This window comes from Panicum virgatum, chromosome 3K (genome assembly GCF_016808335.1).
Source record: "Panicum virgatum strain AP13 chromosome 3K, P.virgatum_v5, whole genome shotgun sequence".
Lineage (NCBI taxonomy): Eukaryota > Viridiplantae > Streptophyta > Magnoliopsida > Poales > Poaceae > Panicum > Panicum virgatum.
In genome coordinates, this window is record NC_053138.1 from 50,382,873 (window position 1) to 50,527,051 (window position 144,179).

At 47.6% G+C, this 144,179-nt stretch overlaps 2 protein-coding genes, 1 long non-coding RNA gene and 2 pseudogenes across 4 annotated transcripts; 2 read left to right on the plus strand and 3 right to left on the minus strand.

The window, feature by feature from the left end:
• The first annotated feature begins 4,039 nt into the window (after positions 1-4,039).
• Positions 4,040-4,674, plus strand: LOC120699480 (annotated as a pseudogene).
• Positions 4,675-19,196: 14,522 nt separating this feature from the next.
• LOC120701012 lies at positions 19,197-43,614 on the minus strand. Its single transcript, XM_039985187.1, has 4 exons — positions 43,272-43,614; positions 33,763-34,093; positions 20,175-20,291; positions 19,197-19,311 (listed from the first exon to the last, which is right to left on the minus strand). Exons 1-4 carry the CDS (start codon positions 43,612-43,614, stop codon positions 19,257-19,259), a joined length of 846 nt encoding a protein of 281 aa, XP_039841121.1. The 3' UTR covers positions 19,197-19,256.
• A 15,775-nt stretch (positions 43,615-59,389) lies between these two features.
• Positions 59,390-67,788, minus strand: LOC120699481. 2 transcript variants are annotated; one of them, XR_005685447.1, is made up of 4 exons: positions 67,124-67,788; positions 66,963-67,019; positions 62,810-65,680; positions 59,390-60,835 (listed from the first exon to the last, which is right to left on the minus strand). It is a non-coding gene; the product is annotated as an uncharacterized LOC120699481 (long non-coding RNA). The 2 variants fall into 2 exon arrangements; XR_005685446.1 differs by lacking the exons at positions 66,963-67,019; positions 67,124-67,788 and having other exon boundaries at positions 60,773-60,835; positions 62,810-64,476; positions 65,178-66,956.
• A 36,110-nt stretch (positions 67,789-103,898) lies between these two features.
• LOC120699482 lies at positions 103,899-106,017 on the plus strand (annotated as a pseudogene).
• Positions 106,018-107,248: 1,231 nt separating this feature from the next.
• LOC120699483 (protein yippee-like At4g27745) lies at positions 107,249-108,805 on the minus strand. The gene is made up of 3 exons (XM_039983482.1): positions 108,649-108,805; positions 108,298-108,447; positions 107,249-107,696 (listed from the first exon to the last, which is right to left on the minus strand). The coding sequence occupies exons 2-3, from the start codon at positions 108,388-108,390 to the stop codon at positions 107,469-107,471; spliced, it is 321 nt and encodes a 106-aa protein (XP_039839416.1). The 5' UTR covers positions 108,391-108,447; positions 108,649-108,805; the 3' UTR covers positions 107,249-107,468.
• Between the last annotated feature and the right edge of the window lie 35,374 nt (positions 108,806-144,179).

The following is a 144,179-nucleotide window of genomic DNA, read 5'->3' on the forward strand; positions in this document are numbered from 1 at the left end:
TGTTGGGAACCCGTCACTGTCGAAGCCTGCGACTTTGATGATGTCACTAGGCCACTTGGTCTGTGTTCTTGGCTTCCTACATTGAGACGTGCTACATGCACCTGTTTGTGCAGGGAGGATCCAGTTTGCAACATGGCTGATTATTGCACTGATCCTGCAAAAATAGGCAGCAAATTAGACCAAACTGATCCAATTAAATAGGCAGCAATTCAGACACATCATCATTTGCAGAAAGATCCAATAAAACCAAAATGATCCAAAAATACATACAAAAATGACCTCAGACATAAAAGATTAGCAGCACTTGGTTCTCAACTATCAAGAATATAACATATAAAGGCACCAAAAGTGGGAGAGATATGTTTGGGATTAATAACAATCCATTGATGGCATATGCTTCATGCCTTTCGAGGCTGACCTGTTTATGGCAATTACTCAATCTCTCAATTTTATTTGGCAAGGGTGGCAATGAGTGATTCTTTCTCAAGAATCCATGAAGACTTCAGCCTCAGAGGGCAGAAACATATGTCACACATCAGCGAGTGCACATGGCATATGTTTCATGCCCTATGAGGCCGACCTGTTCATGGCAAGTATTAATCTCTCACTTTCAATCTTATTTGGCAAAGGTGGCAATGAGTGATTCACTCTCAATAATCCATGAAGAGGTCAGCCTCGAAGGGCAAAAACATATGCCACACACCAGCGAGTGTTCATGGCAAGTATCAATTTCACTCTCCCATATCATCATTTGCCTCTAATTGCAAAAATAGGGAGCAAATCAAATCACTCGTCTAGCAAATTTCAACATGAACAACAACCAAATATATGGATACACTTAGTTCTAGGTGACGGTCTATGTTCATACCCGTCATCTATCCTGTCTCAAAGGTGACGGGCCATGTTTCTGGCGAGGCCTCGCGAGGCCCAAACTGGTCATAGATGACGTGCGGAGATAAAGCCCGTCACCTCTACTTGTGAGGTGATGGGCAATGACGGCAGGTCACATTTGTGCACGTCACTATAGGCCGTTTCTTACATAGTACACTGAAAGAGCTATACTAATGGCCAACGAGTTTGGATTGGCAAACTAAACCCTACTTCAAATTCCATAAGCATGCAAGTGTTATTTTTTATTATTTTTTAAAATGCATAACCATGTGCTTCGAAAAATAATGGCATTAGAGTAAATTAAGGGGAAACAGTTTAGCCCACATAGCCATAATGGGCCATGTAAGTGGAAAAACTATGAAACAAGCCAAGGCAGCGGCACAGGGGTCAGTACGTGTAAAGTCATGAGTTGGCCCAGTTACCAATTACCATTGCAAATGTGTTTTTCTTATACTAGTGCAAATGTGCTGTTGTGGTGTTCTTCGAATACATATAATATAATTAGTGATTTAAGGGACCAAACTGATGCGGTTGCTTAGTCTTAAGATGATACATGGCACTGTGTGCATCTTCCCATTTCAGGTTCAATATATGATAGTCAAAAGCTTCATCTTTCTTTCCAGGGCACCGGTGATTTGAGATTCTCAGTTGGCTAGGTAGTAGTTGAATTGTCAAGTGACTGTGAGCATGCATCTCCCCATTGGCAAGTGACCTGAGATCAAGGGCGTGTAGCTCCCTTCACTAGTTCGTCCTTTTAAACTTGAACATCTAGAACTGATAGATTCACTGATGGCATCCAATACTGGAAAAACACACCGCCGAATTGTCTTCAGTCTTCGTATGGCTCCATCCACCAGTACACATCGGCTGCCATCCTTTCAAGGACTGATCGTCGTAGCTGTAGCTTTCAATAGGACGGCACAACTATGTAGGCCTGCTAACCGCCGGACGCCAACTGGCAAATTAACCGAAGACTCGCCACATTATTTGACGATCCTCTTGGTATGAAGCATACTAACTGTAATAAATCCGCTGATGCCTCCCTGTCCTATATCAAGACTCAGTGATGCATGCATATTGTCATGTACGCACCGCTACTTGCTCTATTGCATTCTAGCGTGTTTCTTCAAAGTTCCTTGGGACAGTGTGTGTTCTTTTAAGTATGGGCAATGGCTAGTAGGTGTAAATGAAATGGTCCAAATGGAGCCCTTTTATTTCCATTTGGAAAAAAATGAAATGTAAAAAGGGTGGACACGACTGAAGCAAGCCATGATATGATTAATGTCGAAGCAAAATGCATGTTCCGGAAATATTGACACACCAACCACATCTCATGTGGTTACTTGGCTGTATGAAGTTTCACAATCAAAGGCTGCAGCGACCAGCCTGACAACTTTTTGTATGTTAATCCAGCGGTTTTGTAGAGAATCTTCTTTACATGGCACTCAAATCTGTTTGAACCATTACATTTGCTGGTACCAATTAATGCAACAAAATGAGATCCAATGTGTTATTATAGAATTTCTATCTTAATATTTCAACACTTTTTTATATATCACTGCAAGATTTGATAGCATTGCTGAGAGGTTTCTAATTTGAGTGGCCAATAATGGGGGCTGCAGTCACTATATATATTTTTCCATGCCAATTGCGCATAGTATTTCCGTAAAAACCATTTGCCTACGAAGAATCACTAAAACCAACATAATCTGAAAAGTGCATAAACAATAATGTAGGCTCCGGTCAACCACCGGCAAACACCTCTCAATAATTGTGTCAGTTCTTGTAGTGCATACCATTTAACATTTGTTATATACTATATATACTTCAACATTTCTAAATAAAATGTTTAATTTGCTTTTCGAAACTGCTGAATTAGTATCTTCAAATGTTGATTGGTTTGACAAAAATGTTGAACTGGCATTACAAGAATAGAAAAAAGGAAAATTTGAGGAAAAAAAAACAAACACCATGCTCAGCCTCATCCAGCCCTCTGATGACAGCCTTACTGAGTCTGCGATTCTCCTTATCGGCAGCATGCTCTCTGCGTCGTTTTCCATTGCGTGCGGTGCCTCTCTGTTGTGTGTGCGCTCATGCTGTTTGCGACTAGGGCTGCACGCGCTGCTAAGAAAATGTGCCATAACAGCCGTGGAACATAGAGCTTATCCAAGTTCGACCACACAAGGTTTACAGGAACCCCTACATGGTACAGCCCCAGCCTTTGGATGGTGATCCGCAGTAGGCTCATCTTGTTGACATCTCCTGAAGTCTCCCAAGCCTATTGACTATGTCTATATATAGTATATTTACACATGCAATAGCAGCAAATAGAGAAAACTGACAATTTGTTGGTGTTTGTTGCTACTTCGTAACGATGTGCGCTCTATTTCAACTTCTTGGTGGTCATCTCATGCTATCTATGTGTATATATACCAGGTAAATTGCACGCTACGCCGCGCCCACTTGAAAATATAGAGCAAAATGGTTGATGCATTGTGGTTATGTGCGCGTATAGAGCAGAGAATGGACTGATTCACTACTAGAAAACAGGCCAAAGATTCAGGCTAAAAGTACCACTTATTGTTTGAACCGGTACTAATGTGAGGTATCAGCACCGGCTGCAATAATAACCGGTACTCTTGGCCTGCGCTGAGCGCTGGCAAGACACGCCACGACACAAACCGGTGCCAATGCACTAACAAAGGCACCGGTTAAAGCCATGACCCGGTACCAAATGGACGATGCATCAATGGCACCGGGTAGTGGTACGACCCGGTGCCAGAGCTGTTTCTCCACAGGGTGATAAAACGAACCGGTACCAAATGTTTGAGAATGAGCACCGGTGGAAACAACCACCCGGTACCGATGTCCTCGCGCGTCTGGATATTTCCGAGTGCAGGCCGTCCTCATCTCTCTCGCGCGTCTCTCTACCCCTCTCATTTCTCCTTTCTCCTCTCATTTCTCCTTCTCCCGCATGGCGCGGCTTGCAGGAGCTTCAGCAGCGGTGGCTGGATCCGGCCAGAGCGGCGGGGGCCGGATCCGCGCCATTGGTGCTGCGCGCGGGGATCTGTGGCCGGCATCCTCCCCGGCCTCCTCTGCCTTTCCTCGCCTCGCCGGGGCGCACGGAGGTGTAGGACGAGCTCTGCCTTTCCCTTTCGCCGCCGGCTCGCCGTCCTCAGCGCCCGCCGAGCCCCGATGGCCCGCACGAAGCAGACGGCGCGCAAGTCGACGGGCGGCAAGGCCCCGCGGAAGCAGCTGGCGACCAAGGCGGCGCGCAAGTCGGCCCCGGCGACGAGCGGCATGAAGAAGCCCCACCGCTTCCGCCCCGGCACCGTCGCGCTCCGCGAGATCCGCAAGTACCAGAAGAGCACGGAGCTGCTCATCCGCAAGCTCCCCTTCTAGCGCCTCGTCCGCGAGATCGCGCAGGACTTCAAGACCGACCTCCGCTTCCAGTCCTCCGCCGTCGCCGCGCTGCAGGAGGCCGCCGAGGCCTACCTCGTCGGGCTCTTCGAGGACACCAACCTCTGCGCCATCCACGCCAAGCGCGTCACCATCATGCCCAAGGACATCCAGCTCGCGCGCCGCATCAGGGGCGAGAGGGCCTGAGCGGGCCCCACCGCCTTCCTCGCCGTTGTCGATCCCTCCTCGTGCTGTCTGCTTGTAGGATCTGTGCTTCTCTTGGGTTCCTTCTGGTGGCATGTTATTAGTACTAGTATCGTTGTGGTTGTGTTCGTAGTGCCAGGAACCTGCTAGTTTATTTTGCCCTGATGCAGCTTGCTGTAATGGTGATCTGTTCCTGCTCGGCGCGTGCTGGCCGTGCTCGCCGCGTTCCTGCTCGGCGCGCTCTGGCTGGCGAGCGCCCTCCACGTCTCCGCGGCAAGCGAGCAACTTCCGGCCGGCGAGGGTCTCCGTGGCGGCGAGCAGCTCCACCCAGCCGTTGGTGATTTTTTTTCTTTTTTTTTCCTTACTTTTTTGAAATAGAGATGGGTGTTGATTGTATCTATCCTGTGATCGATTCTTTGAATGATAAATCTATATATGGATTTTGTATATGTCGATCCAATATTTTGTGGTTGATTCTTGAATGATTGGTGGAAGGTGGGAAGAGAACGGAAGAGGATACGAGGGAACAGGAGAGGATGCGATGGAAGGGGTGACCGCCTTTGGTACCGGTTGTTATTTTCAACCGGTGCCAAAGAATACTTTAGGCACCGGTTGATTTACCCGGTGACGAAGAGAGAGGCCATTGGTCGCGGTTTCAGGGTACCGGTTCAAAAACCGGTACCTATGCCTCTTTTCAACCGGTGCCTACGGTTGTTTTTCTAGTAGTGATTGTTGCGTATGGGCTGAATTCATGCCCCGCGTCGGGCTTCCTCTCTCCTGGACACGTGTCGCACTCACAACGTCTAGGCGCTCCCAGCCTTCCCTTTCCATGGTGTATAAGAGTAAGAGTAAGTATGTGCCCTCCACTCAACATATAAAGCGAGATGGACGTGAGATTAGACGGTAGTCTTTACTTATAAATAGCCATGTGCAGCTTGGTTGATAGATAGTCTTAATATTCCTTATGTTTAATGATTTATATATATAGAATGAAAGAGCAACAATATTTAACAGTAAAGTGGTACAATTTCGAGTTCATCCTGTGACCAGTGACCTCCATCCGGTAACATTATTGAATAAACAATGTTTGGTCTTTTACTTTTTCACCCGAAATGACGTCAAAAGAGTTGTCGTAATTACAAGAAAAGAACTGGGCACAAGCACAAACAAAACTGGGCGTTCTTTGCTCCTCTACAAAGTTTTGATCTGACGGCCGTCATCTCAGGTGCTACTTGTGTACTTCTATCATTCTTATTATTCCGGTCAAAAGGAACAGCGGCGGACCTTGGATAAATCGGGGGGCAAAAGGAACAACCAATGGATTATGTAAGAATCAGCTAGCTATTTTCAAACCAATCCGAGTAACTAATCATGCATCTCAATAGAAATCGCAGAGTAGAGTGTGGCCTATGTTGGCCATAACGAAGCTCCACCCATGAATGTGTTAGCGAAAACAAAACGAAGGTGACGAGGGAAAATAATAAAATTTGCGCACACAAGGGAACACATGCACACATTTGCGAGAACACATATTTCATTAATTTCGATCCTTTACAAAATTCATGAATACATGACTCGCGACAGCTCGTCTTCTTCTGTCTTCTGCGTCGATGTTAGGGAGAGGTCTAACTCAAAGAGATTGTGCAATTCACTGATTCATTTGGCCGATTGGGCGCGTCCAGTTAATTACATCTGTAGAGCGAGTCTACAGAAAACCTCCGATTAAGCTGTGCTTTATGGTCGTCATCAATTCATCTGCTCGTCATCATCCATATGCAATATATGGAGCGTAGAAGTATGGGTGGCTTTGTTTTGCCGAAATCCGGTCACGACAGTATATCGCCATGTCGGTAATAAACGAAAAACATTGAAGAAGGGGTGACTTTCGCCTCGTCGGTGCCCAGTCATATGGCCCGGCTTCATTCAACATGGATATTTGTGTGTTGCCTTCGCCTTGTCGGTACCCAGCAAAATAGTATCCAAATCCTGTCATTTGGGACACGCCGATAGAATCGTGGCCTTGCCTCGTCGACACTTAGCCAAAAATTTGTCGCCTCGTCGGTACTAGACATGATGTAGAAATCGACCGCAATTGCGGTGTTAAGATCATACTTAGATGATGCTCGCAAGATGAATTGGATGGACAGCCTTCCGGCGTAACTTCATTTATTTCACCTTAACTTTTCTCATGGCAGTTTCAACCTTTAGCCAAAATCAAGAGACTAACGGAGCCTCTGCTCCTCCTGAACGGACGAACAAAGCATGCATGTGCAGCTCGGTGAAGACCTCTCTTTCTGGGTAATCATCCCATCAGGGACTTCTTTCTTCTTTTTTATTTGCTTCTTGGCACGCACATATGGACCTCAAGTTTTATATTCTGTATTGCTTCTCATCACATCATTGGCACATATGACGATCAGCATCATTGTTAAAATTACAAAGCATATAATTTATCCAGCGCAATTATACGCACAAGGTAGGTGCAGAGTGCCCATATTGCCCGACGATAGTATCAACAAAGTCCTGTTGTCTCCTATTCCAACTGACTTTTTACACATGGAACAGCAGCAAGTAGACACGCTGACAGTCCATACCTCTTGGTCGCGACATCATTGTGATGTGTACTCTCGGTTCCATATTTTTCAGGGCTATGATATGTCATGTGCGCCTTTGGATGCTACACTTCTTTCTTGTTGCAGACTCGTGCTAATTCCTGTATATGTATACTACTGGTGTCCTTGATTACATAAAGATCTATGCACGAGAGGCTAGAGGGTAGTGCTGGGGGGGGGGGGGGGGGGGGTTGTGCAGATTGTTTTTCAGACAATTGAAAAATTGTTCCCTATTTGCCTCTCTTCTAATAAGCTCTAAAAAATGTAATAGAAATTGGAGGTTTGTTTATCAGATCGTTCTCGAGCCTCGAGGTTTTTCACAAACACAGACCGATGTGGTGTGGCTGTAAGTCATAAAAGATGGGCCATAAAAAAAAAGTAAGTCATAAAAGATGGTGGAAGGAAATGAGTTACACAGTAGTGGTGATCGAATGGAATATTGGGTGATTTCTTGGATTGTCACAGCAACTCCAACAACCTCTTCATATCTTCCTGCATCGGTAAATATAGGAAAAAATTGAAAAAACGACATCCAACAGAGCTGCCATCTTCCTCGCTATTTCATCTCGCTCTGTATCCCGTCCTCCTCGTGCTGCATCTTTGCCGAGCTCGCGCAGCTCGCCATCAGCCTTCTCCCGCGCGCGCCCGCTTTCCGCACCTTGCCCTCCTCCCTTGTCCGCGGAGAGTGCAGGCGGCCACCATGGCAGGCCCATGGCCGAGCTCCGCCCCCTTCCAAAATTTCACCCTAATGAAGCCCCACCATCCTTCAATTGCTTGCACCAGCAGCTAGCCCATGAGCTCCCCAACCTCCCCAGCCCATCGGCCATGCCAGCCAAGCACCGAAGGAGCACCCCGCCAACGAACCCTAGACCACCATGGCCGACACCTTGACCTCCACGTGAGCATCTACCTCCCGACCTCCTCTACATGAGCTAACCACAAAAATGTGTTCGCCTCATCATCCTCCTTGTGGTGCTCCCTCTGGTTTCGTGCATCCTTGCCCAGGTCGTTGGGAACGCGGCCGCGCTGCCGGAGGCCGACCTGCCGTCGCCGCACGCTCGTCGCATGGCGCCCTTGCGCGGGCCTGCGCCTCACCGTCCGGCGTGCCGGCCCTACCCTGCCACGCTGGCCGATGTCCCATCCGCCACCGGTCAAGCCAACCGCCGGCCGGCCTCCCTCCCTTGTGCCGGAGCGGCACTGCCGTCCGCCATGGTCGCCGCCCTGGGAGCATGCGAGGGGTAGCAGGAGCGCGACGCACAGCCTGGGCGCCCTCGCCGCGCCGGCCGCGGCGCAGGCGAGGAGGACGGCGACGGGTAGCAAAGGAGGCCGCGGTGCGGCAGCTCGACACCGGGAGCTCGAGGATAGGAGCTAGGGAAGGAAGAAGATAAGAAAATGTGAATGACATGTGGGGCCCATCGACACTATAACATATGGAGGGTCTAGTTTTAGAGAATCTGTTGGTTTACCTCTCACTTTAGAAAGCTTTTTATTCTTTAGCTAGCCTTTTAATCTTTAAATTTAGCTAAGTTTATTACTAGTCTCTTGGAGATGCCCTCACCACTGAAAAAGCTATATATAGCAATGGCCAACGAGTTTGGATTGGCAAACTAAACCCCACTTCAAATTCCATAAGCAAGTGTTATTTTTATTTTTCAGATAATGCATAACCATGTGCTTGGGACAATCCAATAAAGGAAAACAATGCATAACCATGTTGCATTGTAAAAATAGTCTGGTAATCTGACTGAGATTCTGAGTTTGCTTGGTAGTAGTTGAATTGGTGAGTGACTACTGTGAGCATGCATCTCTCCAATGGGAAGTGATCTGAAATCCAGGGCGTGCAGCTCCCTTCGCTTGTTTGTCCCTTTAAACCTTACACTAAGCATCAATCTTTTTTAGATTAAGGGAAAACTCCGGTCTTGAACATTCCCAGGTGAATTCTACGGCCATAAAGAAGCACATCTAGCCACAAAATCAGAAGGTTACACGAGTACTTAGACTCCAAACCTCCAACCGAGGAACACAAAGGATAAGAAAGGAAGAAAGAAGAAAGAAATTAAAGGCAAAGCTCTAAACTTCTTCTACGTCCTTCCTTCAACCTTGATTTGGTTCTCATGTAGAAACAAGAATCTCTCATCAATTGTCTTCTTAGAAACTCTTGATGTAAGGATCGCCGACGCTCTTGCGCCTTCCGGTCACCCTGTGATCTAGAAACCGCACTAAGTCGATCTCTACCATGCAAACAGATCAGACATCGTCATTGCTTGAAGCCGAACTAGTGAGTCGGTTCTTTGATTTTCACCTCGATCTATCCCCGCATGTTGAGGTCCTCATGGTAACACCTTTAGAAAGGAAAATGATGCCCACGACACCATAATCACTGGCACAAGCTAAGCTTTCGTCTCAGAATCTGCACACCAAGAAGCAATACACGATGACCAAAGTAGCTCCACCAGACTACCCCATAGAGTGCACAGTAGGACCATGGCACAACCTTCCCAAACTTGCAGCCATTGGCCTCACATCTGAGCGTGCCGACCAGTCACGCCCTAAAGCTGAGGGCGAAGTTGCCGCCACCGTGAACTGCCACGCAGCTCTGGCTGGCCACCGGCTTGACCAAGCCGAGCAAGTGCTGCAGGCCCATGCCACCACGGTCCATCGACCTGCCATCCGCCCAGCCCCACCTCTACCTTGAGCCTCCACCTCCACCACCAAATACAATGTTGGCCACCACCATGCAAGCCCCACAGCCAGCTGCCGCGCAAATATGCCCCTGAGGTTGCCGGATCTACACACCAGAGAAGTGGATATAATGCCAACGACCGCCACCGTGGTGCTTTCATCCTAGCGTCGCCACTGCCTCGCCGCCGCCTTCCTTGTGCCCGCATAGGTTTCCGACCGGATACTCAGGCGGCAGCGAGGTGGGGCAGGATAGAGGAGTGGGCTAGCGACAATGGAGGTCGGGCTCCGCTCATGCCACCCTAGAGGGGCGACGCGGGGGACGAGGTCGGGCTCCACCCGTCCCAGTGTGTGATAGAACTTAGAAGTAAATCAATCACACCGCCGACCACCATATCGATCATCATTGATGATATATACGGGGTGCACGCGGAGATGTTTCCGCACGGCTCCATCCACTAGTACACATCGGGCTAGCGTCCTTTCAAGGACTCTCATTGTCTCATTGTAGCTGTAGCTTTCAACAGGATGGCCAAACTATGCAGGCCTGCAGCCTGCTCAACGCCGCCCGACGCAAACCGGCAAATTAAAATCATGATGGAAGAAGGAAGACTCGTCACATTATTTGACAATCCTCTTGATATGATGCATGTGGCACTTGAAATACAGATACACGGACAGAACAGAAATTGCAGTACTCTCTTCAACATGACAGATCTGAAGTTTTACTGGCAGGTCAGATTAATAGATACAAGACGCAGGATCCCCCAATCGCCCAACGTTGATCTCCTGTAGATCCTTGCTCGCTAGTCCTAATGTCTCCCATGCCAACTGACGACTATGCACAGTATATTTACACACGAAAGCTAAATAAGCAACCAGAGACGCTGTGAATTCATAGCACTTGGTTGCTAAGAAACATCACTATGATGTGTGCTCGATTTCATCTTCTTTTATGGGTATGATGTGCAGTGCGCAACTGGATGCTACACTTCTGTTGCGGACTCGTTCTAATTTGTGTATATAATAAATAAAAGAAGTGTACTAGACATAATAAAGACAGATGCGCATTGCGCCAGAGGTTAGATGGTAGTATTTATATTAAGGATGTGTGCAGACTATTTTTTAATTAGACAAATGGAAAAATGGTTCTAACTTCGGACCACTCAAGGGAGAGGCATCAAATCACAATTATTGGAATCAACTCTAATTAAAATCTAGCATCCAAAGGACCACACACACACACACACACACACACACACAAGACACTTTCCTTGAATTATTTTTTGGATAATAAAGTGTCAAGTTGTTCGTCATGTTTGTTTGGGAGTCCCGTTCCCTTTTTGCCCTTCTTTATAGTTGGGGTTCGTTTATCAGCTAGCTACTTCTAATAGGTAATAGAAATTGGATCAAGGGTCAAGTTTTGTAATCGTTTTCGAGCGTTGAGCTTTTCAACAAACCCAAACCAATGTGGTGTGGGTATATAAGTATTGATGCTCAAATTTAGAAATACAGAACAACCGGGGAGTAGCAGTAATGCAGTACAGAGTCCAGAGGCTCTACCTCAAGCTCCACGGCTTTCGGAAGCTCATGTCCTCGTCGACGACATGAAGCATTGAAGTTTCAGTCACCATCATATCAACGGGGAACGAAATTGAAGGTACATGGCGACCAAAGCGGAAATAAGAATTGATGAATTATTAGCAAGAGCCAATGAACAAAAGTGCACAAGGTCGGTAACCCCAGCTCTAACTCGGTAGTTGGTAGCTGCCTTATCCAGCCCAATTATACGCACAAGCTAGGTGCAGAGTGCCCATATTGCCTGACGATAGTATCAACAAAGTCCTGTTGTCTCCTAGTCCAACTGACTTTTTACACATGGAACAGCAGCAAGTAGACACACTGACAGTCCATACCTCTTGGTCGCGACATCATTGTGATGTGTACTCTCGGTTCCATCTTTTTCAGGGCTATGATATGTCATGTGCGCCTTTGGATGCTACACTTTTTTCTTATTGCAGACTCATGCTAATTCGTGTATATGTATACTACAGGTGTCCTTCATTACATAAAGATCTATGCACGAGAGGCTAGAGGGTAGTGCTTCTTTATAGTGTGTGTGTGTGGGGGGGGGGGGGGGGGGGCAGATTGTTTTTCAGACAATTGAAAAATTGTTCCCTATTTGCCTCTCTTCTAAGCTCTAAAAAAATGTAATACAAATTGGAGGTTCGTTTATCAGCAAGCTACTTCTAATTCTAAGAGGTAATAATAGAATTTGATCGAGGGTTGAGTTTTGTAATCATTCTCGAGCCTCGAGGTTTTTCACAAACCCAGACCGATGTGGTGCGGCTGTAAATCATAGAAGATGGTGGAAGGAAATGAGTTACACAGTTAGTGGTGATCGAATGGAACATAGGGTGGTTGCTTGGGTTGTCACCACTGAAAAAGCTATATATAGCAATGGCCAACGAGTTTGGATTAGCAAACTAAACCCCACTTCAAATTCCATAAGCAAGTGTTATTTTTATTTTTCAAAAAATGATAACCATGTGCTTGGAACAATCCAAAAAAGGAAAACAATGCATAACCATGTTGCATTGTAAAAATAGTCCGGTAATCTGACAAAGATTCTGAGTTGGCTAGGTAGTAGTTGAATTGGCGAGTGACTACTGTGAGCGTGCATCTCTCCATTGGGAAGTGATCTGAGATCCAGGGCGTGCAGCTCCCTTCGCTCGTTCATCCCTTTAAACCTTACAGTAAGCTTCAATCTTCTTTAGATTAAGGCAAAACTCCGGTCCTGAACATTCCTAGGTGAATTCTACGACCATAAAGAAACACATCAAGCCACAAAATCAAAAATTTACATGAGTACTTAGACTTCAAACCTCCAACCGAGGAACACAAAGGATAAGAAAGGAAGAAATAAGAAAAAAAATTAAAAGACTAAGCTCTGAACTTCTTCTATGCCCTTCCTTCAACCTTGCTTTGGTTCTCATGTAGAAACAAGAATCTCACATCAATTGTCTTCTTAGAAACTCCTGATGTAAGGATCGCCGACGCTCTTGTGACTTCAGATCACCCTGTGATCTAGAAACTACACTAAGTCGATCTTTACCACACAAACAGATCAGACATCGTCATTGCTTGAAGCTGACCATAGTGTCGCAATCAACGATTCCAAGACAACACCTCAGCAACATTAAAATGTTACCGCTACCCGAACCAGTGAGTCGGTTCTTTGGTTTTCACCTGGATCTATCCCCGCATGTTGAGGTCCTCATCGTAACGCCTTTAGAAAGAAAAATGGTGCCCACGACACCATAATCACCAGCACAAGCTAGGCTTTCGTTTGAGAATCTGCACACCAAGAAGCAATACGCGGCGACCGGGGACCCCGGTAGCTCCACTGGACTACCCATAGAGCGCCCAGTAGGACCACTCTTCCAAAACTCGCAGCAGTCAGCCTCACATCTGAGCGTGCTGACCAGTCACACCATAAAGCTGAGGGAGAAGTCGCCGCCTCCGTGAACTGCCACACTGCCATACAGCTCCGGCTAGCCACCGGCTTGACCAAGCCGAGCAAGTGCTACAGGCCCGCGCCGCCACGGTCCGTTGTCTGCCGCTGCCCAGTCCCACCTCTACCTTGAGCCTCCGCCTCCACCACCAAATACAACGTTGGCCGCCACCAGGCAAGCCCCACGGCCAGCTACTGCGTAGATCTGCCCCCAAGGTTGTCGGATCTGCACACCAGAGAAGTGGATCTAATGCCACCGACCGCCACCGCCGCGATGTCTTTACCGTGCCTAGCGGCCCCACCAAGCTACTTCTGCTGGTCACAGATGGAGAAGATGCCTCGCCGCCGCATTCCTTGTGCCCGCATGGATTTTCGACGGGGCACTCAGGCAGCGGCAAGGTGGGGCAAGATAGGGGAGTGGGCTTGCGGCAATGGAGGTCAGGCTCCGCTTGTGCCGCCCGAGAGGGGCGATGCGGGGGATGGGGTCAGGCTCCACCCGTCCCAGTGTGTGATACAAGTAAATCAATCACACCGCCGACCACCATATCGATCATCATTGATGATACATACGGGCACACGCGGAGTTGTTTCCGCACGGCTCCATCCACTAGTACACATTGGGCTGGCGTCCTTTCAAGGACTCTCATCATCTCATTGTAGCTGTAGCTTTCGACAGGACGGCCAAACTATGCAGGCCTGCAGCCTACTCAAGGCCGCCCGACGCGAACCGGCAAATTAAAATCATGATGGAAGAATGATGAGTCGCCACATTATTTGACAATCCTCTTGATATGATGCATGTGGCACTTGATGACGACCGTGGTGATTAGAGCTAAGACTGCTGAACAAGTCTGGTTTAGATAGACGATACAGCAGTAAAGGGTACATGTGCGATGTGATCAATTCCCTGTGTGATCAGAATAGTATTCAGAGTGCTGTTTATTTTGCAGCAGTAATTATGATATGTTTAGTTAGCCACTCAGATATATATGATCATCTGCCCAAAACCAGCAAATAAAGCATTAATTTATGTCAGTAATTACCCTTGCTACAATGATCGTTTAAACCCATCTCCATCTCAAGAATACAACAGACCATTGGATACATTTCCGAATATCTCTAAAGAGGTTCTACCACACAGAACACTTTCAACGGCTTCCTCCACTGGAAGCCAAACTCAATTCATGTGGGATGTCTACATCGACTGCAACAAGACTAAATGCCAGCCTGTAATTTGGGAATTTGCTTTCGGCACATCTACGGCCAGTGAGCAACAACACGCATGTACACCGACTATGTTATTCTCTCGCTCCTATCTACGCCTCCATCTCCGATAGGATCCCTATCAGCGATGCACCAGACAGGTCAAGGCACCGCACTCCATGGTGCATAATCACATAACAAAGAACGCTGGCCTTGGTACAAGTGGATCACGACATGCTTCAAGGTCAACCTTTGGTTCAAAAATAAAATTGAGTCACACGAGCCACATTCATGCAATGGTCGTTGCATCTTGTGGCAACAGAGATCCCACTGCCTCCTATGCCTAACACAGTTGAATAGATCCATGAACAATGTTCATCTATCACCTCTCTGCTAATGGTCGTTGCGCTCTCCTTCACACCTGCAGTTTTATAGGCCGTGAAGGTTATCACAACCATTGTAATAATTCAGCACTTGATTCAATGCAGTATCTGTCGTGCCCACATTTCTTCGATGCATCTGTGTCCATTCAGTGGTGGGAGCGTTAAACATTAAGTTCAATCTGTAGGTCACAAGTGGGAGGCCCATGATTCTTACTCTAGAATAATATATATCCAAAACCAGCTGAGGCACTAAAAGATGTGGTCAAATTTGGCAATCCACTTATCCAGTAGGGAAACAAAGTGGGTTGTGAGTTCTAAGCATATCTAATAAGAATAAATTTTCAGCACCAAATATTTTTGAAATCGCCGTGTATTGAGTATATACTTCTAGAAAGGTATCAAAAACTGCTGCAACCATACACTACTACAGAACAGAGCTTTGTTCCAGGCCATTTGTCCCGGCTGCCTTTGGGCCCGGGACAAAAGGTGGCTTTTGTCCCGGGTCCAACGGCTAGCCGTGCCAGCGGGGGACAAGGACCTTTTGTCCCAGTTGGAGCCACCAACCGGGACCAAAGGCTCCCCTTTTATCCCGGTTGGTGGCTCTAACCGGGACAAAAGGAATTGATCCCGATTGGAGCCACCAACCGGGACCGTTTGGTGAGCTTTTGTCCTGGTTGAAACAACCGCCCGAGACAAAACGTGGCCGACCTCTGATATTTTGAAGTCGCTGGGCGCTAGCTCCTCTGATATTTTGAAGTCGCTGGGTGCTAGTTCCTGTCCCTTTCATTTCTCTGCCTCCTCCTCTCTCCACCTTATCTTCTTCCTCCCGCCGGCCCACTCCCTCCCTCACCTTCGCTTCCTCCTCCTCCCTCCCTTAGCTCCCTCCCCGGCGCGGGCCAGGGGCCGGCGAGCACCGGCCGGGCGCGGGCGCGGGCCAGGCGCTGGCGGGGACCGCGTGCTGCTGCCGCGTACCGGCCAACCGTCAAGCCACAGCCCGCACAGGTGCGCGGACACCGGCGGCGGGACAGCAAGCCCGGCCAGTAGCGTCGCTGCGCGCGGCCCGAGCAGGCGCGTGCAGGACGCGGTCAAGAGGCGGTCAGGCGCGTGGTTTTTTTGATTTTTTTTTCGTTTGTGATTGTGATGTTGAATCTATATGTGATGTGAATCAAATCAATCTCATATATTGTGAATTAATCTCATTATTGTGGATTAGATCTTGTGCTTTCTTACTTGTGTGCACTAGATCTTGATATGTGATGTGTAATGTGTTGTGTATTAGATCTGGATTTTGATATTGCAATTTTGGTCCAATTTTTGGATTTGGGGAAGCTGGCTCCTCGGGAGCTGGTGAGCTCATTTTTTTTATTTTGAAAAATTACATTTGTCCCGGTTGAATAGAGGCCGGGACAAAAGATATGGGCACATTTGTCCTGGATCAGCAGTCCCGGTTGAAAAACCGGGACTAAAAGTAGTTTGCAACCGGAACAAATGTGCCTTTCTGTAGTAGTGATAGCAAATTATTACATTGCACGGTGACTGACCTAATCGCGTGCTTGATTGCATTCCTCATAGCCATGAATGGCGATCATCTGATCCCCTCAGTTTTTCGCATGATCCCCTCCTTCATCAACTCTAATTCAAAAGATATATTGCTAAAAATGATATCACAATTGCACAATTGTGCATTAATTGACTCCATGATGTCATTGACCGTGGGGTGACGTCCCTCAAGATGGTTTGCGGCTCGTGAAGTTTTGGCTGATCAGGCATATATATGGTGATAAATGGTTACATTGCATTGGCTCGGCCGCCAGAAGTGGGAGGAAGCACCGAGGGACTTCGTGCTATTGGCCTGTACTGACTATTTGACTCTTTCCCAAGTCTGATCTTAGTATCTGGTTATACCTTGCAATGGCCTTGTTGATGGCATTGTGGTGACAGATGAGTCTCACTTGAGTTTTTACATGTGCTTAGTCCGGAGAAGAGGGAAAATGTAACCTTCATTAGGATCTATATATCGAATGATCTGTATCTCTAGATTGTATTTCTAGCTTGGCCGCTGCTAAAGGAATCAATGTCGCATATATCCACGTAGCTACAGACCAGAGAAAGATAGACCGTCCGAATGTATTAGTACTGGGCTCCAAGACAGTAGAGCAATCTCGAGGCAGAGCGCTCTAGGGTGATTATTTATCCCGTGACAAAACCACACTGCCCTCCTGCTACGTGTGGATCATAATAACATGCTTCAGGTTCAACCATCAACCGGTATAGATCAAAGGTAAAATGGATCGAAGGCACAGGCGGTACTGCCTGCAGGAAGGTAACTGACTAACAGAAGAGTTCCTGCTGCCTCCTACGCTTAACACTGTTAAACTACTATCGCCGTGAGCAATGATCATCTCTCTCCTCTCAGCATATGGGGGTTCGATCCGTCACCTCGTCTTTTATAGGCTGATGAGAAGGATATTAATTACAACCGAGCACCTAATTCCATGCATGCAGTTATCTGTCATGTAAACATTTCTTCAATATATGCACCTAGAGTTACGTGGCAAGGCACTGTGTCCATTCAATGAGAAACCGTAGACATTAAGTTCAGTTTGTAGCTCAGACTCACAAGCCGGTGGCCCAAGCTTCTTAGAATATAATATTAGAAAATAGCTGAGGCACTGAAAGATATGGTAAAATTTGGCAATCCAGTTGGGATCGGAAATTTAAGTGATTGAGTGCTCTAGCCTAAGAGGGGGAGGGGGTGAATTAGGCACTAATAAAAACTTAGACTTATGGCTCCAACTAATTTGTACAAAACTTAAACTAAAACATGCTATCTAGATGTGCGACTAGGTAGTTCTAGTGTGAAACCCCTATCCCAAACGAGTTTAGCAACCTATAGCCTTTCCTTTCAAGAAACTATTCTATAAAAGTAAAGGTACACAAATTGCTAGTATGAAATGCGGAAGCTTAATGAGCGGGATAGGAGATAGCAAGCTCTTGACGCGGGTGTTTATCCCGTGGTTCGGTTAGCCACAAAGGCACACCTACATCCACGTTGTTGTAGCACTCACTAAGAGTATTGCTACTCGGCCACCAAGTCTCTTCCGTGAACACAATCATGGTCACCTTGGCCCCGGGTTCCACTAAGGAGCTTCTCCACAAAGGATGGGGTCTCCACATCCCCCGCACAAAAATGTCGTCGCCGCTCCACACCAAGTCGGAGGGTCGATGACGTTGCCGGCGAGCTTCACGCTCCAAGGTGCCGGCGCACCAAGCTTTTGTTTTGGTTCGCTAATGAACCACAGCACAAAGGCTCGAAGCCTTGCAATCTCACTCACTAAGAGCTAATCCTTTACACAACACTATCAAAGTGTGCTAAGGGCTAAGGATATGATCTTAATGCTTTTGTATGGCTTGGAGATGTTCTTGGGTGTGTGTGGGATGTCCAGCAACTCCAGCAAACTTCAAATGGCCGGGCTGAGGCGTATATATAGGCCACCAAGTCTTGTAGCCGTTGCTCCAACGGTCAGCAGAAAATCTGCGTATCACCGGAAGAACCGATGCCTCTGGCGGGGTAGCGTCGGTTCATCTGGTCACTCATAACTCGAAGTAGCCGTTGAACTTCTGACTGCTGCTACAGTGACCACCGGTTGAACCAATGCTTTGTTCCGATGCATCACCGGTTCATCCGGTGCTTAAGGATCTTCTCCTGACAGCTGACGTCATTACACCGATGGTATGCACCGATGCTTCACCGATTCAACCGGTGCTGAAGAAACTTCTCCTGGGCTCTTGACATCGTCTCTGGAACATAGGACGCCCAATGCACCGATGCCTCTTTTTGACCCGTCGGTTCATCCGGTGACCATAAGCTGACTTGGCTTCGATTCCCTTCTACCATGGCGTCGGTTCTTCCGACAACCATCGGATGCACCGGTGCTTCATGCGTCGGTTCTTCCGGTGCTACCGACTGAAGAGCTATACCTATCTTCTCTTTCTCTTTCTCTTTGTCATCACTTGAACCTAAAAGCCTGAGAATGGTTATCTTAACAATCATATTAGTCCAAGTATTGTGTTGTCATTTGATCACCAAAATCACTCGAAATTGCATAAATGGTGTCATGTTCGTTTCAGGAAACAAAGTGGGGTGTCAGTTTTGTATCTAAGAAATTTGGCAATCGCGACAGTTCGTCTTCTTCTGTCTTCCGCGTGTGTCGATGCTTAAGAAGAGGCATAACTTACGTAGAGATTGCGTAGTTCGCTGATTCCCAGGGCCGATTAGACGCGTCCAGTTATTACATTATAGAATGAATCTACAGAACATCTCCAATTAAGTTGCGCTTTTATGCTCATCGTCAGATCATCTGCTCGTTGTCATATACAAGTTATGGAACATAGAATAAGTGTGGGTGGCTTTGTTTCACCGAACCTGGTCATAGCAGTATGTCACCATGTCAGTGATAAACGGAAACAACGTTGATGAAGGGGTGACTTCCACCTCTCGTCGGAGCCCAAACATATGGCCCAGCTATATACATGAAGATTCGATATAGTGGTGAGAGAAAACCAACAGATATATACATGCTGGTGGCATCATATTCTTTAGAAAATGGAATACTCAATTCCGGAGTGATCCTAATCATTGTGTGAACCGCACATAGTTTTTCTTAGATATAGATATCTCAGATTTCATACACCAATTTTCAATATTTTGGTTAACAGAAAATTGATCTATGCCTTACAGAAAAGTGTCAATTGTGAATTGATTATTATTCACAATGTGAAGAATGCAAATACTCATTTGCTAAAAAGAAACACCCCAAATACCGAAGTTTTACCAAGTGGACTAGCTTCAGCCACAGAATTGAATCCAGGATTACTAATAGGTCAACTATGCAAAATATAAACTGCTGTTAAGTCTTAGTGGAAATACTGCCAGGCATTTAGGACAATTGGTTCCTTGCGCCAGCCTCCAGGAAAGCCATCCGGGTTGGAGCCCCGGCCCGGTGCTAGCATTGGAAGGCCCCTGCGCTGGCCATCCTCATGAAAATAAAAAAGGACAATTGGAATCTTCCATGTACTATTGAGAGCATCTGATAGACTTTTAAGCATTTTCAAGCAGTAAAATTTGCAATGTTTTACACGAGGGAACTGGAATCTAATAGACTCTCAGACACTGTATGAGATGAGGTACCAAAGTATCATAAGCAGCAAAATGCAATTGTCTATTGGGAAGAATCATGGCAGAGCCCCCAAAACAGTGATGAACATATATAGGAATTAGCTAGTAACCTTGCTTTTGCCTGGACCATGTTTGCAGTCATTCCATGTCCCACACTCTTAGGCAGCTGCATAGGAAGTACATCACTCATATCTTCAACAGAAAGGAAATCCATTTCCCAGCTCAACCTGGACAAATACATTAAAAATAATACAGATTATTGTTCATTTCCTATAATTTGGATCAAACGGCAGCAATACCTACAAAATATTCAGAGTACAAATTTAGTTAATCGGAAGCCTGTATTCATCCTGGACATAGAATCATTTAATCCCATTGTTGGAAAACAATTATACCTAACCAGGAGATGGACTTTTGCCCCCAAAAACCAAAATGACTCTCTTGTCTCTACCAATTTCCCAATTAAGCGTATCACATTTTCTATGTTTTATTTTTGCATCTCATTTTGCAATGTGATTTTAGACTGATGAAGGCATGATAATGCAGCTAGCAATTATAATTCCAACAGACAAACCTACTGTATTCTGTAAAGAGCAATGCAATCTTAGCAATAGTACCACTGCACGAGACATCCGAATTAAACAAAGAAACAGAGATTACTAGGTGCCACCTCACCTGCAAGATGTCCTGAGCAAATCATTCAACATGTAAAAATCAGAAACCATAATTCTGTAATATCAGGGATTACATGCCTAACATTCAATACGTACAATTTGAGAAGAGGGGATAGCGAAAGCATTTTAGAAAACTTTAAAAAAATCTGATATGGCAAAGCATGAAACCTACTCTTAACAACTAGCAACCAATAAAAAATTAATACCAAGAAACAATGGATCTATAGGTCATTGCTGAACTCATTACCCAGAACCATTGTATAAAATAGGGGGCCATGATAATTAATGGAGAGCTCTTCTCAGCCGCTATAGCGCCGCTATAGCCCGCTATATTGGTACACCTGTGTTATAGCTGCATTGGTCGAAAAACGATATTGCACCGCTGTAATGCGCTATTTTGAACATTGCCTAGAACTATGCATAAAAGGAAGTTTGAGCAGTGCTAATGAGGACATCCCAACCGTGCATTATACTTCAAATGTCAAGAATTCACCATCCAACATCAAAGATACAAATCAAGGGCCACTTACAAGACGTCGTGCAAAGAAACTACAAGAGCAGGTGAATTCATTCCTAACCAATTGTGTTTTTATGACTTCTAAGGATGTAATACTACCTAGATATTCTACATTGGTTGCGCTTAGGTGTACACATGAATAAAGAGCACCAGATCGGACCCAAAAGAGCACCAGATCAGATCGGACCACCAAAAGAAACAGCTATAACTTTTGATTCCTGGAAGATATGAGGGCCCATGAGTACTTGTTGGAAATCTTATTAAGTCTACTTTCCAACCCAGGAAACTTCACATCGTTTAGACTCTCCAATAAAAAGTTATCGTCAAAAGACTCAAGACTGGTCAGAAGGTCAAGAGTCTGCTCGAGGATTTATCTTTGCTCAACTTCCAGTGCAAGACTGTACCATTCTACAATGTTTCATTACACATGCGGCACATTCCTGGAAAGCTTGTCAAGTTTAGTTTCACACCCAACAAACGGCTCATCGTTTTGACTTCCGAGCAAGTAGTAATGATCAGATTACTGAAGACTACTCAGAAGCTGAATGGATGCACATAGGAATTGAAGACCATCTCGTGAATGCTTCACCAGTTGGCCTTCCACCTTCCAACATGGAGACTTCAGTTCATACCAATCTAGGATGGTTGTTCCTACTATAAATATCTCCTATGTGTACCCAAGAGAGAACCTTTGATCATTTTGATAAACTGAAATTATTTTGCAGCCGAGCTGCTGAGTGCATTGCACACCCTTGTTCTTCCTTGTTCTTCTTGGACTTGTGAAGAGATCCCTCTGGGTTCCGCTACTTCGTGCTCTATGGTTTTCAGTACGGCTGTACCGTTTTGTGTGAATTAGTCCCAATTTGTGGTTCTGCGATCGTTTGGAGATCGAGTCGAAGTCCTCGAGGTTTTGGTGCCTCTCTCCCCGTCACTTGGTCGCATCCAACCTTGGCAGATATAAAGCTATTTACCTGCTGTTCGCAGCAAAGTTATCCTTGTTCTTGAACCTACTGTTGTGAAGATCGGGCCATCCTTATGTCGGCACCTATCATGTGGTCATCAGAGCTATCGTTGTCACGATAGGTTTTGTTATCACCCGCTTATCTATCCTTTGTTTACCATCTGTTACTATTTTCATCCATCTCATATATTTATTTTGACATATCCTATAGTCCACTGAAAAGCCATATAAAATAAAATCCCATAGCCTTTTGTTGGTACTTATTATCTTGTGTTGTTTGCACTCATCTTGTTGATTGCTAGTCACCATTGTTGTCCTTCCGCTGTACTTTTGTTAAATTTTTTTTCCACCCACCCCCCTCATATTCTATCTTGTGTCTGCTAAAAAAAATAAAGAAAAAAAAGGAGAGATTAGAAAGGAAGAGTTGAAAAAAAGTTGAAAGGGGTTCTATAGTGGATTGTGCAATTGCAAGTTTTAATTTCAGGAGCTCAAGTTTGTGGTTCTTGTGACAGCAATATTTCACATCTTTTGAGTGGTTTACAAACCTGATTTTTCAGTACCATAGCCTCCCTTGAATAGCCACCTATAGCTCCACAAAAATCTGAAACTAGACCTTTCGTCTTGTATCCTTTCGATCGCTTAATCACGGTTGCGGTACTGCCACTTTAGCAGATTCACAGTCCTTGAGAACGGCTAAGAACTTGGGTAAGCAAGTGGTGAGATTGTGTGATTCCACAAAAAAAATTCCTCTATTCCACTTTTCTTGCTGCCAATCTAACATGGCAGGATCTGATTCGAGTGTTCATGGTGGGAACCATGGAGATGAAGAACCCCCAGTTACGCGGGCTGAGTTACGCCAACTAGGGAACTCACTCTTGGCGGCGATGGAGAGGATGTTCAATGAACGTCTTCCCGCAGCGAGTGGTCGAGGTCCACAAGAAGAAGAATTTGGTGATGAAAATTCTGGATTTGGTAATGGATTTCATGATCGTTTTGGCAATGGTCGTGGTGGACAGCGTGCTGATTTTGATTAGCATAGTGGTGGACGGCGTGCTGATTTTTATAATCAGCATGGAGGAGGACGTAGACGTGATCGTCATGTGCATTTTGATGATGAAGATGAAGCTTGTGATGAATATGATGATGGCTTTAATGATAATGAAAATCCTTTTGCACACCATGGGTGATTTGGACAGCCACATGAACATCGTCGTGGTGCTGGTCATGATGGGGGAAATCATCATGGTCGTCGCAATAGAGATGATCTAGATGGCAATGTTCGCATCAAGTTAAGTGTTCCGAAATTTTCAGGAAGAGAAGATGCTGATTCATATCTTGAGTGGGAGGAGCAATATGATCAGATTTTTAGAGTGCATAATCTCTCTGACCAAATGCGTGTAAATCTTGCTTCTGTTGAGTTTTCAGATTATGCTCTCACATGGTGGAATCAAATACAAGAAAATCAGCTTGTGTTGCGACATGATCATATCAACACATGGGATGAAATGAAAAGGGTAATGAGAAGACAATTTGTTCCATCAAGCTATCAGCATGACCTTCGTAATAGGTTACAAACATTGAGATAAGAATCAAAATCTGTTGATGATTATTTCAAGGAGATGGAGTTACTCTTGGTGAGATCTGGAATTAGAGAAGATGAAGAATAAAAAATGGCAAGATTTTTTAATGGTCTCAATGAAGAAATCTCTGGTTTTGTTGAAATGTTTCCAAATCATAATATGCAAGGTCTTGTTGATCAAGTTATGCGCACCGAGAGAAAAATTCAGCAAGAGGGACGTGGAAGGCCTTATGGGAACCGATCTCTTTTAGCTCCATGGTGTAGGAAGCAGGACGGTACCTCTGTTGTTGGGAGGAAATCACAAGGAGTTGCTGCTAGGCCTTCTCCATCTTTTGGTGCTGCAAAGACAACGGATTCTACTGCTTCTTCACCTGCAATTCAGCAAGAACAACGACGTTCTGTTGCAAGTACAGCAGCCCCCTCAGTTGCTACAGCTGCTGCTTCTTCTTCCCATAGTCGAAGCATTGTTTGTCACAAGTGTCAAGGTCGTGGGCATGTTGCTGCTCAGTGTCCTCGTCGAAGAACCATGATTATAAATGAGCAAGGTGAATGGGAATCTGAAAGTGAATCGGAGGAAGATGCTCCAAGATATGATGAAGAACTTAAGCATGATGAAGGTGCGGAAATTCAACCCGATGAAGGAGACAATAATTGTTTTGTTTCTCGCCGAGTGCTTAGTGTTGCTGTAGTGAAAGAGGAGAATAATCAGTGGCACAATCTTTTTCACACCCGAGGCATGCTCAAGGATAAGTTGTGTAGCATCATTGTTGATAATGGCAGCTGCAATAATATTACAAGTCAAGAATTGGTTAAGAGAATGGAATTGAAACAGCGGCGTCATCCTTCTCCATATAAGATCCAATGGTTAAATGAGTGTGGTACGCTGCGTGTGAGCAACATTGTGATCGTTCCCTTCTCTATTGGAAGATACAATGATCGTGTTGAGTGTGACATGGTGCCCATGCAAGCATGCCAATTGCTTTTGGGAAGACATGGTATATCTCAGTATAGAAGATGGAATTAGCGATATTTTTTTGTTTATAAACTCCCCTGGCGGGTGGCTAATCTCAGGAATGGCCATTTTTGATACGATGCAAACGGTGACACCTGATATATATACAATATGCCTCGGAATAGCCGCGTCCATGGCCTCCTTCATTCTGCTTGGAGGAGAACCCACCAAACGTATAGCATTCCCTCACGCTAGGATTATGCTTCACCAACCTGCTAGTGCTTATTATCGGGCAAGGACACCAGAATTTTTACTAGAAGTGGAAGAGTTACACAAAGTTTGCGAAATGATCACGGTTGTGTGATCGTGATGTTCAGATTTGTGATCATGCTAGCAAGGTTGTTTTCATGTACAAGGGAGACCGAATCACTTTGCTTCCTTTGTCCCCCGAGGAAATTTTGAAGGATGATATGAAAAGAAAACAGCGAGAGAGTGAGAACCATTTGCGAATGACCCACATAAATAGTGAGGGAGTGTTTCCAAAGCCAAATAAAACTCCACAGCTGCAAATAACTGAGCCAAAGAGAAAAGAGGGTTTAGTGATGATGGCTAGGAAAGAGGATTTAAAAGAATTGAGTGAACCCAATGCCATGTTCTATGTACTCCTGTACAAGGACACTTTTTTTGTCACTAACGATTTACCCTCTACTTTGCCTAGTGCTGTTTTTGATGTGTTATAGGAATATGAAGATGTGTTTACCAAGGAAGTACCACCAGGGCTGCCACCAAAGAGAGGGATTGAACATCAAATCGACCTTGTTCCTGGTGCTCCACTTCCTAATCGTGCACCATACCGCACCAACCCGGTGGAAACAAAAGAAATTCAGCGCCAAGTGCAAGAGCTCATCAACAAAGGTTATGTGAAGGAAAGTCTCTCCCCTTGTGCTGTTCCTGTTCTTTTAGTTCCAAAGAAAGATGGCTCATGGAGAATGTGTGTTGATTGCCGAGCTATAAATAACATCACAATAAGATATAGACACCCCATACCTAGGCTTGATGACATGTTTGATTGGTGCTATCATCTTTACAAAAATTGACTTGAAAAGTGACTATTATCAAATCAGAATGAGAGAGGGAGATGAATGGAAAACAGCTTTCAAAACAAAATTTGGGCTGTGTGAATGGTTGGTAATACCTCTTGGATTGACCAATGCACCTAGCACATTCATGAGATTGATGAACCATGTGCTTAGATATTTTATTGGCAAGTTTGTTGTTGTTTACTTTGATGATATCTTAATTTACAGCAAGTCACTTGATGAACATGTTGCACATATACAATGTGTGCTTGCTATTTTGCGGAAAGAATGCTTGTATGCTAACCTTGAAAATTGCACCTTTTGCACCAACAAGGTAGTCTTTCTTGGCTTTGTTGTTTCAGCTCATGGTGTGGAGGTGGATGAGGAAAAGATCAAGGCTGTTCGTGAGTGGAAGACTCCACAAAATGTGAGCCAAGTGCGAAGCTTCCTTGGACTTGCCGGCTTCTACTGTCAGTTTGTGAAAGATTTCAGTTTCATTGCTGCCCCAATAAATCAGTTGACAAAGAAAGATATACTATTCTACTGGGGTGAGGTACAAGAGAACGCATTTGAAGAGTTGAAGAAAAGGTTGACATCAGCTTCACTCCTTGCACTTCCAGATTTCGGTAAGACCTTTGAAATTGAATGTGATGCAAGTGGTGTAGGGATAGGAGGTGTGCTCATGCAAGAAAGAAGACCTATTGCATACTTTAGTGAAAAGCTAAGTGGTCCAACTCTGAATTATTCAGTTTATGACAAAGAACTTTATGCTCTTATGAGGAGTTTGGAAACTTGGCAACACTACCTTTTATCTAAAAAATTTATGATACATTCAAACCATGAATCTTTGAAACATTTAAAGGGTCAACTAAAACTGAACAAAATACATGCTAAATGGAGTGAATTCATTGAATATTTTCCTTATATTGTCAAGTACAAAAAAGGGAAGGAAAATATTGTTGCAGATGTTTTATCTAGACACCATGCTTTGTTGTCCCAACTTGATGCTAAAATTCTTGGTTTGGAGAACATCAAAGATTTGTATGCTACTGATTCATTCTTTGCTGAACCATTTGCTAAATGTTGTGATGGCAAGGGTTGGGAAAAGTTCCATTTGTATGATGGATTTTTGTTTAGAGCTAACAAACTCTGCATTCCAGATTGCTCTGTGTGCCCAATGCTTTTGCAGGAAGCTCATGCCGGAGGCCTTATGGGTCACTTTGGTGCCAAGAAAACGGAACAAGTGCTGGCTGATCATTTCTTTTGGCCAAAGTTGCGGCGAGATGTGGAGAGATATGTTCTTCACTGTGTAACGTGCCACAAAGCTAAGTCACGCTTGAACCCTCATGGTTTATACACCCCTTTACCCATCCCTAGTGTCCCTTGGGAAGACATTTCTATGGACTGTGTTCTTGGATTACCTCGAACCAAGAAGGGGAGGGATTCAATCTTTGTTGTGGTTGATCGTTTTAGCAAAATAGCACACTTTATTCCTTGTCATAAGAGCAATGATGCTTCACATATTGCTGAATTATTTTTCAAGAAAATTGTGTGTCTACATGGAGTGCCACAAGCCATTGTGTCGGATCATGACACCAAGTTCTTGAGTTACTTTTGGAAGACCTTGTGGGGTAAACTTGGGACAAAGCTGCTATTCTCAACAACATTTCATCCTCAAACTGATGGGCAAACTGAAATTGTGAACCGCACACTGTCAATATTGTTGCGAGCTGTCCTAAAGAAGAATTTAAAATTGTGGGAAGAAAGCTTGCATCATGTGGAATTTGCATACAACAGGGCGGTACACTCAACCACAAAATTTTGTCCATTCAAAATTGGTTATGGTTCTAAATCTATAGCTCCTATCGATCTTTTGCCTTTGCCTATGCAGGGGCGTGTGAATTTTAATGCAAGCAAGAGGGCTGAATTTGTCAAGAACATTCATGATCGAGCTAGAGAAAATATTGAAAAGATGACCAAGATGTATGAGAAGGGCGCCAACAAAGGTCGCAAAGAGATGCTATTTGAACCAGATGACTTGGTTTGGGTGCACTTATGGAAGGATCGCTTTCCTGAATAACGCAAGAGCAAGTTGCAGCCCAGAGCTGACGGTCCATTCAAAGTGCTTCGCAAAATTAATGACAATGCATATGAAATTGATCTTCGAAATACTTATGGTGTGAGCACAAGTTTCAATGTCGTCGATCTTTCTCCATTCTATGGATTGGATGAGTCGAGGACGACTCCTTTTCAAGAGGGGGAGGATGATGAGGACATCTCAACCGTGCATGATACTTCAAATGTCAAGAATTCACCATCCAACATCAAAGATACAAATTAAGGGCCACTTACAAGACGTCGTGCTAAGAAACTACAAGAGCAGGTGAATTCATTCCTAACCGATTGTGCTTTTATGGCTTATAAGGATGTTATACTACCTAAATGTTCTACATTGGTTGTGCTTAGGTGTACACATGAAGAAAGAGCACCAGATCGGAACGAAAAGAGCACCAGATCAGATCGGACCACCAGTTCGGACCACCAAAAGAAACAGCTATAACTTTTGATTCTCGAAAGATATGAGGGCCCATGAGTACTCGTTGGAAATCTTATTAAATCTAATTTCGAACCTAGGAAACCTCACATCATTTAGACCCTCCAATAACAAAGTTATCATCAAAAGACTCAAGACTAGTCAGAAGGTCAAGAGTCTGCTCGAGGATTTATCTTTGCTCAAGTTCCAGTGCAAGACTGTACCGTTCTACAATGTTTCATGACGCATACGGCACATTCCTGGAAATCTTGTCATGTCTAGTTTCACACCCAACAAATGGCTCATCGTTTCGACTTCCGAGCAAGGAGTAATGATCAGATTACTAAAGATTGCTCAGAAGCTGCAAGGATGCACGTAGGAATTACAGACCATCTCATGAATGCTTCTCCAGTTGGCCTTCCACCTTCCAACGTGGAGACTTCAGTTCATACCTATCTAGGAGGGTTGTTCCTAGTATAAATATCTCCTATGTGTACCCAGGAGAGAACCTTTGATCATTTTGATAAACTGAAATTGTTTTGCAGCCGAGCTGCTGAGTGCCTTGCACGCCCTTGTTCTTCCTTGTTCTTCTTGGACTTGTGAAAAGATCGCTCTGGGTGCCGTTACTTCGTTCTCTACGGTTTTTAGTATGGCTGTACCATTTTGTGTGGATTAGTCTCGGTTTAATTTGTGGTTCTGCGATCATTTGGAGATCGAGTTGAAGTTCTCAAGGTTTCGGTGCTTCTCTCCCCGTCACTTGGTCGCATCCAATCTTGACAGGTATAAAACTATTTACTCGCTCTTCGCAGGAAAGTTAGCCTTGTTCTTGAACCTACTGTCGTGAAGATCGGGCCATCCTTGTGTCGGTTCATGTCGACACCTATCATGTGCCATCGCTGTTTTCATTTAACATATTGGCTAACGACGCCCAATTATAACCAGTGCAAATCATATCCTCCAGATGGAAGGGTCTCTGATGTGGCAGAACCACCTGAATTATCCCGGCTCAAGTGCGCTGGCCATCACCCTAAAGGCAACACCGGCTCAAACGCATTTCAAACGGAACAATTCTTGGTCTGTCGGGTAACATCCCGATATAACCACCGGTTCTCGGATCAAACAAGCATACCCCGCACTATGGCGAGTCCAGAGATATTACAACTATAATTTTACAACACAGGTATAACAGTTATTACAATAAGTTTAAAACATTATTACAGATCCAAACTTAGTAAAACATTATACAAGACATAAGTTTCATGTTCAGAGTTTAAGCAGCGGAAAGAAAACTCGACGGCTACAACACGTCGCAAAAGTATACTAAGCTAGCCCAAGCAAGGTATCACTCATCGGGGTCATTGCCGGTCGAAGACGGATCCCACTCTACGGACCAGCTATGAGGCAAAGAGCAGGGCCAAGTCAGACTAGCGATCTGGTCCTCAAAACCCATACCTGAAAAAGGTTTCAACAGCAAGGATGAGTATTCTAATACTCAGCAAGACTTAACCGTCAATGGATATACTTAATCCACCTAGCTAGACTATGCAGGGTTTTGTAGGCTCTGGTTTTTCTTTTGCTGAAAAGCAATAAAGAGTAGGTCCTTAATTTCTCATTTTAGCTTTCAATATTCTAGTTGATTATCCATTCTATGTAAGCAACTAACTCTACTCAACCATGGTAGAACTTTAGTCAAACATCAAGATTGATCCAATGATGTTACTCTTATTACTCTGTGTGGCAAAGGGATCAAGCAGTCCCAAACCGTGAGAAGCGGACGATTCGAATCGAATTTGTTGACCTGACCAGGCAGACCTAACACACACGTTTGGAACACTGTCGGGTCGTTCCCAAACAACCGTTGACCTTTCATTCCAGCTTGTGGATAGGGTCACTCTCCCCGACTACAGGGCACCAACTTCCTCCCTGCACCCGTGGTGTTGCGCAACATAAACATAAATAAAACCTATCTCTAAGAGAGAGTGAAAGGTATATCCACTCCCCAGTCCGATCGGCTACTAGGCTTACCACGTACCATATTTACGGCATGTGGCTAGTACGTTCAAAAACTTAACCACCGCTACCACACACCGCGACCTTAGCAGAATTTATCAACATAGACGGGGTCTCACCCAAGGTCATGATATCGAACACGACCCCGTCTGTCGTCCTTATATTGAGAGTAGAAAGTAAACAAGCAATTCCTATAGAGCTCGCGAGTGACGGAAAATCACTCGACTTTTACCGGTCCTATAAGCTTAGCAATTATTCGAACTCAGGTCTAGGGTTCAGTACATAGGTTCCTAGGATCATGCATCTAGGGTTTCAATTCAAATCCTAAGAACTATAAATGCACAAGTAAGTAATAACGATAAATTGCATAATTTGAAATACTGGGTTTTGTCCGGGGCTTGCCTTCGCGGTAGTCGCTAGCTAAAACAGCCTTGGGCTCTTCTGAACTTTGGTCCGGGTCTTCAGTCAGTATGGCGGCGTTCACTTGGGCTTCTTGATCAACTTCTTCGGAATTCGGGATCAGCTCGTACGTCCCGTCCGATAAAACAGTCGTATCTATATGTGATGCAAGAAACGATATTTCAAACACATACATTTCATGATAAAGTTGTAGTCCAACAACTAGCAACAAAACTTACCATATGGGCAATCGTTTATAGAGTAGTTCTAATCTTAACTTTACTTCATAAAAAGAATTGGGTGGCAGTTTTTAAAAGCGAAAAGAAAATCATGAAAGACTTTGACTATTTTAAAACATAAGCTAAGAATAGATTCTGCAGCAACAAAATTTATGCAAGGTAGTACATCTAATCAGCAGCTTGCAGTAAAAAGCTTAGCTAAAAACAGTAAGGCATGATTACATGAAAAATACTCAAAATAGGTTATGTTTAAACAAAGATGAATTTCTACATAACAAATTAACGCACCTATGAAGCTCAATATTTCTTAGAACATGCTTCATATGCTTATGAGCATCATATAAATTTTTCAGAATTTATCTAGGCATAAAACAGAAGTAATAATTTTTACAAAATTAAACCACATATGGTAAAACTAATTAGTACAGAAAATTCTATAATGTTTCTAGATCCTAAATTCTACAGACATGAATACACAACCAAATTAGAGTTACACAAAAATTCTCAGAATTTTCTAAGCAAGGAAACTATTTATCACAATTAAAGCCTAGTTAACAAGCATTAAATCAAAGATATAGTTAGACAGCACTAAAATTTCCCAAACTTGGGTAACAGCAAGGTTGTAGTGACATTTAAGTATGGAAAATATTTCACACTCAGAACTTAAATATTTCTACCAGCACAAATAAATTAGCAAAACTAGTAGATTTAGGAATCTTGAAACTTTGACCTAGTTAATAATGTCAAAAAGGTTTCAAATTTTTACCAAGTACTAGTAACACAGCAAGACACAAGATAACCAAAGATCACATGAAATTACTGAGTAGAACTCCTAGGACAATTGAAGCCTAATTATTCAATTCTTTTTCTTGGATTAAAATACACACAAAAATGAAGATGTGTATGTAACAAAAGTTGTAGGCCTTGTAACAAGGATTCCAAAACATTTGGATTTGTATTTTTCTGATTTTTCTACGAATTTCTAGTCATTTTCAAAATTCAGCCTAAAAACAAAAGGAAAAGAACTGAAGACTTGCATCCAGGCCCCTAGAATTCTAAAAGTTTGCAGGGAAGCACCTGGCCGGAGTCAGAGCAGGAGAAGGAGTTGACCGGCCAAATCCCGGCGAGGCTCGTCGCCGGCGGTGAGGGGAAAGAGACTGGGGAGCAAGAGGAAGTCAAGGCGCACCTAATTGTGTGGTTGGACGGGTCTGGGATGGTCGGAGCGAGGTGGTCCACTGCGAGCAGGGCGACGGCGGCGGAGAAGAATGGCGGAGCTCGACGGTGACCATGCTGCAGCGGTGGATTGGGGGTGCGGAGGAGTCTGGGAGCTGCGCGAGACTCGTGCAGTACTAAAGGCGGGGTCAGCGCGGGCGGAGCGGTTGCGGAGGTGCGGGGCGACGGTGAGCTTCGAGCTCGCCGGCGTTCGGGCGGGCGGCGGCAATGTTCTGGGGGTTCTGGGCAGGGAGCGGGCGAGAGACTGAAGGGATTGGGTTCCGGGGCACTGCAGCGAGCTGGCCACAGCGACGGCGAGGTGGCAGCCGCGGAGCTCGGTCGAGTGACGTGGCGAGGGGAGGAGAGGTCCAGCGCGAGGGGGAGTGGGTCCAAGAGGTCGCTGGGGTGCCGCGTGGGGCGGTGGGGAAGCAGGAGCTGGCCTGCGGCCCTCCTCGGCAGCGGGCGGCGCTGAACTGCGCCGGCGGCAGAGAAGAAGATAGGGAGGGAGGAGGAAGAAGAAGGGTGGATCTATTTGCAAATTCAGAAAATTCCAAGGACCCTACTGTAAAACTAAAATAACTTCTAAACTAGGACTCAAATGAAAAAGTGCTTAACATGAAAGTTGTTCAACTTTTCAAGATCTACAACTTTTATGTTGTGCAAAATTTGACTTGACCAAAGGTTAAAGAGTTATTTTGAAAACATAGGAAGTATTTTGAATTTAATGGACTTTTGTCTTTTCGATTGCAAATTCAGTTTAATTTCAAACTAAAAAGAAAAATTTTCTACCATGTAATGATTACACTGAATTTTACACATAAACCCTCCACAAAAGCAATATTAGCTCTCCCTATTCAAATTAAACTATAGAAAGGACCCAGCAATAAATCATATTTACACAACTACCCTTTTATTTTTACAATAAGATCCTTTTTCAAGCAAATTAAGCACATGATGCATAAAATAAATACAATTATACTGTGCAGACACTTAGGGTGTCACATCTGACCTGCAAACACACTTGGTTTAATTCAGATAAAAAGTTCAGGTGTTAAAACAACAATTATCTTGGGCACCCGCATGCGACATGCGTGGACTCATCTGCTTGGATGATTAGACCCACATGGTTAATCCTGAACTCGTCTGCTTATAGCCGCATGATTTCAGTTGAGATAATTCTCAAATTCTTAATTACACCGCTACACAAAAGAAGAACGATGGCGGCCAACACCACTCAATCGATCAAGGCACACGGTCACTACTCAAATATTAGGGAAATTAGGAGCAGATGGAACTACCAAATTAGTGAGGAAGTCGAAGAAGGGAAATCAGGATAGGGAAAAAATAACATCTAAGGCCGTGTCCCTGCGCTCGCCGTGCTTGGTCCAGATCTTCTTTGCAGACACATCAGCGATTTGAACAACAGCTAGGCGAAAGAGATCCCTCAAATAGGTGAAGGATTTTAAATAAAGGGGAACAAAGAAATTGGGAATTTGGGATTGACCAGGAAATTGAGGTGCGCTGGGCAAGATGTGGAACTAACCTTGCGGATGATTCTCTCACCGGGGCGGTAGGAGCAAAGAAGCGGCGCCCTAGCGGCAGGGCTTGCGCGGAGAGGCGTGTGGCAGGAGGCGGGGAGGAACAGTCGTTGGCCGGGCAAGTGCCGCAGGAGATGGGCGGTCGGGGAAGGTGCCGGTGAGGAGGACCCGAGGGCACCGGATAAGTGGATACTCGGCGGGAGGCTATCACCAGGCTGGCAGGAGGTGGAGAAGCGGCGCCATCTGCAGCTCTGCATTGTGACTCGCGAGGATCGTTGGAAGCGATGACGGGAGGGGAAAGTGAGAATCGCACATGGATGGTGGATGAGCCACGATCTATTAGTTGTTCGGAGCCAAAAAAAAAAAAGATCAGCAGAGAAAAACCGGAGGAATAAAACGAACCGAACATGGCGCGTGGGGGTCAGGTACTGAATTGTTATATATCCGGTACCCAGGTACCAAATAGAATTACTATATATATTTCCATATATAACTACTATAGAACTACCATTTTCAAGGGCAAGTGAGGGGTGAGCCACTCCTAAAAATACCATTTGTAGGATAGAGTTCTGTGCACCAAATATTTGTTGGCTGATCATAAGCAGTCATTTCTTCAAACGCAAATCAATGAGCCACGTGAAGGCAGAAGAGCATGGAGTAGAAACGGAAATCATTAGCTTTTGATCATAAATACTCGTATTCTTACAAGGTAAATGAGTGAAATGTGAATTCTAATTTTTTTAACCATAAATCACACGTTATTATCTCATTCAAATGTTGAATGTGTGATGAGGGCAAGAATGAACTGAGCATGTGAAATTTGCAATATTTGTGTTTTGGTGACTTTTTTTCAGAAATAATGAAGAAATTTTGTAGCCACTTGGTATTTATGGCCACGGACGTATTGATGGCCACTTGGTAGGAACAACGAAGTCCATCGGGGTGAGACGGAGATGCGTGCGCGGGAAGGAAAAAAATAACAGGCGCTGCCTGCTCGATCCACAGGCCCGCAGCGTGGAAATTGGCGACAGACAAGAAAAACCGGGGCTGCAGACTCCGGCGAGGGGCCGCCTGGTCGCAGACTCGGTCGACGGTGGTAAGAGATGTGCGCAACCCGGAGAGCCAGGGATGGAGGAAAACCAGCGTCAGGAAAAAAATTGGCGTTAGGGAGACAGGAGCAGGGATGGGTTGGCTCGGGTACTCGATAGCGGAGTCCCAAGCTTGTTGTAGCAACAGAGTTCCCACTGCCTCCCAAGCCTAACACAGTTGAATAGAGCAATGAACCATGTTCATCTATCACCTCTCAGCTAATGGGTGTTTGGCTCCTTCACACCTGCAGTTTTATAGGCCGAGAAGGTTATCACAACCACATAGTAATAATTCAGCAATTGGTTCAATGCAGTATCTGTCGTGCCCACATTTCCTCAATGAATCTGTGTCCATTCAGTGGGAGCCTTAAACATTAAGTTCAATCCGTAGGTCAGACTCACAAGTGGGTGGCCCACGATTCTTAGAATAATACATCCAAAAACAGCTGAGGCACTAAAAGATGTGGTCAAATTTGACAATCCCCTAATCCAGTAGGGAACACAAAGTGGGTGTTGACACAAAATCGCGCCAACACACTCGAATGCGCTAGAACGCGCGAACGATCGTCAAAACAATCAACACCCACGAAACCCTGGGCAGACCGGTCTGACCGGTACCGCCGACCAGTCTGACCGGTGCAGGCAGGGGCTCGCTGGAAACTTAGAACAGCGAGCTCGGGAGGGACCCCGTCGGAGCTCGTGAACGTAGGGTTGTCCTGAGGTCGGCAGGCCACTCCCGTCTTCAAACGCCGTCGAGACGAAGGAAGAAAGCAATCTAGGGTTGGAAAAAACTAGGGTTTGAGAGACAAAAAGTAATGCGATATTTTGATTGATTCGATTGGGAATTACCTCAATCGGCCTTAGCCTTTATATTTACAGGCCGGGGAAGACGTACCCCTTCACGAGTAGGATTACATGAGGACTCTTTACAAAAAACCTAATTCTACTCGGACTGTACAGATCCGACCGGTCTGACCGGCCGGCTCGACCGGTCAGATCGGTCGGCCTCAGCAGATGCCAAATTTGGCTGTCAACATATGCCCCCCCTGCTTTTTGGTGAGTTTCATAAGCAAAAAAGTAAGAACTATCCTGATGTATATATTTTACACAGAGCATACAAGTCTAAAAACAAAACTAAGGGCGATATACAATACCGGCCGTCTTTGTCTTCATGCACTTTGCCATATGCTAGGATAAAATTTCTTCAAGTATCTCCCGTTGATAGCTCTAGGTAGACGCTCACCTTGCAACGTCTCCATCATATATGAATTACGGGAGATAACCTTGATAATCTTGTGGGGACCCTCCCAACTCGGCGACCATTTGCCAAACTTGTTGCTTTTCATCCCAAGAGGCAAAATTGTCTTCCAGACTAAATCTCCAACCTGAAAAGACTTAAGTTTTACCTTCTTATTGTAGGCTCTAGCCACCCGAAGCTTGTCCTTCTCAATTTCCTTCAAAGCCTTCAAACGCTTATCGGTTATCTCATCAATATTATCCATCATCATATCATGATAATCAACAGCGGAGAGGTCATTTTGTTTTGCTAATCTATATGCGTCCAGATTTACCTCAACAGGTAAAACGGCCTCTTGACCATACACAAGCTCAAAAGGAGTAACCTTAGTAGCACCATGTCTAGATATACGATGAGCCCATAATGCTTCGGATAACACTTCATGCCACCTCCTAGGATTTTCTTCTATCTTCTTCTTGATAAGTTTGATCAAAATCTTATTACTAGACTCGGCCTGCCCATTGGCCTGAGCATAGTATGGAGATGAATTGACCAATTTAATCTTGTAAGATTCGGCAAAGTCATGCACCTCTTTTGATATAAATGAAGTACCTTGATCCGTTGTTAAAGTTTGTGGAATGCCGAATCTATGAATAATATGCTCAGTAATAAACTCAATTGCCTCTTTTTGCGTCATATTCTTCAAAGGAACCGCTTCGGTCCATTTAGTGAAATAATCCGTAGCAACCAACACGAAGCGATGCTCTTTTGAAGATGGAGGATTAATTTGTCCAATGAAATCCAACCCTCAACCTCGGAACGGCCATGGTTTAATAATAGGATGCATCAACACAGCAGGTACCAATTGCAAATCACCAAACCGCTGACATTCTCCACATCCTTTATAGTACTTGAAACAATCGGATAGCATAGTGGGCCAATAAAAACCGGCTCTTCTAAGTAACCACTTCATCTTAGGAGCCGATTGATGAGTACCACAAATACCTTCATGAACCTCACCCATAGCAATCCGGGCCTGATCTGAGTCTAAACATTTGAGGAGCAAATCTTCGGCAGTCCGACGATAAAGTTCATCGTCAATTAAAACATACTTGAAAGCCAAACGCCGAATATTCCTTTCTGCGCCACGACCAGGATTTTTCAAATACCACATAAGAGGAACTCTCCAATCCTGGGCTTCGACCGAGACAATTAAATCATCTTTTTTGGCCGAATTAGAACCAGCAACAGCATCATCACCGGTCAGACCGGTCTCTGGACCGGTCAGACCGGTCTGGGCGGTTAGACCGGTATCGCCGACCGGTCGGACCGGTGTGTCCAGAACCAGAAACTCGGCTTTCGTTTGCATCGGCTTGCGAATGTTGAAATATTTCTTCGTAACATTATAACCAGATGCTTGCTGAGCCAGAGCATTTGCCTTTTCATTTTCCTCCCTCGGTATATGTTTAATAATAAATTCATCGAAGGAAGAAATAATATCAAGGCATTTATGAAGATATGCATTTAGAGAACCATTATAACACTGGCATACCTTAGATACTTGCTGCACCACCAGAAGAGAATCTCCAAAGGCTTCAACATGCTTCACGCCCATGGATTGCAAGAATTCCAAGCCAAATAGAAGAGTCTCATATTCAACTTGGTTATTTGTGCATTCTTCTTCCAATCGGTTTCAAAATTCAAAAACAGCACCATTCGAAGAAATAAGAACAGCACCAATCCCTTGACCATCATCACAAACCGATCCATCAAAGTACAACTTCCATGGTGTGCAAGTAATATAGCCGACTTCTAAATCATGCTTGTCATTAATCCGATGCTCAACAATAAAATCCGCTACAATTTGGCCTCTCATAGATTTTAAAGGTTCACAAGCCAAATCATACTCAACCAAAGCATAAGCCCACTTACCGATTCTACCACTCAAAATCGGTTTCTGTAACATATGTTTGATCACATCGGTTTGACATACTACTATGCAAGTACTAGATAATAGATAATGTCTCAATTTGGTACAAGCATAATAAAGAGACAAACATAGCTTCTCAATAAATGTATACCTTGTCTCCGCATCAATAAGTCGTCGGCTTAAATATGTAACAATATATTCCTTCCCTTCGGTCTCTTGAGTCAAAACAGCCCCAATAACCTTGTCTTCAGCAGCCACATAAAGTCTAAAAGGTACTCCTCTCCTAGGTGCTTTGAGTACAGGTGGTGAAGACAAATAAATCTTGATCTTTTCAAATGCTTCTTGCTATTTTGCCCCCCAAGTAAATTCGGTTTCATCTTTTAACCGAAGAATAGGAGTAAAAGCATCAATCTTCCCGGACAAGTTAGATATAAATCTTTTCAAGAAATTTTCCTTGCCCAAGAACTTCTGTAAATCTTTCTTGCACGTAGGGGCTTCAACCTTCTTCATGGTTTCAACTCTCTTAGGATCAATCTCTATTCCCTTCTCATGAATAATGAAACCAAGAAACTTTCCAGCCGATACACCAAAAGCACATTTGAGTGGATTCATCTTTAAACCATACCGGCGCATCCTTTCAAGAGCAACTCTTAAATCGGCTAAATGATGACCTAAACCGGCCGATTTAATAACAATATCATCAATATATACTTCCAAAATGACACCAATCAAATCATGGAAGATTAAATTCATAGCTCTTTGATAAGTAGCACCCGCATTTTTCAAACCAAAAGTCATAACTACCCACTCAAATAAACCGAGAAATCCCGGACATCTAAAGGCCGTTTTAGATACATCTTCTTCGGCCATGAATATTTGATTGTAACCGGCATTACCATCAAGAAAACTAATGACACGATGTCCGGAAGCTTCGTTGATCAACATATCGGCTATAGGCATAGGATATTCATCCTTGGGAGTAGCTTTATTAAGATCTCTAAAATCAATGCATATTCTAATTTTCCCCGAATCCTTTTTCTCAACGGGCACAATATTAGAGATCCAATCAGCATAACGACAAGACCGAATAAATCCAGCATCAAGTAAACGATTAATTTCAGTTTTAATTCAGTCATAAATAATGGGATTGAAATGCCTAACCGGTTGTTTATAAGGTCTAAAACCGGCTTTAATTGGTAAACGATGTTCAACAAGATCACGACTCAAACCAGGCATTTCATGATACTCCCAAGCAAAACAATCAACATATTCCTTCAATAAATTAACCAAATCGGCTTTATATTCAGCCGATAAATTTTTGTTTACAAAAGTCGGCCTAGGAATAGTTCCATCACCAATATCTACCTTTTCTAAAGGATCGGCCGATGTAAATCCTTGGCCCAACTTATCTAGATCACCAGAATCTTCAATGGCTTCACACATATCGTTCGTACGCGCCCGATATTGATCTAGCCTCTGCTGTAGCCATTCTGCGTTGGACCGGTCTGACCGGTAGGGGTGTCCGGTCTGACCGGTCGGCCCTGTGCGCCGAACAGGACAGGACCGGTCTGACCGGTCGGCACTGGCGGTCTGACCGGTCTCTTCTGGAGCTTCTGTTGTACTCATCTGATTTACATTAAATGATTTAGCCGATTATCCATCGGCTTTAGTACAGCAGAAACAAAACCATCCTTAGTGCAACTGATCAAATCATAATCGGACAGGTCCACGCCCGACAAACACTTGACATTGTCGTGTGCACTAATGGAATCCGAATCGGCTAAAGCAACAAAGGATGAAGTGTCCCCATGGACAATCTCAACCTCATCGCCGATCCACTGAACAAGAAACTGATGCAAGGTAGAAGGAACACACTGATTTGCATGAATCCAATCCCTCCCAAGAATCAAATTGTAATTACCTTGCACCTCCGCGACGAAGAAAGCTGTAGCAAGCGTCTTACTTCCAATGGTGAGCTCCATGGAAGCAACTCCTTTGGCGCTAAGGGGCTCGCTCCCTCCAACACCACTAACGGTCATGTTCGTCTTGATCAAATCTTCGTCTTGGCCACCAAGCTTATTGTACAGCGAGTAGGGCATAAGATTCACAATGGCCCCACCATCTACTAGCATGCGAGTCACCGGCTTCCCGTTGATGTGTCCCCTCATGTAAAGAGCCTTGAGGTGATTGTCCTTCTCGCTTGGCTTCTGGAACACAGCCTCACGGGGCCCGAACTGAAGATGAGCCAAATCCTCCTCCGGAACCACAAAGTAATCCGAAGATAAGTGCACCACATTGATCTCCATATTGGTGCGCTCTGGAGACACGTCGTAGTCTACCAATTCCTCATCTTCAGCTGTCGGAGGAACTGCTGGGGCTTCATCAACAGAAGAAATCGAAACGGGCGGCACCGATTCGGCTGTTGCCTCTGCACTGGGCTCTACCGGTCTGACCGGTTGGTCAGAGCGGTCTGACCGGTCCTCCTGACCGGTCTGACCGGTAGGCTGTGACGGTCCGACCGGTCTGTCTGGCTGGTCAGCTGTCTTAGCTTTCCATACCTTGCTTTGAGGGAACATAGGCCTGTATTTGTTGAATTCCTCATCCCTCATCTTCTCCTTCTCTTGTTCCTTCTTTTCTTTATTGCGGAGGCGCTGCAATTTCCTTTTTTGAGTATGAGTTAATCCCGAAGGGCACCATCTAGGCTGATGGTACTTATCCGCTGCACCCTTGCTGCTACCGGCCTCATGATCATTGGACATGACCGGCTTTTGTGAAGGAACATCAACCGATGTATCTACATCCATCGGTCTCTTGCCCGTATCTCTTATGGGCACTTCGATTTCACCGATTTGAATAACATCGGCATTGGGCTTTTCTGAATCAACCACGGTCTTCTGCTCCCCCCTTTTTTCTTTGACGCGATACTCAAACCTTGGAACAGGAGCTTGACCCGGCTTCTGATGAGACCGGTCTGACCGGTCAGTGTGTACCGGTCTGACCGGTGCAACCTGCTGCCCTGGACCGGATTGGCGTAGTCCCAATTGTTCATGCACTGGCATCCTGGAGCTTTCCCCTTGATAATGTGGAGGATAAGGCATCGGGAAACACTGCATCCATATCCCCCCATGCTCCCATGCCGGATTTGTTGCATTTGAAGCCGGTGGCATCCACGGCATGGTAGCATACATCTTCTGAGGAGGATATAACGCGACAACATCACCTCTGCGCCTGTTGAATTCCCTCCTTGGGGACGCTGGACGATCTTGACGCGGTGGTGAACGCGGTCTCTTTTTTAACGGTCGATCGTTTTGAACGGCCTTTGTATACTTGTTCAACAACTGGTTGAAGGTGGACTTTTGATTAGCAGTTCTTCCCTGCACCTTCACCTCGTCGGTCTTCCAAGTACCCACTTCCGGACGTTTCGGCTTGAAGGTCCAAGGACGGTCACCAGGGCGGTCTGACCGGTTGGAAGAACCGGTCTGACCGGTCGGACCGGTCTGACCGGTCGCAGACACCGGTCTGACCGGTCGTGCCAGATCAGCAGACCGATTTTCTGGTGGAGAACTTCCTTGCCCCCGAGTATGGGATTTATGACAATGATCTTAAAAGTATCCTTGCCATCATCAGTTTTCTCTTTGACAACTTCACGAGCAAGGATTTTATCACTCGTATCCATCGGTCTTGGATCACCGATGACAACATGCTTCCCCTTAGCTTCTTCGGCTTGTTCCGACCGAATGAGCACCTTTGGATTGTTCAATTCCAGTGTATGAACAGGGAAAGGAGCTTTGTCAATTTGCATCTCAGAAAGTATGAATCGTCCTTCATTAATGGCCGATTGTACCTGTCGACGAAAAACATTACAATCATTAGTAGCATGAGATGTAGAGTTATGCCACTTACAATATGCATGTCGTCTAAGTTCATCGGGAGATGGAATAGCATGTTTCAATCGGATGTTACCATTCTTAAGCAATTCATCAAAAATCCGATCACACTTAGAAACATCAAAAGTAAATTTCGGCTCCTCTTGCCGATTCTTTTGAATCGGCTTGAGAGACGGAACCGAACCGGGTTTGGCCTTTGATGGCCAAACAAATTCAGCGGCATATACTTCCTTACTATCATCGTCCGAACCATCCGAATCAGGATCAAGAACATGTGTGTTGGACCGATGAGGTTTGAAAGTATCTTTAAGATTTTTATACTTAAATTTGGTGCCAATAGCTCGCATTTGCAAATGATTAACCGTAATGTAATCAAAACTTTGAAGTTTTTCCTTCAAGTAAGAACGCAAGCCATTAAATGCTAAATCCGCCAAATCCTTTTCTGAAAGAGATGAATTAAAATACCGATTTTTCAAAGCTTTAAATCTTTGAAAGTAATCCAAAATTGTTTCATCTCGAGTTTGTTTAATCGATGTCAAGTCTAACAATCGAACTTCGGCTTCCCCACTATAGAAGTGATCATGAAATTTGCGCTCTAATTGATTCCAATTTAAAATAGATCCCGGTGCAAGTGAGGAAAACCAAGAGAAAGCGGTTCCAGTCAAAGACAAAGAAAACAAACGAACCCGCAAGGCATCATTAAGACCCGCTTCTCCCAATTGCAAGACATATTGGCTAACATGCTCCCAAGTCGTACGAGAATCTTCACCACTGAATTTGACAAACTCGGGAATACGCCAACCAACAGGATATGAAATAAAATCAAACTCAGGAGGATATGGCTTTTGATATAAACGCGACCCACCCATATCAATCCCAAGTTTAGATTTAAGTACTCCGGCTAAATCTTCTTTAAATCTACTAAAATCGGCCTGATAAGCACCACTGGCCGAAGTATTCAGAGAAGACGAAACACGTTGCATGGTAGGACCGGAGTAAGCCATGTTAGTGTTAGAAATCGGTCCTCGATGAGGTCCAGATCCCTGCTGTGACGTAGCATGAGGCCCTGTATACATCACCATCTCATTAGTTCGGCTAGGGACGACCGAACTAGGGTTAGACGTGTACGGTACAGAGGGCACTGGTTGCTGTCCTGTCATACCGGTCTGACCGGTCGAGTAACCGGTCTGACCGCCTGCACCGGTCTGACCGGTCGAGGTGACCGGTGGGGCCGGTGGTGCATGAATAGTGGATGGCAACAGAGATTGCCCTGGAAACGAGTTCGGCGGCATCCCATAGAATTGATCTTGGGTAAAAGATATGCCAGCCGAATCTGATTCCGTGAATTGAGCGCCACCCTCGACAGTTTTACCTTTTTTGAGCGCTGCAATTTCATCATTAAGCCCAGCAAGAGTCTCTCCCGAAGCTACTTGCGCAGCAGATATTTTCGAATCTACCATGAGAGAGAATTGCTTAACTAATTCAGAGGGATCATTAGGAAGTACCTCGACCTTGTCTTGGTTTAACTTGAACGATGGCATCACAAACTCCCCGACCCTCTTGACTAGGCCTCCTCGCTCCTTCTTGAATCCCTGAAGAAACTGCTCCTTCAGGTGCTCTTCAGCGATGAGGTAGGCCTTGCGCTCCTCTTCAGTGAGCTCCTCCATGGTTGCCTTGATGATGTTGTCGTTGTGGATCTCACCATGAGTACCCATCTTCTTAGAGAATCTAGACTAGATCGGTTTTTTGAAACCAGATTAATCTGTTCCCCAGCGGAGTCGCCAAAAAGTATGTTGACACAAAATCGCGCCAACACACTCGAATGCGCTAGAACGCGCGAACGATCGTCAAAACGATCAACACCCACGAAACCCTGGGCAGACCGGTCCGACCGGTACCGCCGACCGGTCTGACCGGTGCAGGCAGGGGCTTGCTGGAAACCTAGAACAGCGAGCTCAGGAGGGACCTCGTCGGAGCTCGTGAACATAGGGTTGTCCTGAGGTCGGCAGGCCACTTAGAACGTCTTCAAACGCCGTCGAGACGAAAGAAGAAAGCAATCTAGGGTTGGAAAAGACTAGGGTTTGAGAGACAAAAAGTAATGCGATATTTTGATTGATTCGATTGGGAATTACCTCAATCGGCCTTAGCCTTTATATTTATAGGCCGGGGAAGACGTACCCCTTCACGAGTAGGATTACATGAGGACTCTTTACAAAAAACCTAATTCTACTCGGACTGTACAGACCCGACCGGTCTGACCGGGCGGCTCGACCGGTCAGACCGGTCGGCCTCAGCAGATGCCAAATTTGGCTGTCAACAGTGGGTTGGGAGCTCTAAGCATATCTAAGAATATTTTTCAGCACCAAATATTCTTGAAATCGCCCTGTTTTGAGTATATGCTTCCGGAAAGGTATCAGAAACTGCTACAACCATAGCAAACTATTATATTGCACGATGACTGACCTAATCGTGTGCCTGATTGCATTCTTCAGAGCCATGAATAGCAATCATCTGATCCCCTCAGCTTTTCGCATGATCCCCCCTCCTTCATCAACTCTAATTCAAAATATATATCCCTAAAAATGATATCACAATTGCAAAATTGTTCATTAATTGACACCATGACGTCGTCGACCATGGGGTGATGTGCCTCAAGATGGTTCACGACGACTCGTGAAGTTTTGGCTCATCATCATAGTTGGCCGAGGCATATATTATGGTGATATGGTAACATTGCATTGGCTCGACCAGAAGTGGGAGGCAGCACCGAAGGACTTCGTTCTGTTGGGGATGAGGACATGACAAGTATGCATATGGTCAAACATAGTGAATGGCATGAAGATGAAGGAGACCTACAAGGTTTTCAAAATCGAGTAGAAGGCCCAAAGCTTATTCGGTTCGAATCCCCAAGGTGGAGGCCCAAAACAACTCAAGTTCGAGTCCACCTCGGAGTCCAGGAGCAGCCCGCACTAAAAATGACGCCCAGGTCACATACGGAGTCCGTTTCAGACGTTCTTTACATGGATGGAAAGATAATTTCAAGGAGCTTCCAATGGCACCAGTTTCAGGCCCAAATTCATTAGGAGTCAATAGAAATAGTCGAAATAATGTAACGTCCAGAATCTGCCAAGGCGCTGTGCCGCCGTCTTTTGGGCTGTTATCCCATGTACCGTGTCAGGCCAAGTGGCCCAAGTGGTGGACGCCCCCTTGGCCACCACCAGCAACCCTTGGACATCCCTTAGGGTATAAACTCAGTAGCCGCCGCCTAGAATGATTGGGTTTTGTTTAGTCTTGTGTTTTCCTTCGAGGAACAGACATTGCATTGTTGTATCTGTGGCGACAAGTTCTTATACATTGATCCAGGGCTTCCGTTCTTGATCTCCTCCACTGTGTCGATTAGTCCTTTGGAATCGAGTTCTTGAACCCCTCTTTGATTCGCTTCATCCATATTTGCAATATCAGATTGCGTGTTTACATCTTCTTGCTTGTGTCCTTCGATTCGCTTGCAGGAAAAGCCTTCTCGGCGAGGTCAATCAAGTTGTGCTTGGTTGATAACCAACTGAACAGTGGTGTAGTAGTTGCAGGGTTTGAATCTTGCTAATTTGAAGCCGAAACGTCAACGTCGAGATCTCCACCAATCGAACGTACCCTTACCTCTCGGAAGATCGGGTCTAGTCTTCATCAAGTGGTATCAAGATTCCAGGTTGCCCGTGAGGTATTATCGTGTTTTTTCACTTTAGATTCATTCGTGTTCATCACCTATAGTCCACAAAACAGCCCACAAAAATATTTGTTCATCGAGTTTCCGCTGTCCTATAACCCCTTTTGTGCCCCACAATTATTCAGTTCAGTTTGCTTTGCTCAATTTTAGTCCCTCGTTGTGTCGTTGTGTTTGTCGTGTCTAGATTTTGTTCGTGGTCTAGTGTCAACTCTTGCTTTCACGGCATAAGTTATAAAGTGAGAGAGAGAAAAGAATTTTTTTTCCACCAACAGATTTGGTTGCTACATTTATTGGAGAGAAGGACAGTCTGAATTGCTTGTATTTGGTTTTCATTGTTTACTCATAGACAAAAGAGAAAAGAAAAAGGCAAAGGTGCAAAAAAAAGAAGAAAAAGCCACACCAAAAGAAAAAAGAGAGAACAAAGAAAAGAAAGAAAGAAAGAAATTAAGAAGTGCTTGCATCCTTTGTATTCCTGTGCACTGCTATATTGTTGCTTGCTTGAACTAGGTCCGAGACGAGTTTAGGCCGGCGACATAGACTAGCTTGGGACTATTTTTCAGTCTTACAATTCTGAATTGAAATTTTGATATTCCTTTCTACCATATTGTGCCTTCCTAAAACTCCACATATTACTTTTGTCAGCACAGGTTCACCTTGCAACTGTTACACCCAAGCTTGACAACTGATTATGCCGCCTATTGGCTTTGGTAAGAAACATTTGCAAGACGGTGGTAAGCCGCTTGAGATATTGCATTCCACTTTCACCACCACCTAGTAGTTGCTAGTTGATAGGGATAATACTTTTGTGTTGTCTTTTGCTGTCTTCTAACAATGACAGTTTGTTCATATCCACCGACCTATGATGGTATAGGTGCGGATGAGTACATGGAGTGGGAGATTGTCATAGATAACATATTTGCTAATCGCTTTATGTGTCCAAGGAGGAAGGTAAAAAATGCAGCCAGTGTTTTGTGACTTTCTGCTTTAACTTGGTGGGAGAGCTTAAGTCCATTAGATAAACCTCAAACATGGGATGACATGAAAATTCTTATGAGAGAAACTTTTGTTAGTCCATCTCATATAGTTAACTCTTATGATGGGGTGTTTCAGTTAGAGGATCATTCTATTGTTGTATCTCCTGCTGTCCCTGACCTTTTGCAGGATTCTGAACAAACGCAAGAGGACAAGGATGATGCAAAACAAAATGAGGAGCTCACAACCTCACGTGCAAATTCTGAACCATCATCTCACAATGCACCAATCACTCCTGCTGAAAATATGAACATAGGTAATGCCCATGCTGCTACACTCATGGAAGGTGAGACTTCTCTTGATGTATGTGATGCTACTTATGTTATACCCATGCAACATTTAATCCAAGAACATGCAATATGTTTATTGGAATCGAATATTTGTACTGAAAATAGACATTTTCTTCACATTGCTAGTGATGTTGATGAGCTGAAATTATTATCTTCTTTAAGTACTTTGGGTTACATTGAAATTGATATTTTGTGTAATCTTAGTTATTTGGAGGAGAAACTTTTTGGATATGCTGATTTGCCATAGTTTTCTCGAAATACATATCATGTTGTTGGCAAATATAATATCAACGGACAATATATGATACAACGCGTTTACATTAGTAGCAATATGGATTCTTCTTTTGTTGTACAAGTTTGTAATCAACTAAATGGATCTAATACTATTGATATTCATATGCCATCTATTTCTATACTAGATTTTGTTAGTACTATTTTTTCAGAATAGATTTGAATTTCTTGTCCAAGATCATATGCATTCCGATCAAGGAACTTGCAGGATCAACTTCGAATACAATTGGGGCCGAGGACGGCTTTTCTTACAAGAAGTGGAGGATGATGAGGACATAACAAGTATGCATATAGCCAAACATGGTGAATGGCATGAAGATGAAGGAGACCTATAAGGTTTTCCAAATCGAGTAGAAGGCCCAAACTTTCTTCGGTTCGAATCCCCAAGGTGGAGGCCCAAAACAACTCAAGTTCGAGTCCACCTCGGAGTCCAGGAGCAGCCCGCACTAAAAATGACGCCCAGGTCACATACGGAGTCCATTTCAGACGTTCTTTATATGGATGGAAAGATAATTTCAAGGAGTTTCCAATGGCATCAGTTTCAGGCCCAAATTCATTAGGAGTCAATAGAAATCGACGAAACAATGTGACATCCAGAATCTGCCAAGGCGCTGCGCCGCCGTCTTTTGGGCTGTTGTCCCATGTACCGTGTCGGGCCAAGTGGCCCAAGTGGTGGATGCCCACTTGGCTACCACCAGCAACCCTAGGACGTCCCTTAGGGTATAAACTCAGTAGCCGCCGCCTAGAATGATTGGGTTTTGTTTAGTCTTGTGTTTTCCTTCGAGGAACAGACATTGCATCGTTGTATCTGTGGCGACAAGTCCTTATACATTGATCCAGGGCCCCCGTTCTTGATCTCCTCCACTGTGTCGATTAATCCTTTGGAATTGAGTTCTTGAACCCCTCTTTGATTCGTTTCATCCATATTTGCAATATCAGATTGCGTGTTTACATCTTCTTGGTTGTGTCCTTCGATTCACTTGCAGGAAAAGCCTTCTCGGCGAGGTCAATCAAGTTGTGCTTGGTTGATAACCAACGGAGCAGTGGTGTAGGGGTTGCAGGGTTCGAATCTTGCTGATTTGAAGCCGGATCGTCAATGTCGAGATTTCCACCAATCGAACGTACCCTTACCTCTCGGAAGATCGGGCCTAGTCTTCATCAGTTGTCCTGTACAGACTATTGGACTCTCTCCCCAGTCTGTTCTTAATAACTGGTTATACCTTGCAATGGCACTGTTGAAGGTATTGTGGTGACAGATGAGTCTCACTTGAGTTTTTACATGTGCTTATAGTCTTGAGAAGAGGGAAAGAGTAACCTTCATTCGGATCCATCGAACGATCTGTATCAGTTCTAGATTATATTTCTAGCTTGGCCGCCGCTGAAGGAATCAATTTTATTACTACATCGCCTATATGCACGTAGCTACAGACCGGAGAAAGATCCTCCAATGTATCAGTACTGTACTCCATGCTAGCAGAGCAATCTCGAGGCAGAGCGCTCTAGGGTGATTTATCCCGTGACAACAAACCACACTCCCCTCCTGGTACGTGTGGATCACAATGACATGCTTCAGGTTCAACTGTCAACCGGTACAGATCAAAGGTAAAATGGATCGGAGGGACAGGCGGTGCAACCAGGATGGTAACAATAGAGTTCCCGCTGCCTCCTACGCCTAACACAGTTCAATAGAGCCATGAACAATGATCATCTCTCTCCTCTCAGCCTATGGGGGTTTGGATCTGTCACCTCCTCTTTTATAGGTTGGTGAGAAGGATATTAATTACAACCGAGCACCTAATTCCACGGATGCGGTTATCTGTCATGTACACATTTCTTCAATATATATGCACCTAGAGTTACGTGGCGATGCACTGTGTCCATTCAGTGAGAAGCGTAAACATTAAGTTTAGTTTGTAGTTCAGCTTCTAATATCAGAAAATAGCTGAGGCACTGAAAGATTCGGTAAAATTTGGCAATCCAGTAGGGAAACAAAGTGGGGGTGTCAGTTTTGTATCTAAGAATTTTTTTTCAGCGGCAAGTATTTACGAAGTAGCTGAGTTTTGTGTATATGCCTCTATGAAGTTTCCAAGAACTGCTGCGACCCTAGCAAACTGAAGGACCAAATAGGCGACCAGAGGGGGGTGAATGGGAGCCTCAAATTTGATTTGAAAAACCGAAGAGAAAAGTCCCGATTCACCCAACGCACCTCAGACGAAGAGTATCAGTACCGCATAGCTCAGAACGACTATCGGCACTAGTAATACTCTTGACGCACAATCGGAAGCTCGATCGAGAAAAGTTCGAACAAAATCTCACAAGTTCAATCACGCAAACGAAGATCAGAGCAAAGCGTTCGGAAAGCCAAAATATCTCAGAAACTCGAACAAAAGGGTTAGAGCATAGATAAAACAAAAACTAGAAATACTGGAATAAAATCTAGCTAACACAAGAATAACTAAACTAATTTTTGTTTTGCTTTTTCAGGTTTTAATTAAGCAGAAAATTAATTAAACCTAGAGTAGGAAAATAAATCTAGAGAAGGAGCTAAGCGACTAAAACTAGAAGGCAGCCCTAAAACATGATTTGCTACTCAAAAGGGACCTAAGAAAAATCTAGCAAAATCAACAGAAAAAGAAAAGACTGGTGAAGCAATTCATCGAACACCTTACGGGCAGAGTTGTGCTGATGAAGAACGAACACGATCAGAGTTGGGATTTCCCACACACGCACTCGATTCGTCTCCCTGCACAAGAATCACACAAACACGAAACCACAAAGCTGCTGAATTTTACCGTTTCCTCCACTAGGAGCCCTGCACCGGCAAGTGCGAACGCCTCTGGCCACAGCAGTCTGCGTGCCCTCTCGCTTGGCAAGTGCGTGCGCCGCTGCTGCTTGGGGAGCCGCTTGCCCTGCCAACCTTGCCTGCCTTGGGTGCCACAAGCCGCTGTACCAGCTCAAGCTCAGGTGCTGGATGCTGTCAACCGCCTGCCTGCATGCCCCTGCCGCGCGTACAGCACGCGCTGCCTGGGAAGCAACGCAGCAGCTGCTGGCCTGCAGGCAGCCCCTGAGCACGCGCGTGGCAGGGATCGGCTTGACCTGGCGCCGCTTACCAGCACGCGTGGAGCCGCGGCCAACCGGCCGGATGCCACTTCCCCAACCTGCACAAGGTCAAAACCAACACGGGAAACCAAAATCCCAGAAGGAAAAACAACTCGATTTCACTCAAATCAAAAACCCTCCGAGGGCACAGGAGAGAAGGGCCTCCATTCCCTTCGAATCACAGTACAAGTCTTCAAGAATTCATGGAAAATTTCTAAACCTAGGAGAGGAGAGGGAGGGAGAAAAAGAAGAACCAGAAAAAGCAAAAGGGAGAGGGCGACGGGAATGGTGAGTCCAGGAAAAAAAAAAGAGAGGAAGAGAGTGGGGAGGGAGGGAGATATTCATCCCTCACTAACTCTAGACTAAAAGACTAAACTACCCCTATACTCTATTAGACACTAGAAAGCCCGTAGGGGCAAAACCGAAAAAGATACAAGGACTCATCCGACGGTCGAAGTTCTTTCTTCGAGTCGAAGTCTTCTCCGCGATGCCGCCATGTGGATGAAGATACGGTTCGCGGTTTTTGGGGGATCCGCGAAACCCGGGTAGGTGGCCGGTTTTGAGAAAATCGCCAAAACTCCACGCGCGGGAAGATTCCCGCCTCCACGCCGTGGCCCTAGACGCCGTTCCCGCCTCGGCCTTCTGACGGCCCTAGACGCCGCCCGACGCCCATCACCTCCTCGCCCGCAGCGAGGCCCTAGACGCCGTCGACGCCCGTCGCCTCCGTCGGTCCCGAGATCGACGCCCGTGCCTCCACGACTTGGCGTCTTCAACCGCCGTCCGCCTCCTTGGTTTTGTGGCGCAAACCAAGAAACCAGCCTTCCGTCGCCGCTTGCGCCCTCAATCCAGGAGTGGACGCCACAGCTGCCGCCCGGCACGAGCTCCGGTCCCGGCTGCCCTTCACCGCCGTCCACCGCACGGTCCATCGGCCACAGCACCTCCACGGCAGCTCTCCGTCGACACTTGACGCCCGTGTACCGGCAATCCAAAGACCAAGCGCATGATCACACCGCACGGTTGACAATTCACTCATCACAGGCATGATAGAGTACTCTCATTCCTCAATCTCCCCCTTGATGAGTGCATTGTCAACACACCACCTGTAACCAGAGAAGTGATAAAAAGAAATAAGAAAGCAAAGAACACAAGCAAGTGACACAAAGCTCAGAAAGGCAAGACCAGTCACTTACTCAAGCACAGATCGATCCCCTAAGACAAGGGCAACGGCTCGACGCAATCGATCAAATGCCAAAACATGACTCCTCAAAGACAGAGGTAACGCTCGACGCAGTCATGCAGGAAGTGGAAGGAAAGCGAGGAAAACCAGGAGCCAAAAACAAAGCAGAAACTCCCCAAGCAAAGCTTTTTCCTCTCACAAGTGCAACTCTCCCAAAATGATGCACTCTCAAAGCCCTGTGCACAACAAGTTTTTCAAAAATCAAACAAGTCTCCCCCTTGTTCGATCACTTCTCCAAAAAATTCTCCCCCTTGTTGGCACATGCACACATCAAGCCTAAATACACCTAAAGCTCCCCCTGAAGCTGAGACTCCCCCTGAACAGATGCCATGCCATGAATGCAATGCAGGAGGTGTAAGTGAAAGCATTCAGGGATACAATGATATGAGCAACATCTAGTCACAAGCACGTGTGCATCCATAAACAAGACCTACATCTAGCTCAACAGGGTATATCAAATCAGTCTAGAGCTAGGCAAGTTCAATTTAGGAGAAATAAAAGCATCACCCATGATCTAGCACTAACAAGTAGGGAATGAAAAGCAGTGCTACTCATACTCATACAGGTGAGCCAAATCAGCCAGAACAAGTTGCCAACATTCATTTTTCAATCAATTTTTATATCAAGCAATTCTAAGTGCTAGGGGTTGAAAGCTTGTCATGCTTTACTTAGCAACGAGGCCAAGCCTATGCCAAAAGACAATCAGAAGCTTAAAGCACTCGTTTCAGTCATGCACAGCCTTGCCCGGGTTCTCACAAGTGCACAGTGAGCTGTCCCGAAAGCTCGATCAGCGCGACAAGCAATCCCACCTGGATCTTTTCCATCCATTTCCAGAACAGTTCAAGCAATTTTATCAGATTTAGATCATTTCAAATATGAATTGCTGAACGAAAGGCCACACTAGCATGAATAAGATAGCAAAGCATATCAACACGCCCTAACATGCTAGTAGCCAAGACAGGGTGATCATGTTTTCAGATTTTCAAATCAAAATAGCTTAACTCAGATGATGTCATATACACAGTGGAGCAAGCTATACATGATCAAGTTTATCAATTCACACTAGCAGGCACTAGAAGATCATAGCAATGTATACAAGAATGCTAGTGCAAGTGAGACAATGCAAAATGCAAACATGTACAATGCATATGCACAATGCAACTACCAAACCAAGAAAACAAAGAGAAGCAAATAAAATCTACAAAGCTAACCAAAGAAAAATCAGCAATCAAAAGGGGTAACAAACCCCAAGCTCTCCTCGCAAGCGAGCAAAGGTGTCCTGCTCTAGCGGTTTGGTGAGGATATCTGCGGTTTGCCTCTCTGAAGGGACATGGATCAGGTCTATGTGCCCTCTCTCATGGTTGTCTCGCAGGAAATGGAATCGGATGTCTATGTGCTTGGTTCTGGAGTGTAGGACAGGGTTCTTTGCAATGCTAATGGCTGACATGTTGTCTACAAAGATAGGAACCCTACCGAAACTCAAGCCATAATCCTGCAAGGTTTGTTTCATCCAAAGTATCTGAGAGCAGCAGCTAGCAGCGGCAACATACTCAGCTTCTGTGGAAGAAAGCGCTACACTAGCCTGCTTGCGAGAGGACCAAGACACCAAAGATGTACCGAGAAATTGACAAGTACCGGATATCGACTTGCGATCCAACCGACACCCACCGAAATCGGCATCAGAAAAACCCACCAAAACCAGAGAAGAATCCGCAGAATACCAAAGACCAAATTCAGGAGTGAATTTCAGATACCTGAAGATGCGTTTCACCACCTGCCTGTGGGAGGTGCGCGGCGAAGCCTGATACCGTGCGCAGAGGCAGACGCCGAACTGGATGTCCGGTCGCGTCGCTGTCAGGTACAGGAGAGAGCCGATCATGCTCCTGTACTCCTTCTGGTCCACCGCCTCGCCGTCCAAGTCCTCATCAAGCGCTGTAGATGTGCTGATCGGAGTCGGCTGAGGAGACAAGTCACTCATGTCGAACTTCCGCAGCAAGTCTCTAGTGTACTTGGCTTGATGGACAAAAGTGCCCTGAGGAGTTTGCTTGATCTGCAGTCCGAGGAAGAACTGCAACTCACCCATCATGCTCATCTCGAACTCCCTGGACATCTGCTCAGAAAACTTGAAGACAAGAGCGTGAGAAGTGCCACCAAAGATAATATCATCCACGTATATCTGAACTAAAAGAAAATCAGTGCCAGATCGCATGAGGAACAAAGTTTTATCAACACATCCCATTCTAAAGCCCTGAGCCAGCAAAAAGGTTTTCAATCTATTATACCCAGCTCTAGGTGCCTGTTTCAAACCGTAAAGAGCTTTCTGAAGTTTATAAACACGGTTTGGAAACTTGGAATTTTCGAAACTAGGGGGTTGCTTCACGTAAACCTCTTCTTGGATAAAACCATTCAAGAAGGCAGATTTAACATCCATTTGGAAAACCTTAAAACCCTTGGAAGCAGCAAATGCAAGAAAGATTCGAATAGCTTCCAAACGAGCAACAGGGGCAAAAGTTTCCTCAAAATCAATACCCTCTTTTTGACAAAACCCTTGGGCAACAAGACGAGCCTTGTTTCGAACAACCAAACCATCCTCACCTTGCTTGTTTTTGAAAACCCACTTTGTTCCGATGGGATTACAAGCAGGTGGAGGCTCGACTAAAACCCAAACTTGGTTTCTTTCAAAATTTTCAAGTTCCTCATGCATGGCATTGACCCAATTAGAATCAGAAAGAGCGTGTCCAATATCTTTGGGCTCAAAAGAGACAACAAACGCTGAATGAGCAAAGCCAGCGATACTTGTTACCTTGGACCTGGTGACTCGCTCGTTGAGATCACCTAGCATCTGTTGAGGTGAATGGCGACGCTGAATGTGTCGCGGTGCTTTCCGTGTCGAAGTCGCCTCCTCCTCAACCAAAGCTGGTGCCTCCTCAAGTGCAACTGGTGAAGCCTGAGTCACCTCCCCGAACAGCCCCCGTGAAGTAGACGTAGTCGGATCAGGGCCGTCATCATCATCTGAGCTCGTGGCGGAAGCAACTAGGTCCACAGCACGCGTGGTAGCCTCAGGGTCGCCCTCCGCAGCTTCTTCCTCCTCATCTTCAAAGATGGAGGTGCCGAGCTCATCATCTCCTGCAACTTCAAAGACAGAAGAATTGCACGGTGCAGTCTCGTCGAAAGTGACCTCACAAGTCTCTCTGACGATGTTAGTATCAATAATCAGCACACGGTACGCTCTAGAGTGAGAAGCATAACCGAGAAAAATGCCGTCAGACGAGCGAGACTCAAACTTATCAAGATTTCCATCTTTCAGCACAACCCACCGGCAACCGAAAACTCTGAGATGGTCAACACGGGGCTGGCGTCCAAACCGCAACTCATAAGAAGTCCTATGCATGAAAGCACGCAAGAATATGTGGTTGGACACGTAACAAGCGGTGTTTACCGCCTCAGCCCAGTATTTGCGAGGAGTCCTATGCTCATCGAGCATCGTCCTCGCCATCTCAACCAGCGTCCGATTCTTCCGCTCTACAACTCCATTCTGCTGTGGAGTGTAGAGAGAAGAATACTGGTGTTCGAGCCCTTGATCACTGCAAAAGGCGTCAAAACGAGCGTTTTTGAATTCTGTGCCATTGTCACTGCGGATCGCTCTCATCGCCTGGGGCTAACTCGTTTTTCAACCTCAAGATCAAGTCTCGAACAAACTCGAAAGCCTCATCCTTGGTTCTCATGAAAAAGACCCAAGAATAGCGAGAAAAGTCATCAACAATCACAAGAACGTACCACTTCCCACCAACAGACATCACCCGAGAAGAACCGACAGTGTCCATGTGTAGCAACTCTCCAGGGTGAGAGGTCATCACCTGATTAACAGGTGGATGAGAAGCGGCAATCATCTTCCCGTGGCGACACGGATGGCAAACAAGGTCCTTTTCAAACTTCAATTTGGGCAATCCTCGGATCAGGCCAAGTGAGCTCAGTCTCGACAACAAGTCAAAGCTCAAATGTCCAAGTCTCCTATGCCACTTCCACAGATCAGAAGAAGGACCAGCCATCAAGCAATGAGAAGGGCCAAAAGGAGTTCCAGAGAAGTCAACTAAGAAAACTCGATCACGAGGTGTAATCCGGCAAACCAAATCTCCCCTGGAATCCAAAACACGCGAACAGCCCTCCTTAAAGCGAACCTCAAACCCCCTCATCAAGAAGTTGCGACACAGAGAGCAAATTAAAGCCAAGATTCGAAACCAAAGCAACTTCTCTCAGGGTAAAGCGATCAGAAACTCGAACAACGCCAAGTCCACGTACCTTTACTCTTCCATTATCCCCGAACATAATGTATTCCTTTGAGCGCATCGGGGTGAGGCTGGAGAACCATTTGTCATTTCCGGACATGTGGCACGAACAACCGGAGTCCATGATCCACCTATTCTCCAAGCCTCCGACCTGCACATCAGTAGTGAGACAAAGGGTGAGCAAATGTCTCAACACTGGGGTTAGCAAAGTGAGAAGCAAACCAGTGTCGAGCCATTTGCTCTACAGAAGGGTTAGCAAAATCAGACAAAGCATATCCCCCGTCCCGTCTACCGCGTGACTGACGAACACCACCACGAGGAAAGCGTGGAGCATCGAAACCTCCTCCAAAGCCTCGGTCCCGTGGTCCATAGCCATACTGAAAACGAACAGAAGCACGACCGGCAAAGCGACCACCCGCTGGAGCACGGTAACCACCACCGTCTCCCTGACCTCCACCTACACGGCGCGCCCTAGCATCTCGCCTATCACCACGCCGAGGAGGACCATGCACCCGAGCAGAGTACATGTCCGCGTTCTGTCTCTCCTGCTCACGCCTCACAGCATGCTTCCTTCTGAAGCAAAACTCCTCCAGGTGATCTTCCCTGTCACAGTACTCGCAGTGGTACCTCACCTCATGCTTGGGAGGTGGAGGCCTAGCCTGCGGACGGGGAGGAGCAGCCCCCTTCTTCTGGGCAACCTGGCTTGCGGCAGCAGGGAGCGTATCAAGGGGATTCTTCAGCTCATTGGGCTTTGGAACCCAAACCTGCTTCTGCGGAGGTGCTTTCGGTGGTTCTTTAAGCACACCATCCGCGGGGTCAACAAGCGAAGGCTGCGTGCTCATACTAGCAGTGTTTCCAGCAGCCTTGCCGATCTTACCATACAACTTGTCAAAGTCTGACTTCGTGTATGTGTAACCGACCCCAAAACCATCACCACGCTTGAACTGCTTAATCATCATGCCCAACTGCGGCTCACTAGCAGAAACCCAACTAAGAATCGCCCTAAGATATGCATTCTCATTCTCCAAGTTGGCTTTCTCTACCGCAAGATTATCCAAATCAGAGATCAAACCAGAGCAAACAGAGCAGTCAATAGGTGGGCTAGACTCCACGACCTTAGTCTTCCCCCAAAGACTTAATCAAGGCATTCTTCTCATCTAGCTCCGACCTAAGCGTGGGACAAACCTTGCAAGCACCAAGCAGAACTGGCCTAGACTTCATCTCCTCTAGCTCGCACACAACAGTAGCAAACTTGGACTGCAACGAAGCTAGATCGGACTTAAAGATAGGACACTCATCACATTCAAGCACATCGCTAATGATAGGAGCGTCCTTAACTAGTTCTAGTTCATGCTTGGCCTTAGCGAGCTCATGAGACACATCAGCAAGCGAAGTCTTAGCAACATCTAAGTTTGCGACGTTCTCATCATGCTTGGCACGGAGAGCAACAAGATCATTCATGTGAGATATGCAGCCAGCGCACTCATCCTCACTAGATTTCTCCCTAGCACAAGCCAGCTCAGCCCTAAGCTTTCTACGCTCTCTAGCAGCTTCCTTAAGCAGCCTCTTCTGGTTGTCGAGAGCGGCGTACAACTCCCTAACCTCTGTATCAAGCAGGTCGATCGTGGAGTTTACCTCTGAATCGCTCTCGGATCCAGGAGAAAGAGCCGGAGTGCGTCGGTGTAGCATGTCCACCTGAAGACGCATGAGCACCATCGGCTTCGCCCGCCATGGTGCAGAAGCTCTTGCGCCGACCGGCCGCCAAGCAAGGCCGATGAAGCCGGTGGCTTCCTTGTCCCGCTTCTTCTTCTTCTTGTCATCGTCGTCGGAGGTCGGTGAAGAAGAGCGGTCGGTGTCGGAGCTCTTGTCGAGGTCGCTGAGCTGCGCCAGGAAGGCCTTCTCCCGCTTCTTGGCCTTGTACTGGAAGCGCTTCTTTAGCGACTCCTTGACGAAGCGTCCTCCCCGGTCACAACTGCGGTGCTTGTGGCGCCGACGCTCCTTGTTGGAGCCTCCCTCGTCGCGGTCGCGGTGGCGGTAGTAGTCAAAGGAGTTGTTCTGACCACCGCCGGACTTCTTGGGGCAATCGGCGATGAAGTGGTTCAGATCGCCGCAGTTGTAGCACCCGGGGTTCTTCTTCCTCTGCCTGTTGTGGTAGACGCGCTGGAACCTGCTGATGAGGAGGCACAAGTCGTCGTCGCCCAACATCTCCAGCTGCTCATCTGAAATAGAAGGCAAAGAGGCAAGAGAAAAGCCAAGAGCAGAGTTAGCGTTAGAGCCCGATCCACCACCTGGGCCAGTCACAAGAGCTACGCTTTTGGAAGGAGGGGCACCATTGAGCTTGGCTCGTGTCTGGTTATCCACCTCCGTGGCCTTGAGCTTGCTGAAAAGCTCGTTCATCGTCAGAGTCTCATAGCCAGCAGACTCAATGATGGTGTTCACCTTGAGATCCCACACAGAGCGATCAAGTGCGTAAAGCAACTTAAGGGCCTTCTCATGCTCTGTGTACTCAAGGGCATCAGCAGATCTGTTCGCATTGACCTTGTTCACAATCGACTGAAAACGACTGAACATCAGGTCAATGCTCTCACCCGGCTCCTGTGTGAAGTTCTCATACTCACGCCGGTGAGTCTCGAACAGTCTGGCCTTCACCTGAGGTGTACCCTCGTGGTAGTTCTCAAGACACGTCCAAATTTTGTGGGCTTCTTGAAAACCCTGGACGCGTGAGAACTCCGCATGAGAAACGCCAGCGAACAAGGCATTGACGGCCTTGGCGTTAGCCTCGTGCTGGGTCACCTGAAGAGGCGTGGCCCGAACAGCAAGCACCTCGTAAAGCTGGTTCGTGGTAATCTCCCAGACATCGGCTCCCATGCTCTGCAGGAAGGCTCTCATGCGAACCTTCCAGTAGGCATAGTCCTCGCCGGAAAATACCGGGATCTTACCAAGACTCGCCATGGTCGCCGAGTGGTTTTCGAACCGGTTAAGGTACTGAAAACCTCAACTAAGCTCTGATACCAATTGAAGGACCAAATAGGCGACCAGAGGGGGGTGAATGGGAGCCTCAAATTCGATTTGAAAAACCGAAGAGAAAAGTCCCGATTCACCCAACGCACCTCGGACGAAGAGTATCAGGTACCGCATAGCTCAGAACGACTATCGGCACTAGTAATACTCTTGACGCACAATCGGAAGCTCGATCGAGAAAAGTTCGAACAAAATCTCACAAGTTCAATCACGCAAACGAAGATCAGAGCAAAGCGTTCGGAAAGCCAAAATATCTCAGAAACTCGAACAAAAGGGTTAGAGCATAGATAAAACAAAAACTAGAAATACTGGAATAAAATCTAGCTAACACAAGAATAACTAAACTAATTTTTGTTTTGCTTTTTCAGGTTTTAATTAAGCAGAAAATTAATTAAACCTAGAGTAGGAAAATAAATCTAGAGAAGGAGCTAAGCGACTAAAACTAGAAGGCAGCCCTAAAACATGATTTGCTACTCAAAAGGGACCTAAGAAAAATCTAGCAAAATCAACAGAAAAAGAAAAGACTGGTGAAGCAATTCATCGAACACCTTACGGGCAGAGTTGTGCTGATGAAGAACGAACACGATCAGAGTTGGGATTTCCCACACACGCACTCGATTCGTCTCCCTGCACAAGAATCACACAAACACGAAACCACAAAGCTGCTGAATTTTACCGTTTCCTCCACTAGGAGCCCTGCACCGGCAAGCGCGAACGCCTCTGGCCACAGCAGTCTGCGTGCCCTCTCGCTTGGCAAGTGCGTGCGCCGCTGCTGCTTGGGGAGCCGCTTGCCCTGCCAACCTTGCCTGCCTTGGGTGCCGCAAGCCGCTGTACCAGCTCAAGCTCAGGTGCTGGATGCTGTCAACCGCCTGCCTGCATGCCCCTGCCGCGCGTACAGCACGCGCTGCCTAGGAAGCAACGCAGCAGCTGCTGGCCTGCAGGCAGCCCCTGAGCGCGCGCGCGGCAGGGATCGGCTTGACCTGGCGCCGCTTACTAGCACGCGTGGAGCCGCGGCCAACCGGCCGGATGCCACTTCCCCAACCTGCACAAGGTCAAAACCAACACGGGAAACCAAAATCCCAGAAGGAAAAACAACTCGATTTCACTCAAATCAAAAACCCTCCGAGGGCACAGGAGAGAAGGGCCTCCATTCCCTTCGAATCACAGTACAAGTCTTCAAGAATTCATGGAAAATTTCTAAACCTAGGAGAGGAGAGGGAGGGAGAAAAAGAAGAACCAGAAAAAGCAAAAGGGAGAGGGCGACGGGAATGGTGAGTCCAGGAAAAAAAAGAGAGGAAGAGAGTGGGGAGGGAGGGAGATATTCATCCCTCACTAACTCTAGACTAAAAGACTAAACTACCCCTATACTCTATTAGACACTAGAAAGCCCGTAGGGGCAAAACCGAAAAAGATACAAGGACTCATCCGACGGTCGAAGTTCTTTCTTCGAGTCGAAGTCTTCTCCGCGATGCCGCCATGTGGATGAAGATACGGTTCGCGGTTTTTGGGGGATCCGCGAAACCCGGGTAGGTGGCCGTTTTTGAGAAAACCGCCAAAACTCCACACGCGGGAAGATTCCTGCCTCCACACCGTGGCCCTAGACGCCGTTCCCGCCTCGGCCTTCTGATGGCCCTAGACGCCGCCCGACGCCCGTCACCTCCTCGCCCGCAGCGAGGCCCTAGACGCCGTCGACGCCCGTCGCCTCCATCAGTCCCGAGATCGACGCCCGTGCCTCCACGACTTGGCGTCTTCAACCGCCGTCCGCCTCCTTGGTTTTTTGGCGCAAACCAAGAAACCCGCCTTCCGTCGCCGCTTGCGCCCTCGATCCAGGAGTGGACGCCACAGCTGCCGCCCGGCACGAGCTCCGGTCCCGACTGCCCTTCACCGCCGTCCACCGCACGGTCCATCGGCCACAGCACCTCCACGGCAGCTCTCCGTCGACACTTGACGCCCGTGTACCTGCAATCCAAAGACCAAGCGCACGATCACACCGCACGGTTGACGATTCACTCATCACAGGCAGGATAGAGTACTCTCATTCCTCACAAACCAATGCACCATGACCTAGTTCAAAATGAGCAAAAACTTAAAATCTTTAATTTCTGTTGGTACCCTTGCATCGATCATTTGAACCCATCTCGATCTCAAGAATACAACAGCCCATTGGATACAGTTGTGAACATCTCTAAAGATGTTCTACCATGAAACACTCACAAGTACTCTCGACGGCTTCCTCCATTTGGATATTTGATTGTCTGTAACTGACTACCAAATTCAACACACTCGACTGCTGCAAGAAGTTTAAATTTCTGGCTGTAATGTGGGAATTTGTTTCCTGCACATCTATACTCTACAGCCAGTGAGCAATGCGTACGTATAGACTGACTTTGTTGTTGTTTCACTCCTCCACGCCACAACAGGTTCCTAACAGCGATGCGCCACAACTGTTAAGGGCGCGTCAGCATGTCCATGGTGAGTTCTCACCTACCAATGCAACAAACAACGCAGGCCTCCTGATATGTGTGGATCATAACATGCTTCAAGGGTCAGCCATGAACCGGTGCAGATCAAAAACAAAACGGAGTCACAGGAGCCACATCGACGCGTGTTGTAGCAACAAAGTTCCCACTACCTCCTAGGCCTAACGCAGATGAGTACAGCAATATAATGAACAATGTTCATCTAGCTACCTCCTCTCAACTAGTGGCATAATGGTTTTTTTTCGCTCCTTCACCTGCACTTTTATAGGCCGAGAAGTTTATCACAACCACAGTAACTCAGCACTTGATTCCATGCAGTTATATCTGAAATGTTTCTTCAATGCACACCTAGAACTATGTGGCAATGCATGTGTATCCATTCAGTGGGAGGCTTAAACATTAAGTTCAATATGCAGGTAAGACTCACAAATGGGTGGCCCACGCTTCTTATAGAATATACAAAAACAGCTGAGGCAGTTAAAGATGTACATAATGTGGTCAAATTTGGCGACCCAGTAGGGAAGCAAAGTACGTTTGTGAGCATATCTAAGAATTTTTTTTCAGCGCCAAATATTTTTGAAATAACTATATGTTTTGAGCTGTGTTTTCAAAACTGCTGTGACCATAGCAAACCAATAAGATCAGTCTATGTGTACAGTTTCATGGAACGGTTACCATGACTTGAACTAGGTAATTGTGACAGGTGAGTTTCATGAGGATCATACTCCTCTCTCATCCCATGAAACTCTCTCATCTCTTTTTGCCATGTTAGCAAAATTAATGATGTGGTATAGAATTTAATGTCATAAAACTCTCCATGAAACCTACATTGAGACTGGCCTAATGCATGATGAGCTAATTGTGTGCCTCATTAGGTAGCATTCCTCATAGCCATGAATGGCGACAGTCTGATCCTCTTTTCTTATCATCCTCTCCTTCAACTCTAGTTCAAAAATATATGCCAAAAATTGATATGACAAGTGCACTACAATTGCGCACTAACAGACTCTACAATAATGGGGAGGCTACAAATCATCCACGGATTTTATTTTCTATTATGGGCGATGTGCTCTAGTAAACAATGTAATGTACCAAGAAGCAACGCAAAAGGGGGTAGACAACAAAAATGAGGAGGCCACAAATCCTCCACGGATTTTATTTTCTATTAGATGGATTTGGGGACCAAATCCTCTGCTTTTCTCTCTAATTCTAGCCCCCGGAATAAGAATATGTCCATTCCCGTGGTGGGAAGAGCCATTTAATAGCAGCTTTTCATAATGGTTCTTGGAGACTAAAAATACAAACAACAACATAACCCCACTTTTAGCATACAACATGTACATAATTTGTTTTGCATAATCGAGCGAATAGACTACCAAATTGGTGAAATTAGGAGCTGCACACCATAGCAGGTAATAAAGAGGAAAATATATACATCCATAATGCTACGTACCTATTCTTTCTTGGACGATTCTCACCGTGGGTGGTTTTCGAGTAGCAAGCCAAACCCCTGCTTGTTCATGTCCTGCGTAGCCATCGGAGATTATGACGAAGAATAATAGTCATCATACCATGCACCCATACACTCGTGAGTAACCTGTCAGTATTAGACTATGAAAAACTACATAGATGGATGAATTCTCTGATCCTCGACGCCTTCATCTCCTATAGGATCCATCTCGCCGACAATGCACACCAGACAGGTCGTTAGAATCAATGCAAGCAGCATTTCAGGGAGATATCACCCGTGACAATCGGAGACATAGTTGCTACCTTGCGGTGAGAGGAAACAATTCATAGAATTCCTGCTGCCTCCTAGGCCCAACACAGTTCAATAGGTCAGCCATGGACAATATTTATGTATCTCCTCTCAATTAATGGGGTTTCACTCCTTCACCTATTCTTTTATTTATAGGCCGAGGAGGAGATATCACAACTACATAATAATTCAGCACTCCATACTATGTGCAATTATATATCTTGATGTACATATTTATTTGTCCATGGTTCACCATAAAGTACGCTGCAATTCTCCATAACTCAATGACTAACACTCAGAACGCAGGGGTCTAGAGTGGTTCGAGCAATCACCCTACGTCCATTATCAGTGCCTGGCCTGTTATTCTTTCCTTGTGTTTGAGTGCTGTGTGCTTACAACAGGGTGCTTGCAAGCAGGTGAATGTGTGTGTGCGTGTGTGCTCTGAACCATTCAAAAGTTGCGAAAGCCCAGCTCCCCATTTATATGTCTTGGGGGCTGCGTTACAGCAAGAGAAAGGGGTCCCTCATCAACCCTTGGTGGACATCCCGCGGGTGAGGTCAGGAGCGTTACACGCGTTCTAGCTAAAGGTCTTCATAGGGCTGGTCATGCTCCATCGCGTCGTGATGCTGGGTGCCGATCATCAGATCAACCACAGTACCAAACATTTCTCTAGTCCGGTCTGCCAAACCCTGTCATAGGGCATGGCATGTGCGTGGTCGTCCTTACAGGCGGCCTTGACTTGCAGTGGCCTAGGGGTCTTGGTGCCCTTGTCAACGATCTGGCCGTAGGTTGGGTGGTTGGATCGCTTGTTCCCGTATCGAGCCCATGCACAATGGGCACAGGTAGTGCGGTGCACCTCCCCGTCCTAAGCCTAGTGGCAGGATGTATTGTCAGGCACCCCGTCCTGTTGATCTTGACTAGAACTTTCGGCGCGCGATGCTCGCCCTACTGTTTGAACAATCAAATCCAGCAATAAAATCAAAATAATATTTAAGACAACATAAATTCTTCACCCTTTACTATCAGAAGGTAATTAAAAGGCTCCTATTGTCATCATCATTTAACAAACAGACTTACCCTAAACACTTTGAGTGCCCTATCATGACAACAATATTAGAAATTGTGACACTGGAACATGATATGTTCTATATTTGATTAAACACTGTATATTTAATTCAATATTGTTCAGGTTGGGTATATACATTTGATAATTAGCATATCAACTCTTGTGAGCCGAGTAAATCCAGCATACATAGATAGGATGAGATCAACTCAACTTGTGCGGCCACACACAATCCTTCAGGAGTTTGATGGCTTCAGAACATGCATGATTGCCAATGAGTATGATGCATCAATATTTGCTACAAAGGATATAGTAACATAAGAGTAATTCAAATGCCATTTAGTTATACATATCCAGAAGGTTAGTTTGCTTCAATCGTAATAAGAAAATACTTATGATAAACCAACAAGCATGCTGAAAATAGTACAGTATACTCAAATCAAATCATGTCAGAATATATTAACATTGAGTGATCAATACATATAAAATTGCTATCCCGATTCCATATACAGGCAACAAGATAGGTTAGGTTCTTTATAACTGAAACTTCTATAACTGAAACTAAAGGAGGCACGAGCATGGCCCTTATTATGCATCACTGGCCACAAGTATTCTTTTACTGTACTCAGCCTCAAGTGGATACAAATTAATGCCAACAGGAGACCAAAACAATTACTAACAATCTCAAATTGTAACGAATTAGTAATTGCAATTAGGCAAACAATTAGAACAAACAACAGAAAGGATTACTTGTCATATCCCATGAGTTAGCTCCAAATAATTACTGTTTGCTGTGGCAAGAAGTTAATCTCACCGCAGGTGAATTTGAAATCACACAAAACTAAATTTGATGTTGCCTATTTCACTGAAACAGATGCAGGCAAGGCCTTCATTAACATCAAAAACATGAGCAGTGTGAATCACAAATGCAGGATAGCGATTAGCATTGATAAAAATAATATTCATCTAAGCAGTGTATATATGAGGGTAGAAGCTTACATGTATTTTATTTTATCAGAGTAATGCTCTCTGATCAGAAAAGGTTCAGACTGCTGCACTTTGTTTTTTTTGGTATACAAGAAAGAAAGAACAATCCCATACAATGCTCAGATGGCCAGTCGAAGACTAATCTTTTTTTGGAATTTAGAAAACATGGAGTATCTTCAAATTTAATTGAGTAACCAATGGAACCCTTGTTTCTGGCTTCTAGCATTTAAGTCTTGCAACCTGCGGCACAGTTTTAACAGAAAATTGAAAGCTTCACATAAACATGGAGAAAGTAAAGGAAAGGCTCATCAGAGAAAGGAGGGGCATGTTCAATTTTATTACTTTAATCAGATTCTTCAAGAGAAAGAAGAAGCATATCAATTAATCTGTTCCATTACTTCGCACTGGAAAAAGAACAAACACTTAGCTGAAAATCAAAGTTTACCATCCAGATGGGAAAATCACACCAGAATTTAAGATGATTTAATTAACAAAGTGCATGCTTTACTGCAGTCCTGCAAAACAATTGCACAAGGGTATCAGCTGTTTTAGTTATTTAGAATAAAATAAACCCAAAGGTACGGTCTACTTATGATATTTTAGTTATTAGGATAAATTTGATTGCATGATCAGATATGTATCATCAAACTATCAAGGATGTAATATCTAATTAGCATTGCAAATTCAGTAGAAAACCAATCGACAAGTCCTAAAAAAAGTTTTCTCAAAACTTTCCAGATCTATTAAAAATGAACTATGTTCTACATTCACACAAAAATTGATCAAGTTGAATAAATAAAATGAAATTTACTGTCACTTTTAATCTATTAACCCAGGTAGATCGACATGGATATCCAGCAGCCGAGCGATTCAGTTCAATTTTGGTCAAGTGTGTATGTATGTGTGCTCGAGGCATATAAAACCGTATTAAACAATTGCCACTGATCATGCAAGTAGCAGAACTTTCTAGAAACAGAAAAGCTAGGTGGGTATAAAACTTTGTAAGAGTATGCATCACATAAAATTTATGAAGCTGAGTCGCAGAACAGTATGGACATAGAATATGTTATACATTAAAGATGGTGAGCTGCTCTGATCTTGAGATGTAAATCTCTCTTCCACTTTCAGATGCAATGGCATTATCTATATTATATTCTGGTACAAAACTTCAGTTCAAGTGCACTTGCCTTTGGATACCACCAGCTAGACAATTTTAGCTAGTTTTCATAATGATAGGTGTTATCTATACATTCTGGCTCTTTTTTTCCTTGAAAAGGTTGGCTGTTGGCTTGGTTTGGTTGTTTAGAGGAGCTGACATTTAGCAACCAGCTAGTTAGCACGGCAAATTTTGAAGGCACCAAAGGCTTTAGGTGAAGGACACGTGAAGACAAAGCTAGCGACCGTGTAAATGTTAGAAGCTAGCACTATAAATTACATTTTTTTACCTTCTCACAAACTTTAGCACTGCTGTTTTACTATTACATTTTCGTGTTTTGTGGCATGTCAATTATTATCTATGGCATTAGATGGGACACCTGTGGTGCCGACTATTGGAATTTCCATTGAGGAACAAAAAACAGAGCGCTTGAGGTGTGCCTGCATTAGTGATGCAAGTACTTCGGGATTTGATTTCTAGCAGGTACAAATCCCTGATGCAGATAAAACATAAATCTAGAAGCAAGGGATTTGATTTCTATCAAACTCGAACAATGAGACACAACTACAACCTACAAATTACATAACTAGATGGATGAATGGAGAAGGGGCACATGGGCGTGCTTGAGGGGTGATTCTTACCAAGCAGACGAACACGGTGTAGACCTCCTCACAACAGTCGTTACCACCTCACCAGATCTGCAGGAGGAGGAGGGTCCAACGGAGGAAGGAATCAAGGGGAAAAAAGAATGTGATATAGAAGCAAGCCGAATCCAGGAGCTCGAACTCAGTCCCCCACTCACCTGCTTGCTGGAGCTTGCGGCGCGCGCACCACGGGCTTCTGGAGGCTAAGCCAGATCGATGGTGGTTGAGGTCAGACTTGTTCAGCGGGAGGCCGCCTGATGATGGAGGCGGACTTGGCGAGCTGCGCCATGCCCGGCGGGACTGCCGTGGAGGAGGGGATGGCGCTGCCGATGCTGTGCGGTCTGGCCAAGGAGATGCACCGGCGGAGCGGGCGCGTGGGGGTGGATGGAGGAGCAGAGTGAGGACGGGGGGAGCGGGGATGAGGAGGTGGAGGGGGAGGCTGGATCTGGATCCCGCGGAGCGGGCGGCAGCTGCGGAGCGTAGGTGGAAACCGAGGAGGTCGAGTTGAACCATGGCCGGTCGACGCGGATGCAGAGGCATCGAAGCTGGGGAGGAAGCGTAGGGGGGCCGCCATGGATCTCGCTCGCGTGATGGGGACAACGAAGCTCGTGCTCACGCGGTCGCGGAGGCGGCGGAGCTCAGCCGCGCGGAGCCGGAGGAGGTCGAGCTGCCGCCGGAGTGGGTAGCAGGGAAGAAGAACACGAAGAGAGAAGCAGGAGGGAGAAGAAACGGGGGAAAGAGGAGGAAGAGGAGAGGAAAGGGGCACGGCTGTTATCTCGGCGGGAAAGGGGCCGGGCATCGAGCTTTAGGAGCACGCCGACGCGACGGGGCGGTCTCGGGCACCGGCTCTGACGGGACGTCGTGAGCGCAGCGGAGGACAGGGCGGACAGCGCCGCCTGCGCACTGTTTCGGCGGGGGCCGCTGTTTCGGCGTGTCGAGGCGAGGGAATCCAAGCCGGATCCAAGCGCGCGCAGCTAGAAAGGCCCTGCCTCCGCGGCAGCTACACATCCCGCCGCCGCTCCCTTCCACCGCCACAGACAGCCGGGCTCCACAGTCTGATGTCCCCACCGATCAGAGGCTGGATGAGGCCACGCCGGTCGCCGGGCGTGCGCTGCTCGCTCCCGCCGCGTCGCCTCCCGCGCTGCGCTCCACCCCGGGCCTATCCACCCACGCGCTGCACTCCCGCTCCACGCTAGCTGCAGCGAGCTGCCGCCGCCGCCAGCCAGGCTCCACCGGATGCAGGTCCACCGTGCAGCGAGCGCGGGCGCTTACGCGTCCGCTGCCACCGCACGGAGCGCGCGCTCCCTCCCGCGCCGGGGCAGTACGATGAACAGTGAGATAAACAGCAGATGAACAGTGGACGCGCTCGGCGACGGAAGCGGCGACAAGCTCGGCGCAGACTCCCCTCCAGCTCAGTCAGGCAGCTGACGTGTTCGGCGATTCGCCGATTGCTGTACCTGCCCTTAACAATTTTGATGTGGCGCGGGCAAGCGATGTGGGCTTTGGTCAGAGCAGGTCATGATGCCCCAGCTGACGGATGCTGGACCCTCACTTCGTAGTCAGCACCTCTATCCTAGGCCCTGTTTAGATCGCGCTACGGTTCCTAGCGCACATTTTCCGAGAAAAAAATTTTACATGCATAGAGTGCTAAATGAAGTATATTTGTAAAATCTTTTTAGGGATGGATATAACTTTTCGCGACGAATCTAATGACAGTAATTAATTGATTATTGGCTACAGTGATGTTATAGTAACTATCCTCTAATCACGTGGTCAAAGACCTCATTAGATTCTTCAGGATTCTAGCGCAGAGTTCTGAAGTTGGTTTTGTAAACTAACTTTATTTAACATCATAATTAGCGGTCAAAGTTTGCTAGCAAACACTAGCACACCCAACCAAACAGAACCCTAGATGTCAGATAGAGTGTAGGCTGTGTGGCTGATGTGTGTGCCACATCGCCCGATGACGCATTCAATGCCTTTTCCCAAGGCGGCCCTCTTCTGCCCTCTCGGGCTGGGAGGTCGCGCTTGGGCTCAGCGGATGTGGGGCGTGCTCCTCCGTGCCTCCCGCTAGGCGGTCAGGAGCCACGTGTAAGTCAGGATTTTTTTTTATGAGTCAGAGTTGGATAGACCTGGGCATCCTCCGGGCCGGGTCGGGTTCGGGTCGGGCCAGAAAAAGCCCGGTGTTTTTTCTAGCGGCCCGTGCCCGACCCGACCTGGTGGCCGGGCCGTAAAATTGAGCCCGCACCCAACCCGACAGCCAGTCGGGTCGGGTCGGGTTCGGGTCGGGTCGGGCCGGGCCTATGTAAAATGTCGGGTTCCTTCGGGTTTTTCGGGTTTCGGGTCAAAATTTTTAGCCCGTGCCTGGCCCGTCAGTCATACCGGGTCAAAAATTTTGACCCGAGCCCGCCCATCAAACTCTTCGGGTCGGGTCGGACTATTTTCGGGCTATTTTCGGGCGGGTTGGGTCGGATCCGTCGGGTCGGGCAGCCCATGCCCAGGTCTAGGGTTGGAGGACCTGATCGTGGCCTTCCCAGTGGCCCCAGCTGCCGCCGTCACTGCTGCTGGGCCTCTTCCTGCTGGGCCGCTCAGCCTGCATGACTCGGCCTAGGAGGAGCTTTCCTTGCGGTTTTTTTATTTTTATATTTTTTATTTTCGTTTTTTACAAAAATATATTTTTGTGTTCGAAATTTACATGAATATACCCCGGCCGCCCCGCTGCTGGGCGGCCGGGACCTGGCCGCCCGGCAGCCGGGCGGCAGGGGCTTATCTGCAAAAAAACTCGACAAAAAGTTGTGCCGAGGTCCCTGGAGAACCGGCCGCTCGGCAGCGGGGCGGCCAGCCCTCCAGGCCGCCCGACATCGGGACGGCGGGCCCTGGCCGCCCGCCTGCGGGGCGACCGGCCCCCCCAACCCTATATAAGCTGTTGGCTGCCCCTCACCGGCGACTTTAGGCAACTAAATTTTTTTACATTTTATAAATAGATTATGTTGTAATTATTTTTTTGAAACAGTAGATTAGTAATCAGTTCAATTATTGTTAGGAGTGATTAGTGGTACATTTAGGTGCAGTTACTTATAGTGATTAGCGTTGATATAGTACATTTAGTGTTAAATTTAGTATTAGAAAATACTAGAAAATTGTTAGAGAAGTATTAGAAAATAAAAAAAATGCAAGTTAATATTAGAAAATTGTAGAAAATGTTAGAAAATTGTAGAAAATGTTAGAAAATTGTAGAGAATGGTAGAAAATTGTAGAAAATTATAGAAACTATTTTGTTGAAACAGTAGATTAGCAATCAGTTTAATTATTATTAGGACTGATTAGTGGTACATTTAGGTGTAGTTACTTGTAGTGATTAGCGTTGATATAGTACATTAGCAATCTAATTAATTAATCTTAAAAATTGCAAGATAATATTAGAAAATTTATAAAATGTTAGAAAATATTAGAAATTATTATAAATCGTTAGAAAATCTTAGAAATTATTTAGGAAATATAAGGAACTATTAGAAATATTTAGATGTGTGTGATTGTATTGTATTGTTTTGATCTTACGTGGTAGGTATGGCCGGGGTTACTCCTGCGTTGCTGGACCCAACAATAGACTCGGGTCACCGGTCCTTCCTTGCGAAGGTTCAGCACCAAGAACTAAACGTGCTGCGTACACATCCACCTGCAGAGTTAGTTGCTGTAGACCCACGATGGGTGCCCAGGTGATATGTCATCTATTTTCTGTTTTAATCCGTTGTACATTTTGTTATATAATGTATTAACATTTGTGCACTGTATGACACAGGCTGAGCGACGCAGGTCTTCTCACTGTGGCTCGTCTTGCTGAGAGTGCTTTGGTGAAGCTAGACAGGTCTCTACTTTCAGCTCTCGTTGACAGATGGAGACCTGAGACACACACGTTCCACCTCCCTTGTGGGGAGATGGCACCGACCCTGCAGGACGTTGCGATGCTGCTTGGTCTTTCTATCACTGGAGACGCTGTCGGGCCCCGTGTGGTACCTTCTACGTGGCTGGAGGATCTTGAGGAACGTTTTGCAGGTGTTGCCACCACGATTGATCATGAAGATTTCAATGAGCACCCACAGTCGAAAGGCCCTTCCAAGTCATGGCTCCTACAGTTTCAGGTACAATTTCGTACAAAACGATGTGTTGATGTATTTTATGGCTTTGAAATAACTCATGTGTTTCCTATTCTCAATATTCGTACTTCATTGCAGCCGGATCTATTGGCAGCCGTTGCTGATGAGTACAGCGTGACTAGATCACTCGAGGCATACCTGCTGTGGTTGTTTGGGTACATCATGTTCAATAACTCACATGGCCACTGTGTGGATAAGGTGCTTCTGCTCTACGCACAGGAGATCGCCAATGCAGATGAGGATGTCATACCCTTATATAGTTGGGGTTCAACGGTTCTTGTATGCACATATCGTGGACTCTGCAAGGCATCACGGCAGAATGATAGGAATGCTGTCCTAACGGGGTGCCCAATTCTGCTACAGCTTTGGTCTTACGAAAGGATTGCTATCGGTCGTCCAATGATTGACCAGTCACCATACACGCCGGATATGTACGGTGACACGGAGGACGACAGACCCACCATGGGGACTCTCTGGTACTCTCGACAGATATGGACCCGATAAAAATTTATATTCTATGCATACTATGGTCATACATTGTTCCCTCAATACATTTCTTATGGACACATAATTTTTATTTTTGCAGAAAAAATGGGCACATGTACAGACCCGGCGGTCTTATCCTGAGTTTGTTGCCGAATTTGATCGATTGACCCCAGAAGACATTGTGTGGGAGCCATAAAGTCCTTCGGCTATAGCCGCACGTGCACCACTTGGGATATCTTCGGTATGCACACAGGACCAGGGCCTATGGATGACTACTGCAGCTTTGGTGTACGACGTTGCAGTTGAGGCCCACTGCCCGGATAGAGTCATGAGGCAGTTCGGTCGACGCCAGTCTTTCCCTGTGTCTTCAGCGTTGGATCATGTTCAGCGCCACGATCATAGGTAACAAAAATGTATGAGCACCCATGTACTAATAACGTGAAACTAATTTCTATTTAACGTGCAGTTTATCAAGGGCTGGACATCCTTTCTCGACAATGTGGGTCACTAGATTATAACCATGGGTGGATGCGTGGGATGATGCAGGCGAGCAGTTGGCTGAGGATACCGGTCCACACACTGAGCCTTCATTTCGGGCGTACCTGACCTGGTACGAACTGAAGACTCGTTGCCGTTTGATGTATGTTGACATGCATCCACAGCCGCATGTTGCGACTTCGCAGGATCGCTATGCACGACACAGGGATGAGGCATTAGCTGGGGCGGTGAGTAAATGTTAACGGCATTTTCGATCTTTTAATATTTGTATACTAAGTTTTTTTTGTTGTAGTTTGAGACCTGTAGGTTGCTTGAATTAGATTGCTCACTGAATGTAATGAGGATTCATGGTGGGTCTACGATGAGCATGCCGGCACAACTCGAGGCCTGGACCACTCAACGTGATAGAGCCCGAGGCATCCTTCAGGCCTTTGGTACGCGGACGGAGTACGAGGATTCCTACGGATCGTCGCAAGCATCGACGTCGGTTCCTTGTGGTCCCGCATGGCTGCAGCCTCCCTTATACCACCAACAGTACGAAGGTATGGTGTGATATTTACCGATCCGTATGTTTATATGCAGTATTTAAATACGACTTCACACAGGGTACGGGTACCCCGGTTCTCAGCCCTATGGAGGGCCACGTGCCTCGCAAGGGGCTCCATTTCAAGGAACCTAGTTTAGCTCTATGCCACATGCTGGAGGGGCTTTAGGTAAATATATGGTGCATAATTTTATTTCCTTATGTTTTATGGTCGAAGGCTCATATGTTATTATTTATACTCAGGATCACAACAGTTCACCGGAGCGGGGCCGTCTTCGTATCACCCTATGCCGCCACTAGGAGGATATGAAGGAGCTTCTTCCTATCCACCACCACCTCCAACGTAAGAGGACTTTGTACGGAATTGCATTCCCCTATTGAATGTTGCTTAATTTTTTTTTCATCTGTAAGGTGGTCTGAAGACAACGACGCGGCCTCCTTGGAGGACTTTACACGGTTGTTTGCTACGTTACGCCGTCCTGCCAGAGACGTGAGGCCACTGGAACGTCATAGCTACCCTACAGATCACGTACACGCACAACGTAAGAGAGGTCGGAATGGTAGGTGTAACATCCCGGATTTTTCTGGAATGTTATAAAGTCGAAAAATGTGAATTTCAAAAAAATTTCGTGGCAATGCTGTAAATATCAATCTAAGTAGGATTTCTGCCTCCCCAAAATCGTAGTAATTAAAAATTTTGTATAAAATTAAGGATAAAGTATTGCTAGTGTGGGAATTTTTGGAGTAATTGGTTTTATTTGGCACTGCCTTGTTTAATTCGATTTGGATTCGGATTTAGTTTAATGTGTGCACTTGTGTGGAAATTAAATCGAGGTGTGCCCCTCAATTTAATTTCACCCGCTAACCCTCGTGTGGGATTTAATTTGAATTGAGCCATTCAAATTAAATCCAAACTCTAGCCCTAACCCGGGCCAGACCCGTTGACTCAGTCCAGCCCGTAACCCAAGCTCCACACCTTGGCCCAGATCCGACCCAGCTCAACCCGAACCAAACCCACCTAACCCAAGCTAGCCCAGCTGGCCAATCGGCCTGCCCAACCGCGCAGCCCACCAAGCACCTCGACCAGCCCGTTTTGGCCTGCTACACCAGCGCGTCGCCAGCCCAGTTTGCCAGCCCGCCAGCCTGCTGCTCCACCGGCCCGTTCACGCGTGTGCCGGCCTGCTAGCGCGCAGGGACGCGCCGCGAGCCAGCCCAACCGCCCGCGCGGACGCACTGCCCAGCCGCAGCGCCCAGCCTGCCTCGCTAATTATTTTATACTATGAAATGGGCTGTTAATATTTTTCTAGTTCTATAGATCACAATAGACTTATAGTAAAATTTCACTTTTTGATTGCTATTTATTTTTGAATAAACAAATTTCTGAAATAAATTTAATAATCATTTATAGGGGCGGGTGAGGGGTGACCCGCCCCTACAAATGACATTTTTAGGGGCAGGTCACCTTCTCACCCGCCTTGAAGATCTACCGCCAGTGTGGGCTGGGCAGCCTCGACGAGTGGGAATGGATAGCTTCATGGGTAAGCCTAGTATTGTAGTGATTTAGCCCATCTTCCTGTGCATGATTTGAAACTCCGTAAGCATGTGTTTGGTTCTGGGACCAAGTGGGTTGTGTTGAACCCAATATAATATAATAGAAATGAACACGACCCATTTCGTATTTGGTTAGGAGGGATGGGTTCGACCCAATTTTCTGTTTGGTTGTAGAGGTTGAGAGGGATGGAATGGATGAAGATTTCGCTCTGTTAGCTTGCTATTCATGGACCCACCTTTCATCCTCTTAATTTTTTTTCTCATTGCATCCTTCCTCAACCTCCTGCCATCCTTCCGCTCAACCTAGCAGCGCACACCGCCATCGGAGATTGGCCTTGTGCTAGCCATCTTCGGCTGCCCCTGCGCCACTCGCCTCCCCCTACGCCGCTTGCCGCTGAGCTCCCTATGCTACCGCGAGCGGCCACACACTGCTCTATTTCAGCACCTGTAGGCCCCGCTCCGCCTCGCTACTCTGTCGTGCCGCGCTTCTGCTTCATGGATTGCGCTCCTTCTCTTCCTTATCTCCACCGGCCACCATGGTCATGCCTCCTCCTCCTTGCCGGCCGCCTCTTGCCCACCGCCTCCTCGCCCGCGGGTGCACCGCCGTTGCCCTGCCTTCTACCCACGCCCACAACCCGTGCGCCGCTCGCTCCTGCGTGACAGAGCTTAGTGCGCCTCCCACATGCTTACAAAGGGAGATGTTGGTGGAGAGCATCTCCGGAACAGAGGAACACTACAACGGTAATAAATGCACATGCAAAATAAGGAGGAAAGGTTCTCTCTCTATTCTAGATGTCCCATCAATGCACATTACAGGGGGTATTTATAGGTGGCATTATATCTCCCATGTATGATTACTCTTTTACCCCTTACAACGGTCATATTCCCTGAATATTCCCGGACATGCACGTGATCTTCCTATTACAGTGTGGGTGCGGTACAGCTCAGCAAGGCCCACAACCCCAGGCGGTCCTCTTCACCCAGACCGACGAAGACCACGGGGTCTACGGACCACTCGTGACGCTGGCATCGCCCGGTCTTCGCCTGTCTTCGCGTTCCATCCCGAAGAATAGCGAAGACCTCCGCGCTTGCTCCTGGCATCGGCTTCAGCACACTTGGTGTCTTGTCTTCGCGCACCTTCGGTGACCAGACCGAAGGTGGTGTCCCCAACAGTAGCCTCTAGGAGCCTCGGTCCGATCTCTGGGAGGGGCGGGGCTTCGACTCTGTGGGCGCCGTGGGCGTCCCGAAGCGCCACCCTTCGGGCTGGGCGCCGCGATGGTGACCAGCGAAGCACAGTCCGTGTTCATCTGCAAAAAAGTTATAGTCTGGTGGAGGAAGCAAAAATTTTCATGTTCTCACTGTTAGCTCGCGCCCAAATTATCGGATTTAAACTTTTGGCGGGAAATGTTACGTTGATTCGTAAATTTGAAAAGACAGTGTTGCCCCTCGGTCTCGTAAGTCTTACGCGTGCAGCGCGGGGTTCTTTCGTCTTTTCACTCGCTCGGTCTCCCCCACCTATAAATACTGGCGACGCGACTTTTACTTTTACTTTTACTTTTCACTGCCATTGCTTCCCTGCCTCCTCGCTTTTCCTTTGGCGAAGGTTCTTTATGAGCTCGTTTTTCTTCGAAGTGTTCTAGTGCTGAACTTCAAGGGTGGAGACCTCAGAACGTTTTGCATCTTCGGAGATGGCTCCGAAGAGGGATCAATCAAAAGGGCCGACGACAACTGTGCTCGGCTTGTCTAAGGTGACCCCGTCCCTCCTCGACGACCTGATTCGTTGGGGCTTCATCTCTGCGGATGGTGTCAGGGCTCCACCGATGGGTGAGACCATCGGTCATCCTCGCACAGACGAAGTGATTGTGTTCCGCCGGCCTTCGGATGCCCTTGGATCCCGTGGTAGTGGATATCTTTCGTCTGTTCAAGGTGTACTTGCATCAGATGACACCTACCTCGATCGTGCGGCTGAACCTGTACATGTGGCTGGCGAAGACCTGCCGCCTTTCCCCCAGCGCCGAAGGCTTCGCTCGTGCCTTCAGGGTGCATTATCAACCGAAGAAAATTTCTGTGCAATCAACCGGAGGTGCGGAGATATCGGCCATTGCCCAATATGGCTATTACACCTTCGCCTTTCACAAGAACCTTCTGAGTCCAGTCACCGCGAGCAAGAACAAGTGGGCCAACTGAAACAGACCGGGTTCCCGAAATGCGAACCCGAACCTCTGTATCGTCATGATAGTCCCTGGATCAGTAGCTATCACATACAGAACCCATTTCATTTGAATATCACAGACATAACTCACGTTTACAACATCACATGGGTTTATTTATTACGTAATCCGAAGGATTGCAATACGAATCTCAGAGTACAAGCCCCTTGGGCTAAAAAAAACAATCAGAAAGCGGAAATGATATCTAGTCTTTTGGGCAATCTTCATCTTCACGAATCCTCTCCACGGGAAGCTCGGAGTGTAGCTCGGGCCATCCTTCACATCATCTTCCTTTGTCGTCCTGTTGACTCCTTCACTCGGATCCTGCATCTATCAGGCTATCCCCAAGGACGGGATAGGTTCACGTCACCATCTGTATGCAAGCTTTATGTGGATGCAGACGGCATAAAAGTAATGCCAAGGGTAGGCTATGTTTTACTAATGCAAGCATTATATGTATAAGTCATCCAAAACACCTCTCAACACGGGCAGCTCCAGCAACCCGGACTCCTGGTCTCCTATCTCCCACTACAACTGTCTCAACCCTGTTTCGGTGCGGGAACTCCCTCTCCCCGCACCTCAGCTGCTATCCAAGCAGGAAAAGTAGTACTAGAGGGAGGTAGAAAAGTATATGTGGTTCTAACTACATTTGTGGGGCCAGATCCAGAGTTATACATGACCGAGTACGCGGCTATACGTATAGTTTTTACCTTGCAGGGGTTGTACACCTGTACCCACTCGCCACGAATCCGGCCGGGAGCGACCCAACCTTCTCCGAGGCACCAGTCAACGAAACCAACGGCTATGACACCATTCTACTCCCGGTCTGGGGCGCGTCCTCCCGCAGTAGGTCGCCCAGGGCTGTGAAGGTATCTAGAATGGAATCTCCATGGATCCTGCGATCGGGGGCGATAGGGTCCTGCCCTCTCCCCCTGACACTGAAACACTATCCTCCTGCAGTAATGGTGCCGCACATAGCTAGCTCGGGCTGGGTCCCCCCTCATAAAGGATAAGTGGTGTGCACGTTTGACATAGTTCCGTCACTAGGGCCACAAAGTCAAGTCCTTCATCCAGCTGAGGCGAGCGTCTTCATCCAAGTTGGCATTCCATCAACACGGTCTGCATTCGATACCCATTACAAGTATCTCCTCCAAAACTACACCTCTACTATGTTCCCACGGGAATGGCCTAGCACCCGCCACAGGTGCCCGTCACCCATTACAGGTGCTCACAGGATCGTGCCCAACACACAATCCCCGGCTCTCGATCCGAAGATCAGAGAAAAGGGTCCGCTCGCCCCCGCTGTAACCTAATCACCAACTCCCATATATGTGGAGGCAACTTCTAGCAAGCAAGGACTATCATATCATATATTTCCATACCCCAAATCTCACTCATAGTAGCAATAGCATACAACAAATCATTTCTAAGTATAGGAATCAAGGAATACGGTAAAATAAATGGCCATGCAAGCTCATCTCATCACCCTCAATTTGGGAGCGTAGCGTATCTAGCAAGCAATGCCTAATAGGTATTCAATCTCGAATGGGCGTGAACCTGATAGGTCTTCGTAGTCTTCCTGGTCCTCCGGGGGCTTCTAGTTTCCGGGTATGTCCTTCTGGGTCCTCCGGGTGTCGGGGTAGTCCTTCTGGATCTTCTAGTCGTCCAGGATGTGGTCAACTCCTTCTCGTCAGGACCTAATCGTAATTACATATAAGTACAGGGGCCAAAGTGCAAGAATCAACAAAACAGGCTTAAAAGAGATCCAACTCACATCAAACCTATTCTAACGCGTAGATCATGATTTTAGAAGAATTATGAAACATGTTTCATATTTTTCAGAGCTCCGGTTGAATTACTGTGAATTTTCTACGGTTAAAGCATTTTCTGGAATTAATAAATGATTATCGAAAAAGAAAAAACACAGAGGTGACACGTGGCAAGACCAGAGCGTGCCACGTGGCATGATGACGTCAGCAGGTGGGTCCATTCTGCTGACGTCAGCAGTGGGCCCTGCTGACGTCAGCGTTGACCAAGTCAACATTCACCGGTCAACCGGGTCAGTGGGGTCCGCAAGTTAGTGGGGGCCCACGGGTCCGTCTCTCAGTAGTGACTTACAAGTGGGACCCGCGTGTAAGAGTTAAACCAAAAAAAGAAAAAGGGTTTAGGGTTGTTGGGCCGGAAGTGAACTGAAGGCCCAACAAGGCTCGGCACAGTCTTAACGGATCGGCTAAAGTGACGGCTCGCAAGCCGGCTTGGCCTGCGGCTCGGGGAAAGGCCGGCTCAGGCGAAAAACGGCCGGCTTGGGCTTGGCTGGTTGGGCCGAAAGAGGCACGCACGTTTCTTGGGCTCTCCCTCTCATCTCAACTCTCTCTCTCACTCTCCCTAGTTATTGGGGTCGGGCTATCGGCGCGCCACTGCGTCTGACAGGCGGAGCCCGAGTGTCTGTCACCCGAGGATCTGGTGTGGCGGCCAGATCCGGTGCGGTTGTCCCCGTATGTGTGCGCGCGTGTTGCTTGGCGGCAGCGGAGCAGAGAAGAGCGGACCGAGGCGGCGGCACGGCTCAGCGGCGCGTTAGGGGTTCCTGGTGAAGGTCTGGCCTCTCCTCCTCCATGGCGGCTTCTGCGGTGGTGGCGACGTCGGGTCCTGCAGTCCCTCTAGGCGGCACGGCGGAGCTTCCTTGGTGGCGGAGCACAGCTTGGGCTGTGCGCCACTGGGATCCGGCGAGAAGGGGCTCCTCCTCCCAGGGCGTCAACGGGCTTCCTGGCGTCGTGGCGAGGGTTCCTCGGTGTAGTCCAGCTGTGGGGCGACGAAACCTCCCGGCATCGACTGCGAGCGAAGCTTGGTCACAGCGAGTTGGAGATACGAGCACGTGTGCGTGCGGGGGCTCTGGTCTTCCAGTCTCGCGGCGTGGTCGAGGCGTAATGGGTCTAGGGATATGCGCGCGTGCGGCTTGTGGCGTGCGTGCGTGCGGTCTTCGTGCCGCGACGTCGCGACACGGCGACGACAGCGGGGCATGGCGAGGACGGGGCTGCTTGAGATCGGTCGCAGCGAAGTGACGGTGAGGCCGGGCACTAGGCGGTGGTGGCAGCCGGAAGTGTGGCTTGGACATGTCCGTGGCACGCGTTCACATGCTCATGGGGCGCGCACGTTCACGATGTGCACGGCCGGGCACGGCCATGGCGAGGCCATGGCATGGTCGGTCGGTGGCGCGTCCAGGGCCAAGGCTAGGCTGGCGGGTTCATGCGCATTCACGCGCGTGCGGGTCAGGTGTGCGCACAGCGTGGTCGACAGGTGCGCGTGTAATGGGGTAAAATGTTGCCCATGGGGCGGCGCTGGGCTTGCGCCCACACTCGGCTCGGCTGGAACGCGGCGCGGTGGTAAGGCTGTGCGGGAGTTCAAAGCGTTGCGTGGCCCAAGGGTTCAGCCTTTCGGCAGGCGCGGTGCGTGGGTGTGTGTGGACCGGTGCCTGCATGTGTGTGCGAGCGCCGGGCAGGGCCCAAGCGTCGGCGCTCGTCGGGCTCCTACAAACAAGCAAGGTAAGGCCGGTCCTAGGGATGCTCTACGGCGGCGGGGTCGTGAGGTGGCGCTCACCTGGCGGGCTCGTGGTCGCGAGGCTTGGCGCAGCGAAGAGGTGAAGCAGGGGAACGTTGTTACCATGTCGTGCAGCGCAGCTACGTCGATGTCGGCGTTCGGGCACAGGCTTGGCGATGACGTTCCTCTTCTCCTTGCTGCGCTCGGCGTCGCGGTCCTCCTCCTTCCTTCTCCTTCCCCTTCTCCTTTCCCTTCTGGCTCCTGCCCTCTCTCTTCCCCTGCTCCCTCCTCTGCTTCTTGGATTGCGGCGGCGGGTTGGAAAAGAACCCGTGGCTAGGGTTTCGCGACGGCCGGTGGGGGTTTTATAGGCGGCCGGCTAGGGTTTGGAGGGCGCATAGCGGCCCGGATGCCGAGGGCTCGGATGGGGTGCGCGCGCGGTGGCAGGGACACGCGGCGGCATCCGCGGGGCACAGTGCTGGGGCTTGTGCGCGCTGCGGTCAAAAGCGAGGCGAGGCGAGGTAAAGGTGGCGCGGCGGCCTCCTCCACGTGTTGTCGCGGTGCGGCGCAGGCGCGGGTGATGTGAGCGGTAGCGGCGCAAGTGTGAGAGGCGGAGAGGGCGCGATGGTGGTCGAAAGGTGAAAAAGGCAGAGCAGGGCGGTAGAGCTGGCGGGGGCAGGTGCGGTCGGCAGGTGCGGTCGGCAGGGCGGCGTGGCCGTTTCATTGCTTAGGCGCGGAGCGGAGGCACGCGGAGCATAGCAGAGGCGGCAGCGGCTGGCGGCATCGTCGATTTGGGGGAGAAAGGGGAATAGGGCGGCTCCGACAGGTGGGGCCGCAAGGTTAGCAGGCCAGGGCAGAGGGAAGCAAGGGCGCGGCGGTGCTGGCGCGTCCGCGCGAGTGGACCGGGCCACGTGTGCGGGAACCGGCCGGTGTGTGTGCGTGTTTGTGGGCTGTGGCCTGTGTGTGTTTGGTTGGCTGAACGGGGAAGCAGGCTGGCAGACTGGCAGACTGGCAGGCCGGGCTGTGCGCGGGGTGGCGAGCTGGGCTGGCGTCCGCGGTTTGGGCCGGAGTAAGGCGGGGCAGGCCGTCTTGGTTACCAGGCCAGTTGGCCAGCTGGGTTAAGCTGATGGGCACATGTGGGTTTGGACCGGGCTGGACTGGACCGGGGTTTTGGACTCGGGTTTGGTTTGGGTTGCGGCCCAAGGTTTGGAGCTTGGGTTACGGGCTAGACTGAGTCAACGGGTCTGGCCGGGTTGGGGTTAAAGGTTTCGGATTTAATTTGAATGGCTTAATTCAAATCAAATCCCACTCACAAGTGTTAGCATTTGAAATTAAATTGAGGGGCACACCTCAATTTAATTTCCACACAAATTCATACAATAAAATAAATCCAAATCTGAAATCGAATTAAACAAGTAGAGCCAAATAAATCCAATAACTCCAAATATTCTCACACTAGCAAATATTATCCTTAATTCTGTATAATTTTTTTAATTACTAGGATTTTGGGGAGGCAGAAATCCTACTTAAGTTGATATTCACAGCATTGCCACGAATTTTTTTTTGAAATTCACATTTTTCGACTTTATAACATTCCGGAAAAATCCGGGATGTTACACTAACGATTGGTCATCGTACTGGTTCTATCACAAGGTGACATTGGACCCCGTCACGCAGACCCATCCCCTCGTCGTCGACCGCATTACTGCTCTTGGCGATGTGCCGAAAGCCGCCTGTCATGTCCGAGCCGAAGATGAGGCTCTTCTTGCCCTGCTGCGGAAACTATCGAAGACCTTCAGCACGCGCAACATCATCGAAGAGTTCGTCGGATGCGGCTGCTTTCCTGTCAGGGATGGCTGGGACATCTCCAGCTGGTTGGCCGGGGACCGCTGGGTCGAAGGCATTCCGGTGCCTGATTTTGCTACTGTCTTCAGCCTTCGGACCGACTGTGAGTTTTCGTGCTTAAGATTTTCTTATGGATGTCTATTCTTCGCTCTTTTGCTTACACCTTGAGCCTCTTCGGCGATGCAGGGGTGGACCCTGTTGTTATCGAGAGCCGGGCCGACGAAATGGTCGGGTCGGTCTCGCTCGACGAGTACAAAGCCCTTGTCGGGCATCTCGGCGGGGCTCGACGGAACCGGATGTTCCATGCCTTGGGCCTCGCCGCTCCTCAGCGGGCGGCCGAGTTGAAGCTTGCTGAGGGCCAGGGCGGCCCAGAGAAGGCGAAGGCTTTGGAAAAAGCAAAACGGAAACGGGCGTTTTCGTCCGCAGTGCCAAAGAAAAGAGGTCGGCTCCTCGATGCCATCTTGCAACAGTCTCCCCTGCAAAGCAAGGGGGACTCCGAAGACGACGGGAGCGAAGACAGCAACCCCGCGGCTGCCGAGGCACCACCCTTTTCTGCTCCTAATGAGGCGGCACCCTTGAGGGCGGTTCCTCCGAACCTGGACCTTGAGTTCAGCACCGCTCCGGAGAGCGATGACGAGGAAGACGACGAGGAGGTGAACATCATCGTCGACTCCCCCCGTCGCTCGCCTGCACCGCGCGAAGTCTCTGCCTCCGGCAAGGATGCCGAGAAGTTGCCGGAGCACAACCCTGCGTCCGGCTCTGGGACGAAAAGGAGTGCTGGCGAAGAGTCAAGCAGCATGTCGGACAGCAGCAGCTTCTTCGTGCACAATGCTGACCCCGAAGCCACTGCCATGGAGCTCGGAGCGAAGCCCAAGGCTGTGCGTCTTGGCAGCAAAATCATCAAGTCTCTTCATTTTGAGAGCCGGGACCATGAGCGTGAACTACTGGCGGAGGCGGGTGGCTCATTTTGCTTCCCTCTAATGGAAAAAGACTTGATGGCAAGTGGACTGACGAACATGCTGGAGAGTGTGCAAGATTTGTCGCTGAAGGCCTTCATGGATGCGCGCTGTGCCGCCCGACTGTTGGCAGCCGAAGAGAGCTCAAAGGCTGCCGTCGACGATCTGGAGGTGAAGGTGGCTGCACTGGAGCGAGAAAAAGAAGCACTGCAATGGCGCCTCGACAAATCCTCCAAGGAAAAGGCGACCCTCACCTCGGAGTTGCTGGTGGCAGCTGACCGGGCGGTGAGGGCGGAGGATGCGGCGAAATCCGCGAAGTTGCTCAAAGACGATGCCGAAAGGCGGCGGGCTCTTATGCACAAACGTTTCCATTCCTTCAAGGAGTCGGTGAGAGCGGGGGCGACTATGCTTCAGAAAGAACTTCCGGATATCTTGAAGAAGTACGGGCTTGATGCTCCTGATGTATCTTCGGGGGACACCGTCGGGGTGGACGACTTCTTCAAGTGGCTCCGAGCCTGTATTGCTATGCTGGACGCTGGTGCTCATTTCAACGAAGATATTAGCACTGTTGTCGCCGTTCGCACGCTAAGTGCTGCGGTGTACAACTTATTCCCTCCTGAAGCTGCCAGCACCAGCACTGTGACGAAAGGCCAGCTTCGTTGCCTCCGCGATGAAGGTTTCTCCTGGCCTGGAGAAGCTGCAGTTCGCCCGCTCTTGCGAAGAACATTGCCAAAAATTTCATGGACCACTTCTTCAAGGGCGAAGGCCGCACGATCGTGCGTCGCGAAGTGGATCAAATGAAGGCCCATGTACTTTCATCTTCTTTTTGATGCGCCTTTTCTTCGCCCTGAAATGCCTCTTTATATCTCTGGGAATTTATATTTTAGCTCCAAGCCATAGCCGACACTATTGCGGAGCCCATCCTTGCCGAAGCTGCGGCTGCTGATGCCAAAGGTGGCGGCGACCACGCCGGTGGAGGTGCTATGCCGCCTTCTGGCGATGATGGCGACGAGGGAGTGGCCGGCGAGGGAGGAAATACCGACAGAGCCCCGGCGGCCGAAGACCAAGCCACGGGGGGCTCTTCTCACCGTGCAGCTGCCGAGGTGTGAGGGTCGTGGTCGTGTGACAATCCACTTGTTGTAATTATGATTTTTTTTGAAAACTAGCACCTTCGGTGCCTGCGCAGGACCCTGCGTTGGCCCATGCGCAGGTGCCAAAGGCGTGCTGCATCGACAGCTGAAGTGAGGGAATTTCTATGTTGCTGGTGCGTCCTGGGCAAAGTTCCATGTTCGTTACCCTTTGGTTTCATTTGAAGAATTTTGGGCAGATAGGGAGCGTGTTTACGATCTTCGGAACGCCGACACGAAGCATTTTTTTGCCGAATTTCAGCGTGATCCCGAAAAACATGCGAAGATCCTTGCTGACCACGCACTTCGTCGTGAAATAAAATGGATTCTCGATACCGATAGGCCGTATAATGCTCCCGCCGGTCTCCATGAGCCGAAGCCGGAGCCGGTGGACGAAGAGCCCCTGTCGCCTCATGAATTTATGTGCCGACTCAAAGGCATCTTCGACGAGAGCTCTTGTTAATTTGTGTTGCCCTCGGTTTCAGGGGATGACTTCGAAGCATTTCTTCGATGGACAGCCGAAGAAGTAATAGATGTGGCGGTCCGGGAAATCATATCTGAGGTGGACCGCCTAGTCTTCGAGGAAGAGGCCTCGGATGTAACTATGTAGCTTATTTCTTCATGCCTTCGCGCGAAGTGTATCTTCACAGTGTAATAACTTGTATCTTCGCGGTGTGATAAACTCGGATGTAACTATGTAACTTATTTCTTCGTGCCTTCGCACGAAGTGTATCTTCACAGTGTAATAACTTGTATCTTCACGGTGTGATAAACTCGGATGTAACTATGTAACTTATTTCTTCGTGCCTCTGTACGAAGTGTATCTTCACAGTGTAATAACTTGTATCTTCACGGTGTGATAAACCTGTACTTTGTGCGTAATAAATTATGTAATTTTTTGGTGTTTACCCTTCGATTGAGCACAAATTTATTCTGCGAAGCGCCACCCCCCTTTGTGCGGGCGAGGTTACAAATGCCTTTTTGTTTGTTCATCTTCAACGTTGTCGTGCGTGTTTCTTGTTTTAAGAAGCGCCACCCCTCCCCCCCTTCGCTCGACTGGCGGGGATGATGACTGTGAAAAGTGTTGTAGCCCCTCGGGCCTCGTTTTAATTCTGCACGCCTTTGCCTTCGGGTTTGCTCGTGAGGACTTGCACAGGGTTCTTCGGCTCTCTTGCCGGGGATGTTCACGCCAAGCCTTCGGCTTTCGCGCGACGGGATTTTGCTAGGGGACCTTCAGCTCTTTAGACGGAGAGGTTCGCGCCGAGCCTTCGGCTTTCGCGCGACAGGACTTTCCACCCTTCGCTTTCATGCGACGGGATTTTGTTAGGGGACCTTCGGCTCTTTAGCCGGAGAGGTTCGCACCTAGTCTTCGGCTTTCGCGCGTCAGGACTTTCCACCCTTCGCTTTCATATGACGGGATTTTGTTAGGGGACCTTCGGCTCTTTAGCCGGAGAGGTTCGCGCCTAGCCTTCGGATTTCGCACGACAGGACTTTCGACCCTTCACTTTCATGCGAAGGGATTTTGTTTGGGGACCTTCGGCTCTTTAGCCGGAGAGGTTCGCGCCTAGCCTTCGGCTTTCGCGCGACAGGACTTTCCACCATTCGCTTTCATGCGACGGGATTTTGTTAGGGGACCCTCGGCTTGTTAGCCGGAGAGGTTCGCGCCTAGCCTTCGGCTTTCGCGCGACAGGACTTTCCACCCTTCGCTTTCATGCGAAGGGATTTTGTTTGGGGACCTTCGGCTCTTTAGCCGGAGAGGTTCACGCCTAGCCTTCGGCTTTCGCGCGACAGGACTTTCCACCCTTCGCATTCATGCGACGGGATTTTGTTAGGGACCCTCAGCTCGTTAGCCGGAGAGGTTCGTGCCTAGCCTTTGGCTTTCGCGCGACAGGACTTTCCACCCTTGGCTTTCATGCGATGGGATTTTGTTAGGGGACCTTCGGCTCTTTAGCCGGAGAGGTTCGCGCCTAGCCTTCGGCTTTCGCGTGACAGGACTTTCCACCCTTCGCTTTCATGCGACGGGATTTTGTTAATTTCTCTGAAAGTGAAGCTAAGAGGAGCGACGCCCTTAGTCGGGGTTGCGCCTCGTGCTTACTTCTTTCAAGCGTTATGGCTTGTACTTCGCGCTGATGACTCCCCTCTTCGCTTTGACGAAGAGGGATAGACGCTTCGGCACCTTTGCAGCGTGCTTGTTCCTTCGAGACTTTTTTGTGGGGGCCTTGTTTATATTTCACAAGGGGTTACATAGGGTCCCGCCTCGTTAAAAACCTCACACCTTCGGCGCCCGAGTGGACACTCGAAAGCTTCTCCCGTGAGGAAAAGAGTACGGGCCCTTCGGTACATTGTGCGGATTTACACATGAGAAAAAAAGGAAAGACGCAAATAAGAAAAAGAATTTGCCCTACAAGCCCCTTCGGTTATTTTCCTCCGGTGGCTCTTACACATTTCCTACACGTAGTACTTTTGTAACATGTCCTTGTTCCATGAATAGGGTCTTCGGTGCCTTCAAGCGTGCGGAGCCTGCAGGCCTCTGGCCTTGCCATAGATGCGACGATAAATGGGCCTTCCCACTTGCTGTGCATCTTGCCCTTTTGCTTGGCCTTCGGTATTATTCGAAGCACCAAGTCGCCCTCTTTGATGATTCTGGGCTTCACTTTCTTGTTTTCCCACCTTCGTGTTTCCTCTTGATATTTTCCTAAGTTGATTGATGCTTGTATCTTGCCAGCTTCGATTGTGTCAATTGAGGGCTTGATGTCTTCTTCGATGTTTTCTACCCCTTCGGCTGTTCTCCAGGATTTGAGCTTGATTTCCTTGGGTGTTGTGGCTTCTTCGCCATACAGAAGCTTGAAAGGGGTGAACTTCGTGGTCCTGGACTCTATTGTATTATGAGACCATATGACCCTCGGCAGCTCATCCGCCCATTTCCCCTTCGGCAGCTCAGTGATGTTTTTCTTGATGCCTGCGAAGATGATGCCGTTGGCCCTTTCCACCGCGCCGTTGGACTGCGGGTGATAAACCGAGGCAAAGCATAAGTTGGTGCCAAGTTGAGTGGTGAACTCCTTGAAAGTTGCACAATCGAATTGCTTGCCATTGTCCACTGTAACCTCCTTCGGAGCCCCAAAGCGGCAGACGATGTTCTGCCAAAAGAATTTTTGCAGGGCTCCTGCTGTGATGTCCCTGAGCGCTTTGGCCTTGACCCATTTGTACTCTACCGCCACAGCGGCGTACTTGTAGTTTCCTGGAGCTGTAGGCAATGGTCCAACAATATCAATGCCCCATCGCGCGAGGGGCCATACCGGAGGCAGTAGCTGCACCTCGTTGGGTGCGAATTTGCTGTATGGGGCATACCTCTGGCAATTTGGGCATGTGCGAACCACATCGTGAGCGTCCACCACAGCCGATGGCCAATAAAATCTTTCGCGGAAAGCTTTGCCGACCAGGGCCCTCGTTGCGATGTGCGAAGAACACATCCCTGCATGAATCTCTTCAAGCAGCTGTTTTCCCTCTTCGCGTGAGATGCACTTTAGGAGTGGTGCGCAGACTCCCCCTCGGTATAACTGTTCGCCTATGATTCTGTAATTCCTGGCCCGAAGTGCCATTCGCTTCTCTTCCTTCTCATCCTCCGGGACGAAGTGTCCGCGGAGATAAGCCATTATGGCGGCCCTCCAGTCTTCGCTGGTTATGGCGTTGACAAATTTAGCTGGTTCTTCAGCACAATTGACGGAGGCCTGCTTTAATGTCTCGAAGAAGACATCTGGCGGTAATGGATCAAACTGCGCTACTGCCTTCGCTAGTTGATCAGCTTGCTTATTCTTCGTTCTGGAGAAACTGCGAACAGTAAACCCGACGAAGTATTTCTCCATGCTGCGCTATGCTGCCAGGTACTTCGCCAATTCTGGCTTGAGAGCCCTGTTCGATTTGTTTATTTGGCCTGTGATCAACTCTGAGTCAGACCTGATCATTAATCTTCGTGCGCCCAGCGCTCTTGCTTTGCGAAGACCCAAGAGAAGGCCTTCGTATTCAGCGACATTGTTGGTGCACCCATTGAAATCAAGTCTGATTGCGTACTTCAGTTGGGTACCTGAAGGTGCTATCAGGACTGTTGAAGCTCCTGCTCTGTCTCATTGGTAAGCCCCATCACACTCAAGTTGCCATATTGCCTCTATCTTCGGCTGCTCTTGCGAAGGTGCGACTGGTGTCCAGTCTGCGATGAAGTCTGCCAAGACCTGTGACTTGATTGCTGATCTGGAGACGAAGTCAATGGTGTGCTCAGCTAATTCCGTGGCTGTTGGCGCTCCTTAAGTATCCATTTTATCCCCTGTTTAACATTGATAATGGCATGAATTTAATATCAGAATCACTAACCATCCTAATCTCGGCCCAATTATTGGTCGTTTTCGCGTTTGCACATATATTTTGGAGGTACTTCGTTTTTGCAGGTTTTTGACCAATTTTGGAGCATGAAATGGCGAGGCCCACGATCACGTGATGACACGAAGAAAGACAAAGGCCAAAGCCCGAACAAAGGATCGAAGACCATGATGATTAGAGGCCCGTTCATGTACATCCACCCTCCAATGAAGCCCAAAAGACAAAGCCCACAAGATAAGATCAAGATACTTCGGGGCTAAGCAAAGTAAAGAGATATTCAAGGAAGGATTTTCCATCCTATCCTTCTCCTCGAAGAAATCTCGAAGATAACGACGTCTAATGGGGTGCAATCGTGAAAGACATAAACTCTAGAAGATTCCAGGAGACTTGGGGAGAAAGATGAACACGAGCCGGCGAAGGAAAGAGCCAGGCCGGCCGGCCTAGGCTCATTGGGCCGGCCGGCCCAGCACTTTTTTAGGTCGGTTCGACCTCCCCTTTGACCGAGGGTTCCTTGAGGCTATTTAAAGACCCCTCCCCAAGGTTCACGGAGAGATCAATTCGGGAGACGACGCCAAGGAGCAGAGAAGATAGAGGGACACCTCTCAGAGAGCCGAGGGTCGTGCTAGTTGTCTAGGGTTTGCCCTAGCCGATGTGGGAACCTTGCAAGGAAGACCACGTCGGAGTTCTAGAGCTAGGATCATCAAGATCAAGGTAGGGCCCCGGTTGTGATCTTGTGATGTACAATCATTCATGGTGAAGTTATTTGTGATTCCGAATGTTTAGCGACCATATTCCCTCTTTCGATTTCATTCTTTTCTTTGGGTTTGCTTCATCCTAGATCTATTATCAAGATAGATCGCTTAGCATGATCTTGTAGTCATGGTGGCTAGAGGTTCATGGCGGAACTACCAAAAGGGGTTCGACTTGCTTCAGGGTATTCGTTCAAAAGGGGGGCGTCGTGACAGGCCGTCTCCACAGAGTAGGCGGAGTATCGAGGGATCGGATTGGAGATTTTGGGTTTAAAGAGGCTTTTCATTGAGATTCACATCTATCTTACTTCACTACATCTAGCTGGAACTACAACATATGCATGATCTAGGTGATCTAGATTGGTTATCTCTAACTTTCTCTCGCTAGCTTCGGTGTTTGTCGTTTTTATTAGATTAGATTCGTTTTCACCATCTCAACACAAAGGAATCTCTATGCTAGTAGATTGTTTCTTGTCTCTTTGGTTCCGTGGATTGATAAACCTTGGGGGAATACTCTGAGGGAAAAGCTACACGAAACCGTGCGCTTGCGGTATATAAATCGGGGACGCTAAGGAGCGTCAACAGTGGCCCATTTGCCTATCCTGCCGAAGGCTTCTCTGTTTTCAAACATGTCTCAAAGTGGGAAAGAGGTTGGAACCTTGATTTTGTGGCTCTGGAAGTAGTATCGAAGCTTGCGTGCTGCCATGACTACCGCATATGCCATCTTCTCCATTTCTGAGTATAGCAATTTTGACCCGTTTAGGGCTTCGGAAACGAAGTATATAGGCACCTGTGTCAATGCCCCTTCGATCGTGCGCTCTTCGACGAGAGCAGCACTTACGGCTGCACTTGATGTGGAGATGTATAACAGCAACTCCTTCTTCGAGGGGTTGGACATGACTGCCAATTTCTCAATGTACTGCTTGAGGTCTTCGAAGGCCTTCGCCTGCTCTTCGCCCCATTCTAAGTTGCCAGAGCCTTTCAGCGCCTTGAAGAATGGGAGGCACTTCTCTGCTGACTTCGAGATGAATCTGTTCAGCGAAGCCAACCTGCCTGCTAGCTTCTGCAATCCCTTTCTTGTGGTAGGCGGCTTCATCCGCCTAATGGCTTCGATCTTCTCCGGGTTTGCCTCGATTCCCCTTTCAGTGATCATGCAACCCAATAGTTTGCCTCTTCGCATGCAACACGATCAATGTCAAATATGTTCTGCCTCACCGCCGTGTCACAAAGGAGAAGCCAAAGAAAGAAGAGGAGCCGAACAAGAAGGAAGCAAAGAAGGAGATAGAAGTCGTCGCGTCCATCGCGACAAAGAAGATCGTTGCACCCGTCAAGAAGAAAGCTAAAAGCCCGCCTGTGAAGACCAAAAAGACGACTAACATAGAAGACAAGCCCGCACCAAGGATTGTGTGGAAGTGGGTACCCAAGACTGCAGCGCCATCACCGAGCGTTGGTCCGAAGTGAAGAAGAAGAAAGTCTAGCTATAGACTATAAACGAAGCGCTTTGCGGGAGGCAACCCGTTCGTCGAGTCAAGAATAAAGCTTCCGGGAGTTCAACCCGTTTGTCGATTCAAGAATAAGCTGCCGGGAGGACAACCCGCGAAAGGTTTAGGTAAGTGAGTCGAGAATTTTGCTACGCAAGAACATGATATACTTTTGAACAATTGGTAGTTCGGTCAAACAATTCAATTTGGATTTTATTCGCTCAGTCATTCCGATGTTATCTCTTATTCTAAACCAATGACATGAGCCATCCTATGATTTATTTGCCTCTTCTTGAGAAAGCCACATACAAAATTCCATACCTATTTTTGGCGACTGTCCTGTCCATGACGGCCGGACCAAGTTGAGATAAAACACACGAGTAGAGCCGCGCTATGTTTATATTACTTAAATTCTTGATGCGTAGGTTCGCACAAACATAGAGAGAATTTTCAGTTTTCATCACCATAGGATTAGAATTTTTCTAACTTTAATTATTCTTTTTTTCAAAAATCTCTCTCTCATTTTGGCAAAAATTAGAACCTAAACCCAAGACCCACGGTTGAATTCGAGATTATTCGCTATCAATTCATGAAAGTGAACGGTTCCGATGCAATCAAAATTAATGTAGTCGGGAAATATTTTTCGACCTACAAATGTAAAGATGTTTCAATTCCCCTCTAATTATTCATTTAAACTCATTGCATGCTATGAGTCAATTCTGAAATTTCGAAGTTAGAGGAGGCTTAAACATCTAAGCATGATTTGGATAGGGTTTATGTGCTTGATTAACACCCATTGATCAAAGTGAGTTCACGGGAAAGAGTAGTGCTCTCTTCCTACCACCACATGCAAATAATTCAAAGGAGGGAGCAGCCATGCATGGAAGGACATGTGATTTTCAGCAAAGATGGCACCATGTGATGCATGATGAAGCATGGGACAAGGTGAATGACACAAAGTGGAGAAATAATGTTGTAAGTGGACATCAAAGGCAAAGAAGGAGTGGTTAACGGGATTTGGACGGTGCAAAGCATGCAAGATGAACTGGACAGAAGCGAATAATTGCACCAAGAAGCCACCAGAGAAAATTGAAGTGGAGAGGAGCCAGGAATCCCCTAGGCCGGCCGGCCTGGCCCCTATTTAACCCCTCTGGTGCTCCCCTTTGGCAGGTATACTCCTCGCTCAGTTCCTTGCTTATGTTCTTCAAGTTCTTCGCCCAGAAACATCAATTAGAGCCCTGAAAAATTCGTCCACCAAAATCTACTCCATAAATCTCAGAAAATTCACCAAAATTCCTAGTTTGTTCCACTCTTCGATATATTGTTCTCCCGCCGGCAAGAAACCCCCGGTGTGTTTGTTTTTGAGTGTGTGCAGCAAGGAGTCACCATGAGTGGCCTCATGAAGTTCATCGCCGGGAGGAGAAGGACGCGTTTATCAACATCCGATGCATCGGCAAGTTCTTCGCGGAGGCACTCGGTCTCCGAGTCTCCGCGGAGCATGGAGGAAGATAACCCTGCACCGAGGAGCGACATGTTGCTCCTTGGTGGGATGAGAGACCCGAGAAGCTCCTCCATGAGATTCACCGAAGGGATGCTACCTCCTCCACGGCGTTCGACAAGGTCATCCGCACCACCACCATATAAGCCCAAGAATTCAGAATATGGGTTTATTATCTTGTCGAAGGAAGAAGAAGAAAGGCTCAAGTTCATGAAGGGAAGATTACGAGAAAATTATGATTTTGATGATGAAGCATTGGTGAAGCTAGGATTTCATCATGACATCTATGAGCTCTTGGAGAACATCGGTTGGAAGTTATTTTCCGACGGTGTCACGGTTGATATGCAAGAAGAAGTGGCTCTTGAGATGTTCATGACATTAGAAAAATCAACGGAAGTGGTGGATGATGAAGAAGTTCCATGTTTAAAATTTAGGCTCAAGAATGAAGAGAAAGTAATCACCTATGGAGAAATAGGAAGTTTGCTCGGATTCAAAAGTAATGCATATGAAATGGTGCAAGTTGAAGATGGAGAGCTTGATGAATTTTGGACAAAAATAGCAAAAGATGTCAACTGCCAAAGGAAGAATATAAGTAATGTGACCCTCCAAATATTCCACTCTTGGTTGAGCAAGAGAATTCTCGGGAGGATGAGAGAATCGAAGGTCACCGACCAAGAATTAAATTGGATGTATGCTGCATTGGTGAAGAAGCAAGTAATTGATCCCACCTACATCATGGTTGAAAGGTGGCTTTGTGAAGCATCATCCGGCATGGGAGAAGTTGGTTCGGGATGTTATCTCACAATGATAGCCCGAGCCATGAATCCGAGATTACGAGTGATCCAAAAATTTTATGTCCTGGGAAGAGATATTGGGATTGAACATTTGAGGCAAGGCCATTATATCGGAGGGGATGAAAAGAAGGGATTCACTATTTCTGAGATGGATATTTCCCTCTCCGATCAAAGGCTGAAACTATTTGCAAGAGGGAGGACTGATTGGCGAGTTGAAAATATTGGAAAAAAAGGTGAAGAAATCAAAAAGAGGAAGGTTAATTGAAGGAACATCGGCATCGGCACAACAAGAAGACTTGGAAGTAAACCTTCCACCGCCAAGTTCCACTTATTGGAGGAATGAATTTCAAGGTGCATCAAGTGGACAGGGATACCCGCAAGGATGGACGAGTCAATGAGAAGGAAGCCAAGAACAAGCATGGGGGCACACTGCGGCGGCACCCCCACCATTTAGCAACTACGGCTACCCACCCTCGTCATACCAAGGAGAGATGCCCGACCCGTCATTTGGAGCACAATATTTTGACCTCCCTCAACTGGAACAAGGAATGAGAATCATGGGTGCCTATGCGAGAAGAAACATGGAAGATATAGACGCCATCCGGAGGCATACAACCCAACTAGAAGATGGAACTGCGGGAATTGCATATCAAATGGGACTTCTAGGCCTGGCGCCACTGGAACAATTTAATGGAGGAGCATTTCAGCAGTATTATGACCAAGGATACAACACAAGAGCCAATTAAGGAGATTGATCGACGGCAATACTATGAATAAAATGCTCGCACGTGTGGTTTGGATTTTTCTATTTCTTTTTATTTATTTTCAGCATGTGTGCAAGCTTGTGTGTGCGTAGAAATTTTCTATTTTATTTATTTTTCAGCATGTGTGCAAATTGTTTTCTTTTGCTTTCATCACCATGATAAATAAATGCATCACCTACGCTTTAATGTTATGGTTAGTAATGATGATAGAAAGTTTGTGCCATGTTAAAATATGATGATCGTTGCCGCTTTGTCTACTTTCTTGTGCTTGGTTTATGCATGATTAAACTAATGCTCCCTCTAACATGATCTGAAAATTAATTAAATACCGGCTAATTCAATTGTGGAGGTTATGATAAATTAAGACTCATATCTTTTACTCTTGCTCTCTTAATTTGGATTTAATTCTGAGCTAACCTTGTCAATGATACCTTTTGCAATTGCTCTACCCTTCTACAAGCCTAAATGATATATCATAACAAACCATAGAGCAAGAATTATTTTCAGGTGAATTAATTCAGGATTTATCTTCTTTGGTACGAGACTAAGAAGCTGACCATTCCGTATTTTTGCGTACCTCTCTTTTGCTAGCCATTCTATCCATGCATTGTGAGTTTCTATACCGGGAACATCGCAAACCTCGCTGGATATCCACCCCTAACCAAAAACATCTATTTGTGAAACACCTCCTTGACCACAACCTATATATTGAGTATATATTTATTTCGACGGCAAAACAGTGGAATCAAGAGCAAAATTCAGCAAAACATAAGCTTGGGAAGCATCAAAGAGTTCGCAGAAGAAAAATCCGAAGAAGTGGAGGCCTACAGGCAGTAGGCCGGCCGGCTCAACACCCTTAGGCCAGCCGGCCCCTTTTCCTCCTCTGTTGGCTTCAATCTTTCACGAGGAGATGCTCCATTGAATTCCAAAGTTGAGTCCAGAGAATTGATAAAGATTTTGTGCACTCACTCCATCAAGTTATCATCACTTCATTGCTTGAGGACAAGCAAACGTTCAAGCATGGGGGGAGGTGGAGTAAGTGCATTGTGTTGCCAATGGTTCTGAGGAGCAAAAAGAAAGAAAGAAAAAAAAAGAGGAAGAGAGAAAAGAAAAAAATGAATGATGATGAAAAGCTCCTCGGTTCCTTTAGCTTCATTAAACTCCAGGTACTTTGAAGATTATCCTATACTCAATTATTCCAACCATGTGCAATCCGATAACAAGGACTTCAGTCGTGCCTTGGGATCAACCGTTGCCATTTGCACATGTCCACCATCTAAAGTGTGTGTTCCATTCTCTCCCTCTCCACAAAAAAATTATTTTCCAATGGTCTTTTTGATGAGTCTCGGTAAATCCATCAGAAGTATTTCTTGTTTTGATAATATCTTGATTATAATATCTTTTGTTAGGACTAACCTTTCCAGAGCTCCAGATAAAGCCTCACACATACATATGAGAGAAAGAAAGGAGAGAGTTCTAGCAAGATTGAGAGGCAAGATGAGCTGAGAGTTTCCATGGGCAAATTGCAATGAGGTTTGAATTATTGATCTTGGTTTAGCATTACTTATGGAACTTACTTTCTTAATTATGAGACTTGTTTAATTTTGAGAGCATGTGCTTAATAATTGTGGGGAAGCATTTAACTTGTATCTATCTTCCACATTGAAAAAGCTGGTTACAACTTGAACTATTAACTGCAAAATATTTTTTGGGAGCATTGTGTTTTCTCGTGTATGATCAAGTGCAGGGAATTGACACTGAAAGGCAGTGATGATTTTTATCAAAGACTTACTCGAGGACGGGCAAGGTTTAAGCATGGGGGGAATGTTGGTACTCCTTAAGTATCCATTTTATCCCCTGTTTAACTTTGATAATGGCATGAATTTAATATCAGAATCACTAACCATCCTAACCTCGGCCCAATTATTTGTCGTTTTTGCGTTTGCACATATATTTTGGAGGTAATTCGTTTTTGTAGGTTTTTGACCAAATTTGGAGCATGAAATGGCGAGGCCCACGATCACGCGATGACACGAAGAAAGACAAAGGCCAAAGCCCGAACAAAGGATCGAAGACCATGATGATTAGAGGCCCGTTCATGCACATCCACCCTCCAATGAAGCCCAAAAGATAAAGCCCACAAGATAAGATCAAGATACTTCGGGGCTAAGCAAAGTAAAGAGATATTTAAGGAAGGATTTTCCATCCTATCCTTCTCCTCGAAGAAATCTCGAAGATAACGACGTCTAATGGGGTGCAATCGTGAAAGGCATAAACTCTAGAAGATTCCAAGAGACTTGGGGAGAAAGATGAACACGAGCCGGCGAAGGAAAGAGCTAGGCCGGCTGGCCTAGGCTCATTGGGCCGGCCGGCCCAGCCCTTTTTTAGGTCGGTTCGACCTCCCCTTTGACCGAGGGTTCCCTGAGGCTATTTAAAGACCCCTCCCCAAGGTTCACGGAGAGATCAATTCGGGAGACGATGCCAAGGAGCAGAGAAGATAGAGGGACACCTCTCGGAGAGCCGAGGGTCGTGCTAGTTGTCTAAGGTTCGCCCTAGCCGACGTGGGAACCTTGCAAGGAAGACCACGTCGGAGTTCTGGAGCTAGGATCATCAAGATCAAGGTAGGGCCCCGGTTGTGATCTTGTGATGTACAATCATTCATGGTTAAGTTATTTCTGATTCCGAATGTTTAGTGACCATATTCTCTCTTTTGATTTCATTCTTTTCTTTGGGTTTGCTTCATCCTAGATCTATTATCGAGATAGATCGCTTAGCATGATCTTGTAGTCATGGTGGCTAGAGGTTCATGGCGGAACTACCAAAGGGGGTTCGACTTGCTTCAGGGTATTTCGTTCAAAAGGGGGGCGTCGTGACAGGCCGTCTCCACAGAGTAGGCGGAGTATCGAGGGATCGGATTGAGATTCACATCTATCTTACTTCACTACATCTAGCTGGAACTACAACATATGCATAATCTAGGTGATCTAGATTGGTTATCTCTAACTTTCTCTCGCTAGCTTCGGTGTTTGTCGTTTTTATTAGATTAGATTCGTTTTCACCATCTCAACACAAAGGAATCTCTATGCTAGTAGATTGTTTCTTGTCTCTTTGGTTCCGTGGATTGATAAACCTTGGGGGAATACTCTGAGGGAAAAGCTACACGAAACCGTGCGCTTGCGGTATATAAATCGGGGGCGCTAAGGAGCGTCAACAGTGGCCCATTTGCCTATCCTGCCGAAGGCTTCTCTGTTTTCAAACATGTCTCAAAGTGGGAAAGAGGTTGGAACCTTGATTTTGTGGCTCTGGAAGTAGTATCGAAGCTTGCGTGCTGCCATGACTACCGCATATGCCATCTTCTCCATTTCTGAGTATAGCAATTTTGACCCGTTTAGGGCTTCGGAAACAAAGTATATAGGCACCTGTGTCAATGCCCCTTCGATCGTGCGCTCTTCGACGAGAGCAGCACTTACGGCTGCACCTGATGTGGAGATGTATAACAGCAACTCCTTCTTCGAGGGGTTGGACATGACTGCCAATTTCTCAATGTACTGCTTGAGGTCTTCGAAGGCCTTCGCCTGCTCTTCGCCTCATTCTAAGTTGCCAGAGCCTTTCAGCGCCTTGAAGAATGGGAGGCACTTCTCTGCTGACTTCGAGATGAATCTGTTCAGCGAAGCCAACCTGCCTGTTAGCTTCTGCAATCCCTTTCTTGTGGTAGGCGGCTTCATCCGCCTAATGACTTCGATCTTCTCCGGGTTTGCCTCAATTCCCCTTTCAGTGATCATGCAACCCAATAGTTTGCCTCTTCGCATGCCGAAGACACATTTCTCCGGGTTCAGCTTGAGTCCATGGCGACGAAGATTTGCAAACGTTTCGCGAAGATCTTGGATATGATCCTCCTTCTTTCTGCTTCTCACAACCACATCATCAACGTATGCGGAGATGTTTTCTCCCCAATTGATCCCCAATACTTTTTTGATCATTCTGTTGAAAGTGCATCCGGCATTGCGCAGGCCCTCGGGCATTCTCACGTAGCAGTATGTCCCGAAGGGGGTGGTGAAACTGGTCTTCTCCTCGTCTGCCTTGTTCATGAATATCTGGTGATAACCCGAGAAACAGTCCAACATACTGAGCATCTCCGAGCAAGCTGCTGCATCGACCAGGGTGTCGATTCATGGTAGTGGGTATTCGACCTTTGGGCACGCCTTGTTCAAGATTGTGAAGTCAATGCACATTCGCCACTTCCCATTCTTCTTCGGTACCATGACAACATTTGCTAGCCACTCCGGGTACTGGACCTCGCGGATGACGCCCGCGTCCAGCAATTTTTGCACCTCGGCCTGAGCCGCCTTCTGCCTTTCTTCGGACATTGACCTTTGTCCCTGCTTTACTGGTTTTGCCTTCGGGTTCACCCTGAGCTCATGCTCGATAACCTCTCGACTGATCCCTCGCAGGTCCGAAGAGGACCAAGCAAACACGTCTTGATTATTGCATAGAAACTATATAAGCCTGGCTTCTTCAGCCTCTTTGAGCCCTCTTCCGATGATCACCATTCAGTCGGGCACATCTTCACACAATAGCACCTTCTTCGTGTGTTCCGCCGGGGATACCCCTCCTGACTTCTCCGGCTCTTCGCTGTTTGCAGCCTCATTGTCCTCATTTGGTGTTTCAACGACATGGATGTTCTTGTTGCTAATTGATGCATTGTCTTCGCATCTTCTTGCTTCTTCCTGGTTGCCGAAGACTGTGATAATTCCCCCGGCCGAAGGTAACTTCATGCATAAATAGGATTGATGAATCACTGCTGCAAATTTGACCAAGGTGTTGCGCCCGAAGATGGCATTATATGGGTAGTTGATGTTAACTACATCGAAGGTTATTGCTTCGGTTCTTTGTGCTGCTCCTTCGCCGAATGTGACATTGAGGTCTATCTTGCCAAGAGCTTGCCTCCGAAGCCAATGAGCGGATACGGTGACTTATGCAGGGCTGTTTCTGTGAAACCCATTTTTACAAAGCACTGCCATACGAGGATGTCTGCGGAGCTCCCATTGTCCACCAGTATTCTCCCTACATCGTTCCCTACAAAGTGCACTGAATTCTTGCCGATGTTGGCCCTAATGACGAGAGGGTCATTATGTGGGTAGTGTTGCAGCCGAAGGTCTTCCTGTGTGAAGGATATTGGGACATGCAACCAAGTTGTTCGGAAGCATTTGCCCTCGCTGACATGAGAAACTGTTCTGAAGTACTCCTTGCGCTGCCTCTTTGTCTCTGGTTCATTAGACCCTCCGGAGATGGCATTGATGATGTTCACCCTGCTGCCCGAAGGTGCATCGATTGCTCGCTCTGGAATCTGCCCCGGCTCAAGTTTCGGAGGTAGAGGTAGAGTTGTGTCGCAAGACAATGGTGTTGAGCTTCTGGACCATGTCTGACTGTACTGCGGAGGTGGTAGCATTGGTGTCGATTGTTGCGGAGGTGGTGCATATGGTAACGGGTTGTAATTGAAAACCGGTTATGACACCGGCCAATTTGGCGCAGGAGCCTAAGTGGTTGCCGTTGGCCTAAGAGCCCAAGTGGTTGCCGTTGCCGAAGACTGAGGTGGCAACTGCGAGGTATGATTGACTGGCTTCGCTAGCTGGGAATTCTGCCGGTCAAACTCTTCTTTTCTTTCAATGGCAAAGGGGCATTCATTTGTCCAATGGCCTTTGTCCTTCCCGTGGAAGAAACAAAATGGAATTTTTTCTCTTCGACCGCCGTTGTCTCTTCGGCCTTTGTTGTGTCGTTCTTCGCGATGGTGATGATCATCGCGGTTGGATCTTTCTTCGTGGCGGTCCCTCTCGCCTTTGCCCCTGTGATGGTGTCTCTGCTTTGGGGGGTTCTTCTTCGGGCACGTTGTTCACTATTCTTTTCTGCTTTGGTTTGCCAGCATGCCATGGTTTTGAATGGGACCTCTCGCTGCTTCGCGATTTCTGCTCATTCTTCTCCTCAAGCCTTCTCCTCTTCACCCGGTCGGATATGCAATATTCTTGCATTATCTCGAACAACTTTGTCACTGTCTTCGGCTTGCGCCGAGATATGTATTCTCCGCATGGTCCTAAGTTGATTCCCTTCACCACAGAGTCGATGATGCTTTGGTCGGCGACATTTGGTGCTCTTGCGCGAAGCTTCATGACGCTCTGAAGATATTCTTGCAAGGTCATACTTCCTTGCCTCAGATCGTGAAAATCACAGGATGTGACTTCGTCAGGCCTCACCGCGCAGAAACTTGCACATAGCTCGAGGTGAAGCTGCTTCCAAGACAGAATAGTTCCTGGTGGGATGTTTGCATACCATCGCTGCGCCAAGCCCTTCAAAGCGAGGACGAGCGCCTTCGCTTTACACGCAGTGCCTCCTCCTGATGCTTCTATGGTGGCTTCGTATTTGAGGAGGAACTCTTCGGGGTCTGACTCCCCATCAAACTGCGGCAATATCGCTGGGTTGAGGCGATGGGGCCACTGCACCTCCTCTAGCTCTTCGGACAATGGTTATATTCTTTGATGCCTTCGGTAATGCTCTTCGGCATCTGACTCTTAGTGGTCAGAGATCTCTTCGACCGGCACGAGCTTTGGGCAGAACCTTGGTGGTTCTTGTTGCTGCGGGTTGACCCCAATCATCTCTTTCAGCGGTGGTGGTGGTGGAGGTGCCTGCAATTTCTCGAGCTGCAGCTGTTGGGCACGGAGCTTCTCCTGCATCGCCTTGCAGCGAAGCTCCTCCTCCCTCAACTTGTTGTACTGCTCTTGACGTTCTGCTTCGGTGAGCATGGTCTGCTTCCCCTTCGCTCTTGTCATCATCTGTGGCCCCGAAGGTTCTGCTTCCAAAGCCTGCTGCTGAGCCCTTCGCGCCTCTTCGATGCGAGCGTTGATGCGACGCATCACCGCGATGTCTTCGGCTGAGACACCGAGGTCTAGGAAGTTGACTTCAAGCTGGCCATCTACAAGGGCGTCGACAGAGACGCCGTCGCTGCTAGCCCCGTTCGCCTGTGTTGCTGCTGCTTCGGCCTGCGAGGGTGTTGTCGTCGTCGTCGTCGTGTCCTCCGAAGTGGCTCCAGTGGTTCCTCTCTTCTTTGTCGCCGCCATGTGGTGTATCAAACCGACGGGTGGGCCCCAAACTGTTGGTGGAGAGCGTCTCCGGAACGGAGGAACACTACAATAGTAATAAATGCACACGCAAAACAAGGAGGAAAGGTTCTCTCTCTATATTCCAGATGTCCCATCAATGCACATTAAGCAACCTCCCGGACGCGGTTGGGGATATCCCGTAGGCGTTTGGCGACGGTGTTGCCGCGAGCGTTCACCGATCCGGTCGCGGTGGCTGCTGCGGCGTGGAGGGTTTGGACCTGCGACTCCAGGACTAAAGCAAAGTATCAGAAAAGTGGTCGGAAAGATGAAGAGGGACAATGCTTTGAAGGAGTGACTTACAGGCAACCCTGGAGTCGGTGGCGGTGAGTTGGGCCCGGACGATGGCCCGTTCGGCTTGTGCTGCCTCCAGTTCGGAGGCGAGGCGCTGAGACCTAATGGTCTCTTCGGAGTAATTCTGCCGAGCTTCATCCTTCTCGCGAAGAAGCTGGCGAATGAACTCTTTGGTGCTCTGTGGGATGTCGGGGAGAGGAGAGCCCTCCGAGTTGGAGGAACCAGAAGAAGCGTCGTCACTTCATGAAAAAGAGGTAGAGAAATTAGAGATTGAGGTTGAACAAAAGCATGGCAATCCAAGATGGAAGAAGAGGACTTACTCCAGATGGTGGCCGATCGCCGGCGGGGCGTCAGAAGGACCCTCACCAGAACGCTTGAGGCCCGCCATTGCAACAGGAAGACCTAGGGTATTTACTGAAGGAGGAAGAAAGAAGGTGCTGTAGCTAGTGAAAGCTTGTTGCCGATACAAGACCGAAGGGTGATATTTATGGACCAGTCTGGGTAGGTGAAAAGACGGCAGGTGAATCGGCGCGTTGGGTTTGCACGGATGGAAGGCAAAGAGCCAGGGGCAAAGAAGAGTTTCACCCGGTTGTACGAAGTAAGTCGTATGCACGGGGTACGAGGAATGGCTATAAATGCTGGGTGGAGCCGAAGGACGATCGTGGATTGGAATAGTTTCGGAACAAAATAAATTACTCCGAAACTGGGGGGCATGTATTGACACCGTTTTTTGACACGTGTTAAGGAAGAGGATTTTTGTGAGGGGAAGTGGCCGATTTGAAAGAAACCAAAAGATGAACAGGGTTTGAATCGGCTGATGGACCAGAGGAATATGTTTTGAAGATGCTGATCCGTCCACTCTGGTGCTCAGCCGATGGAGAGTTGCCTATGAAGTCAAGGAAGGGGAAGAGGACCCGGACTCTACGAAAATCTTGATGATTCGGTTGTAATATTTAAAGTAGTTTATCTTTAGAAAGTCTTTTTTTTAGGTTAAGTAATGTTTGCCGTGATCGGCTAGGACTTGATAGCGCTAAACTATATATATCAGTTGTAATGGACCGGAAAAACTTGGTACACATCTAATATAACAACAATTTACAATTTATTTGTACTTTTTCAGCGACTTCGCCTTTTCTTTTTTTCGACGAGTAAGGATGCCTCACATTCGAGCGACTTGGTCAAGAGCCAGTTTAGATCTGTTTTTAGTTTACATCATCTAAGTTGCACATTTGTAGCTTAGATTTTGTTATATACGCACAATCGGCTATTTTAAGCCGGTTTTGTCATTTAGTGCATCGGCTGATCCTGCTGACGCGCTCGTTTATTACACGCTTGCATTAAATATCTTTTTATCGTCTATTGTATCGGCAAAGCCTACCGATACGTCTGTGAGAGAGATATTCGGAATCCCAGCCGATACACTCTCGAATTTGACTTTGTTTTCTCCCTTATCAATTTCAGATCAAATTGACTGGTACGCTTGGTTGACTTTCCGGAGCTTGGCGAACATTTACCCTCGGATTTCAGTGTGTTGATTTTTGCGTCAACACTGGTTTGAAATAGTTATCAAGGGCCAGATCCGCAAAGTGATAGCAAAAAAGAAAAAAGAAAACTGCCCCGGACTAGATTGAGATTCAGTAACATTGCCACAGTGGTATTCCCGTAATATTGAATCGCTAACGTGTAGGACCCACATAAAGAATTGCAGCGACGGCGAATCACATGTTCAGACGTGATCCGCAAAGTCTTCATCCAGCTAAACATCAGCTTGCTGCTGCATGATGAACACTTGGCGTTTTTTGCAACGCATGATGATGCGTGCTAGAGACTACTGGCGAAGTCAAACGGCTGCTAGCTAGCTAGCGAACACGTCCCTAAGAATACGCATCCACTACTAGAAAACGGCTGCTAAGGGCAGTCCCAATCCAGACTCTATCATGGAGTCTAAGCCTCCTATTTATTGTGTTTTGCTGATGTGGCAGTATATTTATGGAAGAAAGAGTGAGAGAAATCAAGATTCTAAGTCTTATTTAGACACCAAGTTTTCACGCAAATCAAAAATGAATATGAGAGAGACAAGTGGATCATATAAACTAAAATAAAACACTTTGCATTGGGAAGTATAATTTCTTGTGATTGAGTCTTTGAGGTTTAGACTCTATGAGTGGAGTCTGCATTGGGACTGCCCTAAATGTCACGAGCGGTTGCAGGTAGCTGTCATACTTGGGCTCGGTTGTGCGTATCTCCACTGGTGCTGGAAGATGCTTGTTCTAATTAAGAATGTCGACACGGTGGCGAACCAAATCCCCCAAAGCAAACTCTAGTTTAATTGTTTTTATTAAAAAGGGAAACTCTAGGGACAGGTCTCTATTGTCTTGACCAAACGGCGTTACACGTTTGATCATCGTCGTGTTTTCTTTCTTTTCTTTTGTACAAAACAAATCATTATGTCTTCTAGTTACTCCATAAATCTACGGTATGTAAAGTATAAGGTTTACTTTTTTTGTTTCGACTACTAAACATTTGCTCAAATTCCGTACTCATTATTATTTCTTGGAGATAGAATTGGGTGATGATAACTTTTATGAAACATTTTATTTAAAATAACAGAACTGTATGTAATTAAAGTATTTTTGCCCTGATGGATCAAGCAAGTGACAGGAATCTTGTGTGGATTTTTCCGCTATTTCTTGAAGATTAATTTTTTTAGAACATTTCTTGAAGATTAATTAGTAATAAGGGGATCATCAACTTGGACACTTGGATATTTTTCCCATGCATGTAAGCTTCTTCTATCTCTGTGCATCTCTCATAGCTGTCTCAGTCTCTCCACTGCACACAATGCATTGCTATAGTCAACGACTCCCTAGCTAGTGAACACGTCCCTATAAGTAGCACGCACACCACGGCTAGCTATCTGTGCCTCCCTAGCTGCCGACCTCCACCACACTACACAGAGAGAAGAGGAGGAAGAGGGTGCCGGCCGGCCGGAGACATATCACGCCGGCCAGATCAGCCATGGCAGCCGGCGGCGAGGTGTCCATGTGCACGCCGGCGTTCGCGTGGCGGGTGGTGCAGAGCCGGTGGTTCGTGGTGTTCGCGTCGATGGTGGTGATGGCGGCGTCCGGGTCCACCTACATCTTCGCGCTCTACTCCAAGGTGCTCCGCTCCAAGCTGGGCTACAACCAGGAGACGCTTAACAAGCTCTCCTTCTTCAAGGACCTCGGCACCAACGTCGGCGTCGTCTCCGGCCTGGTGCAGCAGGTGGCGCCGACGTGGGCCGTGCTGCTCATCGGCGCCGCCATGAACCTGGCCGGCTACCTCATGATCTACCTCGCGCTCACGGGCCGCACGGCGGCGCCGCCCGTCTGGCTCATGTGCTTCTACATCTGCTTCGGCGCCAACGCGCTCACCTTCTCCAACACCGGCGCGCTCGTCGCCTGCGTCAAGAACTTTCCCGAGAGCCGCGGCATCGTCATCGGCCTGCTCAAGGCCTTCGTCGGCCTCAGCGGCGCCATCTACACGCAGCTCTACCTCGCCATCTACGGCGACGACGCCGCCTCGCTCGTGCTCCTCGTCGCCTGGCTCCCCGCCGCCTTCAACATCTTCACCGTCTACACCATCCGCGTCCTGCCCTACGCCCGCCGCCGCGGCGGCGAGGGCGCCGCCTACGACACGCCCTTCTACCACTTCCTCTACCTCTCCCTCGCCCTCGCCGCCTACCTCCTCGTCATGATCGTCCTGCAGAAGCAGGTGCACTTCTCCCACGCTGCCTACGTCGTCACCTCGACGGCGCTGCTCATCATCCTCTTCAGCCCCGTCGGCGTTGTCGTCAGGGAGGAGTACAAGATCGTCAAGGAGTCGCTGCAGCAGCCGCCGCCGGCCATCGCCGTCGAAGAACCACCAAAGGAGACTGTCGAGAAGGAGGGCGACGAGCCATCGCCGCCGTTGTGCGGCGGTGGCGGCATGGGCCGCTGCATCACCAGCATGTTCAGGCCGCCGGCGCTCGGGGAGGACTACTCCATCATGCAGGCGCTGGTGAGCGTGGAGATGCTGGTGCTGTTCGTCATCTCCGTGTTCGGCATCGGCGGCACGCTGACGGCGATCGACAACATGGCGCAGATCGGCCAGTCGCTGGGGTACCCGGCCAAGAGCATCAACACCTTCGTCTCCCTCATCAGCATCTGGAACTACGCCGGCCGCGCGGGCGCTGGCTACATCTCTGAGTTCCTCCTCGCCCGGTACCGGTTCCCGCGGCCGCTGGCGCTCACCGCCGTGCTCCTCGTCTCCTGCATCGGCCACCTCCTCATCGCCTTGGGCGTGCCGCGGTCGCTCTACGCCGCCTCGGTGATCATCGGCTTCTGCTTCGGCGCGCAGTGGCCGCTGCTGTTCGCCATCATCTCCGAGGTGTTCGGGCTCAAGTACTACTCGTCGCTCTTCAACTTTGGCTCCGCCGCCAGCCCCGCCGGTGCCTACGCGCTCAACGTCGTCATCACCGGCCGCATGTACGACGCCGAGGCCACCAGGCAGAACGGCGGCGTGGCCGCCGTCGGGGACAAGGTCTGCAAGGGGGGTGGTGTGCTTCAAGCGCCCCTTCCTCATCATCACCGCCGTCACGTTCGCCGGCGCGCTCGTGTCGCTGGTGCTGGTGTGGAGGACCAGGAACTTCTACAGGGGTGACATCTACGCCAAGTTCAAGGTGGCGCCGGCGGCGGCGACCGCGGATGGGAGCAGCAACGGCGGCGTTGAGATGGCGCAGGGGACGGAGGAGAAGAGTAACAAGAAGAAAGAGGTGGTCAATGAGGACCTGTACTAGCTTCATTCACTGGAGTGTAGCAGTGTTTGGAGGAGTTGGAATCAGTGTAATTGTGAATCTGTCTGTCCACACCACCTGTGTTTTTATCCACAGTCTGTTTGCATAGGGGGATTTGGATCCTACAAACTACAAACCTGTAGGCATCATCGACACCAGAAATTCGGACTTGTGGTCACTTTCGTCTTCTGTTCCAGTATTCAGTTCACACCAAAACAATGTTGAGATTCTGGAGTCATGCACCGAAGAAGATATTCTGGAGCACTCCATATAGCCACGATTTGGTCAGCCTGCACATCCAGCTGCATTCAAAATCACTTTGACTAAAATTGGCAAACTATCAAGTATCAGCAATACCTGAGAAAACTCAAACCAAAATCAGATCAAGGATTGTGTGTGTTCTTCGCAGGACATGCCAAATGTGTAAGGTGTAAATTTTGACTTATGGTACAAAAGAGAGTGAGACGTGAAGTTTTCTAAGCAGAATTTAAATCCAACCTAATCCAATGGTAAATTTTTTACACAAAAGCAAGATCCATTCTCTACGCATTATCAGAAGAGGTCATCCCCAACTCTGCAGATTTTTCAACCTGCCTACATATGCAGCAAAGCGTAAGTCAACAAAGTTAGTGACAATTATGCAAGATAAGTAACTAGTTTGATTAGTCTACTTTAGGTCAGCAGAAATGTTAAACAGAAACAAAATGTTGACTGAATTTATCAAACACCTCCATTGTTAAACAACAAAACCCGAATACCAGGATAAACTCAAAACAGCTTATATTGTTTTTAGAGAAAGATATGCATAACAGTTGCAATCTCTGATTCATCAGAGTCTGTATCCTCTAAATGACACAAATTTCTACTTGAAATAACAATGGACCAGCTAACAGCAAGAGTTTTGAAGTTGAATCTAAGTGTAGACAATAGTGTCACAATCCCTGATCCTTTTGCAATGCATTACAAGAACAGGTCATCCCCTACTCTGCACTTTTTTAACTTGCCTACATACGGTAGGTCAAAGCAGTTAGTAAAAGGATGACTAATGGTTCAAAATAAGTAACCGTGCTTGATTAGTCTACTTTTGTTAGTAGATATATCACATGCAGGACCGATTCGTTAACCAAACGTATCAAATACAAGCTCCCTTACTAAAGAACAGAGTCTGACTGACATGAGTAACATCAACATACCATTTTGCAGAGAAAGACATGTGAACAAGGAAACCACAATACCACAGAGGGCCTCTTGAATAAACATTCCATTTACTAATAAAAAAATTAGTTCCATCTCAACTAAGCTACACCCTTTTCAAGGAACCATAGTTGCTTATTATGATCTTACAGAACTGAAGATAGAATTGACCATTAAAATTTCATCCACCTGATAAGGCCAACGACAAATCCACAACATTCTAATCCAGGGCAAAGATTTTAAAATTTCCTTGAGGGCCTACTAAGTTATGCACATTAGAAGCCATGATTCCATAACAAATAACAACAGGCTGTATCTTATTCACATAGACGAACAGGAATAAGTGTGCTTTACAAATGTCCCTGAGGCAACAACATGAAGCCTTAGGATTGAACCCCATGGAGAACGGCTATTTACAAGGGCACAAACATTCAAAAACAGACATAATGGCCATTTTATCTTCAGAGAAACGTTTGGTGTGTCAAGTCTTGGATACTACCAGTTCTCTTTGATAATCTTTGACTTCTCAAATATGAATTTTCCTTCCTTGTATTTCTGTGTCTCCTCGTACGCTCTCTCATACTTCCAGCCCAGCACCTCTCGGCAATCATTACAGTAGATATCAGCAACCGTGTGTAGCCCTGTCATAAGCTGCCTATCCTCCTTTGCCCCCACAACTACGTTCATGGCATGAGAGAACAGAAAGGCGCGGCCATTCCTCCCCTAATAAAATAGAAAAGGGAAGAAGGCATCATTCTCCAATCAGTATCAGAAGTCCTAATTGGTACAGCCTAACAAGGAACTTGTGACCCAAACGATACTCTGCTTAAAAACAGTTTCAGACACTGCAATTGAGTTTACTAGTTTCAGATTGTGCTTTTTGCAAGAATGCATGTATCGCCTTCCATTCAGTTCAAAGAGTGACTAAAAGTACAGCCATGTGGCCATGATTCATGAAGCCAGATATAGGATTTAGAAAGACAAGGATACACGAACCGTAAGATAACGACTGTTGACCTCAAAGCATTTCATTTCCGTATCAAATTGCAGAAGCAACAGAACAATTAGAGCATGCTTTCCCCCAAATACTGTCTATCATCCCTTGCAGCAAAACAAATTGCTGAATTTGATAGCAACATATCCATCAGGTACACCACAATTCACACAGTTAGATCCACTAAACGCCAGGACCCCGATTCTCGGAGTGAACAAAGGTCTTAATTCCTAGGAAAGATAGATAAGCAGGTGATTGCCGAGCTGCTGACTCCTATGAACAAACAATTCCGTATCAAAGTGCAGGGAAGGTGATTCACGGGGTTCGGACCTGAAAGGCCTTGGAGATGATGTCGTCGTGGAGGCAGACGTGGTTCCGGCAGTTGCAGCAGCTGTAGACGCGCGGCCCCACCAGCTCCGCCATCGGCCGCCGTCGCCGCCCCGCGCGGCCTCACCCCGAGTACTCCCGACCCGACCAATCCTGCGATTGCGGAACCAGAACTCAAACGGGGATCCAGTCCAGGAACACCAATCCAATCCAATGAGCGAAATCTACTCCAATCTGTCTAGAACATAACTGCGAAAGAAAAATCAAGAAACAGGTGGGGGGCAAGAAACGAAAGGATGCGAGGATCAAGAGATTGGCGGGTGACCGCGCGGGAGGCGGAGTCAGACTACTCACCGACGCGGCGTGGGCGGGGTGGGGAGCGCGGAGACCGGCAGGGAGAGCGGCGGAGGGGATTAGAGTGAGGCAGGGGAAGACGACGGCAGGAGGGGTCCCAAGTGAGGAGAGAGAGAATGGGGATTAGGGAAAGCCAGCCCAAGAGGCAAAGCATGATTCTCCGCGAAATAAAAAGAGAGCCAAAATAGGCCTGGAACGTTTAAATGTTATACTAGGGCTCGTTTAGTTGGTGAAAAGTAAATGTGGTACTGTAGCACATTTTGTTGTTACTTAATAAATAATATCTAATCATAGACTAACTAAGTTTAAAAAATTCATCTCGTGCTAATTAATTGAACTGTATAATTAATTATTTTTTCCAACTGCATTTAATACTCCATGCACGTGTCCGAACATTCGATGTGATTGGTACTGTATCCTTTTTAAAAATCAGTTTTCACAAATCGACGCTCAGACTAGGATTTGCTTTGCTTTTGTTTTCCCGGTCCCCATGTGGCCTGCAAGAAAAATCTTCTGTTTCGGGCAAGCAAAAGACTGTGTGAATCACAATATTTACGGTTACTTGCATTGGTTGCAAAATTAGTTCTTGCCCGTTCCACTATTTGGGTATCGCAATGTATTATGGTAAACAATCTAACAAAGACTGAAAAATGATCGAGGGTAGGATTGAGATAAGATTAAGCGGTTGGAAAGGAAAATTCCTAGCGACCGCTGATCAATTCTGTCTTATCTCGTCTACCTATATTTATGTTTTTTTAGGTCCCAAGAGAAGTCCTATAAGAAGAAATACAGGTTAGTGCAACGGGAGATTCTTTGCCAACCATAAGTGATGAGGACATGACATCTTCGGGTATGACCATTGATTACTTGGTGAGCTCGTTTCGACATTTACATAGTAACTTTTAGTACAATTCACTTGGTTCTATATTTATATGTCTCTATTTGATTGAAGGTACAATTGTGTTTCAAAGTGCAAGCCCATCAAAGTCCAATATTCGGTTCGGCAGCTCAACAATGCTTCTTCACCGTTAGGATCCCCGGCCCAAGTAGGAGCATGCCTCAAGGACATGGACAACACCTTCGGGATGGCCCAAGACGTCCTCCACCTTGGCCACCACCTTAGGAGACCAGTAAGGGCGCCCAGCCAAGGTGGAGGACCAAACCGATTCGACTTCGTTTCAATTTCGGACATCAAGAATAGCCCGCACTAAAACGGACGCCCAGGTCGCATACGGAGTCGGATTTGGACATTCTTTATATGGATGGAAAGATAATTTCAAGACGCTTTCAATGGAACTGGTTTCAGGCCCAAATTCATCCGGAGTCGACGGGAATCGTTCAAGAAATTTGACGTCCAGAATCTGTCTCGGCGCAGCGACGCCGTCTTTCGGTCTTTAGGCCTTGTATCGTGTTGGAGCCCAATAGGGGCGCATCCATGGGGTCTTGCACGACCCTAGAGTCTTCATAAACAGCAGTCGCTACACCATTAGGGTTTGGATTTTACTTAAGTTATCATGTCAAGAACAGTTCACCGCTAGATCGGTTTGTGAGACCTCAACTTGTGATATTAATCATTCATCTACAGAGTCACTTCAATTGAGCTGTGTTCTTTCAAGTTCTTTCTTGTGTTCTTTGTTGCGCTTGCAGGCATTAGCCTTCGTGGCGAGATCAACCGGGTTGTGACACGGTTGATAATCAGAGGAGTTGTGGTGCTAAGATTGCAGGGTCGGATCTTGTTGATCTAAAGCCGGATCAGTGTGTCGCTCTCTGAACATGACGATAGTTATCCAGAACCTGACAGAAGATCGGGAACCCTCATGTCCCCATCAAGTGGTATCAGAGCCTGAGGACTATGGGACGAAAGACCGAAAGACGGCGTCGCTGCGCCGGGACAGATTCTGGACGTCAACTTCCTCGAACAATTCCTGTCGACTCCAAATGAATTTGGGCCTGAAACTAGTGCCATTGGAAGCATCTTGAAATTATCTTTCCATCCATATCAAGAATGTCCAAATCCGACTCCGTATGCGACCTGGGCGTCCGTTTTAGTGTGGGCTGTTCCTGGAGTCTGATACTGAAACGAAGTCGAATTGGTTTGGGCCTCCACCTTGGTTGGGGCGCCCTTGTTGGTTTCCTAAGGTGGTGGCCAAGGTGGAGGACGTCTTGGACAATTCCAAAGGTGTTGTCCATATCCTTGAGGCATGCTCCTACTTGGGCTGGGATCCCAAGGGTGAAGAAGCATCGTTGGGCTACCGAACCGAATGTTGGACTTTGATGAGCTTGCACTTTGAAACACAATTGTACCTTCAATTAAATAGAGACATATACATATGGAACCAAGTGAGCTGTACCAAAAGTTACTATGCAAATGTCGAAACAAGCTCACCAAGTAATTAATGGTCATATCCGAAGGTGTCATGTCCTCATCAATAAGAGCAAGGTGGATGGGAATTCAAAATTTAGATGTACGGAACAAATTAATGTTTGCTAAGTAAATTGCTTTTCAAGTTGTGTAATGAGGAGGGGATGTGGATGCAATTGCTAAGAATTAAATATCTTAGCACTAAACTTTTAGCCAGGCCTGGAAGAAAGCAGGAGACTCACACTTCTGGTCGAGCCTTGTGCGTGTAAAGATCAACTCCCAAATCTTGGGAAGTTCAAGCTAAATAGTAGCAACCAAATAAGAATTTGTGGGGGACACAAATGGTTAGGCACCGGGTCCTAAAATTCCAGTACCCAAACTTCTTTAACGTTGTACGAAGGAAATATGCAACCATGGCGGAGTACTAAATAAAGTCCGCTTAATGCCTTTTGTCGTGGTGTGGCAAACCACAGCCGGGTGGCGGAATGCACCCACCTAAGCCCAGAGGGTGAGTACTCGGGGGTTAGCTAGGATTAGTTCGATCTCGCTCAAGAACACAATGAACACAGCAGGTTTAGAGTGGTTCGGGCCGCCGGAGCGTAATACCCTACATCCACTATGTGTTGTATTGCCTTGCCTCGAGAGAGTCTGCGAGAGCTTGGTACTGCATCCAGTGTGTGTCTGTGTGTGCTCCAGTCAGCCTATCGTGTACAGCGAGCGCCTCCATTTTATATCTCAAGGGGGGCGCGTACATGGCCGTTGGGTCCCCGACAGGTGGGCCCAACTGATGCAGTATAATATAGCGTACTGTTCATACATTATGGTGTTGCAGGCGAAGGAGATCTCTCTCCGGGATTTTCTTGCCTGCTCCTGGAATCCCCCGTTCAGCATGACCAGGTGCTGTCTTGTCGAAACGGTGCCAGGCGTAGCTAGCGGCGTCGCCTACCATGTAGCTAAACGGGCCGTGTAGCTTGCGGCGTAGGCGGCATGATGGCAAAGTGCCGTGCCGTCGTATCCAATTAATGCGGCAGACGGGCTCTGTGTGGGTGCGGCGCAGGCGGCTGCACTGTGTACCTCGGTAATATGCGGTCCACAGTGAGACCTGTCAAAGGCTGCCTCGCGTGCCGCGGGGGCCGAGCACGCCTCCACCACCCGCATTGAATGCGGTGGGTGGCCGAGTCTTCCAGTGGAGGACTCGCGCCCGCGCCCGCACCTGCGGGACACGTGGCGGCTCCGGACCCCCCCGGTGGTATGTTAGTTCTACGCGCGTGGGAGGTCCGAGATATCGGTGGTTGGCTCGGAGCTTCCCCTCCTCAGGGACACGTTACATCTCCGGACCTGTCCCAGAGCGGGGAGCGGGTCCGGGGTCGTTGGCCCGGTGAGGTAAGAGCCAGCCCTGTGGGCCTCGGCTGCTCCGCCCTTTATCGCGTAGTTACGGATGACTACGCGAGTCCTGCCTTGCTATAGTAGAAGTGGGTATCCCTGCTACAAGGTACCGACAGTGGCCCCCGGGCCCACCTCGGAGGAGGTACGAATTCGCAGGTTAGGCCATTACTGCGATTTGGCTCTACATAACCTGAAGCCTCTTACTGCAGGGGTCTTGACCGGCTTTGACCATCCATCGGGTTGTTTGCTACCTCATCACATCGCAATGGCTTACTGACTCGTGGCCCCCACGCTCAGTGGTTCACCTAGTCACGCGCGCGACGCTCAGCATTGTTGCGGCTGGAGTAAACGGGATATTTATCACCGGCCCAGTTCCCGAAAAGCTTGGTCATGCCAGCGCTTAATACGCGCACGTCAGCTCAGCTTCCGCCTCGCTTCGCGCATGGGCGACGGTTCAGATCCCGCCTTTTCACACCTTTGTTTATTACCCGCTCTCCCTGACATGCGGGCCTGGGCCCCCTTGTCATGGACTGGGCGGTTAACACCAGGTGCGGGCGTCGCTTGGGTTCCAGCGACGGTTCCGGGGTGCGCTGGTTGGGTCAGGCTTCATAAAGGGGCGAACCGCATACCGCGGTTACTTTCCCGCATTCGCCTTCTTCCTTCCAACCTTTGCCACCCTTTGCCTTCGCACTTCCTTGCGCCTCGTTTCCCCGCGTAGATTGCTCCTCACCACCATAGTGAGATGGCATCCCTTGCTCATCCCCGCCGTTTCCAGACCGAGGAGTTGAGCACGGTGCGCAGCCTGCTTGGGTGGAGTGCATAGGAGACTGCTTGGGGGATTCGAGCAGGCTCGGTTCCCCTCGGCAACCTGCGCGCCGGGGAATTTGTGTTGTTCATCTCGCACATTTCCATCGGCTTGGGGCTGCCGATCTCCTCTTTCTTCCTGCTGCTGCTGGAAGAATTCGGTCTCCAGCTTCAACACCTCACGCCGCACTCCATCCTCCTGACGGCTATCTTTTTGCACTTGTGCGAGATGTTCGTGGGGGTGCGGCCCCGCGTCATCCTCTTCCGCCACTTCTTCATCCTGGTGAAGTCCGGGAAGGGCAAGGACGAAGTGGGGGCGTACTACTTCCAGTCAAGAAGCGACCAGCGGACGCCGTACATCCCCGGACTTGTTGGCGGGAAGTGGGAGGAGTGGCGATGGGAGTGGGTGATTGCCACCACCGAAGCCAATGAGCGCCTGGTCTTGCCGACGGGGGGACCTGCCTCCGACCGTCTGTCCTGGAGGGCCAAGCCGTCCCTGCCGCCGGATTTCGACTCCATGCTGAGCAAGATTAGGTCGCTGGCGGAGAGCGGCCTCACCTCGCTGCACGTGCTCGGAGACTTCCTGAAGCGCCGAGTCGCCCCCCCTGAAGCAGCGGCCGCGTCCTGCTTGGAGCTTCACCGGCACCAACGACTGCAGCAGGACCCACCGCGGAGAGGGGAGCGACCTGACCCATGAAGCCCTGGAGGTCCTAGTGCGGGCAGTGACAGGGTAAGTCTTCATCCCGGAGCACCTGATCCTTCCCCAGGGTGTTGTCCCCCTCTGCGAGGACTCGCGCCTGAGGACCGCGGTACTGGCCACCCTGCCGACTCTCGATGACGGTGGGCTGGCCGCACGCCAGACCGGAGGCGACCTGGACCGTGGGATCCGGATCCCTGGTGCGTCCGGGGAACAAGCCATGCCGAACGTCGCGGGGTCCGGCCCCACTGCCAAGGGCAAGCAGGCTGTGGCTGGAAGCGCCGCCACGGGCGGTCCTAGCCAGGCTCGAAGTAGCTCCGGCGCGTCGTCGGGGGAAGTGGGCCGGCGCAGATTGCACCGGGGAGATGGAACCCCAGTTGTGGAGCCCGCCGCGAAGCGTCAGATGTCCGCTGAGGACGCGGGCCAGGGTAGTTCCCGGGCCTCCGGCCCTCGCGTGCCCCCGGAGTAGCGGCGCCGCCACCACCACCGACGGGGGATGCCTCCCTCGGCAGCAACAGCAGGAGCGGCAGCCACGGGAGCAGCAGGAGGAGGAGGAGCGGGGTGCGCCGCCGCCGCAGGAGCAGCAGCAGGCGCGGGGTGCGCCTCCGCAGCCACTGCGGGAGCAACAGCAACGGCAGCAGGAGCAGCCTCGGGTTGCGCCTCCGTAGCCGCCACGGGAGCAGCGGCAACAACAGAAGCAGTCGTCGAGCTTCCGTGGACACTGGAGACCCGGCGCTTCAGGGTTAGTGTTACGCTGTTCACTCCCCTTATTCTCGGTGCTCCATTCTTTGCTGAAGGCTTCTTCTCTTTGTTCGCCAGGGCTGCTCGCCCGAGCGGTTCTTCCGCCGCCGCTGGTCCGTCAGTGAGTGCAGGGAGCCCGGGTGCAGTGGTTTCCGCTAACCCGGTGGCACCCAACACGGCTGCGGCAGGTGCGCCATCACCAGGCGCCGCAACGCCCGACACAACGGCGGGAGCTACAGCGGGTGCGGGGAACCCGGGTGCGGTGGCTTCCGCTAGCCCGGTGGCGCCCGTCACGGCGGCAGCCGGTGCGCCAACGCCAGGCGCTGCTACGCCCGACGCAACGGTGACGGTTGCACCAGTGCCAGGTGCAGCCACACCCGACGTGGCAACGGCGGATGCGGCAGTGCCAAGCGCAGCCGCACCAGACGCGGTGGCCCCCCGAGACCACGGCTACGGCGACCGTCACGCCGACACCGGACTTGGTGTCGGCGAGCGCAGCAGCGGCCGGCGCGGCAACGGCGAGCACAGCAGCAGCAGGTGCGGCAATTGTGAGCTCCTCGGCTCCTGAGGTCCCGATGCCTGTACCGGACGTCCCCTCCTCCAGTGCTCAACCTGCGGCAGAGGAGGCAACCTCTTCCGCCAAGGCGGCCTTCCGGCGGAAGTGGGTTGCTCTGGAGTGCGAGCACCAGCGCCTCTTCGACTGGCACACCCGCCTGGAGGCGCACACGAAGGCCGAAGCCTCCCATGCTGCGGAAACTCGGTCCAAACTCAAGGCTGACCAAGAGGCCTACCGAGCCAATCTTCGGAAGGTGTTCGACCGAGAGTTCGGAGTAGCGAGCTGGGAAACAGCCCTGGCGCAGCGGGAGGAGACTTTTGCCCATGAGGTGGCCAGCCTCGCGGCTCAGCGGTCCGAACTTGAGACTCGCCTTGCGGCCCAGCGGTCCGAGCTTGAGACTCGCAGCCAGGCTCTCTAGATCCGTAAGCAGGAGCTGGACAAGCTCTCTGGGACCCTGCAAGGATGGCGCAAGCAGCTGGAGGAGAGGGCCAGCAAGCTGGCTGTTAAGAGAGCAAGAGTAAAAGATATGGGTCTTAATTTATCATAACCTCCACAATTGAATTAGCCGGCATTTAATTAATTTTCAGATCATGTTAGAGGGAGCATTAGTTTAATCATGCATAAACCAAGCACAAGAAAGTAGACAAAGCGGCAACGATCATCATATTTTAATATGGCACAAACTTTCTATCATCATTACTAACCATAACATTAAAGCGTAGGTGATGCATTTATTTATCATGGTGATGAAAACAAAAGAAAGCAAATTGCACACATGCTGAAATAAATAAAATAGAAAATTGCTAGACACACAAGCTTGCACACATGCTGAAAATAAAAGAAAAGAAATAGAAAATCCAAACCACACGTGCGAGCATTTTATTCATGGTCATGCCGTCGATCAATCTCCTTGATTGGCTCTTGCGTTGTATCCTTGATCATAATACTGCTGAAATGCTCATCCATTAAATTGTTCCGGTGGCGCCAGGCCTAGAAGTCCCATTTGATATACAATTCCCGCAGTTCCATCTTCTTGTTGGGTTGTATGCCTCCGGATGGCGTCTATATCTTCCATGTTTCTTCTCGCATAGGCACCCATGATTCTCATTCCTTGTTCCAGTTGAGGGAGGTCAAAATATTGTGCTCCAAATGACGGGTCGGGCATCTCTCCTTGATATGACGAGGGTGGGTAGCTGTAGTTGCTAAACGTGGGGGTGCCGCCTCAGCGTGCCCCCATGCTTGTTCTTGGCTTCCTTCCCATTGACTCGTCCATCCTTGCGGGTATCCCTGTCCACTTGATGCACCATGAAATTCTCGACTCACTTACCTAAACCTTTCGCGGGTTGACCTCCCAGCAGCTTATTCTTGACTCGACGAACGGGTTGAACTCCCGGCAGCTTTATTCTTGACTCGACGAACGGGTTGCCTCCCGCAAAGCGCTTCGTTTATAGTCTATAGCTAGACTTTCTTCTTCTTCTTCACTTCGGACCAATGCTCGGTGATGGCACTGTAGTCATGGGTACCCTCTTCCGCACAATCCTTGGTGCGGGTTTGTCTTCTACGTTAGTCTTCTTTTTGGTCTTCACAGGCGGGCTTTTAGCTTTCTTCTTAACGGGTGCAACGATCTTCTTTGTCGCGATGGACGCGACGACTTCTATCTCCTTCTTCGCTTCCTTCTTGTTCGGCTCCTCTTCTTTCTTTGGCTTCTCCTCTGTGACACGGCGGTGAGGCGGAACATATTTGACATTGATCATGTTGCATACCTCGAGGCGTGGACGAAACTTGAATTCGCTTGTGGTGCCATTGATGTCGAACTTTATCTCCCCCTTGCCAACGTCGATGTTTGCCCTTGCGGTCTTGAGGAAAGGCCTCCCAAGTATGAGAGGCGCCTTCCACCCTTCTCCCATATCGAGAATCACAAAGTCAACGGGGACTAAGTGTTCTCCAATCTTCACGGGCAAGTCTTCGGCGATTCCCAAAGGATAGCGAACGGAATTGTCCGCTAACTCTAGGCACATGGCAGTGGGCTCCGGCTCCGGTAAGTGTAGCTTCTCGAACACATTCTTTGGCATGACGCTCACACTTGCACCGAGATCACAAAGTGCTCTTTCGAACATAAGAGATCCAATGGAACACAGGATGGTAGGACATCCGGGGTCCCTCTTCTTTTTAGGAGCTTCATTAGCGATTGCCGCGCTACATTCATCGGTTAGCTTGATAGTGCTTGGCAGTATCTCACGCTTGTTTCCCATGATGTCTTTGAAGTAGAGAGAATACGTCGGAACTTGTAGAGAGTCCAAGAGCGGCATATTGATGCTCAACCTGCGTACCATGTCAACAAATTTGTTGAATTGCTCATCTTCATGTTTACCTTTGCGGTATCGTGGCCTTGGCGGTAGAATCTTGGTGTCTATATCATCTAGCTCAAACTCCGGCTCTTCGGTGACTATCTCTGGTATAGGAGTAGGTGCCTTCTCCTTGATGATGGTCTCCACTTCAACTCTTGGCTTAGGCTTCTTTGCTCCCGCTGCATGTTTGGGTTCTTCGGTCTCCTTTCCCGAGCGAGTTTGAATTGCATTTGCCGTCTCCGGACTTTGAGGTTGCCCGGGCAATTTTCCTTCGTTGCTAGATAGGCGTCTGGCGAGCTGGGCTACTTGTGTTTCTAGCATCTTCATCATGTTGAGTACTTGAAGGTTAGAGCTCCCGACCTCCGTCACCTTTCCATCAATGTTCTCCAAGATCTTGTCCATAGCCTTGAATTTGGTGATGGTGTCCTTGTTGATCTTTCCTTGCTCCTCCATGAACTCCTTCAATTGTATACGAAGAGGCACCGAGTTTTGAATGGAAGAGCTTGCATTAAATTGGGGTCTACCTTGCCCGTAGCGGAAATTGGTCGGCGGAATCCATTCTCCCTTCTTCATGTAGTCGAGCATCTTGGCTTCCTCCGGGCAATTCTTTTGTATATGGCCGTACTCTCCACATTCTTCACATGTAGACCTTGCTTCGGCCGCCTTTAAATCAATAGCTTGGGCTTCTCTCTTTTCCACTTCCATCTTCTCCAACCTTCTCATGAGTGAGTCGATCTTCCCTTCTAGCACTTCTTCGCGTTCCACTTGTAATACACTCTTCGCGGCGCCCACGGCTTGGAGTGGTTGTAGGCGCCCCGATGATGATCATGCGTCATTGTCCGCCACCTTCTTGAATAGCTTGAAAACTTGAGTAGGCGTGAGCTCAATGATAGAACCTCCGGCCGATGCATCAATGATCCCCCTTGATGCAGTAGTGAGGCCTTAATAGAACTTCTGGACTACATCCTCCCTTGAGAACTTGTGATGAGGTACGGCGCGGATGTAGTCATTGAAGCGCTCATAGGCTTCCGCAATAGTCTCCGTCGGGCTTGCGCGAATGTTGCAATCTTGTTGCGCAGAATCTGGGTCTTGCCCGGCGAGTAGAACTCCGTCATTAACTCTTTCATCAAGGACTCCCAATTTTGCACCTTGCGCGGTGGTAGAGAATGAAACCATTGCAGCGCTCTCCCAAGTAGAGAGAACGGAAAGAGCCTCGCTCTTATTTGATCTTGAGTCATCCCTTGCATGTCGAAGGTGCGGCATAGTTGGAGGAACGCTTGAAGATGTAGATTAGCGTCTTCTTTTCCAGTGAAGGGCGAGTTTTGCACCATCCTTATGATTGAAGTCTTGATCTCGAACGGAACTCTGATGTTGTCGAGATTTTGGATCGGCAAGTCCCGAACGTCCGGAGTGCATAGCTCTCCGATCGTACGCTCCGGCTCCGGTAGCGCCATCCCTTGGTGAAGTGGTGCCTCCTTTGGACTTGTTGGTGGAGTTGCTTGAGGTGAAGACGATGAATCGTCGGCTTCAACTTTTGGATCTACTAGTTCCGGCTTCTTTGATCGTGCTTCTCGTCTCCTTTGCCTGTAAATTTTTTCTGGATCATCCACAAAATTTTCGGGTTTGTTGGAGAGGCTCCCGTCCATCTCCTGTTAGGGGTTAGTGAAAAAGAAAAATATATACCAGATCTAAAAGATGAATATACAAGATCTAAAACATAAAAGAAAAATAAAGCAACAATAAAGAAAACTCTAGATTAGATTGATTTTCGTGGAATAGATCCGTTTTTTTAGTTAGCTCAGAAAAATAAGAGATCTAAAAAGGTCAAAAAGAAAAATCAAGAAATATTTACGAATGCAAGTAAGATTGGATCATAAATCGATGGTTCCCCGGCAACGGCGCCAGAAAAGCTTGTTGACGCTCCTTAGCGCCCCCGATTTATATACCGCAAGCGCACGGTTTCGTGTAGCTTTTCCCTTAGAGTATTCCCTCAAGGTTTATCAATCCACGGAACCAAAGAGACAAGAAACAATCTACTAACATAGAGATTTCTTTGTGTGAGATGGTGAAAATGAATCTAATCTACTAAAAACATGACAAACACCGAAGGTAGCAAGAGAAAGTTAGAGATAACCAATCTAGATCACCTAGATAATGCATATGTTGTAATTCCAGCTAGATGTAGTGAAGTAAGATAGATGTGAATCTCAATGAAAAGCCTCTTTAAACCCAAAATCTCCAATCCGATCCCTCAATACTCCGCCTACTCTGTGGAGACGGCCTGTCACGACGCCCCCCTTTTGAACGAAATACCCTGAAGCAAGTCGAACCCCCTTTGGTAGTTCCGTTATGAACCTCTAGCCACGATGACTACAAGATCATGCTAAGCGATCTATCTCGATAATAGATCTAGGATGAAGCGAACCTAAAGAAAAGAACGAAATCGAAAGAGAGAACATGGTCGCTAAACATTCGGAATCACAAATAACTTCACCATGAATGATAGTACATCACAAGATCACAACCGGGGCCCTACCTTGATCTTGATGATCCTAGCTCCAAAACTCCGACATGGTCTTCCTTGCAAGTTCCCACGTCAGCTAGGGCGAACCCTAGACAACTAGCACGACCCTCGGCTCTCCAAGAGGTGTCCCTCTATCTTCTCTGCTCCTTGGCATCGTCTCCCGAATTGATCTCTACGTGAACATTGGGGAGGGGCTTTAAATAGCCTCAGGGAACCCTTGGTCAAAGGGGAGGTCGAACCGACCTAAAAAAGGGCTGGGCCGGCCGGCCCAATGAGCCTAGGCCGGCCGGCCTAGCTCTTTCCTTCACCGGCTCGTGTTCATCTTTCTCCCCAAGTCTCCTAGAATCTTCTAGAATTTATGTTTTTCATGATTGCACCCCTTTAGACGTCGTTTTCTTCGAGATTTCTTCGAGGAGAAGGATAGGATGGAAAATCCTTCCTTAAATATCTCTTTGCTTTGCTTAGCCCCGAAGTATCTTGATCTTATCTTGTGGGCTTTGTCTTTTGGGCTTCATTGGAGGGTGGATGTGCATGAACGAACCTCTAATCATCATGGTCTTCGATCCTTTGTTCGGGCTTTGGCCTTCGTCTTTCTTCGTGTCATCGCGTGATCGTGGGCCTCGCCATTTCATGCTCCAAAATTAGTCAAAAACCTGCAAAAATGAAGTATCTCCAAAATATATGTGCAAACGCAAAAACGACCAATAATTGGGCCGAGGTTAGGATGGTTAGTGATTTTGATATTAAATTCATGCCATTATCAAAGTTAAACAGGGGATAAAATGGATACTTAAGGAGCGCCAACACTCAGCCTCTTCGGTCTAAGAGAATGGACCGGACCTCCTCAATAGCTTGAAGAAGGGGAGGGCCCTCTCAGCCAGCCTCGATATGAAGCGGCTAAGAGCGGCGAGAGATCCAGTAAGCTTCTGGACGTCCTTGATGCGGCCAGGAGGCCTCATCGCTTCGATCACCTTGATTTTGGCTGGGTTTGCCTCAATGCCCTGATGTGAGACCAGGAAACCCAGCAACTTCCCTACCGAGACGCCGAAGATGCACTTCTCGGGATTCAGCTTCGTGCGCGTGGTGCGCAATCGGTCGAAGATGAGGGACAGGTCCTATACTAGTGTCGACCCTACCTTAGTCTTGACCACAATGTCATCAACATACACCTCAACAATATCTCTAATTAGATTACAGAAGGTTTTGTTCATAGCTCATACAAACGTGGGTCAGGCATTCCTCAGACCATATGGCATGACAATATAGCAATAAAGCTCATCTACCGTTACAAAAGTAGTATGCTTCCTATCCTCTCTAGACATCTGAATTTGGTGGAAACCAGAGTATGCATCTAGGAAAGACAAAAGGTCGCACCCGGAGGTGGAGTCCACGATCTGATCGATACGTGGAAGAGGATAGGGGTCTCTAGGACATGCCTTGTTGAGGCTGGTGTAGTCGATGCACATCCGAAGCTTCCCGTTGGCCTTTGGAACGACGACCGGATTGGCCAACCACTCGGGGTGGTGGACCTCCTCGATGAAGCCAGCGTGTAGGAGCTTGCGAACTTCTTCACGGATGAAGTTCTGCCGCTCCACGGACTGCTTCCGAGGCTTCTGGCGCACCGGCGTGGCGTCAGGGTAGATCCTCAGATTGTGCTCGATCACTTCCCTGGGGATCCCGGGCATCTGTGACGGTTCCCAGGTGAACACGTCCACATTTGCCCGGAGGAAAGTGATGAGCGCGTCTTCCTATTTCTCCTCCAGGTTTCCCGCGATGCGGGTGGTTCTGGAGGAGTCCGCTCCAATCTGCACCGTCTTCATGGGAACATCGTCCGGATCAGACGGCCGAACCTTAGGTGCCTTTGCAGGAGCCCTGGGTTGCGAGGTGGATAGGTCCTCCTCGGAATGTGCAGCCTCTGCCGCCAGAGCATGCAGTCTCTCAACTACAGCGACGGTAGCGGTGCGGTCACCCCGCACGATGAGGACACCGGCAGGGGAAGGCATCTTCAGGACCAAATACCCGTAATGGGCAATGGCCATGAAGCGGTAGAGTGCCGGCCGGCCAATGATGGCATTGAACGGGAGGTTCACCTCCGCAACATCGAACTGGACGCTCTCTGTGCGGAAGTTCTCCTCGGTCCCAAACGTGACCAGCAAGGTGATGCTCCCCAGAGGGAACACCGGATGTGGGCCCACTCCGGAGAATGGGCGAGAGGGAGTCAGCTTGGACTCCGGGATCTGCAGCTGCTTGAATGCTGCATAGCTGATGACGTTGAGGCCGGCCCCACCGTCGATCAGCACATGATAGAGCTTGACGTTGGATATGACAGGGGCGGTGACTAGATGTAGTACACTGGCCCCAGCCATATTCTCCAGGCAGTCGGATGGCCCGAAAGAGATGGTGGTGTTCATCCACCTGTGGTGCGGCGCCGCCTTCGGGACTCCCGGCTTCACCGAAAGGACCTCTCGGCGAAGGGTCTTCACATCCCGCCGGGAGACAAGCTCCCCGCTTTCGCCGTACATTACGTACAGCTTCTTGTGGCGGTCGCCGTTGTCGGAGTCGGAATTGTCGTCGTGGTACATGCTCTTCAGCTCTCGAGCGGGGGATTGGTACCCCAGCTCCTTCTCCCTGGCTGCGGCCCCGCTGTCGGAGGCCTTCTCCATACCAGGCCGCTGGCGAGGAGGCGGTGAGCCGTCCTTGGAGGACTGCTCACGCCGCCCACTGACCCGCTTCGCGAGCTTCTGGATCTCGCGGCAGTCAGCGGCGCTGTGGCGAGCGGTGGGATGCACTGGGCATGAACCTCCGCTGCCACCTTGCGGGCAAGGGCGTTTGCCATGAGCATTCTGGCCCCCAGCCGCTGCCGCAGCAGCTGGTGCCGCTGCTGCAACGACTGGACCGCCAGGTTGCGGCTCCCCGCGAATCCGGTTCTTGTTCTTCTTCTTCTTGCCACCGCCCTGGGCGGTAGCTCCAGAGCCACCAACTTTGGTGTCTCCATCTTGGGGGGGCTGAGTGCCATGCGCGGCCCTCAGCAGCCCTGGCACACTTGTCTGCCAGGGAGAAAAGCGTGGTAATGCTTTCAACCTCGTGCGTCGCCAGCTTCTCGAGCATCTTCTCATCACGTACCCCCTGACGGAAAGCAGTGATAATAGACACGCCAGAGATACGAGGAATGGTAACCCGTACATTGGTGAAGCGCGAGATGAATGCCCGGAGCGTCTCCCCGGGTTTTTGCCTCACGGCATGGAGGTGAGACTCCACACCATGCTGCTGGTATGCACTGGCGAAGTTCGCAGTGAACCTCGCACAGAGCTCTTCCCAGGACTGAATCGTCCTAGGAGTGTGGTTCATGAGCCAAGTCCGGGCTGGCCCGGTCAAGGCTACATGAAAGTAGCTCGCCATGACGGCGTTGTTACCACCAGCTGTTGTGATGGTGGTAATGTACACCTGCAGGAATTCTGACCGGTTAGTGGTACCGTCGTACTTCTCTGGCAGGTGCGGGCAGAACTTGGACGGCCATGCCACCGCGTGGAGGTGATCTGCCAGCGCAGCGCAGCCCACCCCGGCCACCGGGGTGCCCGCCTGTATCCGGGCGTTCACCGGAGGCTTGGGTGCTGCCATGTCCAAGTCAGCATTGAGGTTGTGGCCCTCAATGTTGAGACGGCGCTCTCTCCACAGAGATGCGGGCGTCCTCACCCGCGCGCCTGCGGTTGAGCTCCCCCCGTAGGTGTAACACCCTAGGTGTTTGCACAATCAAATTGCACTCATTGTATGCATCTTGTGCTCATTTTACTTGAAAAAGGACCTTTTCGTAATTATAAAAGGTTATATGTGTAATTATGATTTTATGCAAGGTACTTTCTGCAGTTATTTTTGAATTGGGTGTGCAATTATAGCTTTTGTGGAGGGTGCTTTTGCAAAAATGTAGTGTAATCATTACATGGCAGAAAACTATTCAAATCAGCCCATGTTTGGAGTGAAATTTCATTGAAAAAGACAAATTCCTTTGAATTCAAATTCCTTTCTTTGTTTTCAAAATTAACTCTCTATCCTTTGGTCAAATAAATTTTTGCACAACATAAAAGTTGTAGATCTTGAAAAGTTGAACAACTTTCATGTTGAACACTTTTTCATTTGAGCTTTAGTTTAAAAGTTATTGCTTGTTTACAGTTTGGTCCCTGAAATTTTCAGAAATTGCAAACCAGCCCTTTTTCTTCTTCCTCCAGCCCTCTCCTCTGTTTTTCTCTGCCGCTGCCGCAGAGCCTGTCGCCGGCGCCGTGGAGAGCCTGCCCGGCCGCCCTTCGCTCTGCGCTGGCGCCCACGCGTCGCCCCACAGCTTCCCCACCGCCCTTGGCTTCGCGCTGTGCCTCCCCCTGCCGTGCCACGCCGCCCAGTGCCGCCGCATGGTTGCCACCGCGACGCCGCCGTGGAGCTCCCCCTGCAGAGGCCGCCGCCCTTCACTAGCGTGCGCACGGGCACTACTTAAACCCCAGAGTCCCATTCCGCACGCCCTTTTACTCTCTCCTCGTTCCCTCGCCACAGAACGCCGCCGCCGTCACCCACAGAACCCCGGCGAGCTCCACCCCGCCGCGGAGCCGCCACTGCAGGCCCGCTCCACCCCTACAGCTCCCACCATTAGTCGCGCCTCGTCCTAGCGTAGCTCCCAGGCCACTTCCCCTCGCCCAAACCTCACCGGAGCTACCCCGCCGCCGTACTCCGAGCCCGCAAGCCGCCGCTCGCCGTCGACCCGCCATCTCCGGCCCTCCTCTCGAGCTCCAAAGCCACCCAGAGGTGCGCCTTGGTCTCCTTAACCTCCCACGCCCCTCCACTCTCGCCGCCGGAGGTCACCATCGCCGGATTTGGCCGGCCATCCTCCCTCTGTTCTCTTCCCCACGGCCGAGGACCCCGTGCTAGAATTTGAGAAACCCCAGGGGGTTTTCTGAGTAGTCAGTGACACATATGAATAGTGCTATAGGGACTTGTTTGTAATAGTTTGCTGCAAACTTTGAAATTCTATATTAATTCATAGGAAATTCGTAAAATAGCAAATCTTGATGTTTTGGAATCCTCTTGAAGAGATCTATGCATTAGAACCATAATATGTTAGGCTTTAGTTGCAAGTTTTTGCTGAAAAATTTGATTTGTGTTACTAGTGCTTATATATTAGTTGTTTTTATCTTTTTCTTAGCTACTGTTTTAAAGCTTGTCTTGCTCTGAAACTTTTATTGTGGTTTGTTCTTATAACACTAGAATTGCTATAAATATTTCATGATCAGTTCTCTGTTGTAGCTATTTATTTGATTTAATCCTTGTTTAGTAGACTTTATTTATGTTAAATAGTTTCTGTTCGTAATAAATCATGAAAATATTTCTGCATGTTCTTATTGAGCAGCTTAGCTTGTCCAGGAAGTTTGAGCCTCAGTTCATGGCCAGAACAGGAGATAAAAATGAGTCTTGCTAATCTGTTGTTCTGTTTTGTTTATTTTCTCATAATTATTTCTATGTAGATAAAATCATGAATAATTCACAGTAGCTAGTTATTTTCTGTATAGATCTTCTGTTAAATTTTTAGCTTCTTCTTTGTTCCAGTTTGACCTGTATAATTCAAGTATATTCTATGTGCTGTCTGAATGATTGATTTGTTCTGATTAAATGGTTAGATGTTATGGCATGATTTTTACAGGGTAGATTACTTTGTTCATGTTCTATCTATTGTAATTTTGGCAGATTTTATTACTGGTTATGCTCTGAGTGTTTAATTTATTAGCAAACTATGTTTTGTTTGTTATAGAAAACCACCCCCACTTGTTTATGGAGTAGTCGACATCATTTGTGCTGTTGATCATGATGCCTTGTGTAGTTAGGTTTGTTAGTTAACTACTCTATAAACGATTGCCCATGTGTTATGCTTGTTTGCCAGTCGTTAGCCTACAACTTTACCATGACAGGAGTATGTTTATAATTATGTCACCTTTTGCATTTCATATAGATACGACTACGTTGACGGACGGGACGTACGAGTTGATCCCGGAGTCTGACGGAGGTGATCCAGAAGTCCAGGTGAACGCAGCTGAACTAACTGAAGCCCCGAACCAAAGTTCGGAAGAACCCCAGGCTGTGTTAGCTAGCGACTACCGAGAAGGCAAGCCCCGGACATAACCTATATTTTAAATTACTATCATTTACTGTATTCTTTACTTGTGCATTTACAGTTCTTAGGATTTGAATTGAAACCCTAGATGCATGATCCTAGGAACCTATGTACTGAATACTAGACTTGAGTTCGACTACTTGCTAAGCTTATCGGACCGGTAAAAGTCGAGTGATTGCCTGTCACTCGCGAGTTTTATAGGAATTGATTGTTTACCTTTCTGTTATCAATATAAGGACGACAGACGGGGTGGTGTTCGACATCATGACTTTATGTGAGACCTCGTCTGTGTTAATGAACTTGCTAAGGTTGCGGTGTGTGGTAGCGGTGGTTAAGTTTTTGAAAGTACTAGCCACATGCCGTAAATATGGTACGCGGCAAGCCTAGTAGCCGATTGGACCGGGGAGTGGATATACCTGACACTCTCTCTTAGGGATAGATTTTATTGTTATGTTGCGCAACACTACGACTTCGAGGGACAAGGGTGGACCGGTTACGGGTGGACCTTGGAGCCCTGTAGTCGGGGAGAGTGTTCCTATCCACAAGCCGGAAAGAAAGGTCAACGGTTGTTTGGGAACGACCCGACGGTGTTCCAGAAGTGTGTGCTAGGTTTATCCTTGCAAGGTTGAATTTCAATTCAGAATCGTCCGCCTCTCACGATGATATGAGACTTCTTGATCCCTTTGCCACATAGAGTAATAAGAGCAATAATATTTTTATCAATCTTGTTGTTTGCTTAGTTTTCTACCATGTTTGGATAGTAGTTGCTTACATAGAATGGTTAAATCAACTAGAATCTTGAAAGCTAAAACTTAAAAGTAAGGACCTACTCTTTATTGCTTTTCAGCAAAAGGAAAACCAGAGCCTCACAAACCCTGCATAGTCTAGCTATAAGTGGGCTACTTAGACCCGTTGACGGTTAAGTCTTGCTGAGTATTAGAATACTCAGCCTTGCAGTTGAAAACCTTTTCAGGTATGAGTTTTGAGGAGCAAATCGCTAGCTTGACCTACCCTTGCTCGTTGCCTCCTGGCTGGTCCGTAGAGTGGGACACGTCTTCGACCGGCAATGACTATGGCGAGTGATACCATGCTTGGGCTAGCCTGGTATCCTTTGGCGACGTGTTGTAGCCGTCATGTTTTATCTTCCGCTGTCTAAACTCTGAACTTAAGTTATGGCTTGTATAACTGTTTACTAAGGTTGGTCTTGTAATAATACTTTAGAGCTAGTTTGTAATAACTTTTATGACTGTGATGTAAAACTTGTGGTTGTAATATCTCTGGACTCGCCTTCGTGCGGGGTATACTTGTTCGATCCGAGAACCGGTGGTTGTATCGGGACGTTACCCGACAGACCAAGGATTGTTCCATTTGAAGTGTGTTTGAGCCGGTGTTGCCTTCATGGTGATGGCCTGCGCACTTGAGCCGGGATAATTCAGGTGGTTCTGCCACAACTGGTATCAGAGCTACAAGTGTACACCAGAGGTGTTGGAACCTTAAAAATCGTTTTCCGTATAAAATTGGAACAACAAAGGATTTCGGAAAACTACGTTGGATTCGTTAAGGGTTGTGCATAGAACGTAAAGTCCTAGGGAATTTACGAGAATTACTAGGTGGCTAATTATGTATGGTTTATGTATCGGACTTCCAGCACTTTACATTTTGTCAAACCATACTCACAAGCAACTCTTAATTCTTGTAACGACGCACCTACGTTGAGGTAAGAAGGTAAGGATCCTCAGTCAGCTGAGGGAGTCTGACCTTCCCGTCGGTGATGCGAGCCGAACGCTGCCCTCAAGCAGTGGCTTACTTGAGGTGCTTCCAATATACCGACTATTAGTTGACTATATTGGAAGTAAAGTGTGCTCAGTCAGCTGAGGGAGTCTGACCTTCCCGTCGGCGATGCGAACCGAACGCTGCGCTCAAGCAGTGACCTACTTGAGCTGCTGCCAATATATCGATCTTGGTTGACTATATTGGGAGTAAAGGAACTTGTGAATACGCTTCTGAGTAGCGTATGTTAACGTTGGCCATATGGCGGAAATTGTATGGCTGCCGCTTCTATAGTGAGCGGTAATGTTTGGGGACGCTTTCATGAGTGCTGGCATGAAAGGTTCATTGGATATATATATGTTCTGTCAATCTTATGCAGGTACATTAACCACGATTCGATAAGTTAAGAATGGTTAGAATGTATCGACTAGCTATATAGGGAAAGCCGTATTTATGTATGCCACCGTGCTAACCACGTAAGCCCAACGATAGTTGGCAATTATTTATCTTGTGAGGACGGTCAGGACGTGCATGCATATCTAGATGATGGTTGAATTGGTTCTTAGTGTTTGAAGTTGTTACATGAGCTCTTTAAGGAATTTCTAGTGTGAATCCTCATAGATAAGTGTTAGTGTGCTTAATTCATGAGTGAGTTAAATTTTGATTTTAGGAACATGCTTGTTAAAATGCTTAGATTTCCTTGGGTGAAAAATATGGTTTTGAGTCATGCCTTCATCCTAAGCCCCATCTTGTTGTTATAAGGATCTTTTCATACCTTAGAATCTCAAATGATTAACCAGTACCGATTGTGGTTTGTTATTTTCTGAGTTTGGAACCATGTCATCTTTTGAATTAGGATCACATTTGCTTTACCACAGTCTTCTTAAAGCTTTATTTGAGAAGTCTTGAGATAATCACATTACTCACATTTGAATCCTTTTTGATTCAGATGGCGGCTTGTCCCCAGATGTATTGGGATGAGGAGGGAAATGCTCATACCGACTGTCTGTACTGGGAGGGTTTTCCGAGGATTCTTTGGGATTCACTCCGTATCTTCCACTACCCAGATCCACCCCAGTACACGGGACGCCAGTTTTCTGAGGATGGAATTCAGAAGAACAGAGTTACCATGACCATTCCTCAGCACCCTACCTTGGATTGGCCACCTATTGATATTGAGGTGGTAGGATATCGTTTGGTGGACGCTTTTGAGACGGCATCCCTCAGAGCTATTACTACTTTTTGTGAGCACCATCCTGAGGAGGTAGCTGCATATCCTATTGGTTTGTTTCCAGCCGTCAATGCTGGTAAGGCAGAGTGGCTCTTCAGGACCACACACTTCGGGCACTTGATTGGAGATGTAGCTGTGGAGACTATTCAGGCAGTAGTCAGATATATGAATGCGCAGTCTCACTACTAGATACTTCAGCAGCGACATATGGAGCAGGTGCTAGACTTAGCCCAGTCCTTCCAGCGAGGTCTTCGTTTGAGGGATACTCAGATCCAGGGACTTCAGGATGCCGTTGCTGGTAGGGATCAGGCCATTGCACAGTTTGAGCATCAGGCTTTAGAGCATGGTGCTGAGATAGAGCAGCGCAACACAGTTATTGGTTTTCTTCAGGGGCAGGTGAATGAGCTTCAAGCAGATTGGGCTGACGCTTTAGCCCATATTGGTGCGCTCCAGGAGCAACTAGATGTTCCAGCCGCGCCTGCAGCAGAAGAGGACCCAGAAGAGATTGAGGGAGTTTCTGACTTGGATTCGGAGCACGCACTTGCTGAGCCTAACCCTCAGCCGGACGACTCTTCTTCCGGCAATGCCTCTTCTGTGGGCAACCTCGACGACTTCTAGGCGTCTCAGACTTGTCCTAGATAGTTGTGTTTTCTCTTATTGTAGCATTTGTACATAGAGAAGATGATGTTGTAAAATAGCCCTAGGGAGGAGTACCACTTGTTGTATTATATGTGGTAAGGATGTATGATGCTAGGTTGTATGAAAAAGGCTACTTTGGATGTAATATAAGTAGCAACTGCCTGTTTGAAAATCGTGATCTTCCTATTTGCCAATCACTTCATTTGTGCATTTCTAGGCCGTTTGATGAATGCTATTGATGTTGCAAGTTTTGTGGCATGTGTGCTCATCGAATTTTAGCCTATGAATCTATGAGACTATATTTTAGTCCAATCACTTCTATGATCTCCGTTGATTAGCCGCGTAGCACAGAACGGCGAAGAATGAATTGCTAGATTAGCTTCTTTACCCTTTTGCTCTCAGCGTTGAGTATCAATACGATGGAGCATGAAGCCATCTAACAGTTGACCAATTCTGTGTTTTATAGGTTGTACAAATATGTGTTGTGCATATTATGTTACACCGCATTTAGTTAAAATTCTGCTGATTCTATTTCGATATCCAATGTTTGATCACTGCATTTACCATTGATTTTGGGAGCAAGAGAAATGTATCTAATGGATGTCTTCCATAATTACAGATGGTTGGTCAAACTCGTGGAACGCCTGAAGGCTTCGGCCGTGAGAGTGGCAGTGGATCTCAGCAGCCACCGCCACCACCGTCGAATCTGCACGAGTTGATGGCCATGCAGACCGAGCTGCTTCGTCAATTGGTCCAAGGGCAACAAAATCAGCCCCGCCAATATCATGGAGGTCGGGATGCTCAACCCGCGGGTTACCAGGAGTTCTTTGGTACCCAACCTCCACTCTTCAGCCGAGCTGATGACCCACTAGATGCTGATGCTTGGCTTCGTACTATCAATTCCAAGTTTGCTCTGTTAGCGGTACCGTGTGCTGATGCCAACAAGGCCCACTTTGCCGCCCAGCAACTTCGTGGTCCTGCACGCATATGGTGGGATCATTATTGTGAGATGCAGCCTGCTGAACATGTCATCTCTTGGGAGGAATTTCGAACTGCCTTCAGATCACAACATATTCCTGAGGGACTGATAGAGAGAAAGCTGAATGAGTTCTTGGCTCTAAATCAAGGAACCCGCACTGTTCTACAATATGCACAGACCTTCAATCATCTGTGCCAATATGCGGGCCATCATGTTGATACGGATGCCAAGAAACGTGACCGTTTTCTTCGTGGCCTCACTACCAAGCTCAAGGAACGCCTGAACCTTGTTCAGCCCAACACCTACAATGAGCTGGTCAACCTAGCAATTACTCAAGAGGACTGCATCACTGCCCATCGTGCTGATAAGAAGCGGAAGGCACCCACAGGACCCTCGAGTGCCCAGCCACCGAGGTATCGCCTGGTGCAAAATACTCCACCCAGACCTCCACAGGGAAATGCCCCAGTGGGCAGGCTTGTCTTTAGGCCGCCCCAGCAGCAGGGAGGATTCAGACCTCCAGTGCCTCAGCAGCAGCAACAGCAACAATAGCAGCAGCAGCAATCTAACCCAAGGCCGAATGCCCCACAGTTCAATAGTGGGAATGGTAATAATCGATGCTTCAACTGCGGCAGTACATCTCACTTTGCCAAGAATTGTCCGCAGCCCAGAAGGAATAATCCAGGGCAAAACTCCAACCAAAACAACAACAAGAGCAAGGGCAAGAGGCAAACGGTGCAAGTCCGACAAGGGCGAGTTAATTTCACCACTCTTGCAGACCTTCCAGAAGGAGCACCAGTTATGACGGGTACTTTCTCTATCCACAATAAACCTGCAGTCATATTATTTGATTCTGGTGCAACGCATAGTTTTATAAGTGCAAAATTTGGATTTTTGTCATACTAAGGGATCTTTTATGATAACAACCCCTGGTGGGAAGATAGCTTCCAATCAAATCACTACACATGTACCCCTTAAGTTGGGTAGTAAAGTGATAAAGACAGATTTGATTTTGTTGAATTTAGAAGGCATGGATGTTATTTTGGGCATGGATTGGATGACTAAACATAAAGTATTGTTAGATATCTCTTCCCGAGCTGTCGAGATAGATTCACCACATCGAGGAGCCACCATACTCTATCTACCACAACGAAAGTGCTTCAACTCTTGTGCCTATGCCACAAAAGAAATTAAACTTGAAGATATCCCTGTTGTGTGGGAGTATGCGGATGTATTTCCAGATGACTTGCTTGGAATGCCTCCTGACAGAGATATCGAGTTTGTTATTGAACTTCAACCCGGTACTGCCCCTATATCTAAGAGGTCGTACCGAATGCCTCCTAATGAGTTAGCAGAATTGAAAGTCCAACTCCAAGACCTTCTTGACAAGGGCTTTATACTGTCCAAGTTCTTCACCCTGGGGATGTCCAGCCCTGTTTGTGAAGAAGAAAGACAACAGCTTGAGGCTATGTGTTGATTATCGTCCACTCAATGCGGTCACTATTAAAAACAAGTATCCTCTTCCCCGCATTGATATCCTATTTGATCAGTTAGCTGGAGCCAAGGTTTTCTCTAAGATCGATCTTCGTTCTGGCTACCACCAAATAAAGATCAGGCCTTGTGATATTCCAAAGATTGCTTTCTCGACCAGATATGGACTCTATGAATATCTGGTTATGTCTTTCGGTCTTACCAACGCCCCAGCATATTTCATGTACTTAATGAATTCAGTCTTTATGCCGGAGCTGGATAAATTCGTTGTAGTATTCATTGATGATACTTTGATCTACTCCAAGAATGAAGAAGATCATGCTGAGCATTTGCGTATCGTTCTTCAACGATTACGAGATCATCATCTCTATGCCAAATTCTCCAAGTGTGAATTTTGGTTGGACAGTGTGAAATTCTTAGGCCACACTATCTCCAGTGATGGTATATCTGTTGATCCAACTAAAGTACAAGAAGTGATGGATTGGGAATCTCCAACTTCAGTTCATCAAATTCGCAGTTTTCTTGGTTTAGCTGGATACTATCGTCGATTCATCCCTGATTTCTCCAGAATAGCCAAGCCTATGACGGAGCTATTAAAGAAGGGAGTGAAGTTTATTTGGAATGACAAGTGTGAAGAAGCCTTTCAAACTCTCAAAGCTCGGCTCACTACAGCTCCAGTGTTGGCTACACCGGACAGTACTAAACCTTTTGATGTCTATTGTGATGCTTCGGGTACGGGACTTGGTTGTGTGCTTATGCAAGACAATCGGGTTATTGCTTATGCATCAAGAGCTCTCCGGAATTATGAGAAGAATTATCCAACACATGATCTAGAGTTAGCAGCTGTTATACACGCTCTCAAGCTTTGGAGACATCATCTTATGGGAACTCATTGTAATATTTACACTGACCATAAGAGCCTTAAATATATATTCACTCAAGCTGATCTCAACATGAGACAGAGACGCTGGCTAGAGTTGATAAAGGATTATGATCTAGAAGTGCACTATCATCCAGAAAAGGCTAATGTGGTTGCGGATGCACTCAGCCGCAAGTCACAATGCCATTGTCTATCTGTAGAACCATTCAATGAAACTCTATGCCAAGAAATGATGAAGTTGAACTTAGAAATGGTACCTCAAGGAAGTTTAAACCATATATCTATTGAGCCTACACTTCATGATAGCATCATCATGGCACAATTACATGATGAGGGTATCAAGGTCATCAAGGAAAAGTTATCCCAAGGTGAAGCAAAGTACAAATGTTTCCGAGTGGATCATCGAGGAGTTTTATGGTTTGAATCTCGACTTGTTGTACCCAAGGATCATCAACTTAGAAAGCAAATTCTTGACGAAGCCCATCTATCGAAGTTTTCGATTCATCCGGGTAGTACAAAGATGTACCAAGACCTTAAACAAAATTTCTGGTGGACTCGAATGAAAAGAGAGATCGCCAGATATGTTTCTGAGTGTGATGTCTGTCAAAGAGTTAAGGCTAGTCACTTGAAAGTAGCTGGTACTCTCCAACCTTTACCCATTCCATCCTGGAAATGGGAGGACATCAGTATGGATTTTATTGTCGGTTTACCCAACACTTCTCAGAAGCATGATTCTATTTGGGTAATCGTTGATAGACTCACCAAGACCGCTCATTTTATTCCAGTGCATACAACTTATTCTGCCAAGAGGTATGCAGAGATTTATCTCGATCAAATTGTTCGTTTGCATGGAGTTCCAAAGACGATCATTTCTGATCGTGGGGCTCAGTTTATTGCACGTTTCTGGGAGCAATTGCAAGAATCCCTTGGAACAAAATTGATTCGTAGTTCAGCTTATCATCCACAAACTGATGGGCAAAAGGAACGAATCAATCAAATCCTTGAAGACATGTTGAGGGCATGTGCTATTCAATATGGCAAGAACTGGGACAAATGCCTAGCACTGGCAGAATTCTCGTATAATAACAGTTATCAATCCAGCTTGCAAATGACACCATTTGAAGCGTTATACGGTCGAAGGTGTCGAACTCCTTTGAGTTGGTCACAAGCTGGAGAACGCAAAATCTTTGGGCCAGATTTAGTCTCTGAGGCAGAAGAGAAAGTTAAAGTTATCCAGACTAATCTTAAAGCAGCCCAATCAAGACAGAAAAGCTATGCAGACAAAAGAAGAGATCCTTTACAATTCGAGGTAGGGGATTTCGTATATTTGCGAGTATCTCCTACTAGAGGTGTTCAACGCTTTGGCGTAAAAGGGAAATTAGCACCCCGATACATCGGACCTTTTGAAATTATCGAAACTTGTGGCCCAGTTGCCTACCGACTTCGTCTTCCTTCCCAGTTGGCCGCCATTCATGATGTCTTCCATGTATCACAACTCCGGAAGTGCACCAAGGTACCTACTGAGATCCTTGAACCACAAGATATCGAGATTGAATCCGATCTATCTTATTCGGAGTATCCAATCAAGATTCTTGACACCAAAGAAAGAAGTACTAGAAGGGAGAAAGTTAAAATGTACAAGATTCAGTGGAATCATCATACTGAGGAAGAAGCTACTTGGGAGACTGAAAATTTTCTCCAAAGAAACTTTCCCGACTTTCTTAGAACAAATCCAGGTATCAAACCTTTCCATTCTTAGTCTTCCTGTAATCTCGGGGCGAGATTCCTTTTTAGGGGGGAAGGCTGTAACACCCTAGGTGTTTGCACAATCAAATTGCACTCATTGTATGCATCTTGTGCTCATTTTACTTGAAAAAGGACATTTTTGTAATTATAAAAGGTTATATGTGTAATTATGATTTTATGCAAGGTACTTTCTGCAGTTATTTTTGAATTGGGTGTGCAATTATAGCTTTTGTGGAGGGTGCTTTTGCAAAAATGTAGTGTAATCATTACATGGCAGAAAACTTTTCAAATCAGCCCATGTTTGGAGTGAAATTTCATTGAAAAAGACAAATTCCTTTGAATTCAAATTCCTTTCTTTGTTTTCAAAATTAGCTCTCTATCCTTTGGTCAAATAAATTTTTGCACAACATAAAAGTTGTAGATCTTGAAAATTTGAACAACTTTCATGTTGAGCACTTTTTCATTTGAGCTTTAGTTTAAAAGTTATTGCTTGTTTACAATTTGGTCCCTGAATTTTTCAGAAATTGCAAACCAGCCCTTTTTCTTCTTCCTCCAGCCCTCTCCTCTGTTTTTCTCTGCCGCCGCCGGAGAGCCTGTCGCCGGCGCCGTGGAGAGCCCGCCCGGCCGCCCTTCGCTCTGTGCTGGCGCCCACGCGTCGCCCCACAGCTTCCCCACTGCCCTTGGCTTCGCGCTGTGCCTCCCCCTGCCGTGCCACGCCGCCCAGTGCCGCCGCATGGTCGCCACCGCGACGCCGCCGTGGAGCTCCCCCTGCAGAGGCCGCCGCCCTTCACTAGCGTGCGCACGGGCACTACTTAAACCCCAGAGTCCCATTCCGCACGCCCTTTTACTCTCTCCTCGTTCCCTCGCCACAGAACGCTGCCGCCGTCACCCACAGAACCCCGGCGAGCTCCACCCCGCCGCGGAGCCGCCACTGCAGGCCCGCTCCACCCCTACAGCTCCCACCATTAGTCGCGCCTCGTCCTAGCGTAGCTCCCAGGCCACTTCCCCTCGCCCAAACCTCACCGGAGCTACCCCGCCGCCGTACTCCGAGCCCGCAAGCCGCCGCTCGCCGTCGACCCGACATCTCCGGCCCTCCTCTCGAGCTCCAAAGCCACCCAGAGGTGCGCCTTGGTCTCCTTAACCTCCCACGCCCCTCCACTCTCGCCGCCGGCGCTCACCATCGCCGGATTTGGCCGGCCATCCTCCCTCTGTTCTCTTCCCCACAGCCGAGGACCCCGTGCTAGAATTTGAGAAACCCCAGGGGGTTTTCTGAGTAGTCAGTGACACATATGAATAGTGCTATAGGGACTTGTTTGTAATAGTTTGCTGCAAACTTTGAAATTCTATATTAATTCATAGGAAATTCGTAAAATAGCAAATCTTGATGTTTTGGAATCCTCTTGAAGAGCTCTATGCAGTAGAACCATAATGTGTTAGGCTTTAGTTGCAAGTTTTTGCTGAAAAATTTGATTTGTGTTACTAGTGCTTATATATTAGTTGTTTTTATCTTTTTCTTAGCTACTGTTTTAAAGCTTGTCTTGCTCTGAAACTTTTATTGTGGTTTGTTCTTATAACACTAGAATTGCTATAAATATTTCATGATCAGTTCTCTGTTGTAGCTATTTATTTGATTTAATCCTTGTTTAGTAGACTTTATTTATGTTAAATAGTTTCTGTTCGTAATAAATCATAAAAATATTTCTGCATGTTCTTATTGAGCAGCTTAGCTTGTCCAGGAAGTTTGAGCCTCAGTTCATGGCCAAAACAGGAGCTAAAAATGAGTCTTGCTAATCTGTTTTTCTGTTTTGTTTATTTTCTCATAATTATTTCTATGTAGATAAAATCATGAAAAATTCACAGTAGCTAGTTATTTTCTGTATAGATCTTCTGTTAAATTTTTAGCTTCTTCTTTGTTCCAGTTTGACCTGTATAATTCAAGTATGTTCTGTGTGCTGTCTGAATGATTGATTTGTTCTGATTAAATGGTTAGATGTTATGGCATGATTTTTACAGGGTAGATTACTTTGTTCATGTTCTATCTATTGTAATTTTGGCAGATTTTATTACTGGTTATGATCTGAGTGTTTAATTTATTAGCAAACTATGTTTTGTTTGTTATAGAAAACCACCCCCACTTGTTTATGGAGTAGTCGACATCATTTGTGTTGTTGATCATGATGCCTTGTGTAGTTAGGTTTGTTAGTTAACTACTCTATAAACGATTGCCCATGTGTTATGCTTGTTTGCCAGTCGTTAGCCTACAACTTTACCATGACAGGAGTATGTTTATAATTATGTCACCTTTTGCATTTCATATAGATACGACTACGTTGACGGACGGGACGTACGAGTTGATCCCGGAGTCTGACGGAGGTGATCCAGAAGTCCAGGTGAACGCAGCTGAACTAACTGAAGCCCCGAACCAAAGTTCGGAAGAACCCCAGGCTGTGTTAGCTAGCGACTACCGAGAAGGCAAGCCCCGGACATAACCTATATTTTAAATTACTATCATTTACTGTATTCTTTACTTGTGCATTTACAGTTCTTAGGATTTGAATTGAAACCCTAGATGCATGATCCTAGGAACCTATGTACTGAATACTAGACTTGAGTTCGACTACTTGCTAAGCTTATCGGACCGGTAAAAGTCGAGTGATTGCCTGTCACTCGCGAGTTTTATAGGAATTGATTGTTTACCTTTCTGTTATCAATATAAGGACGACAGACGGGGTGGTGTTCGACATCATGACTTTATGTGAGACCTCGTCTGTGTTAATGAACTTGCTAAGGTCGCGGTGTGTGGTAGCGGTGGTTAAGTTTTTGAAAGTACTAGCCACATGCCGTAAATATGGTACGCGGCAAGCCTAGTAGCCGATTGGACCGGGGAGTGGATATACCTGACACTCTCTCTTAGGGATAGGTTTTATTGTTATGTTGCGCAACACTACGACTTCGAGGGACAAGGGTGGACCGGTTACGGGTGGACCTTGGAGCCCTGTAGTCGGGAAGAGTGTTCCTATCCACAAGCCGGAAAGAAAGGTCAACGGTTGTTTGGGAACGACCCGACGGTGTTCCAGACGTGTGTGCTAGGTTTATCCTTGCAAGGTTGAATTTCGATTCAGAATCGTCCGCCTCTCACGATGATATGAGTCTTCTTGATCCCTTTGCCACACAGAGTAATAAGAGCAACAATATTTTTATCAATCTTGTTGTTTGCTTAGTTTTCTACACCATGTTTGGATAGTAGTTGCTTACATAGAATGGTTAAATCAACTAGAATCTTGAAAGCTAAAACTTAAAAGTAAGGACCTACTCTTTATTGCTTTTCAGCAAAAGGAAAACCAGAGCCTCACAAACCCTGCATAGTCTAGCTATAAGTGGGCTACTTAGACCCGTTGACGGTTAAGTCTTGCTGAGTATTAGAATACTCAGCTTTGCTGTTGAAAACCTTTTCAGGTATGAGTTTTGAGGAGCAAATCGCTAGCTTGACCTACCCTTGCTCGTTGCCTCCTGGCTGGTCCGTAGAGTGGGACACGTCTTCGATCGGCAATGACTATGGCGAGTGATACCATGCTTGGGCTAGCCTGGTATCCTTTGGCGACGTGTTGTAGCCGTCATGTTTTATCTTCCGCTGTCTAAACTCTGAACTTAAGTTATGGCTTGTATAACTGTTTACTAAGGTTGGTCTTGTAATAATACTTTAGAGCTGGTTTGTAATAACTTTTATGACTGTGATGTAAAACTTGTGGTTGTAATATCTCTGGACTCGCCTTCGTGCGGGGTATACTTGTTCGATCCGAGAACCGGTGGTTGTATCGGGACGTTACCCGACAGACCAAGGATTGTTCCGTTTGAAGTGCGTTTGAGCCGGTGTTGCCTTTATGGTGATGGCCTGCGCACTTGAGCCGGGATAATTCAGGTGGTTCTGCCACAGTAGGTCTTCTGTTCGTGCACCCCTCACTGTAGAGGAGCGCACGGATGCCGATGCACCACCCTGACGCCGGTGGTAGGGTACCACCGCATTGCCAGGCGGAGGTCGTTGCCCAGTCCTTGCGGAACTGGGGGAGGCCTGAGCCAGATGGAGGAGACAGTCAACGTTGTCCCGCCACTGCCTTAGAGCGTCTGGCGAGGCTACAGCAGCCGGAGGGTTGCGCTCCACCGCTCGCACCTTGTGAGGGGGCCCTTGACGGGCGTCCTGACTCTTGCCGGCGAGCAGCGCACGCTACCGCCGATGGTGGTTGCTCCACGGGCACGGTTGCCCCTGGAGCAGGAACGTGAGAGGCGTGTGGCGTGGAGGACGCCACACCTTCTGTCATCTCCACGTCGTCCACTCGAACCATGGAGACGAGCAAGAGATGAACTGCCACCAGCTATGCCCCTACCTGGCGCGCCAAATGTCGTGGTGTGGCAAATCACAGCCGGGTGGCGGAATGCACCCGCCTAAGCCCAGAGGGTGAGTACTCGGGGTTAGCTAGGATTAGTTCGATCTCGCTCAAGAACACGATGAACACAGCAGGTTTAGAGTGGTTCGAGCCGCCGGAGCGTAATACCCTACATCCACTGTGTGTTGTATTGCCTTGCCTCGAGAGAGTCTGCTAGAGCTTGGTACTGAGTCCAGTGTGCGTCTGTGTGTGCTCTAGTCAGCCTATCGTGTACAGCGAGCGCCTCCCTTTTATATCTCAAGGGGGGCGCGTACATGGCCGTTGGGTCCCCGACAGGTGGGCCCAACTAATGCAGTATAATATAGCATACTGTTCATACATTATGGCGTTGCAGGCGAAGGAGATCTCTCTCCAGGATTTCCTTGCCTGCTCCTGGAATCCCCCGTTCAGCATGACCAGGCGCTGTCTTGTCGAAACGGCGCCAGGCGTAGCTAGCGGCGTCGCCTGCCACGTAGCTAAACGGTTCATGTAGCTTGCAGCGTAGGCGGCATGATGGAAAAGTGTCGTGCCCTCGTATCCAATTAATGCGGCAGACGGGCTCTGCGCAGGTGCGGCGCAGGCGGCTGCACTGTGTACCTCGGTAATATGCAGTCCACAGTGAGGCCTGTCAAAGGCTGCCCCGCGTGCCGCGGCGGCAGAGCATGCCTCCACCACCCGCATTGAATGCGGTGGGTGGGCGAGTCTTCCAGTGGAGGACTCGCGCCCGCGCCCGCGACTGCAGGACACGTGGCGGCTCCGGACCCCCCCCCGGTGGTATGTTAGTTCTACGCGCGTGGGAGGTCCGGACGGACGCGAGGAGGTCCGAGATCTCGACGGTTGGCTCGGAGCTTCCCCTCCTCAGGGACACGTGGCGTCTCCGGACCCGCTCCCCTGTGAGGTAAGAGCCTGCCCTGTGGGCCCCGGCTGCTCCGCCCTTTATCGCGTAGTTACGGATGACTACGCGAGTCCTGCCTTGCTGCAGTAGAAGTGGGTATCCCTGCTACCCGGTACCGACACCTTTTTAGGAGGGCTCTAGTTGGGAACAAATTAATTGAGTGGTATAATCTTGTTTTAAAACTAGTACATGCCAATTTAAATGAGGGCATGAATTTATTTATATGGAATCTCCATAAGAATGGTTTCACAGTAAAGTCAATGTATAAGCACCTAATCAATAACAATACATTAGTCGCAAAAAAAGTCAAAAACAATATACACACAAGAAATTTATTGTATGAAGATTCCTCTCAAAATAAAGTCTTTCATGTGGTTTATCAAAAGGGGGTGATCTTAACAGAAGACAATTTAGTTAGGAGAAATAGGAAAAAAGTAAACTTGCTGCTTTTATAGTAAACCAGAAACCATCCAACATTTATTTTTCAAATGTCATTATGCCAAATTTTAATAGCGTGCAGTATATACAGATTTTGGATTTCACCACAAAAAAAGTACAATTGATTTGTTTAATGGTTGGTCTAAAATCAGAAATCTTAATCACAATTTAATGCTATTAACATGGTTTGCTTCTCTCTGCTGGGCAATATGGCTCACAAGGAATGAAACTAAATGCAAATGAATTCTTTTGCTGATTCTTTTTAGAGGGATGCATCGGTTCGGGTTTTAGACTCTGTTGCAGCGCGCTGATGATAGAATGGATGAGAATGTCAAAGCATGCTAGTATCTAGAGTCAAGATCCATGGAGTTCTTCACATCTCATAGATAATGGTCATTTATTTTACGCATTGATCAACGATGATGGATCATTATGTATTTTTATAAATATTATGTACGATGTAATAATTTTGAACTTAGGTAGGTCCCTTCTTTGAAGAGGTCTCTGAAGCCGGATATTTTCCATCAACTAAAAAGGATGGTTACTTTGCCGGATCCTACGTCCCCCGTCCGGTTTGGCTTGCCACATCTCTTGCGGTGGTCTGGTTGCGACGGAGGGATCAGGAGCAAGGTGCGGTACGGTGCTGACGGGGTTGACCATGCACGGCGTGCGGCATTGTTGCCACGTCTCAATACATTTGTGTAAGAGCAAGATTTTTTTTTAGTCACCAAAAATATTTTAGTTTGGCGATGAAATTATATTATCAAAAGAACAATTTTTTGGTGCTGATGAAGACAGTTTTTGGTATCTAGCGAAAATGGGTGACCGCGCAAGCAAGTACGTCGATCAACTCGTATTGTGAAACGATTTCTTTCTGGGTTGCTGCTATACGTAACGGTCGCTATGTAAGAAACAGTTATTGGAGACACTTCTTAAAGGTCATTGGAGACGCAAAAAAATTTCGTCTCCAAATTTGTGTCACATCAGATGCAAATTTCTGAGTCTCCAATAAGTACACAAAACGCGTCTCCAATGACCCCTCATAGGTGACGCATTTTGTCAAAACGCATCTCCAATGACCCCTTATTATAGACGCGTTTTGACAATCCGTGTCTCCAATGACTCATAGGTGACGCGTTTTGAGAAAACGCGTCTGCAATGACAAATTGGAAAAAAAAATAGCTGACAAGAAATAGGCCATATATACACCGTAGTGCCTCTCTGATCTCATATACATGCATCTGTGCTCATACATATATCACAGTACCTCTTCTAATCTGCTATATTAGAGGAACAAGAAAAAATGGGAGAAAGAGGTACTTGTATACATCGCATTGATTTATTAAAATCTCAATTGCAGAATAAACAACAAGCACTTCAGTTTTCTATAGGTCTCGGTAAAAAAGAGATACAACAAATAACAAATATGCTCCTTTTATGTTTTCTATGGATCTTACATGATACAATATACAAATAACCAGCACTCCAGCACAGCCAAGCTCAACTAATTTGCGAGAACACATACATAAACCTTTGACAGCATCACCATCCTCACTAATCCTATTGAATGAAGCATCTGCGTATCCTTAGTGATCCCAGCTGTGATGTACTGCTATGCATAAAGTCTTCCAAGCAAATCCTCCAAACAATGAAACATTCGATGCTGTTGCTAAGACGCTAAAAAGGGTGGGTGCATCATGATTCTAAACTTAGGTGTTAATAACAAGCCTGTGAAAGGGATAAACATACCTCTGAAAAATATGGCAGTACAATTGCCCAGCATTTTCGAAATGGTCATCTCCTTGTCCTAAAACATTGCCACCAGCCCAGAATTAGTAATGTACCGTGCAAAGACTATATTTGATCATAACCAAGTGGAAGACTCCACAAGTATATGGGGAGAATTCTAAAGGTGAAAGAGTAGTACTTGTAACGTCTTTTTAATTTGTTATGGACCTAACTGTTTAGCTTTGAACAATACCTGCAAGCTCTGCACTTGCGACTTGAACTTGGAGATATTAGACTCTTGCTGTCCTGCAGCATCTGACTCTGTACGCAGAGAAGCAAGGCCACCAAATCAGTTTAACTAGAGCAGATTCAGGTTAACTAGAAGCCACTCAGGCAAGCTGCGAGGAAATTCTATCAGTTTAACTAAGCAAGAAGTAACAAAATACAGATATCAACTATAATTTTGCAAGAACAAGCAGCAAGAACCAGGACAAAGAGCCATGCATCACATACCATTTTGATTTTTACAGGAACCAGAATTCTTGTCTTGCCCACCTTACGCCTATTTTGATAGTGAGGCTGTTGTGGACTCCTTTTACTATCCACGTACGTATCAAAGGAGGAAAAGGAAAGAGTCCACAACGGCAACAACTTCTACACGTGACTGATTTGTTTCTTTTTTAGTAGATATTGCTTGGGAGAGTTATATTATGTTTGTTAGGAAAGTTTGCTCGTGAAGTCAGGTCTGATACTATAAAGGCTAGTAGATTGTACTAGGGTTGTTATCGAAGAATAAAGACTCTCCCAGTTTGGGGCGAGTTATCTTCGACGGTGGCGAGGAACGCTTCCGCTCCGGCCGACGAGATAATGTCGCCGCCGTACTTGCTGCGTTCGCATTCTCAAGCGGCTCTGCTCTTATGCTCTCCTCTACGCACTCCTCGCAAACCCCGACACCATATCAATTTGGTACCAGAGACCAATCGTGGGGCATCGCCTACCATGGTCGGCCCCATCGATCCTGAGACTGACTCCGCCAAACTCGGCCGCATCCTCGCCCAACTCACCACCATCAACAAGCGCCTCGACTCCCACGACCGGCGCATCGCCCGTACAGAGAAGTTCCAGGCGGGCGACGATGGCGACGATGAGGCCGAAGCCGACGCCTCGGAGAAGGAAGACCCGTCCAAGGAACGCCGCAACCTTGGCGGTGGTGGCGGCGGTGGCGGCGGCGATGATGGCAGAGGCGGCGGAGGCGGCGGCCGTGGTCCTTACCGCCCTCGTGGCAACCAGCATGCCGACGACGATTGGCGCCGCCCGCGGGAGCCGAAGCTGTCGCTCCCCAAGTATGACAGCGAAACCGATCCGCTACCATGGTTGAACCAGTGCGACACGTTCTTCCGAGGCTGCCGCACGCTCGAGGAGGACAAGGTGTGGCTCGCGTCGCTCAATCTTGAAGGCACGACAAATCAATGGTACTACCAGATGGAGAGTGACTTCGGGATCGTGTCATGGCCGCGTTTCGTCGAATTCGTCAACATGCGCTTTGGCCCCCCGATCCGCTCCAATGCGCTGGGCGAGCTCAAGGAGCTCCATCACACCGGCTCGGTGGAGGAGTATCAGCGCTAGTTCCTAGCGCTCCTCTGCTGCTGTGAGGACTTGACCGTCCAGCACCAAATGGATTTGTTCACGGCTGGCCTGGGGCAGCCCTTGGCATCAGACGTCGAGATGCAAAGGCCGGCCAATCTCCAGA

Coding starts and splice junctions, on each gene's coding strand:
- LOC120701012 (XM_039985187.1), bottom strand. CDS start 43,614: ATGGGTACTCATGGTGAGATCCACAACGACAACATCATCAAGGCAACC. Junction 20,292..33,762: donor GTGAGAGAATCATCCGCAAG/GTTAGTTCCACA, acceptor GTATTTGTCCAG/GTTGAGCTGGGAAATGGATT. Junction 19,312..20,174: donor ATGGTCCAGGCAAAAGCAAG/GTTACTAGCTAA, acceptor TGCTATGACCAG/GTTCGGTGAAACAAAGCCAC.
- LOC120699483 (XM_039983482.1), bottom strand. CDS start 108,390: ATGGCGGAGCTGGTGGGGCCGCGCGTCTACAGCTGCTGCAACTGCCGG. Junction 107,697..108,297: donor TCATCTCCAAGGCCTTTCAG/GTCCGAACCCCG, acceptor CTATTTTATTAG/GGGAGGAATGGCCGCGCCTT.